Source organism: Hydractinia symbiolongicarpus, chromosome 10 (assembly GCF_029227915.1).
Source record: "Hydractinia symbiolongicarpus strain clone_291-10 chromosome 10, HSymV2.1, whole genome shotgun sequence".
Lineage (NCBI taxonomy): Eukaryota > Metazoa > Cnidaria > Hydrozoa > Anthoathecata > Hydractiniidae > Hydractinia > Hydractinia symbiolongicarpus.
Window position 1 is genome coordinate 18,170,771 of NC_079884.1, and position 144,179 is coordinate 18,314,949.

The 144,179-nt window shown below is 39.2% G+C and overlaps 4 protein-coding genes and 1 long non-coding RNA gene across 5 annotated transcripts; 3 read left to right on the forward strand and 2 right to left on the reverse strand.

Moving 5' to 3' along the window:
• The first annotated feature begins 2,865 nt into the window (after nt 1-2,865).
• On the forward strand, nt 2,866-8,071 carry LOC130613193 (uncharacterized). The gene is made up of 3 exons (XR_008975620.1): nt 2,866-5,054; nt 7,493-7,580; nt 7,727-8,071. It is a non-coding gene; the product is annotated as an uncharacterized LOC130613193 (long non-coding RNA).
• A 4,451-nt stretch (nt 8,072-12,522) lies between these two features.
• LOC130612930 (uncharacterized) lies at nt 12,523-37,633 on the reverse strand. The gene is made up of 4 exons (XM_057434260.1): nt 37,477-37,633; nt 33,277-33,519; nt 13,249-13,368; nt 12,523-13,079 (listed from the first exon to the last, which is right to left on the reverse strand). The coding sequence occupies exons 1-4, from the start codon at nt 37,631-37,633 to the stop codon at nt 12,865-12,867; spliced, it is 735 nt and encodes a 244-aa protein (XP_057290243.1). The 3' UTR covers nt 12,523-12,864.
• A 327-nt stretch (nt 37,634-37,960) lies between these two features.
• Nucleotides 37,961-42,650, forward strand: LOC130612931 (uncharacterized). Its single transcript, XM_057434261.1, has 5 exons — nt 37,961-38,196; nt 38,321-38,421; nt 38,935-40,218; nt 40,312-41,541; nt 41,992-42,650. Exons 1-5 carry the CDS (start codon nt 37,961-37,963, stop codon nt 42,648-42,650), a joined length of 3,510 nt encoding a protein of 1,169 aa, XP_057290244.1.
• A 2,649-nt stretch (nt 42,651-45,299) lies between these two features.
• Nucleotides 45,300-68,724, forward strand: LOC130662711 (glutamate receptor ionotropic, NMDA 1-like). The gene is made up of 6 exons (XM_057461618.1): nt 45,300-45,849; nt 46,145-46,680; nt 64,233-64,432; nt 64,875-65,680; nt 65,769-65,932; nt 67,888-68,724. The coding sequence occupies exons 1-6, from the start codon at nt 45,553-45,555 to the stop codon at nt 68,360-68,362; spliced, it is 2,478 nt and encodes an 825-aa protein (XP_057317601.1). The 5' UTR covers nt 45,300-45,552; the 3' UTR covers nt 68,363-68,724.
• Nucleotides 68,725-69,110: 386 nt separating this feature from the next.
• LOC130662712 (myc proto-oncogene protein-like) lies at nt 69,111-76,034 on the reverse strand. The gene is made up of 3 exons (XM_057461619.1): nt 75,161-76,034; nt 73,548-74,250; nt 69,111-71,411 (listed from the first exon to the last, which is right to left on the reverse strand). Exons 2-3 carry the CDS (start codon nt 73,951-73,953, stop codon nt 70,768-70,770), a joined length of 1,050 nt encoding a protein of 349 aa, XP_057317602.1. The 5' UTR covers nt 73,954-74,250; nt 75,161-76,034; the 3' UTR covers nt 69,111-70,767.
• Nucleotides 76,035-144,179: the final 68,145 nt, after the last annotated feature.

A 144,179-nucleotide genomic window follows, 5' to 3' on the forward strand; every position in this document is an offset into this window, starting at 1 on the left:
AGTAATATACTGTAATACCTTGTAGTATTCGGTAATACACTGTATTACTTTGTAGTATTCAGTATTACACTGTAATACCTTGTAGTATTCGGTAATACACTGTAATATTTGTAGTATTCAGTTGTACACTGTAATACCTTGTAGTATTCAGTAATACACTGTAATACCTTGTAGTATTCGGTAATACACTGTAATACTTTGTAGTATTCAGTTGTACACTGTAATACCTTGTAGTATTCGGTAATATACTGTAATACCTTGTAGTATTCAGTAATATACTGTAATACCTTGTAGTATTCGGTAATACACTGTAATACTTTGTAGTATTCAGTAGTACACTGTAATACCTTGTAGTATTCGGTAATACACTGTAATACTTTGTAGTATTCAGTTGTACACTGTAATACCTTGTAGTATTCGGTAATATACTGCAATACCTTGTAGTATTCAGTAATATACTGTAATACCTTGTAGTATTCGGTAATACACTGTAATACTTTGTAGTATTCAGTAGTACACTGTAATACCTTGTAGTATTCAGTAATATACTGTAATGCCTTGTAGTATTCGGTAATACACTGTAATACCTTGTAGTTTTTAGTAATATACTGTAATACCTTGTAGTATTCAGTAATATACTGTAATACCTTGTAGTATTCGGTAATACACTGTAATACCTTGTAGTATTCAGTAATATACTGTAATACTTTGTAGTATTCGGTAATACACTGTAATACTTTGTAGTATTCGGTAATATACTGTAATGCCTTGTAGTATTCGGTAATACACTGTATTACCTTGTAGTATTCAGTAATACACTGTAATGCCTTGTAGTATTCGGTAATACACTGTTATACCTTGTAGTATTCAGTAATATACTGTAATACCTTGTAGTATTCGGTAATACACTGTAATACTTTGTAGTATTCAGTAGTACACTGTAATACCTTGTAGTATTCAGTAATATACTGTAATGCCTTGTAGTATTCGGTAATACACTGTAATACCTTGTAGTATTCAGTAATATACTGTAATACCTTGTAGTATTCAGTAATACAATAATAGTAATACGTTGTTATATGGATTATTAAAACTTTAAACACGGTTGCTATTGCCCGCTATGACGTAAGTTGTAACCAATGACATGCCGCCCTTTACCTGGGTAATAAAGCTATATATGGGACTTTTCTGTCATTTGTATTTGGATGTCCAGTGTGATATTTAAGATGATTTAAGTTTGTTGTTTTTGTCCTCAGTGATCATACATTTTCCCCCGCCATTAGCTTGACTTTCGTGTAAGTCACTAGTCGAAAACCAACAACCATTGCAAAGAGGCTACAATAAACACTCGACGACAGCATGTTGAATAAACAGTGGTACTCTGTAGTTTGACAAATCATTAGTATTATCCCTATTGTTTTTGTTTGATTTTTTATATTTTTAAATATCTATACGCTAATAAGATGAACACTACTGCGTTACCTAAATTAGACCAAAGCTAAGTTGTTTATTTTTGAGCTTCAAAGATTATCTTTAATTTTGTAAACTTTGGGACGACAATATTTCTAATTGGGAATTTTTAACATCGATATGCGTGTGGCGTGGTGGAATGCAGAGGCAAGGGGGGATTGCGGGATTCCTACAATTTCGTATCCTGATACTATAATATGCACTAATCATTGCTCCCCATGTTAGGATATATATAACTTGCTTCAGAGGTCCTGCAGTGTTTAATACTGGCTCTAATATTCCTTGACGGTGTTCTTGTAAGTCGAAATATCGAAGTTTTTTTCGTGCATTCTTATCACCCTAATTTTTTAAAAAATGTTGCAGATTAAAACAAAATAATACCAATACACCAATTCATAACAAAACAATTACATTTCCCGTTGTAAAAACCGGCGTATAAAAAAAAATTGCGACGAAATAGAATCTCTTTAGAAAATTTTTAGGCGATGTTTTATAGAACTGGAGTGTTGCACTAACTAATCGTTCATAATCTACACTTTGTGCTAAAAATGCATGAAGTATAAACTAGTATATAAATAACTAGCTGTATTATACTTCGTTTAGAAAGCGTTATACTATTTGACAGCCTGAGCGCTAATGAGAGGGTGGAAGGGAAGCGGAAAAGAAAATGAGATAAAAGACGTGCTGAATTACCTCTTTTTTTTACTGCGTTATATTAAAATAGCAAGTGGTAACAAACTATAAAATGTCGTGCTTCTTTGTTTTGTTTAATAACTTTTTGTGTCTAGTAGCATGATTCGGACAAATACGTTTTTAAGCGTTTTAATAAATGTAGTTTACATCTTATGTAATTTTGGAGATATCGTAGATATATATTACGTTAATTATGCTGAACCTTATTAAGTGCACAATTTGTCAAGGCTGTTATTGGTCGAAAAACAAAAAGGACATATATAAAATCACTGTTTTGACTAGAAAGTGTTTAAAATTTAGAACGATATCTTTTTTATTTGAACTTACTTTTGTTTTGTAGTGTTGAAGTGTTTTATTTTCTTTCTATTTTGCTTATTTACAAAGGTTTATTATTTTTTTTATTTTACTAAACATTTTTTACAATTACTTGGCAGAAATATTTCACAGTCCTAAAGGTTCTGGACTGATATGTAGCTCTGCCAAAATTGTTTAAAAGCACAATGTATATATGTTAGAAATCAGATTATATTTGTATCAGTTATTTTTCTGTTTATGTCTTTCTCCATGAAGTATTAACGAAAGTTCAAGAGACTCGAGAAAGTGATTTGATAAAATGAATGCTGGAGTTATCAGAATAATCTGAGGCGTTTTGTACGTTAAATGACTTGGGACTGGGTCAATTTTAGCAAAAAATGGGAAAATAAAAATATCTTTTTCTCTCAGTACTTTCAGAAATGTTAACAACGTGTATGAGCTGGTCCTACCTACACCATATTTTATAACCAAAAACGTCGCCCAAGATTGTAGGTTTGGCATAGTCATGACTATTGATTGAGCGTTGTTCAAGTCAGTTCAGCCAGTTTTAATATCAATTCTCTAGTTAACTGACGTCAAAGATTAAATCTTTTTAAAACAAAATTAAGCCTGCAAAGGAATAGCGGCGGAGTGGATTATTTCAATGCTAAGAAAGCAGAAAGGTTTAAAGCCAGTCAACTTTCAGGAAAAAAAAATTTTAAAAACAAAATAATTAGCAGATATTTAATCAAATTTCAGTATTTTTATTGTTTTTTTTCGATTTGTTTGATTTTAAGTGGAAATCCACCTTAACGGAAATGGTTTTTATATTCTTATGTGGTTAAGTTTTTCTGTGATTGGTTAATGTGCACGAAATATACTACGGAAAAACGAGTGTAAGTTGCACCTATTTTTCAATGCCATACTCCAGAAAGGTTACACTTTATAATTTGCTGAATATCGAGCAAAATGACAATTTGTAGAGAAATTCATTCCAAAATTTTTTACTCAAAACATTATTTTTATAAAACAGACAAACGTTCGCGGTAATGGGAAACAAAGGTCAAACTTTTATTTTTATTTTTTTCACTTAAAATGAAGTATGATGTGACATGACAGACATGTTTTTATTATTTATTTTTACTCTAATGTTGACTAGAAGCAATTTAAAGTTTCAATGGTTATGATGTCATAGTTGCGTTAGGCTATACTCATAGTTAGTATGTAGGTCAGATCAAACAAAATTCAGTAAACCTAACAGATTATTGGAAACTTTGATATCTTACCCTGAGGCATATTTATACATAATAAATTGCTAACATACATGTAACAGTAGAAACCTCTGTTCTCCTATAAAGAGCCTTTGAGACTCCTATAGTGAGATTTTTTAGTTCACAAAGAAACACATTAAAAGAGACCTACGTTTATCAAGAGCTATGTTTAGATTCAGGATCTTTTTCAGACCATTCGCGTTTTTCTTCTCCCTTTTTATTAACTTATTTTTAGGGGATTACCGTAACATAGCCCATCATCAACCCCGCGCACACGATCCCCGAAATGTAAAGGAATGTCAAGAACCGTAATAATTTAATATTTGGATTGAAACATTTAATAACTTATGAAATATTTATAGCCATTTTTTGCTAAGGGCTGGCTTTCTTTTAGGGCTCATTTTGAGAGCGCGCTACAATGAAATTGATTACCCTTAGTAAATAATTAACGTATAGCGTCAGAAAGATTTTACACAAACAGAAAAACCTCTTCAAAATTTGTTATTGTTAACCTGACAGATCCAACTTCAACAAATAACCAGGAAGGAGATCTGGAAATAAAAAAGAAAAGTTGTTTTTTCTAAAAATACTAAATTAGAGTTTTTAACTCTAAATTTAAGTTTTTAATTTTAATACCTTTTTTAATTGCGATAGCGCGATGGTTTGGTTTCGGCTCAGCCCTACGGCATTCAAAAGTCACATTAATAAAGTTATTTTAAGATAACAAGTGCTATCTTAAGATAACTCTATTAATGTGATTTCGGAATGCGTGTATATTCACATAAATGTCTTGATTGTAAGATAACTCGAGTTATTTTAAGATAACATAAATGTGATAATTCTATCTTTTCTAATGCGCATATGTGTAAATGAACGTTGCTTAGGGTGCGGATACGTAAAGTAGCTCACAAAACAACAGCCTACATGAATTTCCGGCCGTATTGACATTTATTTTGATACGTCATTTGTATTGTCCTTGTGGTGTCGCGTATGTGCTCTGCTGTAGAGTTCGCTCTGCGGTGGAGAACAAGATGCATTTTGTTAGTTTTGTGTTGTGATGTATTGTCCCGTGTTAATTATGTAAAGAGAATAATTGTAATTTTGGTACTATTTTTAGTTAAATTTTCTGCACATCTTGCACATCTTTTTTCTGCGCATTCAGTCTTCAACATGTAATGACAGAGTCGAACATACATTTTTGTATTAAATTTGCTGTTGAGTGAAATTTTTCTTTCATACATCACAGGAGTTGTCCTGTATCTCAGCATCTGTTTTAGTTGTTTTCTCTCACATGTAGTTGGCTTGGCTTACGCCACTATATATCTAGTAAGTGTTTATTTCTTATTATATTTTATGTCATCTTACATGTGTAATTTGTTGCTTAAATTTCGTCTTGTAATTTTGTCGTTTAGCGAATAAAAATAGTTAACTCAGTTGAAATCGTGTAAGCACCTACACTAGTCGATAAGGCCCGCAGAAAAATCTACTTAGTGAATACACACAAAAAAAAATTTTCCCCGTGTTTCTCCGTCGCCTTTATTGAGTAGAGCTTAAAACGCTGCTGAAAATAAATGTATACAGTATTCTCTTCAATTAGCGGACACTTAATTAACGGACACTCGAGCGGACAAATTTTTTTGCACGAAATGGCAACTATAGGCTTTTTTTCTCTTCAATTAGCGTACAATCCAAAAAATTAGAGATAAGCATTTAATTTTAAAATATCTATTTTAAACACTTTAAAACTTTACAGGAAATGTCTGCTTTTACAGTCTCAATCTTCTTCGCAAACCAGTCAATCAATTTTTCTTGTCCGTTTTGTAAAGAATCAGTTCTTATTATTGCTATTGCATTTCCGTCCACTTCGTTAGATGGCTCATGCCTGAATTGTAACAGCTCCCTGTAATAGTACTCATTCCAATCCTTTTCGATGAGTATGGGTATGTTGACCTCAATATCTATGTTAAACGACAGTTTGAGCGTTAAATGCAGTTAAACCCTGCCATTCATCTAGTGATTAGTGCAGATATACGTTATACTAAAACTCTGTTGAGTTGTTATAGAAAGAAGTTTTCTGCAAGTGCGATTCAAATAAAATTGAGTTATTTATAAGACATTGAATGCCAGTTGGATCACTTAAACCGTCACACATCATGGCGGAGTGCTTTATTCAGATGTACTGTACCCCCTACCTGAACATATATTTTAAAATCTCACAAGTAGCGGTGAAAAAAGCACGAAATAACTACACCATATTAAAACCTTTTCCAGCAGGATTAGCCACCAAACATTTTCTATTTTGCAAAACGTTGTCACGATGGCTCAAGACACATAAAAACTAGTCCGTTAACTATAAACCCAACATACATTTTAAAAATCAGGGAACATTTTTTTGTTTTTTTTAAGAAAAAATACAGAATTTATGTCAATATTTCTTTGTGTATCAAAGCTACATTGGCCAAACATGCGTTTCCTACTGATCACAGTGTTTGTATTCCGTGAATTATGTTTAGCATGGGTAAAATTCATGGTATTGTTGTTTAAAAAAATTGTCAAATTAAGTCCACTTGATTTGAACTAAGTCTGTCTACAAAAAACAGTTATTCACATTAATTAATCAGCTCAAAAAATATCTGCAAACTGATTACAGACGATGTGGCATCCACAAAAAAAAATAGTCCACATGGAATTTAATTCATGTGAAACATAATTCAGTGGTTCTATATTGTTATCCATTAACATCTTAGCTTTAACTGATTAACTGTACAGAGTCAAGCATGGTATTCCAATATTCCCGCATATACTTAATGAAAATCATACTATATATCACAAAACTTTGTTAAAATTTAATTGAAATGGAGTTCTCTAATATTCTGGATGTAATACAATTTTCTTAATGAATGTGTAGTCTACGAAGTCTGTTATTTCTATTTGTCTTTTTGTGACCATGTCAACAGAATTGAAAACATTGTTTGGATTTTTATAAAGCAATAAGGAAAAAAGAATCAACAAGCATTGCAGTTAGTGAGTGACATACATCGCTACTTTTTGGCCACAATGGACCAGTGTCAGTGTTGCAAGTGTTTGATTGTGCGTCAAAACCAATACATATGTGTTCAGGCTGAAAATATAATCAACAAGTCACCAAGCCCAAAAAATACCGTCAACGAAGAAACTTTATGAAATTCCTGAAACTTGTACTTGAAAAGAGCAATTGGCTTTTAAAAATTGATTCTGGACCTATTTGTATTCATGAAAACGGCACACAGTTATAACCTATGGTATAAAGCCAATAGCACTAGTGGAACAAATACTCCACATAAATGTTTTTCTTTTTGATTCAGCCTAAAAAACAGCAAAAATGCAATGTGTACCAACTAGGATTTTTCTATATAAAATTTTTTTTTCAATTAAGAACAACGAGTTTCCATTCATTACTATCTGCATGCATGAATAGATGGGTTTTTTTTATTTATATATTTCCAGCATTAAAAAATAATTATTTGAGGAAACTTCTTAAATGTTTCCATTCATTACTATTTGCATATATATAAATGTTTTTATATTTCTTATTTTTGCAACGTTAAAAATAATTATTTGAGGAAATTTCTTAAATGTTTGTTAAACTTTCACACAACTGTTTAAAAAGTTATGCAGACTTTTACTTTGGACTAAAACGTTCTTTTACTTTATATTTTTATTGTACATGAAGCAGAGACCAGTGTCCTTCTAGGGTTATTAAGAAATATTTACGTTATATTTAGATTAAATCTTGGCATTCATTTTTTTGCTTTGCTAAATTGTATTTTTGGTAAAAGAATAATATTAAACGAAGATCCATACAATGTAAATGTAAGTCCTTGCTTTTTTATTGCTTTAGACTCCTCAAATAGAAATATGTGAACACATCTTTTAGAGTACTATTAGACCTCTATGTATTGTCTGCAAATTCCGGAGAATTGCTTCAATACTTTATTGTTTTGTGTTTTGTTTTTTAGTGGAGAAACTAATTACATTACAACGAACGAGTGAATGATCAGTGAAAAACAATCTAAGAAATGTATGGATGCTGAGTCGTTTACAACACATGTAAAAAAGTGCGCCAAATATAATTTTTTTTAAAAAAATCTGCCGAATTTATGGATACTGTGTCGTTGATAGCAAGCACAAACTGTGTATTTGCTTTCCCCTCTTGAAAATTTTAGCGAATGTGTGCATGAGAGTTCTGTAACCATGGAACCAATATACGTCTTATGTGCCTTTAACAGAACACTGTGTGGTGAAAATCAATATAAGAATTGCGTCAATGCTGTGGCGGTTTCACGCGCTGTTAGTAAAAGTATGGATGCTGTTTCTAACAAAACATTATAACCAATGCAAAATGTTATTTTTACATTTGTTAATGCTCGGGAACTGCAATCTTTCTAAAAAGAGTATGAATGTCATGTCAAGCAAAAAAGGTGTACTAAGCTATGTTGTGGAAATCATTGCAGCAAATATAAGGTCGTGTTCCCATAAGTTCTTAAAAAGATGATGGATTTAGTGCAGCTCTGTCGGTAGAGCGTTTGAATCATCTCTACTTGAGATTATAAGTTCAATGTCCCCCCATTGTCTAGTTAGTTTGTCATTTCATAAAGATTTTTGTAGCAATGGGAGCTAAACACTGGAAACCTGGTCCATCCTGAAATCCATTGAGCACAGACCACATTAAATATAAATCACCATCAGTGGTTTGAGGCAGAATTGTAAGAGAATTTACATAATGGATGGTTCTTTTGTTATGAAAGTTTTTTTGCAGTAACTTTAATGACTAAGGTGTCTTTTTATGCCACTACCTGTACACATGATAGAGCTTAAAAGTACTGCCAAACTCTTTTTCCATGTATTGGAATAAAATGTTAGTGTTGATCATGTTGTTGTTATTTGTTTCTTTACAATACATATTATGACTGCTAGGTGATATATTTCTCTGTTTGCTATTACTTTTCCTAAAATTCATAGTTTCCAAATTAATTGTATTCATTTCCAAAGTTTTTTTGTGTAACATTTCTGTGATCTAATAGCAAGATTCTTAAAGATTAATTGTTTTTTAGTGAAGAAACTGATTATTGAAATCCACTAGCTGTTACTGTTTTGCCAATTTATATAACCAAAAATTGCAGCAAGCTCAACTGACATCCAGTTATACAATGGCAAGTGCCTTAGCACAAGCAGATCGATATTAACAAATATGTTCTTGCTTAATTAGTCTTATATATTAATTCGGTATATAACTTCACAATAAAAATAAATACGAGAAGTTTGATTGATGATGACATTTTTTATTTTATTTTAACGGATATTTCGTCTTGTTACTACAAGACAATTATCAACGTAAATTGTTACAATTATCTCAAAAGTTTTTTAAATATAATTTTCAACAACTACGCAATACACAGAGGACGTATAAAACAATACTTAACGAAACATATAACACATAACGGCATACCCAAAGGTATATAAACTATATACCGTTGGTGAGGGTAACGTCCACCGCGCGGTGCACAAATTCACTCCTCCCCTTGACTATAAATAATATTTATCTTAAAACAATTTTAATGGAACAGATAATCCCTGTACATTAAGCGTGGGACTGTTATCACAAATATACATGGCCTCAGCTATTTTTTTCTTTTTAAAGTGGTGAACATTATCTATCAAAATACTGAAGTTCTTTTGTTCACCAAGTTGGTAATTCTCAATGACTGAATGTTTTAGGATGTGAGAGTTCTTATCGCGTTTTTGGTGGTCTATCTTTCATTAAGCCTCCTGGCTGTTTCACCAATGTATGTAGCATTGCACTATTCCACCGGACAAGTATATTTGTACACAACACCATGTTGTGTTCATCCTTGGTTCTATTTCACAGAAAATAGCAAACATAACATTTTACATTGATCAGCAATGCGTGGCTTGACATTGGCTGATAGAAACTGTTTAAAAGTGTTAGACGCTTTACTAAGCAGTTACCATTATTTTCTAATTCGTTTTTCTTAAACGAAATTAACCTTATTTATTTTCCGTAGCCAGACTTGACAGAATAAAAACCATGAAAGGTGTTATTGGAGATTCATTGGTGTCTTCTTCAGAAACAGTGTCGGCATTTTGAATGTTGAAATTTTGCTGTGTGTTATTAATTACATTAGATACAACTGCTTCGGGATAAGTTTTTTATAAACACATTTTTTAAGTGATTTAGTTCGTATTTCAGATCTTGTGATTAAGAGCATATATTAAACGCTCTCAACACCAACCATTTAACCGTTTCAACTTTCCATGGGCGTGATGCAGATGAATTCTAGTGCATTTATATGTCAGTGTTCGTGTCTTTTCGATAAATAGATGTGTTTTTACATCAAGAAAGGCTATGTAGTTATCGTTTTTAACTTCATATGTTCACTGGATATTCGAATGGTAACTATTAAGTGTGATCAGCACATTGTTTATCTGGTTTTCATTAACAGTGTCATCTACATATTTCTTCCAAAATTTTACTGAATTTTCTAATTTTGGGACTATTTCATTCTCCAACTCAACCATGAAGATATGCTAGGACTGGTCCTAGAGGCGAGCCCATTGCTACACCATCTACCTGAATATAAGTTGGTTGTTAACACTGAAATGTACATGTTTTGTACATGAGATTAATAGATGTTTCATTTCCTCTCGCTTAATTTTTGTTTCTATAACTTTTTCAGCATATATCTTTTGCAATATTATGTCTATCTTTTGTTCCAACGGAACGTTGGTGAATAAACTAGTGACGTCAAAAGGTACTAGTTTGTAATTATGAGGTATCTTTTCTCCTTTCAATGATAATATAAAATCTAAAAAGCTTTCAGTAGTATATGTTGACTTTGTCAGCGGTGTTAAAGATTTCGCGAGGTAGTTTGATGTGTTGTAAGTAGCAGATCCGATATTCGATATGATGGGTCGTGATGGTAAATCGTCAGCTACTGTAGAATTAGGTGGTATCTTGTGAACCTTGGCGGTACCATAAAACTGAGCAGGGCTGGAACCTTGTGGATACAACTTTTTGCATTCGTTTTCTGTGCTCTCTGAACTTGATTAATTTGTTTTCTTATTGACATTTGGTGTTATATACATAGTGGTTGTATTATAAGATGGAGCGTAAATATCTACGCAAATGTTTATCGTCGTCTTGTGTTTAATCCCCTTCTAAACTGCCTTATCCCAAAAGAGCCAAAGCTCTTTTGTTAAAATTATTCTTCTATTTGATTTTTAATATTAATTGTTAATCAACCGCATTTGATGTGGTACTTTAATATCAGATTTTTATTTCCTTTAAGGGCGGAAGAAATTTACATCTGTAAGGCTTTAACAAAAAAGTTAGGAAAGAATTGGCAAGTCAGGAGCAATCCATACACATAAAGTTGTCTAACATTTGCAAAATTGCCTTCACAAAATATTCAGGTGAGAATTCCCGATTTTAAAAGCAATCCATACATAACACATTCGGTTATGTTGGTAAATCGAGCCTCTGATAAGTAAGAGATACAGTTATTTCCGCAAATTAGACCTTTGATAATCATTCAGGAAAGAGCTCCTGTTTCTAGAAGCAATCCATACATCACAGATTCAGTTGTTTCGGTGGATTGGCCCATTGTTAAGCATTCACGAAAAAGCTTCTGTTTCTAAAAGCAATTCATACATCACAGATTCGGTTATTTCGGTCAATTGAGCCATTGGTAAACATTCAGAAAAAGGATCCTGTTTTTAAAAGGAATCCGTACATAATAGATTTGATTGTTTCGGTGAGCTAGGTCGTTAAAAAAAAATTTAGGAAAATGGTCCTGTTTCTAGAAGCAATCCATACATAGCAGGTTCCGTTGTTTTGGTGAATTGGGCCTTTCATAACACCGAAGTCGGCACTTGTCTATGGCATTATCAGTTAAGCCCTGCAGATTTTTCTCGTTTCGCTTAATTTTGGCCGGAAATGAATTGTGTCTAATGTATTATCACATATACGAACTCTACTTGTCTTGTTTCGATGAATTGAGGCCTGAATACTTTTGTACATAGCGATTATCTCTTGGTTGAACGAAACCTTTTTTTGTTTCACAACATTAAAACTTGTTAACATATACTGGAATGAACTTTAGGCAAACGTGTATCACGTCGTCTTCGTTAAGGATTAATCTGTTATGCTTTCGAATATAGAAGAATCCGTTTTTTTTGTGAAACAATTGTTAATATATATTGAACGATTGTAGTTTGTAGTTGTAGTTTCTTGATGAAATGTGTTTGTGTATTTCATAGACTGAAGTTATGAATTATACTTTCAGGTTTATTGAATGGTTTTATGATGGTTCTCATAATGTATATAAATGTACTGACAGTAACTCAATTTTTCTTTGTAGTTTCCTCAAATAATTATTTTTTTCAAAAAATATGCTCATGCACTACGAAAGTCAAAACCATTAGCATCTGTGGCATCACAGAATGTTTCACAAGAAGATTACTACTTCTTTATATATTGCTTTTTGTTAATCTAGAAAGTTTTTTATGTGATTACTTCAAAAAAAATATGATCAAGCTTGTGGCCATCCTTTTTAATATATTACATAGCATGCCTGGAATGATATTTTGAAACATTCACTTTCTGTTTGATAGCCCATTGTGATTGATTTCCATTTTAATTCCACAAATGAATATATATAATACAGTGCCACGTATGAGGTGAGCTAGTTTTATGTATACTATACATCTTGTATTATTATAAGAAGCAAATAAGTACTTGTTAAAAAAATATATTCTACAAATAGTTGAAATAGTATACAGCTAATAGTTTTGATTGAAGTAGAATGAAATGAATGCGGGCTAAAAGACTTTGGAACAAACTCAATTTCTTTATTCCCTTTATAGTTCAGAAACATATTTTAATGACTTGACACAAGTTGATAATATAAATTGATTACAAACAATAGAACATGCTGCGTGGAGTGAGTGAGGAGGAGAAGAAGAAAACTGTTTTGAACATAAACGATGAAGATCCGTCTCGGAGATGGAGACCCGTCACGTCACATTAATTTTAATTGGGTTTTTATAGTTTTTTCGCGCACTTTCACATTGTCTTCTAATCTCCGTACGAATAGGACAAGCGTGTGGTAAAAGTGAGAATCGAAAATATCGTAGTTCTTGATTGAAATCTTAACGTAAAGAGTTTCTTCAAGCAGCAAAAAGGAAGCAAGTAGCTAGACATTTCTTTTTTGAGTATGCCGACTTCTTCTTCACATCTTTTCAACAGCTCTAATTCAATCAGAACAACTCTTTTAAATTTCATCGACAATCCTTTAAAAAATACGATGTAGTATATATTGGGAGATATTTTTGTGTAACAATATTTTCGTTGTTGCCACTATTTTTTGAGCCCTACAGTACCTCTATCCGAATGTTTTCACAATAAATGTAAAATCGTGATATACGAAGTGTCAAGAAATGTAACAACAATTCTACTTACCATCAATTCCGGTATTTTCCATCCATTGGGATGACACTTCATGAAGTCTACCCATAGTTGAGAACTGTTTTGTGATGGCGGCATTGTAGCCAATAAATCCAATGCTAATTGAATGTGTTCCTTCAAATATGAAAAAGTAAAAAATAAAGTATGATGACACAACATGCATCAACAAAAATGTATTGGAGTTTGTTTCACTATCCAAAATTCAAAACAACAGACAAAATGTTTTTGAATATCAAGCCAAAAAAATCTGTATATTTTGAGATAAAAATATAGTATGTTCCCTAATTCTAATAACCATATCCTAATACTGTATATATTTAGAAATAAAAACACATTGAGTAAAATATTTCAGCATCAAGCATTCGTTGTAAAATTTAAACCCTCTACTTCTATTTTATACATAAACAGTATTGGCTCTCAAGTTTTACTACCATACAATATAATTTTCAACATTTATAATTTTTATCAGAGTCTCCACAGATTTACATACTATGTAATTCAATTCTCCTTTTATTATCTGCCTTCTTTGTTTCTTGTTTGTCCTTATATGCATTGCTTCTGCCCATGAAATAAGGTGTCGTTGTCCTTTTCGCTAGCTGTTGTTATTTTTAAATTTTTCACGGAGCAACTTTCCCATTTTGCTAGATCTTTTTCAGAGAGAAGATATATTCAGATGATAGAATATATCTTACCTACTTTAATCATAGAAACTTTGCAAGATTGAATTGAATTGAAGAAGAATTTCGAAAAGTGAAATTAAATTTCGTGAGATAAATTTTCGCCATGGCACCATTATGCGATTGTTTCATGAAAAGTACATACACATTTTCAATGTGTTTATTACAAGCTCGTGAGCTTGTATTAAAACGCAAATGTGTCCTACAAGAATGGAAATTTTTGCCTCTCTGAGCACCGACACGGGAGTAGTCGTGTGTTCAAATCTCATCTTGGTAACTATTTTTACTTTTTTTTTCTTTTTACTATCTCGCCCGCGAGGACGTGTTTACAGACTGACCTAACTAAAATTGAAATTTCGAGAAATTTTCTATCAATATTATTGCCTATCCGAATAGCAAAATATGTCGTGTCTAACTTCAGCTTTTTATACACTTTTTTGGCGAGGTTGTTTGCGTATATCATACGTCTTGTTGAAATTTCAACACGTTCTTGTTTCAATTATTCCTTTTGAAATTCACTATATTGGTCAGGAAGGAATCATTTTTAGCTCGAAATATAATTTTTCTGCACTTCACTCACAAGCTACCTAGATATACAACACCTTCAATCTACATTCGCTCGGCGTTCATTTTTTTAAATAATGAAACAATATTCAGCAACCTTTCCCAACAAACTATCTGATGCTGATTAATTAAGTCTCAAATGATCCTCCATTATAGAAAACTTCATAGATTGTTATTAAACAATTGATATTTTATACTCTTAGCCTTTTACTTTGTGTTTAGTACTCTACTGTGAGTTCCTGTGTTATGATAGTTATCCTTTTTAAGCAATTTAGTTTGGTGCGGTTGTCTATACCATGGCAAACAACTCTGTTTGTGAGTGACCACGGTAAAATATACAGTATGAATTAATGGCCCCTTAACTCACCGCTGGAGGCAAAAAAGAAGGTGAGATAACTCTTGTACACGCCTAACTGGCTGGCCATCTCCAAAGGCTTTCAGTCTGTCTAGCCATAAATTTGGCCAGGAGACCCAGCGTTGTCCCTTCAAACCACCCTTATAATCATTTTTTCTTTCTCTATAAAAGAAAGCTTAAATAACTAGGCCAGCCATAAATTATAATATGAAATGTTGTGGAAGGTTGAGCTGGGTATCCTGGCTACAGCCTCTGCTGTCTAGTGTAAGTGACGGCTTCTCAAGTTTGTAGATACCGATGATGGCGTAAATAAATAAATCTTAGTGTTATATTTCCTTGTCTGAAAACAGGGTAGAGGGTGGGGAACAAGGATGCAGTAGTCCGTAAACCGCGGAGCGCCCTGCAGTGCAGCGGATAGACGCAGAAGCGATGCGCTCCGCCCTGACATGGTCACCAGGTCTCTACATTATATGGATTCTTGGATCTCCTGAAAAAATCATCATTATATCCATTTTTTATACATATGGTCAATATATCAATATTTAGAAGCCCGTTCATTCCAGTGCATATGGACATAATATCCATTCTACATTATCGATATATTGTCCGTTTTTTATAGTGAGGATGTTGTAAAAACAAAGCCCTTAGAAGTCAAAAAAGTCATAACGAGGACATTTTAAACCTTGTCAAAACCCAACCCAACAACTTTACTATTTAAATCTGACTGTTCAAATCTTCGTTGTCGAACCATTAACTTTTGATTAATCACGATAGAAAATTCGAAGAGCTTAAATTTCTGATTTGTTTCCATTTTAAAAAAGCTGCAAAAGATAAATAAGAATTTCATCCATATCGTTACTTATCGGTACTGGCATGGATAGAACTTGATGATGTGGTTACAAAAGATTGCGTAACAAAGCGTACGGCGGTTCTTATTAGTAATGGCAATTAAAAATAATTAAAATACCCCGATATCGAATTGAACCTTCGATTTTTTTGTAGATTAATGGAGCTTATTCTGTTCACCGCAATTTTGCACACAAAGAGACGGAAAAAGGGTATAACTGTATGAATTTTAAATTTTGAATTGATTTGGATTATTGTTTGTTGCAGTATGAAACTAATTCCCCGTTCCCTCTATACGGCTAATTCGCAATGCATTATGGTAGTTGTATTCTACAGTTTTCCCTCCCAGAAGCGAGAGTTTGTAAATAAATAACAGCATTCTTTTTATTGTGGCGATAATAACAAAAAGCCGTTATTGTTTGTGATAATTTTCAAATCTCCTCAAGAAAATCATTATCTCCCTTATCCAAAACCCGTGTTATTGATGTAAACATTTAAATATTGTTAGTTAGTGAGGTTTTAGGAGTGAAAGAAGTCGAAATGGAAGTAATAAATAAGGATACAGATTTAGATATAATTTTAAGCTCTACAGATCTTGGGCCTAGCTTTTCTCAAAGCTCTTGTGTGGTACCAAGACCTGTTTTTAAAGAATTAACAAATGCCGAGAGGGACGAAGAAGTGGAGGAAAGAACACACGAAGATATAAGTCAATGGTCAACTGATCTTGCAGCTATGCCTTCGATCACCCAGGAGAAAATTCACCAATATTTAGTTCTTGGAAATAGCTGTGATAGCAAGCCGAAGGGTGCTACAAAGCATAAAATTCTTGGATACCAACTATTCAAGGAGAGCTACGTGAAGAAAGTGAGAGTTAAAAGTAATGTTATGGCTGAAAAATTAACTTTTCTTGTGAAATGTTTTGTAGCTGCTTCCATGAAAAGAGAAAAATATTCTGTTTATGTCCACCTGTGTCAAAGAAGTGGTGATATTTTGTATGCGAAATGTTTATGTAAAGCTGGAGCAGGAGGATGCTGTAAGCATGTCGCAGCAGTTCTATTTCAATTGGTTGAATACAAACAGTTGGACTTAAAAATTGTCCCTGATGACAAGACATGCACAGATTTGTTACAAAAATGGCATGTACCTGGAGAAAGTGCAAATTCTGCACCAATAAAATTTTCTGCAATGGCATTCGAGAAAGCAGACCTTACGAAAGACACAAATGAAAGTCGCAAAAGACCGTTGGTCACAGGAAATAGAAAATTTTGTTCTACACCACTGTTTGCACATGAGCCCTCAACCGAAAAAGTCAAAAAATTAGCGACAGACTTATTTGAAATAGGGCAAGGAACTTCAATGGCATATTTATTACAAGGAAATGACTATAAACCATCATCATTTTATGACACATCTATAAAAGAATTTAATTTTGAACAGACAAACAGTGAAACAGTTGAATTACGTCCGACAGTTAATTTATTTTTGCAGGCTCTTGACTTTGAACCAGAAATAGCAGAGTTATCAGATGAGCAAAAGTCATTTGTAAACAATTTCATTCATGTCAATGCCGAACAAGTTCGAGACATAGAAAAATCCACATGTACTCAGTATAAATGTGATATGTGGTACACAGAAAGAAAGAAACGCATAACATCATCCAATTTTGGATCTATTATAAATAGAAGAAAAAATATACATCCAAAAAGCATATTACAAAAATGTCTAAATAAAAATAAAAACTTTACATCAGAGGCCTGCAAATGGGGCTTAGAAAATGAAGTTAATGCTCTAAACTGGTATCAAACCGAGAAAAATATTGAAGTCGAAAAATGTGGTTTCGTTATTAATCCAAAATGGCCGTGGTTAGGTGCAAGTCCTGATGGCGCAACAACTTTGAATGGGAATGCTCGATTGATTGAGGTGAAGTGCCCATATTCAAAAAAGGATTGCTCTATTTCTGACGCATGCAAAGATAAAAATTTTTTTTTACAAATATCGAATGGCAAGCCAAAACTCAAAGAAAGACATAATTATTTTCACCAATGTCAAGGTGTGATGGCAGTAACACAAGTCAATGAAATTGATTTTATTGTTTATACAAAAGTTGACCGACATGTGGAAACAATAGTTTTTCAAAAGGAAAAATGGAACAGAATTACTTTGCCTGAGCTAACACACTTTTATTTCACTTTCATGCACAGCAACATTACAGAACAACAGTGTGAGTAAATAAAATTGTTTCCTCACAATATTGTTTTGTCTTTATATTTCATGATCTAGTATATATATATATATAGTGTACGATCGGCCTCGTTTTGTAGAGTTTATATTTTTTGTATTTTCAGTGTTAGTATTTGAACCCCAATATATTAGTTTATTTGCAGCTGGTTGTAAATATTCTAAAACTGCTTTGAATAATTTATAAGATTCGAATCCGGTATAAAACTTAAAGTGTGCTTCATTGTGTTTAAACCGGTCAATTGAAAATGCTATGTCACTTATAGTGGCTTGTTGTTTTTCAATAGTTTGATCAAGTTCCTTTTCATGAATTCTCATACAACTAATTTCGGCTCTCAATTTTTCCAACTCTTGTTTTAACTCTTCCTCCACAGATAATTCTGCAGCAATGTCATTTGTCGTAGCCCTCACAGGAGAAAATAGTTGCAATTTACAGTTTGTACTGTTGAGAGTTTTTCTTGGTTTGCTAGCTGTTGGTTTGATAGTTTTTGGGACTATTGTGGGAACATTGTTCATATATGTCTTCTTTCCACCAGTGAAATGAACAGAGCAAACTCTATGCGATGTAGAAGGTACAAAATCCTTTCTACTGATCATAAAAAGCCATTTCTTTCGAAGCTCTGAGTCTTTAGGAATGACATAAAAAGATAAGTCTGGATTCTTCTTTGAGTTGTTTTGACAGAGAGGTACACAGCAAGTTATCCCTCCTCCTTTACTTTTAGCTTGCAATAAAAAGCTTGAACTTGATGAAAAGTTTGAGCCAATGCTTGCAGGAGAGCCCAAGTTTTGAAAAAAACTGTTGTCTTGATTAGAATTTTGTATATCGCTTTGGTTTTGAGTAGAATTAAGGATGAAGTGTACTTGTTCGGCCATTTTTGTTACTACGAATGGTTTGTTTACGTTTTCGCGGAATACAACTACCATAATGCATTGCGAATTAGCCGTATAGAGGGAACGGGGAATTACTGCACACCATGTTGTTCTTCCATTTGAACTACCACCTTCAAAGATGGATTGGATTCGAACCAATAACTTTCATGGTTTTACAACAATAGACATTTGCTTGGAATTCACAAAATTCAATGTCACTTCAAATAAAAACACATCATAAAGCTTGTTGTTACAAAATTAATTGTGAGTTAAAAACCCTAGCTAAGTATTACAGGTTTATTGAAACTGTTGTCTCCTTGAATTAACAAACTTTAGACTTCGCCAAAGTTTTTATTAAAGTAAAGGGTGTAGCCAGCTATTTGAAAACTTTTGTTGCAGCCAACTGGTATTCGGCTATTTTTGCTTTTTAGGCAAATTTTTTAAAAAATTCACGTTAATTTAAATACAACCTAGACCCGGGACGACGTTGTACTTATGAAACATAATACAAGTTAACCTGGGAAGAGGTCTGGGAAGAGGTCAGGGAAGGGCAACAAAAAGTTAGTATGTATCACCATGCTCGACAGCATGACTACATGTATTAATGTAACTGTTTCTCTTTTATTACTTGCAGAGTAATGAATTACCCAATGGGTTATAGCATATGCTTGCCATTTATAAAACAACGCCTCCATCCATGATCGTACGCATTTAATATTTTGCAACGTGAAATTCATCCTTGAACAAAATTTAAAATTTTAGGCCTACTAAATATCTTGAATTAACATTTAAGGTCGATTTTGATCACATGAAACGTGTACAACTGTTCTAAATTTTAACGAGCTTGTTCGAAAACGCATGCTGTACAAAAAAGCAAGGGGAAACTTCATTCTAGTCAATACACAAGCAAGCGAACTGAATTAAGTAATAGGGGAAGATGTCCTATTAGGGTAAATATTTAGGCAAGTAGCCAGGCCCATCCATACCTACACATACAATACTAAAAACAAAATTTAGGAAACTATTCCCGCAATAAATACGATATTGAATGTATTGTGAAGCTAAACAAGGAAAAGCTTATTCTGATTAAAAAACAATTAGACAAGTAGCGAAACCTATCAATTCAATTTGGGGAATAACCTTACGCAATATAAAAAAAGAACAGAATAAAAAAACGTCAAACGATCACTTTTTTCTATTCAAAAATCGAAAGGGCGAGTAGCACACGCGTGCGTATATCATTGCATGTGCATACATCAAAGATTTTGTTAAAGCTCTCTCGCACCAAATGAAATGTTCAATGTTCTAGTAAGCAAATAAAAAAACCTTTCTTCTACTCTGTAAACAGGCAAGGGAGCAAAAGATCCTGCAATACAACCTAACAAAGAGATCTGATAAAAACGACATCGCGAAAGGTGAAGTATTAAATCTCTTGGTCGGCCAATTCGAGACTTTATTTCACTCAGAAAACAGGCACGTGAGTGTGAGACCCATCCATACATCATTTAAAATGAGAATTTTGGAAGTTGCTTTTCACGCTGAATAAAAAGTTAGATATCCATCCATACACTACTAAAAAGGAGATTTAGATAATATCAAATGTCCTAACATGTGAATTCACAGGAAGACTTTATCCCACTCAGTAAGAAGCAGGAACGGGGGAGACTGATTCATACCACCATACAATATTAAAAGGATATTTTGCAAAACCTTCCTTCAGGCGGAAAAAACATACAGCATGTCGTAGCAGACCTGTGTATACAACATTAGTTCTCCTCAGTAAACAACTAAGAAAATGAGAGATCCATCCATACCTTATAAAAATAGAGATTCTATCGATATACATGCATCATTTAAAAAACGCATTTTTTTAATTTACCCTTCTCGCGAATTAAAATATTCAGCACGCCAACCTGGTAGAAAACTTTATGCTAGACACTAAACAAGGAGTGATTTTTGATGCCCATCCATACACCACTAAAAAGGAGATTTTGGAAAAAAGTCGCAAATACGCTTGTACAAAATAATAAATTAGATGTTCTAACAGCTCAATTCATGGAATACTTTATTTTTTATCTTAACACAGTAAGTTTGCTGGAATGTGGGACACCTATACATACATTTATCAAAGGAGAGATATTAAAACAAACAGTAGATTTGGATAACTATCCATACACAAATAAAAACGATATTTTAGAAAAATAATTGTGTGTCATGTTTTTTTTGCTGTTTATAGGAAGCAGTGTAATTTGATTTTGAACTTTTAATATTTTTAAAACTAAAACCTCATGACAACAATGATAAAAAAGTATATGGACTTTTTTTGTTCGTAGCTGTTAGAAAAACTAATATTGCTAATATTTATAGCACACATTTCAATAGCAGACGATGTTTTATACTGTATAAATATTCATTATAAATAAATGAATGAATAAAAAATGAATAAATAAATAAATAAACTATTCGGAGAAACATAGTTATTAATATAATGTAACTAGCTATATAAAATTGAGTTATGACTGCATCTTTCACGTTTTACCGGCAATGTTAATTGTCTACATTTATAACGACGATATGGTTGCTACGAAGTTAAGTTATATTGCGCTGTACAAGGCCCGTTCTTAAAGCTCTCTAGCCATTGAACGCTACGACTTTCTCATAACCGGTTGAAAATAGCTATTAGTTAATAATAGGGTAAATAGAATTTGATTTAGCTAATATTGCGTGTAATTCGACTCCTAAAAAGAAATAGTACTGTAGCATTTTTTTTGCAAAACAGGAAAATTTGTTGAGTTATTTCTAAAAGGTTTTTTAGTAACACTAATTGACCAAGGCAGTTCACAAGATAGCGTATAGCTCTGAATAGACCATTTCGGAGATTATGCGCCATTATGAATTTGCGGAACTCGGTGGTGCAAGTTGAACTTTGGACTTCACGTTTATTCAGTCATTTGCCTTGTGAAACTGCTGGCGGCAGGACAGTTTTGATTTTTGATATCTGTTTTTATCTTTGTGATACTAATTTTATGATATATATTTTGAAAAAAACTTTTATTAGGCACTTATTTGTACTTTTAATTTCTTTTTGTACAATAAAGGCAACTTAATATATCCTAAAAGCCTTTAAACTAGCTAGGTCTCCCAAAAATGCTTTTAGGACACTGTACTGTAGCTAGCTATAAGGCTGTAATTAGTAATTAATGCTTGGTTAAAGGTAACTTCATTTTATATTTAGATATTTAAAATTGTGTAGCTACTTTGTGCATTATAAACATATTGGCATTGGATTTTAAACTTGGATTATACTTTACTTTAGAGAGAAATTTTTGATTTTGGAAATACCTTACTGGATTTGGACTTGAACTATGTTTTTGGATTTGTAAAGAAATGTTTAGGTTGTAATATTTGTAAAGATCTAGAGAGTTATAATCCATTGTCAAAATACTTGTCAAAACTCTATAGTGTTATTTATTCCTAAAGTGAAACTTAAGCTCGCAAAATAATCTGGCTTCTTTTCTATAACGGATGTAAAAATTTTCAATACACTGCCCATAGAGATACGGTAACAGGTTCAGTCGCAGATTTTAGAAATAGAGTCATAAGTCATTTTAATTGCAAATAATTTTTATTATTTTGATATTTTTATAATTTTGTTTCTCGGTGTATGTTTGACCCTTGATTCGTCTACTTAAACACTCCTATCTTTGAGTCTTTTAAGAGTGGTATTAGAAAGAATACCTGTCTTTCTTCCCTGCTTTCGCTATTGCCCTATAATTTTTTTGTACGCTTCTCTTATTGAAAAATATCAAAAAGGGAGAAATGAGTTTAGTTTACAGACTAAAGTGTTATTCAATTTTTTGTTTTTCTATGTTATTTGTTTCAGTCACAATGTATATTTTTTGTTATATATACGTATGTCTTTGTCGGTTTCTTTATCAGAACACGCAATTATAGCAGTAACTTATTACTAAAGTGTAAATCTTTATGATAAATAAATAAATTACTCTGTGAAGCTTGTTTGCATTATTGGCATAATAAGTTCCATAGCAGAAAAAGCTATTAATTATTAATATGAGGGGTGGTAATAAATTGAAATGGGTCATAAAATTTTTCGAAATTTGGTGTTGCTTGTTCAATTTTTCAACACAAGTCAATAATAAAAAAAGGTAGGAAATTAGCTCACTGAAGAGAGAGGGGTATTTCAACTGGCAATATTACCTGTACATATAATGTGACCCTCCTGAAAGTCAATATACTGAATAAAAATTTGACTACTTATTTGAATAATTATGGTATCAAGTTAGCAATATCTCTACACTGTCTCAACTTAACAAGGATTGTCCAGATTTCAGACATTTCTAGCCTAGTTAACTAAGTTTTCTTCGAGATATTAAAATTGAGTTTCTTATTTAATAATTTTCCAGTGCAAAACCGAATTAAAATCAACCAATAAACATAAAGCCAGCATGACCACATCTAACATTAAAGATTTCTCAATACTGATCACGTGAGCAAAAAACAATAGAATTTCTTGCCTTAAAGTATTCACAAATTTCTTTCATACAAGACAAAAAATATCTTCTGAGCAATTGTATTTCAATTAACTGGTATTTTATTTAATAAAGCATGTTAACATCAAAGATAAATGTATCATAAATGTAAAAAACAACTTTTTAAGACAAAGCATTCTTACTACTAAGTGAGCACACAACACTATTCTTCTTGCTTTAAAAAATAAGATTAAAATAATTCGTTAACAAAATTCAATCTAGCTCAGGCTACAAAAAGTTAATTATATGCTTAACTCAGATATCTTTGAAAAGATGCCATACACTGCCTCTTTTTTCAACAATAAATGCAAATGCACTAGCTCTTTTGGAACATGTATTCAGTATGGAATTAGCTACCTTTTATGTTGATAGAAAATATATTTAAAAAAAGTATTGTTTATATAAAAAATCAACTCTGGCCTACTTTTCACCACATCAGATTTTAAAAACTAACGTTTTTCTCAAAAAAATATTTTAATTTTTTTATAAAATTATTATTCAACAGATAACCGAAAAAAACATATCAATTTAAACTTTTTAATAGCAAATTTCCAGAGTTAATGTATACTATTAATAGCATGGCTTTATTACGTATTATGACGTTTAACAGTTAAAAATTTATTGTTGCCAGAAATTGCATCCTGGAAGAATCAATTTTTATATGAAAATTATACCAATAATCATAATTTTCCTCAAAAAGTTACTTTTTGGTCTTATAACAGCAGATCACTGAGAATTTACACAACTAAAAATCTTGTGGTAACATTTTTAAAATTAAAAATCTTGATTTTGTAAACATTATATGCACAAATTCTAAAAAATTATAAAAAAAAATTAAAAGTAATTGGAAATATCATCTTTTTTAAAACATCTATGGACACGCTGCGTACAAAAAAAGAATTGTATGGAGCAAAAGATCGAAATGGAACTGAAGTTTAAAAAAAATGTCTTTTAGTAAAAAACACAATCGTTACGGAGAAAATATCACTTGCCGTAAAAATATAGTCTGCGGCCATGTGGAGGGGCGGATGGACATAGCAAACAAAATAGTAGATGATCGCAGTGAATACAACATGGTATGACATAGCCCTCCCTTTGTCATGTATTCCTGCAGTATATATTTGCTATAGGTTACTTCTAACGACAAAGCAATGTGTTTCGTTAATATATTAACACTTTTAAACCACTCCATAAGTGAATAATAAAAAATAAAAAATTGCATGCGCAAATTAACAAATATAGGTTCATTCGTGTTGTTTTTTTCATGGAATTCCTGGTACAATGTGCATATGTTATACAGTGACAGTCTTATCTCTAGTTCTGATTCACTGGTGGGACTGTCAAGATTGAGGCCCTAGACGCCTCTTTAGTTTTGATCTTTAATAAATCCCAGTTAAATGAGATGTTCCAAGGGTACAATCTTAACGGCCCCATCACTGCTTCTCTGCTATCGTAATAACTCCAGTTTAAAATGGTGCCAGGAGTAATTCTTGTAAGTAGATGTTTTTTATCTTCTCTTTTTTTCTCATTTTCTGTGATCGCTTTTACTTTCGATTTTTTGTCGATTTATTATTTGTTACTTTTTCTGTTTAAAGTGTAAATGATACAGTTTCCCTGTAGTGTGTGTGGAAAACCAGTTAAAAACAACAGACATGCAATTTTAAGCAATTATTGTGATAAGTGGTCCCACTGTAATTGCAATGAAATCTATACTTTTGAATACCAATTTCATTAAACAAGGTCCAATGATCCTTGGCTATGCCTAAGTTATGTAAATCATGCCATGCCCTTTTTTTATTCCTCAGATACAAATGTTGTAAAAATATGGACAATGCTCCCACTTCCGTAATAACTAAAACAGGTAACGACTAGTCTCCGCAGAACCACCACAGAACAAGCAGCGAACCACCAATCTCCGTAGAACAACCAGAGAACCAGCAGCGAACCGGCAGTACTATGACAGAACGAGTAGTCTTGGTTGAGAACCACCAGAAAATGTTGATGAGAAAAAACAATAGTTGACGGAATCATCAGAATAGCGTTCGCTGTAAATGCTCCATGCCTTATTAAAAAAAAAAAAAAAAAAAAACTGCAAAATTTCGGTAGAATTTACTATCCCGCCCCTTATTTCCGGGAATATTAAGAATAAATTAGTAGTATATGTCATTATGTTCATTAGGTTTATATGTACGGCTTTATGCCATAATTAAGAATAAAGATCTATTCACATTCTGGTAGCAGAGGCTAGTTAAGAAGATGGCAACTGGAACAATCATGATGGCACAAAAGTATGGATTGCCCCAATTTTCTGAAGATGGGGATTTTATGGGAAGTAGTTACAGAACTTCCAAAGAAGAAACAAGGACCAGTTGTTTATTTGAGTTTAAATTCAGAAGTACGTCAGCCTTAACGAAAGAAGAATTGAATGAAGAAGATGGTTTAAATAAACTTGTTAATAAAATAAAAGAACTATATGGCATTACTGAAGATCAAGCAATGTTCAATGCTTACGAAAAATTTGAGACCTTTCACCGTTCCAAGACAATGTCGATTGGTGATTATGTAAATGAATTTGAACAGTTGAATCAAAAACTTAAGAGTTTTAAAATTGAGTTACCAACTGCAGTTCTTGCATATCAACTACTAAAAAATGCACATGTACCGAAAGCTACACGTGAACTAACACGTGCTACAGTTCCTTCCCTCACATACGACTCTATGAAAAAACAGATAAAAGCCATTTATGATCAATGTGCTTAAAGTGAAAGTAGTAGAGACAGTAATGATATTGGTGTTGAGCAAGAAGTATTATATGGTCAAAAGTTTGACAGACGACGTTTTAACAATTGGAACACTCGTGGACGTGGCAGAGGTGGTAAATATTTCAGTGCTAAAAGAAGCCAGTACAACCCTAATGGTCCTGATGGACATCCATTGCAATGTCACCATTGCAAATCTATAATGCATTTCATGAATGACTGTCCTGATAAGAATAAAGGAAGCAAAGGGCAGGATAAAGTACATGTGCAGTTTTTCGCAAAGGGTGTGGAACAATGCTTTATGGAGCAAGTTGTGTCTGAGTCTTTGAATTGTGCTTTACTAAACTCAGGATGTTCATCGACAGTTTGTGGTAAAAATTGGCTTGACTGTTACATAGACACTATGCCAGAAGGGACAGCTTTAGCTGAAAGTAAGAGTAACAAGTCCTTTAAATTTGGGCCAGGTGGAAGCTTCCCCTCAGTTAAAAAAGTTAACATCCCTGTTAATATGGCTGGAATGCAAGCCCATATTCTTACTGATGTTGTCGATTGTGAATTACCATTATTGTTATCAAAAAAGAGTCTGAAAGCAGCTAATAGCCAACTTGATTTTGTTAATGATAAAGTCACTATGTTTGGAAGAGACATTCCTTTACAACACACGTCAAATGGCCATTACTGTATACCTCTTACACCTAAGCAAGTTGCTGTTAACAAAACATCTCCTGGTGTAAATGCCACCAGAGTTATATTCACAGTCAACGATCTCACTGTAAAATCACCTGAAGAAAAATGCAAAATAGCTACAAAGCTTCACAAACAGTTTGGACATCCCATAGACAGCAGCAAACTGAAAACTCTTCTCCAAGATGAAAATGCTGAAGATAAAGAGTTATTTCAGCAAATTGACAATGTTACAAACTCTTGTGACACATGCAGTAGATATATATGAAGGCTCGATCAAGGGCCAATTGTCTCACTACCAATGGCCTCAGATGTCAATGAATGCCTTGCCATGGACCTAAAATTCCTGACAGTTAATCATAAAAAGTTAACCATACTTCATATGATTGATGTGTTCTGTAGATACAGTGCATCAACAATTATCAAATCCAAGAATAAGGAAATTATCGTAGACACAATTCTCAAGCACTGGGTTGCTATTTTTGGCACACCAAACTCGATTTTTTCAGACAACGGAGGGGAGTTCAACAATGAGCTCTTAAAGGGGCACTCCAGTGAAAAAAAATATTTGAAAAAAATGTTATTTTAAGAAGACAATACATAAATATGTCAGAATAAACCTTTTACAATCGTTAAAAATCTTTATTTATACCTTAATGGGGTCTGTAAACATCTTCAATTTTAAATAAATTTGCAAGGTTGCCTAAAGTTGAGAGGACTAGGTCCGAATAAATAAGCATACGTCACATCGTGCAGACAGTCCGTGAGCTCAGCAGCACACCTTCTAAAAGTTTGTTTACTTAGTGTTTACATTGTTCGTTGATAAAACGTCTTGTAGTAATGACGAAGATTTTAACTTAGAAAACATAGAATAGGATAATTAGGATAAACATAGAATAGGATAATCTCTTCATGAAAAAGACTTTACAAAGCTACAGCCACACGACTTCGAACCTCTTGTGTCTCACAAGGGAGAAATTAATAATGATGCAAAGTGACGAGGTGTCTTCTACTAACTCAAAACAACGTTCTGAGTAAAATATTTTTTAAAGAAATAGAAAATATATTTAATTGGCTTTTTTTTAACATTCTTTTCATCACAAAAACTTTATCATTTGTTTCAGTAAAAAAACTTTCTTACTTTACAAGCCAATTTATTTTTATTTCACAATTCAGCAATATTTTTCATCCGCACGTGCTTTTTTGCACACAAATGCAAACAAATTTTATGTAACGTTGAAATTTTCACCATGATGGAGGACCATTCAAATTCGTGATAGAAAGATCGAATAATGTTCGGGTCGTGATAAGTTGGTAAAACATGAGTATTAATATTGTACAAATAAAAATCATTCTTATGATTATGGTAGGTCATAAATGCGTTGCAGAAGCTACTGACTTATAAGTAGTTGTTTTGACAAAGTTGTTTTAGAAACTGCATTATCAGCATCACATGCAGCCTTAAACATTACAAAGATTGAAGAAAATGAGTACATTTACCCCCTGAAAATATTTGGCATGTCCTTCCATAAAAAAAGCTTCTTTTTTGAAAAACAAAGAATAGAAACTTGATCGCTACGAAAGATGTGTAACTACTTTCTGAGCACGTATATAGCAAAAAAGAAAAAAGTGATTTTTACTGGAGTTCCCCTTTAAGAGATGTAGCAGAACTGTTAAACACAGAGTGTGTACAACAGCAGCAGAAGCTCCATGGTCAAATGGTGTATGTGAGCATCATAATTTCATCCTGGAAAATATGATTATGAAAATTGTTGACAACACTAGTTGTTCTGTTGAAAATGCACTTACATGGGCCAATTGTGCCAAGAATGCGTTGCATAATAACCGTGGATTCAGTCTCAATCAGCTTGTATTTGGACGCAATCCAAATCTCCCATCTGTGCTTACAGCCAAGCCTCCTGTTCTTCGAACAGTTACACCCAGTCAATTAATTGCGAATCATCTGAATGCCCTGCATGTTGCTCGCAAAGCATTCATTGAAAGTGAATCTTAAAACAGCACTCAGTCATCAAACACGGCCATCTACCAGCAGATTTTTATAATGGTGAATTGGTATACTATAAGCGACGTGGAGAGAAAGAGTGGAGAGGACCTGGTGTAGTCCTTGGCATTGATGGAAAACAGGTCCTTGTTAAACATGGAGGAACTTACGTTCGAGTGTCACTTGCAATCAGTGAAGGGACACCGTAGTTGTCAGGAAAGCACAAGTAGAAACCCTCAAGTGAAGAAAACTACAACCAAAGAAGAAGATTGCTTTGATGAGATTTCAAACAGCGTAGCAAATGGGTTGCTTGAAAGCGTAAACGATTTTGATATCAACACATCGTCAGAAGTTGTACTTGATGACATTCCTAGTGATCATGCCGTAAATACAAATGAGATCCCTGCTATTTCCCATGCTCAGGTTGAAACAACACATCAATCAAGCATTGAGCAAGAAGTTTATAACACACCTCGCAATGAACAGTCATTGACAGGGTTAGGTTTATTGATCCTGATACTAATAAACTTGCTGAATTTATGGTTGTTAGTCGTGCTGGTAAAGTAGGAAAATCTGGAGTTGGAGCATATAAGAATTGGTTGAATGTCAAAGATGTTAAAACCAAAGCCATGAAATCAATTGACTTTGAAAACATTTTGGATTGGGAAAAGGTAAACACAGAGTCAGTATATAATGTAGAAACGTCATGTGATGTTAGTGAAGCTCAACATAAAGAATTAAGGCGTGATTACAATGTTTATGATGAAGTTGAAGACAAAGGGCAAGACATAACCACAACCCACTGGGCGATATCTGAGAAAAGTCATGATGGGAAAACAGAAATTAAAGCACGATTAGTGGCACAAGGTTTTGAGGAGGACACTATTGGTATACGAACAGACTCGCCAACTGTAAACAAGGAGAACTTTCGTCTTGTGTGTAATATTGGTGCAACCCATGGATGGAAAATTTTACAGTCTTGATATTAAAGCTGGGTTTCTTCAAGGTGCCAAGATTGATAGAGTCGTACATCTTCTTCCACCACCAGAAGCTAACACAGACAAGTTGTGGAAACTAAAAACACCTGTTTATGGCTTGTGCGACGCTTCACGCGCTTGGTATGAGACATTATCTAACGAATTCGATAAAGTTGGAGCTACAAGAAGCATTTATGACAATGCATTATTTTTCTGGAGAAAAGAAACTCTCAAAGGTGTAATTTGCTGTCATGTTGACGATTGCTTCTTCGTTGGAAGTGATTTGTTTCATGACACTATCATTGCACATTTACGTAAGACATTCTCACTTAGTAAAGAGAATTCAAAGTCGTTTAACTTTTTGGGATTAGAAATTGAACAAGAGTGTGGTGCAGTAATTATTCATCAGCATAATTACATTAGTAACATTTCACCAATTAATTTGACCAATAGTACGTCTACAATTCCACTTACAAGATATGAAGCACGTCAAATTCAATGGGCAGCAAAACAAACTAGACCTGATGCTGCTTACGTTGCCTGTGATTTAAGCACTCGCATAAGACATGGAACAGTTGCTGATGCTCGTAGAGCTAACAAGCAGCTGAAACATCTGCAGCAAACTGAAGTAAAGATTGTTATTTCAAACACTGGAGATGTTAAAGCATCATCGCTCATACTTTTCAGTGATGCATCACATGGAAATTTAATTAATGGCGGCTCACAAGGTGGATTTGTTTTGCTACTGCATGGTGAAAGCAAAATTCCGCCAATTATTTGGAGATCTCACAAGTTAAAATGGGCTGTTAAAAGCGCCATGGGTGCGGAAACCATGGCTCTCTTAGAAGGTGCGGAACATGCTATGTTGATCAGATCCCTAATTAAAGAGATTTTTTCAGTTGATATACCAATTATCTGTAAATCAGAAAATAAATCACTTGCGGAAGCAGTCAAAAATACCAACGTCATAGAAGATAAACGATTGTATATTGATATTCGTGCACTTCGTGAGATGGTCGAAAAAGGAGAAATGGGGGAACTCATTCTTACGAAATCAAGTGATCAGATTGCTGACTGTCTTACGAAAGGCACTGCTTCAGCTGAAAACCTGCTACGTATACTATCCGGTAGAGAACAGTTGAAATACCGTTAAGTTTTGGTTAATTAAAACAAATATAACAGTATGCCAAATGACACTTTAAAAGCATTCTTACATTGTGTTCCTGCGTCTTGCAGTTTCTTTTCTTGAACATACTTTATGATTTTGTTTTATTGAGAGAGAATGTAGTGGCAAGATTGTCATTATGTTCATTATATCTTTTAGGTTTAGATGTATGGCTTTATGCAATAATAAAGAATACAGATCTATTCACAGTATACACTATATTAGTGAAATATTATCCAAATTATACCGTTCTGGGATTAAAAAATCAAGACTCATTCTGTTTCCTTGCAATTTACTCTTCAACGCAATAAATAACAAACCAACATTTCAATCTTTTTCGGTAATTTCAATCAGGAATGCTAATGATTACCATGATAACAACAATAGCTAGAACATAGAACTCGGTAATACGACGACCATCTTTTTTTAACGAGCGTCTAAAATACATATGTTACCTCCAGCAAAACAACACTTTTCTTGCTGATTCAAATCGTGAATTTTTATGAAATGAATAACAAAAGATCGACTTTTTGTATTGTGATTATTTTTTTTACGTAGAATGAAGTTTATAACACTTTGAGAGTCATTTTTAAAATTCACCTGCACGAGGACCGTTAGTTTGTGTACGAGGGACACGAAATAGCCAGTGGAAAGTAGGGTCTTCGACTGTTATGTATTTAATTAGCTTCGTTGCGCTCACTTTGGCGTGGAAGTTTAATATTGGAACTATTTATTCATTGGTGGTTCTGTGATGATACTGCTGGTTCGCTGTTGGTTTTCTGGTCGTTCTACAGGGACTGCTGGTTCTGTGGAGACTGGTAGTTACCTGTTTTAGTTATTACATCCCACTTCAACTAATTTACAAACCTTTGTTCAACCGATTTGGAGAGGTGAACGCAAAATGCCCTTTCTCGAAACGAAAAAAAACAGGTCATGGTCCTGGACGCGAGATGAAGAGGGATTGCGAGGATGATGTTGAAGGAAGCAATGAGGCACTATGCATGTACTGTAAAAGGTCATCTATGCATTAACCAACGTGCTGGATCACTAGCCATGTGCAAGCAATGGAGTTGGTCAAATGCGTAGACAGCAAAAAAACTTATATTGATTGGCAAACTAAGTTACAAAGTGTTGTATGTAATCATTTCCTTGCAAAGATGCAGAAAAAAGACAACACACCAGGACTTAACCCTTATGTGTGACTTATTTGTGGTCATTCTTATAAGGGAGACATTGTGACCACTGCCACTGTTTTTACATTCAGGTCATACTCACCTATATCATCCATCAAAATACGCAAGGCTAAAAGAGCATTAAGCATAGGAGAAGAAGCAGGTCAAAGTTAACATACTAGCACTTCTTAATTATTTCCACGTACCTTTTGGGCACAGGATGGGTAGGCGGAATAAAGGGAAAAAAGTGCGCAAAGCATCAACATTGCCATTACAGCAAAACCGAAAGGAGAATGGCAGCTGAAGTTGTGTCAGTAACAGTTGAGGGCAATATTTGTGTTCTTGTGGCCGAAATACAATCAGAGTTTCCTAATTGAGCCCTAAGGGGCCTTCAAAAATTTTTTGGGGCCCTGTTAGCGGGATATTGGCGCTAAGGGAGGGAGGGGGGTTCAAGTTTGAAAAAAGAATCCGCGAACGATTGAGAAATTTCAAAAATTTGTTTGTGGCCTGAAAATTCTTCGTTCGCGAGCATAATGTGTCATGTCATCAATTCCGATAACTTTTATCTACAAAACACGCCCCTGAGCCTTCTAAGATTTATCCAAATGTATGTATTTCACGGACAGAAATCTGCTAAAAGAGGGAGGAGGGGGTCCAAATCTTAGCGGCGATATCCCGCTAACGGGAACCAAAAGTTTTTTTGAAGGCCCCTAATTTTGTCTCTAGGGAATTGCACTGGATTGCTTTTAAATCCAGCTTTATCAAAATTTAAGGTTACAGACTTAGCTTTACTCTTTCTCGCAGCCAAAGTTTTGTTTTAAAGGAACATTTTTTAAGCTTTTTTGTTGTAGTTGTCAGAGGGATTTTCCCCTCCTGGAGGTCAAAGTTATTGCACATGCTCCAAGGTCTGACAAATGGCTTTGTATTTTACAGGGCAGGATCAAAACCAGTCAGTAGCTATTTTATTACCTGGATTCTATTCTCGTCTTAAAGCAATAATCAAATTTTGCACATGATAGAATATCAATGACAAATTTCCTTCCACAACTACTTAAATTAGAATATACAGTTCGAATTTCGAAGGAAAAAAAACATTCGAAATTACATAAGAAACGAACCAACCAAATAAGGGTATTTGTTTCATTTATTTTAAACCGACTTACCCTTCCAAACATTCCAAGTCAGCGCATCGTCTGATTCAAATGTCTTTTCGCATGTTACGCAGAAGCAAATTGTATATTCAGCAGTGGCTTTTACTTTTACTTTTTGCTCATGAGCAATCAGAGCTCTTGCAGTATTGAAGTTTGTACAAATTTTTTTGCATAGGGTCCTACTCGCATCTTTTAACTGGCCTTCGGGCTGTTTTGAGAGGTCCCCTGCTGGTTGTGATAGTTTGTTAATACTTCCTTGTATTTATTCAGTTCAATTTTTGTAAACTTTCATTCCCAGAAAAGATTATCTCTATCCGTATCTACATCTGTATCTGCAGCCAACGTTCCATGTGATATGTGAACCAGCCCACGCTGGGAAGAAAAAATACCCAGAATGCTTTGCGCAACCGTCAAAGATCTATTACATGCATTACAGTATATTACTAAGTATTACAGTGTATTACCAAATACTACAAAATATTACAGTTAGATGTTACAAGTACTACAGTGTATTACCGAATACTACAAGGTATTACAGTGTATTACTGAATACTACAAAATATTACAGTATATTACTAAGTACTACAGTGTATTACTGAATACTACAAAGTATTACAGTGTATTACCGAATACTACAAGGTATTACAGTATATTACTAAGTATTACAGTGTATTACTAAATACTACAAAATATTACAGTATATTACTAAGTACTACAGTGTATTACTGAATACTACAAAGTATTACAGTGTATTACTGAATACTACAAGGTATTACAGTGTATTACTGAATACTACAAGGTATTACAGTGTATTACTGAATACTACAAAGTATTACAGTGTATTACTGAACACTACAAGGTATTACAGTGTATTACTAAATACTACAAGGTATTACAGTATACTACCGAATATTACAAGGTATTACAGTGTACTACAAGGTATTACAGTGTATTACCGAATACTACAAGGTATTACAGTGTATTACTGAATACTACAAGGTATTACAGTGTATTACTGAATACTACAAAGTATTACAGTATACTACCGAATATTACAAGGTATTACAGTGTACTACAAGGTATTACAGTGTATTACCGAATACTACAAGGTATTACAGTGTATTACTGAATACTACAAGGTATTACAGTGTATTACCGAATACTACAAGGTATTACAGTATATTACCGAATACTACAAAGTATTACAGTGTATTACTAAATACTACAAGATATTACAGTGTATTACTGTATACTACACAATATTACAGTATATTACTAAGTACTACAGTGTATTACTGAATACTACAAGGTATTACAGTGTATTACCGAATACTACAAGGTATTACAGTATATTACCGAATACTACAAAGTATTACAGTATATTACTGAATACTACAAGGCATTACAGTATATTACCGAATACTACAAGGTATTACAGTGTATTACTGAATACTACAAGGTATTACAGTGTATTACTGAATACTACAAAGTATTACAGTGTATTACTGAACACTACAAGGTATTACAGTGTATTACTAAATACTACAAGGTATTACAGTATACTACCGAATATTACAAGGTATTACAGTGTACTACAAGGTATTACAGTGTATTACCGAATACTACAAGGTATTACAGTGTATTACTGAATACTACAAGGTATTACAGTGTATTACTGAATACTACAAAGTATTACAGTATACTACCGAATATTACAAGGTATTACAGTGTACTACAAGGTATTACAGTGTATTACCGAATACTACAAGGTATTACAGTGTATTACTGAATACTACAAGGTATTACAGTGTATTACCGAATACTACAAGGTATTACAGTATATTACCGAATACTACAAATTATTACAGTGTATTACTAAATACTACAAGATATTACAGTGTATTACTGTATACTACACAATATTACAGTATATTACTAAGTACTACAGTGTATTACTGAATACTACAAGGTATTACAGTGTATTACCGAATACTACAAGGTATTACAGTATATTACCGAATACTACAAAGTATTACAGTATATTACTGAATACTACAAGGCATTACAGTATATTACCGAATACTACAAGGTATTACAGTGTATTACTGAATACTACAAGGTATTACAGTGTATTACTGAATACTACAAAGTATTACAGTGTATTACTGAACACTACAAGGTATTACAGTGTATTACTAAATACTACAAGGTATTACAGTATACTACCGAATATTACAAGGTATTACAGTGTACTACAAGGTATTACAGTGTATTACCGAATACTACAAGGTATTACAGTGTATTACTGAATACTACAAGGTATTACAGTGTATTACTGAATACTACAAAGTATTACAGTATACTACCGAATATTACAAGGTATTACAGTGTACTACAAGGTATTACAGTGTATTACCGAATACTACAAGGTATTACAGTGTATTACTGAATACTACAAGGTATTACAGTGTATTACCGAATACTACAAGGTATTACAGTATATTACCGAATACTACAAAGTATTACAGTGTATTACTAAATACTACAAGATATTACAGTGTATTACTGTATACTACACAATATTACAGTATATTACTAAGTACTACAGTGTATTACTGAATACTACAAGGTATTACAGTATATTACCGAATACTACAAAGTATTACAGTATATTACTGAATACTACAAGGCATTACAGTATATTACCGAATACTACAAGGTATTACAGTGTATTACTGAATACTACAAGGTATTACAGTGTATTACTGAATACTACAAAGTATTACAGTGTATTACTGAACACTACAAGGTATTACAGTGTATTACTAAATACTACAAGGTATTACAGTATACTACCGAATATTACAAGGTATTACAGTGTACTACAAGGTATTACAGTGTATTACCGAATACTACAAGGTATTACAGTGTATTACTGAATACTACAAGGTATTACAGTGTATTACTGAATACTACAAAGTATTACAGTATACTACCGAATATTACAAGGTATTACAGTGTACTACAAGGTATTACAGTGTATTACCGAATACTACAAGGTATTACAGTGTATTACTGAATACTACAAGGTATTACAGTGTATTACCGAATACTACAAGGTATTACAGTATATTACCGAATACTACAAAGTATAACAGTGTATTACTAAATACTACAAGATATTACAGTGTATTACTGTATACTACACAATATTACAGTATATTACTAAGTACTACAGTGTATTACTGAATACTACAAGGTATTACAGTGTATTACCGAATACTACAAGGTATTACAGTATATTACCGAATACTACAAAGTATTACAGTATATTACTGAATACTACAAGGCATTACAGTATATTACCGAATACTACAAGGTATTACAGTGTATTACTGAATACTACAAGGTATTACAGTGTATTACTGAATACTACAAAGTATTACAGTGTATTACTGAACACTACAAGGTATTACAGTGTATTACTAAATACTACAAGGTATTACAGTATACTACCGAATATTACAAGGTATTACAGTGTACTACAAGGTATTACAGTGTATTACCGAATACTACAAGGTATTACAGTGTATTACTGAATACTACAAGGTATTACAGTGTATTACTGAATACTACAAAGTATTACAGTATACTACCGAATATTACAAGGTATTACAGTGTACTACAAGGTATTACAGTGTATTACCGAATACTACAAGGTATTACAGTGTATTACTGAATACTACAAGGTATTACAGTGTATTACCGAATACTACAAGGTATTACAGTATATTACCGAATACTACAAAGTATTACAGTGTATTACTAAATACTACAAGATATTACAGTGTATTACTGTATACTACACAATATTACAGTATATTACTAAGTACTACAGTGTATTACCGAATACTACAAGGTATTACAGTATATTACCGAATACTACAAAGTATTACAGTATATTACTGAATACTACAAGGTATTACAGTGTATTTCTGAATATACTACAAAGTAATACAGTGTAAAATACGGGATATTACTATGTACTACACTGTATTACTGTATATTACAAAGATATTATGCTAGGCACTAGTATGTATACTAGGCAGTATTATGTGCTAACAACATTACGACGTTGATAAATTGCTTAACGTCGTGTGTCGGATGTCGTTGGAAGAATACGACAATGTCGGATACGACATATTCACAGACTAAATGGATCCTTCCATGAAGTGCTTCCCGTAAACACGATTGTACGATCGTAATGTTTCTGTTCTCTTTTGTTTTTGCTTATATCATTTAAGTTGTTTCCAATATTGTTGTTAACTTTTATATTTTTTATATCATCCTTACAATGCTTATTTTTCATGCCCTTTAGTATTGTTTTGTATTGCTATTCCCTTGTGTCTAGCTAGCTAACATTATTTTGTTTTTGTTTATTTTTGTGTCTAGTTTGTGTGTGAAAAATGTGCCTTGCAATCCCTTTCCCTTGTAGTGTGTGTGGAAAATCAGTGAATGACAACCATACTGCAGTATTTTGTGATCTCTGCAAATTATGGTCTCATACCAAATGTAACAACATTACACAGCTAGTGAATATATTCTGCTCCAAGACTCACCATTTAACTGGGCCTGTCAAAAATGCCTTAGAAATGCTCTTCCCCCAGGAAATGTTTTCTCTGACGACTTTACTAACATGAGTACTACCTCTCCTCCTGACTTTTCAAATTCCAGTTCTGCAAAAAATACTAAACTAAAATCTTTTTTGTCCCGCTTGAATGATCTCAATAACTTTTACGAGACTGTACAAGAAAATATGGGTGTTGAGGGTGTCAACTGTAGGTACTATGATACAGACGAATTTACATCATTAAACTTGGACAACATGAAAGCTCTTTCTTTTTTTCACATGAATATAGCATCTCTGAGTCTGCATTTTGATGAGCTTAAAGCTCTCCTCCAAAACTTCTAAATTTCCTTCTAAATTCTCTGACATGATCTGTATACATAATATAATTTTCCTACTGAACCTTTATTATAAAACTCTTCCTATTAGCCTCATCAATACTTTCGCAATCGACTTCGCCCATTCCCACCACACCCGTGCTGCTGACAAAGGCTTTTTGAATCTACCTCTTGTTCATTCAACTGCGTTTGGTAAAAAGTCTGTTAAGTTCTTTGCAATAAACTCATGGAACCGTCTTCAAAATTCCTTACCCTTTAAAATCTTGAGTAAAAATACCTCTGAGCTAAAAATTTTTTTACATAGTCACTTTATTAACACATATAAAATCTAATTACAATTTTATTTTATTTCACCCAGTCCAAATTCCTTTTCCTGCTTGAAGGTTTGTTTTAAGCAGCTTCCAGACATTTCATGCTATTTTTGACTTTGACTCTGTGATATCCTCGTCTGAATGTTCGTCTTGTCCCTGTGTTGTCCTATGGCTTCGTCCTACCTGTTGTTCTCCCAGGTAGCTAGCACGTTATTTAAGCACATAAAGTGCTTTGTGCTAGTTATCCTTTTATTAGGTAAATGTTCAATATATTTTTCATATTATATATTTTCATTGTAAACTCCTAATAAAAAATAAATCTCTCTCTCTCTCTCTCTCTAAAACCTTGAATTTGCTTTCGATATCATTGGTATAACTGAAACAAAATTCCAAGATAAAATCATCCCAAGTAATGTTTCACTTTCAAATTATACAATTGAGCACACTCCATGTGATGGAGAAAAGGGGGGAGCATTACTTTATGTATCCAACAGTCTTAATTATACCACTCGTGTTGATCTAGATAAACTTGCCTATAGGTCACTTAAAGTAGAATCTAAATTTATTGAAGTCATTCGCAAAAACCGAAAAAATGTTGTTGTAGGTTGTATCTACAGACATCCTAAAATGCCTGTTGAGATCTTCAACAATGATATTTTAATGCCTCTCCTGGAAAAAATCTCGCTTGAAAAAAAATCTCTGACACTGATGGGTGACTTCAACATCGATATTATGCAAGTAAATACTAATACTCATGCAACAAATTTCTTAGATATTATTAATTCTTTTGGACTTTTTCCTCATATCGTCCTGCCTACTAGAGTGACTGAGTCAAGTCAAACTATCATAGATAATATTTTCACTACCCTTGATGAATTGAACACTATTTCTGGTAATGTTATAACATGCATCTCTGATCACTTGCCTCAGTTCCTTATTATCAATGGAACTAATGAAAAGTCTAAGCCACAAAAACTGAAAGTGAGAGACTGGTCTAAATTTAACGAAACCAATTTCTCAAATGAAGTCTCTGCATTAAATTGGGAAAATGTACTTTGTACAGGTGATAAAGATGTAAACACATCTTTTAACAATTTCTTCAAAGCCATTGAGGACATTTTGGATATCCATGTTCCATATAAAACTATATTATCAAAAAAATCAAAAAATGAACCACAAAATCCTTGGATGACCAAAGGTATTCTAAAATCCATGAAAATCCGTGACAAACTTTATAAATCTTTTATGTGTGCAAAAAACCCTATCATTAAGTCTAACATCCAAGAAAGATATAAAAGATATCGTAATAGGATTGTATCCTTGTGTCGAACCAGTAAGAAGAATTACTATTCTGATTATTTCAAAAAAAACATCCAGAATATTGGTAACATTTGGAAAGGTATAAGGTCCTTAATCTCTTCTAGTAGTCGCAATGAATCTAATTTAATCTCACTTAACATTAATAAATCTATAACCACAGATCCCTTAACTGTAGCCAATACTTTCAACAACTTTTTTTCTTCTGTCGCAACAAACCTTCGCAAGAAAATTCCTCACACACCTAAAAACTTTAATCAGTTTCTAAAAAACAGTGTACCCAATTCAATGTTCCTGTCACCCACCACTCCAGAGGAGATTTTGAAATATTTATCTACTATAAACTCTAAAAAGTCCAGTGGTCCATAAAGTATTCCTTATAATGTTTTGAGTCTTATTAAAAATGAAATTGCTTGTCCCTTATCTAAAATTATTAATCTCTCATTTACCTTAGGTGTTTTTCCAACTCAACTTAAATTAACTAAAGTCATCCCTATTCACAAGAAAGAATCCAAACTCGACTGCACAAACTATAGACCAATCTCATTGTTATCAAATATTAACAAAATTTTTGAGAAACTGATTCATGATAGACTTTATAAGTTCCTTAACAAAAACAAGGTCCTATATTCACAACAGTTTGGCTTTAGAAAAATTTATTCCACTTCACAAACCTTGCTTAACATGATTCAAAAAATTGCTGACAACCTAGACAAAGGTAATTATGTTTGTGGAATTTTCGTAGATCTCCAAAAAGCTTTCGATACTGTTGACCATGAAATCTTATTGAAAAAATTGTTTCATTATGGCGTTAGAGGTAATGTCTTAAATTTATTAAAATCCTATCTTTCTGACCGTGATCAGTTTGTCTCCATTAAAGGTATTTTCTCAAATAAGGTATTTATGAAGCATGGTGTTCCTCAAGGATCTGTACTTGGCCCACTTCTTTTCTTGCTCTATATTAATGACTTACACGAAGCAATAAAATTTTCCCTAGTTCATCACTTTGCTGACGATACAAACTTGCTGCATTTTAATCCCTCATTGAAATCCCTCGTCAAAAAAGTCAATCTTGGCTCAGTGCTAACAAAATATCTCTTAATGCTAGTAAAACGGAATATATACTCTTTAGACATCCCTCTAAACCCTTTAACTGTGAAGTTAAGCTTTCTATTGGTGGTTTTTCCTAGTGAAACTATAAAATATCTTGGTGTACTGCTTGATTCTAACCTAGGATGGAAGTCCCAGATTAATTCAGTTGCAACCAAATTGAAAAAGGTTAATGGAATCATTGCAAAAATAAGACATTATGTGCCAATGGATGTTCTTCTGTCAGTTTATAATGCTCTTTTCCACTCAAATCTAAATTATTGCACCCAAGTCTGGGGTCAGTCCATAAGTTTACAAGTGAACCGAATCACTGTCCTTCAAAATTGTGCTTTACGTCTTATGAATTTTGCCAACCATAGAACAAATGCAAACCAATATTATAAAGATTTAGGCATCCTTAAATTCACAGATACTGTGAAACTGCAAAATGTATTATTTATTTATAAATTATTTCACAACAATCTACCTGTTCCTCTGATTGGTACCTTTTCAATTGACTTCTCTCACTCTCATAATACTCGTGCTAACAGCCTAGGCCTTATAAATTTGCGTGCTGTTCGTACTTCTGCATTTGGTTTGAAATCCATTAGGCATCAATGTGTCCTATCATGGTCTAGTTGTCAGAATACCTTACCTGAAATAAGACTTTTAGATCTCCCTTTGCATAGACTTAAATCTCTAATAAAGCATACATTGTTGTCTAATTATGTTTAATTTATATATACCTAAAATTACTATTGTTCACAATCACTTTCACACCACTTTTTTCTTGGGATTTGCAATTGCAATATTTTTCACATTTTTTCGCTTGTCTGTCTTGTTTTGTAGTGTTGTCTGTGTAAGTTGTGTGTTTTGTATTGTCCACGGTGGCTGTCATACTTCGAGCTCTGCTAACTTTGGCAGTTTCCGGGGTTTACTAGGGCAAAATTTTTAATTAATAATGTATATTTATCTCCTAGTAAACTGAAATATATGTTTATTTCATTCATTCATTCATTCATTCATTCATTCATTCATAACGAAGATCAAAGCGCAATGTTTCCGGTACATGTTGCACTATTTACCTGCGCTGTTACTCGTGCAGTCCATCTGGATGTAGTACCCGATCAGTCAGCCTCGTCGTTTATACGAACTTTAAAACGATTTATAGCCAGGCGCGGCATACCTACGTTAATGATTCCCGACAACGCAACGTACTTTAAAAACGAAGAACTTAGGTTAAGTGAAGAGTTATCGAAATTAAACGTAAAATGGAAATATATAGTTAAAGCAGCCCCATGGTGGGGCGGATTTTGGGAACGTTTGGTTCAATCTGTTAAAAGGTCATTAACAAAGGCCTTGTTTCGAAGTAGTATATCTTATGAAGAACTTCAAACGGTGCTATGCGAAGTTGAAAGCCTTCTTAACTGTAGACCTTTAACATACGTCTATAACGATGACATCGAAGAGGTGCTCACTCCATCACATTTAATGCATGGTCGCAACATATGTAGGCCTTGCGTTCAGTCTGGAGATGCGGACGAACTTGATAGCAAGGCAAAACTTTTAAAACGAGTGATGTACATAAAGGCCGTAAAGGAGCATTTTTGGAATCGATTCAGTAACGAATACATAACCAATCTGAGAGAGTTTCACGCACAAGGACCAAGTCACAGTCGTTCTGTTGAGCTTGGAGAAATATAGTCATTATTCATTCTGATAAGAAGCGCATCAATTGGCGTATGGGAAAGGTGACGTACTTTATTACGAGCAGGGACAATAACGTCCGTGCAGCTATAGTTAAAGTGTTTACGCCGTATACCAAAGTCATTAACTATATGAAGCGACCAATTGAAAAATTGTATCCCTTAGAGGTAAAGAGCGTTGAATCTGTGAGTTACGAGGAGAAACAAGAAAGTATGAAAATTATGGACAGCGATATGACAGTTATAGCCGATGACACTGCAACGGAACGCCCCAGAAGGATTGCAGCAGACAATAGCATTCTTATACGACGTATTCTGGGGCAAACCTGACATTGTATATACTCTTTAGTTTTTATGTATCTTAACGTAGTATTTGTTGAACACTTTTGTTCAAGGGGGGAGTGTGTCAGATCTTTCTGGTGGAGAGCCTACCTCACTTTGGATATATGTGTGTGTAGTGAACTAGGTAAAAGTTGAAACTTTATGTTTGAGAAAGAAAACTTAATATTCAGTCTGATTGTAATTCTTTTCCCGGAATCCAACAGTTGGTGATCTGGTTTCGAATGCCTTTTGTTTGTGTGACAATAGTTGTTGTGGCAACAATGTTATGAAATTAAATGAAATTATAACGATATTTATAACAAATTATAAGTATATTGTAGTAATTATAAGTATATTGTAGAAAAATTATAACTGTATTATAGAATACATTTAATGATATTAATGATATTGCAATGCTAAAACACAACTCAGTAAATAAAAATAAAATTCATAAATAATTAATTAGTTCTGCTGAATATAGTTTTAAGGGGTTCGATGCAAAATCAAAATAAACAAAACTGCGCATGCTCAGATACAATTCACTGTCGAATTCGCCGCTCAATTCGCTTCGTGAAAATCCCCCTTTAGTCTACGTGCTTGAAAAATTCTACAGAAAGAAATGACGTAACATCAAAGATGGCGCATTATAAGACGATCTTTAGTATGCTACACTGCACGAGCTTTAACTTTCGATAGCATATAAACTTTAAAATAAAGTGTTGTTCATTGGATAATAAAACAATCTGTTGCACTGTTAGGATTCTTATTGGCTTAAAACTCATTTTAGCCTCGTTCTCAGAAAAAATCTTTAGCCTGGGTAAGTTTCGGGCATCCAGCCTAGCTGCCTTGTCTCTATCTATCTATCTCTCTATCTCCTCAGGCGATTTTAAAGATTCTGCCTTCGCTGGCGGAAATCAATAATACATGTTGCAAAACTGTTGGTCAATATAGGGCGCTATTTGTGGTGGCTTAGATTTTAATACTATTTGCGCCCCTTTCAACTTTTCGTTACCACTATGTCAGACCGCAGCCTATACCAAATCCCACATTCCTACAAATTTGTGAAAAAAATATACAGACCATGGGTGTAAATTTGCGGACGAGATTTTTAAATTTTAGTTGTGAAAAAAAAGTTTCGGACCACGTGCAGAGAAGTTTTAAGTGCAGAAGAGAAGTGTCAAAATACAGAAGAAAAGTGTGAGAATACAGAAGAAAACTGTTTGAATCGTAAAAGAGGAGTGCTTTTAAATTGGAAGAGAAGTGAGCCATAGGGACCATCGTAGTATTCAACTTTACTATGAATTTTTTATGTATCTAAAAAACTTTAAATGATTATGCGCAATAAAGTGTACTGAAAATAGTTTTATGATAGCAAAACAAAAAACAAATAGTCCCAAAGTTTTTCTTTGTTTACCTACTTTCGCATGTTGTTAAATTGTTGAAAATTATTTTCTCTACGACGTTGTTCTACTGGAATACACCTTTACGATAATTCGGGAAAAACTAACACTCCATCGCAGCTTATTTTGCGATCGGAGGAGGTGTAAACATCACACTTATATAAGAGTTTATTAATGAGAAAACACGTTTTTTCGTGATAACTTTTCTTGCCGCGTTTTGTTTTTAATGAAAAGTACACATAAGTTGTATGTTATTATTATTAACGTTTCCTGAAAATTTGAAAGAAATTGATACGACGGAAGTTAAAAAAACTGGAGAAAACACGCTTTCGTCTCTAACAAACTCTCATAAAAACACGATTTTTACCTCCTTTTTTCCGATATTGTATAACGATGGAGAGCCGTAGGAACGCATGTACAATTGAATTATCGTAAAGGTGTATTTAACTTTTTTCTTCATTGCTCAAGTCTCGCGATAAATTATAATCTCTCTTGGGCCAAGAAGAACTAAGAAGTGAGTGCAGCCTCACTAGTCCTGGCTGAGCTATGTACACCGTCTGACATCACAAATCAACGAAACAAGTTGGTTTTTGTTCGATAAGGGCGACGGCCATTATATAATTATGGCCTTTTAGGCACAAAATTGGACACAATAAAATGCAAAAATTTAAAAATAATTATGTCATGTTGTTTTCGTGATATATAGTTGTTTTCGTTAGTTCTCCTTCAACCAGGTATCACTTTTTTATAATTATAATGATAATAAACGCCTACGCTCGGACTTTACAGACGCCGTTTAAAACTATTGAAAAGACGTTATTGGAAAAAGGCCCTGATTTCTATATTTTCAATTATTATCGCAAAAAAATAATAGGAATAATTTTTTTTGCGATAAGGACCAGTTCATACCTGCGTTGTGTAGAGATGTTTGAAGAGGAATAAGTATTAAGTTGTTACACCTGTGGTGCTTTGCATAGAAATGTTTTTTATCTCAACCTTAAGGTTTCAATAACGCCAGTTTAAAAGAAGATATATCAAAACACATGCAATCGTTGATTTGATAACAAAAGTTTTTTTTTTTTTGTTTTTTAAAAGAAGAAAATTATTTTTAGTTGGCATAATTTGAGATCAATTTTTTTTTCTCATCATGGCTTATGATTAAAGTCTGAGAAAAAAACAATGAAAAGGTCGTTCTTAATTTTACAAACTTTACTTTGTTTTGTTCATTCCGAACCAACACTTGTTTATGACTCTGTATTTACAGAAGATATAAAGCACATAGAAACCTCGTCGCAATATTTAAATTTTAACTTTATTCCGTCAAACAAGATTAATAATCTGCAGAATGTGTCCAGCGGTAATCTACAGAACAAAGTGATCTTTTCGTTTACAGCTGCGAAAATGAGAGTTTTAGACGAACTGGTTTCAAGTACAAATGGAAGTTATTACGGTTTCTCAAGATCTCTTCAAAAGCTGGTATTGGTTACTTTTTGTTGACACTTTTATCTCTGTAGTTTCCAGGTCCTATCCCACGTTTTTTAGTCTGATGTCAAATCTTTGAGCGCTATATCTAATGAATGTTTGTGTTGCTGTTAAATAGCCCTGGGAATTGGATGTGCCAGGGTTCGTTTAATTTCAAAAGGTGTAAGATATATTACAATCGTAAAAATGTCGCCCTTTGTAGTTGTGCGATAAAAAACAAACAAAAATATAAAAAGCAAGGTTGCTTAGAGCTTAAGAATGATATTTTTCTACTTGTTTTTTTTTACAGAAAGCAGTTACCCACCACTCCCCGTACGAACAATGTGTGGAACAAACCTTCATACATCGTCAAGCTGTCATTTCGCTTATATACAGCCTGTCGGTAAAAGGAGTTGCTGTGGTTTCAGACTACAGCTTTTGCTCTGTAAGATTTCTGCATCCTCTTGTGGACGAATTAAGAACAACCGAGAAGAACAAAAAAGTCACATTCAACATTCAAAGTCTCATCTATAATCCGCATAATATGAAACAGCTGAAGGCATTCTTCTACCAATTAAAAATAGATAAAATTCCGTTAATCGTGTTATTGGTCCGGCAAGAATATGTACCAGCCATTTTTAAAATGGCAGAATTTCTTGGTTTAACTGAAGCTGATCAAATCTGGTTGATACCTCATTTTTATGATGGCATTGTTTCAAGCATTTCACCAGCAAAAGTTTTGACATTTGAAAAAGTTGAGAATGGAGAAAAAATGTATAACAATTTAAAAACAACAATCCCTGAGCTGGTAAAGGAATATTTAGACGCAAAAATAGATTGTAACAAGTAAGTTCTTGTTCGGTTATTATAAATAGTCTAGTAAAGAAACATTTACAAATTAGCAAAATCTTGTGCCTCCATTCCATCGTGGTGTGTTTACTTTAGTTACGTTAAACTTGCCTTTTTCGCAAAAAAATTTTTTTTAGACATATAAAGAAATGTGCTTTGCGAGGGTTTTTTTCCAAAATTTTACTCTTCGAAAAACAGTCCTCTCAAAAGTTACTTCCGCCATATATTAAAACTTTTTAGTGTGTTTAAAAGTAGGAAACAACATTTGGAATAGCTAAGGTGGGAAAAATGACGCTGAATCTCAAACACTTTTGATTAGGTCATTTTATTGTTCCTTTCTCATGTGGTCAATATTGGGAAATTTTTTGTTTTAAGCACGAATGACCTCTCACTCACCCGAACAAATATAATCAAATCTTGTATTTTTTAAGAGGGTCAGGTGTGACCACGCCGCCTTTGTGCTCATTGGTCGATTGTAATTCGAGGTTTACTAATTAAATAGGTACACCAAGTTTTATGCTTGTTTCAGGATGGGCATGAAATGTCATGCTAGCAACGATATCACAAACTTATATCACAATATATTTTGGTAATTATTACAAGCCATAGAAATTGTTTTTGCGCGTAAGTTTTGATTTGTAAATGACTCCTCCTTAATCATAAATGATAGAATTAATATTTGAAACAATTCTGAAGGTGAGTTATGCCCTCAATTACTAGAGATAGGAAAATGCGGATGTTAGGACAAAATCCCTTAGCACTTTACCATTTTACGTCAGAAGAATAGATCATATCCGTTGAATCAACGATAGAAGAGTCCACAAAATCCCTTAGCACTTTACCATTTTACGTCAGAAGAATAGATCATATCCGTTAAATCAACGATAGAAGAGTCCCCAATCCCCCCTGGGCCCCCCACCCCCCCAACCCCCATTACAGTGATAGGATTCAATTGTGTCTATAATGGCCTCTAGCGTACGTGGTAATACCATCTACTATTATTCTTTTGTCATCATCTGCATTTAGAGCGAGTTTGTTTGTTTTTACCGTGTGAATATCATGCTTAATGGATCGAAAGGTAATCTGTTCTCTGTAAATATTCACACCATCGAACAAGCATCTCTTATAATCATCAAACCCTACGGTCTTTTTCACAACACATTTCTTGACTCCTTTGCACTTCTTGTCTTCTTTTCCGTCTAGCTGTTTATAAGCATAATTCTTCGCTCTTAGAGCGACAAACTCCATCATTACCTTACCACCTAACTCATCCTTCATCAGACCTATAATCTTTTTATTCAAACCCAATGGTAGAGGTCTACCATCTCTCCTATCGTACCCCGAAGTGTCAAATCTCGTCGGCACATCATCAGCGATATCTTTATAGAAGTCGTTGGTTTTGATGTGGTACACGAATGAATCTGTATCCATGTAGCAAAGCTTTACATCCCCACCATATTTTGGTCTCATGTAATCATAGTGAAACTCATACATAACTATCTTCGATAGATGGAGGATCGCCGGTCCTAGGTAGATTGGCTTGTTCAGTTTGATCTTGATCTTAGACATCTCTATGCCCATCAGTGTTTCCGAGAAACAGATAGCACCCTTGAAGTTGGGCTTCATCACCAGCTTCACATATTGTTCTTTTTTGGTAGCCAAGCGTATGTCTTTGTGTCTACGTCGATTCTCCATAGTTTTACCAAAGACTGAATTGTTCATCAGCTTGAAAAAGTCCTTTTCGAAGTCATTCGTTGATTTGGTACGCAGATCGGTATTAAAATCGATATAAGGTTAAACCATGCGCTTTGCTTAAACCTAAGTACTCTATGAACCTTCTCAAGAATGAGACCGTGCTTCAACGCTTGATCAAGTGCACGGATGTGAATGACATAGTTCTTCTTGTCTGAAAGACACGGTGTCAGCTTTTCGACGCCATTAATCACCTTCCTCTCAGGCATGAAAGGAAGATCGTTATGTGTATCATGAAGCTCCCGTTGATATCTTGCATCAACCTCAAGGAAGTAACCCTCTTCACCATTTTCCGCAGCTAACTTTGAAATGAGTTTAGCAGTAAATTTACTAGCATCAATCCACTTGAACCCTCCTGTCGGCAGCTTCTGTATCATAGACCATCCATACAGATTGTTAGCATCAAGATACTGGAGATAGCTGTCTTCTTCATCCACCTTATATCTAGCGCCCATTTATTTGTTATTGGCCTTAGCGTGTCTATTAAAAGCCTGACAGAGACCGCCCCTAATACCCCTCTCTATGAAGAGTAACATATCCATATCGGACAACAAATCTAGCTCAACATCTGTCTTTTTCAGACAGGCCTGCCAGGCTAATCCCGGAGCCGTGTAAAAATGTGAAGGATCCAGTTTATAGTTTGTCAAGCATGTTTCCCTAAAAGTCTCAAAAACATCAGAAAGCAATAGAACGTCTGTCTTGAGATAGATATCATGATAAGCACCCATATTTTCAACTTCCATGTCCTTCCACACCTTCTGGGCATGCGCATAATCGGCATCACTGATACCATTCATGTTCAACTTGCTATAAAAGTCATCTTTCAACGGAAGCGTAGTTTCATTAAACCTATCGAATGAATCAACATATTCATATGGGTATACACCCTTTCTTCTCATTATTTTAAACTGCTCATCATCATTGAAGAATTTTCGAAGATTTTTACACTGATCATCAGATAGATTGTTTACCAACGAATTCCAGCCGCTTGCCATAAATCTGAATGAGTCTATGAATCTCAGCTGTATCTTTTTGTCTTTGTCTTTGGTCTCCCCATTTTTGCCAATGTATTCACCAACCTTAACATCCGTCGAGAAACCGATATACTTCTCCTTATTCTCGACAATGACGCTTATACCTTCCTCTCCATGCTGTTTAGCAAGCTCTTTGATGAATAGATGTGCGTCATATCCGCTAAGATTATTGAAGACAACTGGAATATAATTGGGTACCTTATATCGGAGATTACATTCTCGATGGGCAGCCCCGAGAAACTTATCGGTGAAATGGCAGTGATCCCTAACCTTGATGTCATCCTTGTCATCAAATTCTTCCATGCAAATGTGGCACACCCCGGCTCTCTTGAAACCGTCACGCTCCTCCTCCGTCAGTGGATCCATTGCTTTCTGAGGAAACATGTTATATAACCTTTTCAACTCAGAAACTACATGATCTACAAAGCGCGGAACACAGTCCTCACCGCGGTAAAGCTTCAGAGGGTCCGCACTTCACCATGAGCATATTTGCTATAGCAACAGAAACCCGTGGGGAACATGTTTACCAACTTTATCGGTGGATGATCCGCATTTTCTCTCTTCTTCGGGCAACTCTTTTGTGAAAGCTTCGAAATCGGCATACATGATAAATGGAGCTTTGAGCTGAAACTTACCATCAGTAAAGGTTAAGGTGCTACCCTCCTCAGGGAGTTGAATCTTAGCGGCATCGTTATTCTTGCAATACTCAAAGTGCTCATCCCTTTTCTGTTCGCTTAAGAATCCATTTAGACAATTCAAGCAATAATACTCCCTATTTTTGTGCTTCGAGTTGGCCTTGCTCAGGACACCGCTCAAGTTCTTAACGGTGATATAATGTTCTTATCCCCCTCACACAGTAAAAACAAAACAACCGTCTCCTAACGATCCAGATGCATCGACTTGCGACACATGTAGATACCTTCTCTCCCATCCTTTGTCAAAACATGCACCACGACATCGGGGTTCCTTCTCTCAAACAAATCTATTTTATTTAGCGCCATTGGGAAAGTTAGACCATCCCAATTATACTTGCCTTCAAACTTCTTAAGAATTGAGATACGCTCAGGATGATTATTGATCAGATTGTGGTTAAGCGCAGCGATAATAGCCCATATGAAACATTCATCATCATCCTCGTTATGAGGGTTAATCACAGATCGCTTTCCACTGAAGTTCTTGGGTAGCGGCAAGTAAGAACTACCTCTGGTTAATTTCAGTTTATGAAAGTCCACATGCATATGTAGGATCCTTTCGATTGTGAACCCGCTGGCGGGTAGAGCAGGGTTTTCAATCTGCTCGATTATCTTATTACACATCCGATCGAAAACATCGGAAATGTCATCGTGGGCGTGAAGTATCTCCATATAGCTATTGAACGCTTTATCGACATACATTACTACGGATTCAGGATTAGATAAATCCTCATTGGATAAATAATCCCTTACCCACCTGACCCACAAGGTCGCCTGAGTCTTCAATGACTTCTTCTGCCCGAGCACGTCACTCATCACCCTCTTGACTACATGCTCGACCTTTTTCAAAAATAACCTGACATTCTTCTTACCATCCGAGTTTATCTTGAAGCGTTTGTATAAACCTACAAACGCTTCTTCAATAGGAGTATAGGGGTTTTCCTCTTTCACCTTTTTCTCCTCTTTCTCTCCACTGCCCTTTTTATACAAACCCATGATCTTATCCTTCATGGTTTTGAAAGCTTTTGTTGTTTTATCCTTAATAGCCTTAGGTACATGATTTATCAACCATTTCCTCCATTCATTCAACACTTACTTTTCACAATAGGTCTGGTTTTAATCATTTCTTGCAGCTCAAACAAATCCATGTCTTGTTGGCTAGTACCGGATCTCGAGGGTCTCGGTGCTGGTACGGGTCTAGGCATCGGTATTGGTCTATTTGGTCTCGGCGCTGGTACTGGTCTGGTGGGTCTCGGCACGGGTAACGGTCTAACCGGTGCTGAAACGGTAGTGGTTGTCAATAATTCGATCAGCTCAGTCTTTCTGAGCCTTGAGTATCCATGTAGACCGCGTTCTCTAGCGAGATCCCTTAATTCGGAAACTGTATTTCTCGAAGTCATATCGGGATGTGATATACTATATGTGGACCTTTAATATGGTTTTATACAATCGTGAAACCAAAAAAAGATTTATTTGTTACTCGCGTGAGTAACAAAAAAAACAATCTGACCCCAACAAATCAATTATATTGTCTAATGACAAGATCGATGGATGCGCGACATATGAGACATTTATCTCCCCCCGATTTCAATATAGATGCGCACAATAAACAGCAGCAAAAATGCCCGGTGTTCCCATGAACAATAGTTGCTTTCTTTCGTTTCGAATAGCAAATTATGCATTTTTCCGATTCATCCAAGGTATCAATGTCATAGTCCAGGATAGCCGGCTGATGCGGCTCAACATTATCCTTATCGATTGAATCCATGGGTATCGGTGCTGATCCATTTGGTCTCGGCACGGGTACCGGTGCTGACACGGTAGTGGTTCTCAATAATTGGATCAGCTCAGCCTTTCTGAGCCTTGAGTAGCCACGTAGACCGCGTTCTCTAGCGAGATCCCTTAATTCGGAAACCGTTCTCAAAGTCATATTGAGTTCTCCAGTGGGTCTGGGGGTCTGGGTCTAAGTCTCAATAATTCGATAAGCTCGGACCTTCCGAGCTGCAAGTATCCATGTATGCCAAGGTACCTCGCCCGGGCTCTTAATGAGCGGTCACTGAAAAAATCATAGTTAAAAATGTTTTCTCTATTGTATATGATTTCCGAAGTCATATTGGTTTGTGATATACGATTTATGAACCTTTAAGATAGTTTTATAATCGTGAAATCGGACTAGGATCGCGAGGGGCTTCGTTCACATAACCACCACCCGAGGTTGCGCTGCCCCACGGTGGTCACCGGAATTTTCCACAGGGTAGTTTGTAGTAAACCGCGGTTTATGATACCAACATCGCACCACCATGGATCGTTTCCCGAGGGAAATGCGGGTGGGTACTCCCCCAGGAAAAAAAAATCTGGACGCGAGAGCATCACCTTCATAACATTTGTTACCCGAGCGAGTAACAAAATCCGTTCTAGGTCTAATCACCTTTTGGAAGATCTCTTATCGTTATAACGTTTTTGAGATCTTAGATATGCTTCTCTGTTGTTTACCCTCCAGTTGGAACAGTATCCATACCATTCTTGTCTGGTTTCTAGGTCGATGGTGTAGGATGGATCAATATCATTCCTCGCAATCACCTCACGCAATTTAGCTTTATTTATTCCATAAATATACTTAATCCCACGGGATTTAGCCACTTCTCTCAACTTTTTGAGTTTAATTAATTTGTAGTCGGGTATACCACCATCGGTGGTATCACAATGTAGATCAGTTTGAGTAGCCACGTCAGACATCTTTATATATAATCAGTAAAAATACTTTTAAGAACTTTTTTTCGTGCTACATCATAACAAAAAGGAGATAAATAAAGGTGTGCATAAATAAAACATGTCAAAACTTCAAGAGACTTACTATCAACCTCAAAATTTATGGAAAGGACAAAAGGCTGTTCAGAATTTAAGAGGATTCGGTTTCAAGCCAAAGGAGATTAAGAAGTGGCTATCAAAACAAGCATTTTGGCAAGTACATTTACCCGCCCCAAAATATGTTGAAAGACCACATTATGAAGTTACCACCCCTAATGATTTACATCAATTCGATTTATTGTACATGCCCGGTGACATACTGTATGGTAATAAATATAAGTACATTTTGTCGGGAATCGATGCTGCTTCCAGATACAAAGTAGCCCGACCTTTGAGGAGTAAGAAAGCCAAAGAGGTTGCCGCTATGATTGAGGAGATCTACAAGGCAGGACCATTAACTTATCCGAAAACTTTCCAATGTGATAACGGTTCGGAATCCAAGGCAGATGTATCAAAATTGTTGGAGAAGCATAAGGTTGAAATTAAAAGGGCGACTACAAAATATAAGCATACGCACACAGCTTTTGTTGAGGCGTTGAACAAGATACTTGCCGAAAATTTATTCAAAATACAAGATGCCCAAGAACTGAATGATTCGGAAAAGGTATCATCTACATGGGTTAAGCATCTGTATAAACTGATTGATAGGCTAAACGATACAAAGACGCAGATGATTGGTATGAAACCAAAAGATGCTATTATAATGAAAGAGGTGCCTTTGGTTAATCAAGAGAGTTATCCACCTGAAGTAGAATTACCTAAAGATGGCTTGTATAGATATCTACTGCAACCCGGTGAAGAGCATGATGATGGGAGGAGACGGGCAACCGATAGAATATGGTCGAAAAACACATATAGATTGCGTGAGGTAATAGCGCAACCCGGTAACCGTGTAATGTACTATATTCAGGACGGTCCCAGACGGGCTTTTGTAAAAGAGGAATTGATGTTAATACCTGAAGATACAGATTTACCTCCTGATTATGTGCAAGGTTGGTGAGGGGGACGAAGTCATGACAATGACAAAAAGTATCTTTACCTGTCTGGTAAAGATGATTGTGCCGGGGATCGCGCAGGGCGGCCGGCAGGTAAGGCCGCTATGGCCCGGTCTTGGGGAAAAAGGGACGATCACGCCAATCCATGATTTGTCATAAACCGCCTTACTTTCAATTTTTCAAATAGCACATGAAACATGTGAGTGGTATACAGGCACACATTACTAACTTTGTTCCTGATTTAACGCCTTTTTTAGACTTTGAACTTCCGCCATTAAACTTTTTTCAAACTGATTGCGTGTTTCACTCTCCATCTTTCTATCCGTTTTGGTCATCTTTTCCAGAGCTTCGTAGTATATACCACACAAAGTTTGAAATTCCATGCGGCTAATATTATCATCATTCAATGCTCGTGAGAAAGAGTTTTCAAACACAGCAATAGCAAATGTTACAACATCACATAATTTCATGACTTTGTTGAGTTTATTTTGATATCTCTTAATCGATGCTGAGATAATGGTACAGGATATAGCTCCACCTATGGATACACTGGAAAGTCCTATAGAAATGGGTATTCCAACAAGGGTAGCGCTGGTTGCTATCGTACCAATATCGGTGGAAATGGCTAAGGTTTCTGAGATGTAGAGTGAAATCGCTAATCGGTCTAGTACTTTGTTATATTTATACTCCTTGTCCAGGAATTTCTTTTGTAATTTTACCAACTCTTCAAGTTGGGAATTAACTGTATTTGTGTTAAACTTGTCTTGCTCACTCGAATACTCGGGAGCGGTGGGTAACTTTGGATAAATCTTAAGCTCGGCCATTTTTTAATTATTACAAAGAAAACTATCCTCTAAATAATAAAAACGCCTTTCATGATTCTTTTGAGAATGTTTCACTCTCCATCTATTTTACTTACCTTTTCAAGAGCTTCATAGTATATACCACACAAAGTTTGAAATTCCATGTGGCTAATATTATCATCATTCGGTCACAGAAATAGGAAGAGTTTCTAATCTCATCAATATACGATACTACAGTATCGTATAATTTCTCAACTTTATTGAGTTTCTTTCTATATTTATTAATATATTCCGAGATAATTTCACGGGAAACAGAGCTGGATGGCCCTATACCGGAAAATCCCATATAAATGGGAATTCTAATAATGGTAGCGCTCCGGACTATCGTACCAATACCAGTGGTAACGACCAAGTTTTCCGAGATGCCGAGTGCAATCGCTAATCGGTCTAGTGCTTTGTTGTATTTATACAACTTGCTGTCGAATTTATTTCGTAATTTTATCAAATCTCCAAGTTGAGAATTAACTAGCTTGTCTTGATCACTCGAATAATCGGGAGTTGGATGAATATTAAGCTCGGACATTTTAGTTATTATCTTATTAAAAAGAAAAACTATCCTCTAAATAATAAAAAATGGCAGACATTGACACTTTTGGAGACCATGGGAGACCGGATGAAGGTACCGATGAAACGTTTCCACTCATACCCACCGGGGACCGTACGCGAGTACAAATAAACACACCGGATGAAGAAACATCATTCGGAGGAGGTTCCACTCAACGTACCAGAGTTTTGCGGGAAATGGTTGACGTGTTGTATGATAGATTATCTGAAGGATTCCTGTCAAAACCTGAGGTGCTACATACAGACCTTTTTGAAATTAAGGATGGTGAATTATACTACAGAGGTAAAAACGAACCTTTGACAAACAATGGAAGACTAAGGGCCACCGGTACTATATCAGATATATTAGGCAAGAGAAGGCTGCGTAATTTAGGCTTTGACATACCAAAAGGTAAGATTACAGCCCGACAGGCAGCTAAGATAAACAATATACAAGAAGAACTACCCTCGTCATCTAAAATAGCAACAGCAAGTGGTGTAGAATTAGAAGCTATACCTGGGGATGTGGTAAACAGTACGGAAGATTTAATTTCATTGGTCAAACAATCTGTAGACCATGAAGCAACCCAGACCGGTGATCTATTTGAATATCCTATGCGTGAATTGCTGGGATTGGATAGATCATTGAGAAACATAAGAGGAAGTCTTCAGGATAAAGTTGCAAAAAAGGTTCAGCTCGAACAGCATATTGACAGAGAAAAAAACAAGTTGGAAGAGATGCAAAACACACCAAATATGACCGAGGAATAATCTCTTAGGTAGACTTAACAGTCAAATAAAAAGCATCAGGGAGACTATTGCCAAAGTACTTGACAAAGATAAAACACTGTCTGAAAAGATACGAACACTATTCTGTGAGCAGGGTATCACTGTTGTCAGTGTACTAACGGCATTTGGTATGGTTATCGGCCTTCTCGTAGAAGCTTTGTCACCTGGGGGTGGGGGGTCATCCACCGGTAACGCACAAAATCATGAAAAGGGTGGTGCAAAGGACCTCCGGTCCTGGATAAAAAACAAGTTGAATGCGTTGGGATCTCTCTTGGGAAGTTTGGCGGGGACGGCCGCTGCAGCTCTACCAGGTATATTAGGATCCATCGTATCATGGATACTCAATAGAGCGAAAGAAGCCGTTGGTTTGTTGAGTCAAAACTTGTGGGCTTTGATAGTTGGAATCGGAGGTCTGATATACACTATCTCGTGACAAAGCGTTAGATCCTTGTATAGATTATATGTTACACGCATCATGTAACATAGAGTACCGGTAGTACTAGGAGTACCGGTAGTACTAGGAGTACTATCTTTCGAAATACCACACAGCACCACCGACACCGATCATACTTAGCGCGATAAAGGCCAATTCCCTTTCATGTTGATCCTGACTCGGTGTATAAAAGTCGCTCAATACAGGTTCCCGCGGTAAAGGTTCAAGTTTATCTCCAAACACTTTTTTATATTCGCGCATTGCATCGTTTAGCTCTATGAATTTTCCTTCGGCTTTCTTTTCAAGTCTGAGCTTCTTATTGATAAAGTCTACTCTCTCTTGTCTTTTACGTTGCCACAAAACCTGAGCTTTTTGTAATTGTTCTATGGCCAAATCATGACGCTTTCTTTCCTTATCAATTCTGTCTTTTGATAAGCTTGAAAAGAGATAGCTTGAGCCTGTAAAAGCCAAAGCATTGGCTAAGGCCCCTCCCAACATCATTGCAATTGAAGCCATGTTTAGATATTGATAGTTTCAGGTATAATCTTTTGCTTAATTAAGTATTTCCTTGACATTTCACTAGCAGGGACGATGGCGACTAGCTTTCCGGTATCTTCCAAGTCAAACTTTTGAATTGATGGTGGTGACATTTTTAACACCTTTTTTCCTAGCATCGAATAGCCGACAGCGAAAACGCATACGACCGATGCGTGATATAAATCGTTGACGATACTTTTCTTGTCCATGTTATTTCTATACTGCGAGATTATAATATCGCGAAATTATCCCTTTATTCCATTTCAAGTTTACTTATTCTCACAGGTGTTTTGGACTTTTGTGGTGGGGTACCCTTCGGCCCAGTTATAGAAAATAGTACATTGTCTTTCTGTTTATACACAAAATAAGCAAATCCACCAACCAAACCGATGGCTATTACTCCCCCTATAGCGTAGTTCAAGAAATCTATAGGAGATTTCAAGAAATCTATAGGAGTCCTATAGTAGTCTTATAGGAGTCCTATAGATCTGTTAGATTCTTCTTATACTTTTGTTACAAGAGTCTTGTAACAAAAAACGTCCAATCTAGCAAATCAAGTAAGTTCTTGGATGTTCCATTCTCTAGACTAAATGTGTGTATTTGCCATCTTTTAGCCTTTCCTTAACCGTCTGGATCTCTGATCGTGATTCAATGACATCATTCTCTTCATGAATAGTTGCGAGATCTTGTCTGTCTTTTGGATACCACACATATAACATTTTAGCTTGCCTTCGTAAATTTTTTGGTATAGCGGTGTATGATTGTGTGAGTAGCCACATGGTGTGGTTTCGATGACGTCCGCTAATGGCCAACTCTAGCAATGGCTGTCTCTTTTTGTCTAGTTTCTCATCTGCGATGATATCGTCGATCAGGAAGGTTTTGTATCCGGCACAGAAATCCGTCATCTTTCGAATACATTCATATAACTTACCTCACGGCTCAATTAGAATCACATATCTGTCGTTCCAAAACCATTTTCGGTCCCTATATGTATTATTCCATCTTAATGTTGGGCATATAATCATGATGATGATGAAATGATGAAATCGAAGTGATCAAAGTATTCATTCTCTAATAATTTTACAACACGTTTGGATTTTCCGCAGCCCGTAGGACCAACGAATAATGCTGTGTGGGGCTCTTTCATGTAAAGTGTGTTTTTCGCCATTCTATCTTAATAAAGTACATCAATAATTTCACCGTTTTGAATGTTTAGTTGAGCGTCCATGATTAGATATATATAGGCGTTTAAGGATCCTGCGGTTTCTGCTGTCTTTTCAATTTGTAGGGTGATTCCCTCACTTGCATTTTCAATCCGTCGGCCGGTCCCATGCAGGGAGTTTTCATCTATGGTTCTGAAATCTAACCATAGAGTATATTTGTTCGTCAAGTAATCGGAGACTTTTACATCATGTAATTGCAGATGTTTTTTGATTTCGCTGGCATTGCCATCCTTTGGTTTACCCTCGGCAAAATACTTGCAAATTTCATTGTAATGTTCAAACGGCTGTATACCTTGGGCGAAACGTCGGTTAGGCTTACCCTCAACTATGGCAGATACCTTTTTAATTTTCGGATTGTAGAACTTACCGGTATCTCGTTTGTAGGCTTGTTCGTCTTCAAACAAAACCAATATACCCTTCAAAGATTTACAAGGTGTATTGAATGACCAATTCCACGTTGTGTCCGCCTTATCCACTCTAATTTGTCTATGTCTCAAAAACCTGTCGTATAGTAAAGCCATGTTTTCGTATTCATTTGAAATGAATCTGGCTAAGGTTGGGTGTGTCACAATCTCATATTCGAGAGATATGTTAGTTATTTTGTATTTAGCATCTGGTGCTGGTGCCGTGGCAGAAACGGAAGGTTTGGTTGGAGTTGATAATACAACCCTGTCGTAATTATTGAATGTGATCTCATAACATAACCTATTCCCTAATCCGGCTTGATAATATGGAATCGTGCTATCTAACATTTCAAAATCTAGTGGTATGGTGAACTTGTTTTTGTATGCATCGGCAATGGCTTTGTCTGAGACATCAGATGCGTCTTTATCCGAAGCGCTCACCTCAATTTCATACAGTTTTCCGTACACCCATCATTAGATATGATGCCTTGTCTGATTGCATTTCTCTTTTCATACTTGGTTAGCCATAAATCTCTGTAGCATCCTAAAAGATCAAAGTCATCAATGCTCAAAATCTCGGTACCCTCAAACTTGATGGCCAACTTTTTAACAATAGCTCTTCCAATGTTAGAGACTAATGTTCTTTTCGTGTCGGCTTTTGACTCGAGTTCAACGTCGAAATTTATTTTTGAAGTCCCTGGAACAATAACATCATCGCTATCTAAATTAGGAAACCTAATCAAAAGCAACTGGTTTTGATCAATCTCACTTGGATTGTGTGTCACTATTACTTTTTGGTGTGATACTTTTACACCATGAGCAGTTCTAAGGGAACGTTCAGGATTTAACCTTTTTCCGTATTCCATGTTTTGTTATTACTTTTATTTTATTTTTACTTTTATCTCAGTTAGCGTATACTTCATTAGACCTATGACCTTTTATTTAAACCTATTGTCTGCCATCTCTCTTATGTGAAGGACAACTGTTGTTCCCAGACTATCTTTTACCAGATCTCCATTTTGATCATTTATTTTCAAAGTAAGTGATTGAAGGTAACCACCCTTTAGTTTCTTATATTGTGGGTTTTTTGGCTCAATATGTGTAACATCACCATACTCAGATATATGATATGTTAGCAGGTTATCGCTATATCTACCATTTTTAAGATTTAATGTATTATCCAATTCATTCAGATTGAAATGTAGTTCTGTTATGTTGGTTAGCTTATTTGTTTTGATTACTCGAGGGTCTTTGATTAATGGTGTGGATGTGACATCACCCGCTAAAGATGCGTTCAACTCCCTGCCGGTGTATTTTCCTTTCGGTAGCAACTTTTCGTCTTTTCCAATGGTCACTTTTAGTGGAGCTGTGATTTCATATGTAACATTGTCCGAAAACGTCTCTATGATCGCAACTTCTTTTGTGCCATGTGGGTTGGTGGTTGGGTGATACAAATAGATTGTCTTTTCACTATTTACGTCATTTATTGTGATATACATTCTTATATTAGAGAGTGGAATTATTTAAATCAAAAAGAATGGATAGCATTTTCAAATACAACCCAAATGCGGCCTATAAACCAAATGGAGGACTGGACCTTCAGATATTGGATGGGAAGGATCTATACAAACAGACCATTATTGTCTCTGAAAATGGCTCTTTTCCTGCTGTCTTTCCTAATATTTTTACCAATTACGAACTGAATCAAAACGAACAACGTATGAAAATTTGGAATGAACAACCGTTTAAATTATGGCAAACCCAACTCAATTTTGCCACTTGGTGTGCTTCAAGTGCTTGCGGAGTCAGTTCCGAACACCTGAAAGAAGGTAGATCTATGATCAGATCGGTATATCGTTTTCATGTCTATTATCACATTAGACGAATCATTAGGCGCTTGCAGACCCCTCTACCTTTTGAAGATAGTTTTAATCAATATGACAATCCTTATTCAAACGAAGAATTTCTAAAAATATGTGGTGAATATGACGTCGATTCTAATCCTATGAAATACAGAGGTCAATACTTTTTCAGCTCATATCAAAAAAGACGTAAAAACTATCCAACTCCGGGTTTGAGTTATTTCACCGACGACTCCATGACACGATGGATTGTGAAAAAATCTAATGGCTTTACAAAAACAGGCCTTGTAAAGATTTCAAGCAGTGTTAGGGCGTATGCTTATCTTGTTCTTAGTTCGCAAGCCTCAGCTCGTTCTTCTATCTTGGGTAATGATTCAAACGCTTTGACGGCTTAAAGAGTTTTTATGAACAAACTTGAAGACATTGTTAACCGTAGGGTTGATATTCAGGAGGACATTAAACGTTATCAGGATACGTTAAACTACGCTTCAAGCAAAGTTGATTATTCGGTTGGACAAGGCATTTATATGTTACCTAGTGACATGAATCTCAAGATTAAAACAGGGGTGGTAGGTTACAACAACAAGATTTTAATATCGGGTGAAGATCTGACGATTGGGATTAATCGAAAGGTTAATGTTATTAAAAAAAACAGCTGAATCACATAAAAAGATTCCTGATAGGACATCCAGTCCTATTACTGTGCCTAGGACCTCCGATAGACATATTCCTATCCATAGTACTATTACTACTAGTACTATTGATAAACACATTACTGCACCTTACCACAAAGATACTCCTATACATGAAGATGAGAAGATCGCTCTTGTGATTGCTATGACAACAGGTTATTTCATATGGTATTTGTTTAGATAAATAATGACGTCAATTGAATGTCAATCAAACCAGAATAACAATAGAGAACAATGCATTCCTTACATACCAAATATCCTTAGCAACGGCTACTTTCGTTTTGACTTTTTCTCCAGGGGGGATTGGGGACTCTTCTATCGTTGATTTAACGGATATGATCTATTCTTCTGACGTAAAATGGTAAAGTGCTAAGGGATTTTGTGGACTCTTCTATCGTTGATTTAACGGATATGATCTATTCTTCTGACGTAAAATGGTAAAGTGCTAAGGGATTTTGTCCTAACATCCGCATTTTCCTATCTCTTTACTTGAGGATTAATGCTTAATTAGGTATTTTTCAGAATAATAAAAACGTTTTTTTAAAAAACCCGAGAATTATATTTTTGGGTAAAAATACATATACACTTATTCATCACCGCATATATCACAGATAACATACAAGTGTGAAAAAATTATTAGTTAGCAGATCGGAAATATTTGTTCTTACATCACATAAGGAAAAAAAAAGTAAAATTTAGTGAGTTACGTCACCTTGAGCATGATTTTATATTGATTATAAGTTTCAGGCCCATTAGAACAGTATTTCAAAAGTTATAATAGAAAATCTGGCTTGGTGGTGAAATCCACCCCCAATTACTTCTAATAAAGCACAAATATGCACATCTTTTACAATCTAAACAAAGCTTAAAAAAACGATCAAAGTACAACCTCGTCCCCAGGGTCTTGTGGCCCCTGAGCCGTTATAACGGAGTGGCCAACAATTCGCCGCTATCAACTTCATCAACAAGGCAAAATGCCCTGGGAACGAGGTTGATCAAATTAATCAAATTTATAGTTTGTTAATTTTTGGAAATGATTTTAATTTTTGTTGCTGGTTAATAGTTTCGCACCTTTTTAACGTCGCAGATTGCTTCCCTCGGTGATTTCCTATATAAGATTTTTTCAGCGTAAGAGATGGCAATTAGAACCATCTGTTTGCTTATGAACTGGTAGGAAGGTTGTTTTAATTTTTTTAAATTTCTTTACTACATGTTTGTGCAAAGAGTACACAGACTTCATGTATGAACGATTTATTGTAGGCTTTTAACAGTCGCATGTTTGAACTCGACCACTCGAACAAAAACTAAGAAACCGATGTGAGCCACCATCATGTAAAAGCTGAATGTGATTATTGTATGATGGATTAAAAGTTATAGCTGCACTTCTCTGGATATTTAAGACAGATTGATAATTGTCTTCCCCCCCCAAGTGTTTTACATATCACTTTTCTGTTGCATCCATTATGCGATTGTTAGCCGAGCGGTTTGAAACCTCGATGTTGACATTTTCATTCTTTAAGATATATAAATCGCTGCGCACCCAGAATTGCTCCACTACGTTTGGGACCTTATTTGATGCTTCATCCTTGATGGTTATAGGAATTTTGATTGTTTCGATATACTTTACGTACAATGAATGCTTTTTGGATTCCAAAAGCAGCCAAGATAATTTCCACTTTCTGTTGTTGACAACTTTTAAAATACGTATAGAAACGCCGAAAGGTTCTCCGAAAAGATTTGCAATTTTTCGAGCGCTAACGTCAATCATTCCATTCGTTCTTTAACGCTTAAAACAACTCTTATTTGTTATATATATATGTTATATAGTATACGGGCCTGTCCACTTAAAAGTAAACATTTCACCTTTCCTGTTCTGTTCTGTCTTCTTTGTTTTTTAGCCAAACTTTATCTTTAATCTTAAGAGACGTTGGCATTGTATGTTGGTGGATAATCTTTTTGCTGCTTGTCTTAAGCCTTAGCAATGTTTTAGTTTGCTTTCTGGTGGGCTTCCTCTCTCAACGACAATGCTGATGAAAGTATTGCGTTAAATACTTAGATGTTAAATGGTTGGTCATTCTTACTAGTTTCATCAGTCCCATTCACGCTGTACTTGATGTCAACATCATCTGTTGTACATTAAAAAGAATGGTGAGAGTTTTGCTTAAAAATGTTTACTCACTCTGAGCGCACAAGACACCTTCGATAACATTGCGGCCACTCAGATGGTTTTCGCATTTAAAAACTTCACAAGAGGTTTTTGATATTTCGATTTTGACGTTCACAAAGAACATTTGATTGTGGATGGTAGGCAGATGTATTGCGTTGATCAACCCCAGTCATTTCATAAAGATTTGTTATGGCTTCAGTAAAAAATTCTTTTCTTTTGTCGCTGACTTGAATTCTTATACATCCATATCTGCAGATGATTTCATACAGAAATTTTGATACCGGTTTAGCAAGTTTATCTTAATGACGTTTCTTTTCTATTGTTATCCTACCCGAATGGATTTTTCCACGGGCTGTATCAACCAGTCTCTTATATTAATACGTATGTTCAGTCAGTGTGTTTGTAAGGGGCAATTTCCTTAAAAGTCGTCGAAAATTGTTGAAAAAAATATTTGAAATGTTAATCGACAAATTAAACGTCACGGCGTCAAAAACACGAATTTAACGTTAATAAATTAAATTTACATTAACAAACTTATTGCAATGCACATATAACTTTGAGGCCAAAAACCTTAATGAGGTGGTGACGTCAGTTATTTTTCACCGCACAGGTAAATAGGGACAACCAAATGTACCACCGTCTACATTCTTAAGAAGCAAACTACCTGACGATATAACCACAAACCATGATTTTGTAACACTGACATAAAGAAAGTTTTCACTCCTAGGTTTGCATATTTTTGTTCCTTTTTTTAGCGATGTCACATGCATTACCACAAGGCTTTATCAAACGCTAATAGAAAACGAGCTTGAAAATATCACAGATTTTAGCATTATTATTCGATACCGCAACCTAGCTGATGAGACCAAAAATTGGATTTCCGTAAGGGCAAGAATATTAGGGGATACATTCACGTTAGAGGGAAATGAGATTGCTATTTTGCGCTCAGTGTCAGGTAAGTGCTGTAGAGGTATAACGGATAGTTTGTATCAAACGCTTCCTTCTTTTACTTGTACACTAATTTCTTATAAAGCGAAAAAAACATTATAAGTTCTACACGTTGAAGAGATTCTGTCAGAGAAAAGTACCTTCGATTATATTCTTCTTGCACTCTGATCTATAGTTACGAGTAATCTATATTAATTTTAGGGTATGATTTTTGAATAAAACATTGTAGACAATCGGCTATATTCCTTTTCCTCCTCAATAGTTTATAGCCAACTATTCTAGTAGCCACAGAGAATGATTTTAAAAATTTTTAAAGCACTTTATAGATTCAGGAATAAAATGCTTTCATGTTTGCTGAACACTGTCCACTGTGTACACGCAGTACTGCAAATGTTAATTAAGTCCATGTAACGAGGCCATATTTTCTTACAATTGCAATTTATATCTAGGTGACGATTTGCAGCGTCATCTTCGCGTTGTGACCGTTCTTGACAAGCCGTTTACCATGAGAGAAGACAGATACGTTGATAAAATTGACAACAGTTGCAAAAAAGGTGTTAAATGTGGACTTCCAGCCGGTAGATTAAATGGAACTTTAAGTTACACATATTCGTGTTGTGTTGGCTTCGTGATTGAAATTTTTCAAGCTGTTATGGAAGACTTAAATATCCACCCAGAAGTATTTGTAGTGGAGGACGGGAATTATGGTGGAATTGAAAACGGTCGTTGGAATGGTATGATCGGAGATTTAGTTGAGGAAAAATTCGACATGGCTGTCGCAGGCCTGTCAATCACAAAGGAACGCCAAAAGGTTGTTGACTTTAGCGTACCTTACTTACAGGATCAAATGGGTATATTGGTAAAACCTCAAGCAATAAAACTGGAGTTTATTAACTGGGAATTCATTGCGCCGCTCACATCTCAGTTGCAAGTTTTATTGTTATCGTTCATCATTGGCGCCATTTTTATGAATTACCTCCTGGAAAATAACATCTACTTTGCAAGTTTTGTCAGTTGTCAATACAAGAAAGGCGGGAGATATTATCCACTTTCAGAAAGTATGACATATATAAGTGGCGTTACTTTGCAGAGAGATCTAGGTGGAAAGAATCCAGCCAGACCCGGAGCTCGTTTATCAGCCATTGTGTTTGCGTTTGGTATGGTAATCGTAGTAACGACGTATACAGCAGTTTTAGCTGCCCAAAGCGTCCAAAACCAAGAGAAGAACCCTTTCCTAGGATCAAAAGACCCAAGGGTAAGAAACAATAAAAACAAAGCATTTTTCTTAATTCTCGTATTTACCATGCAGAATTATGGAGTGTCAGAATAATGTTGTTATTTAGCTTCGCAACCCTACTGAAGACTTCAAGTTTGCTGTACATAAAAGCACATCTTACGAAACATTCTTCCGGAATGGCGAAACCGATATCATAAAAAGAATGGGGGTGTTTATGGAGAAGTATAATTATGAGAACAGTGATGAAGGTGTGGAAATGGTGAAAAACGGGTAAACTCATTCTTAACAACATTAAATGTTAATTCCTCAAAAAGCCTCTTAATTAACAGACAGACAGACAGGCAGGCAGGCAGGCAGGCAGGCAGGCAGGCAGGCAGGCAGGCAGGCAGGCAGGCAGGCAGGCAGGCAGGCAGGCAGGCAGGCAGGCAGGCAGGCAGGCAGGCAGGCAGGCAGGCAGGCAGGCAGGCAGGCAGGCAGGCAGGCAGGCAGGCAGGCAGGCAGGCAGGCAGGCAGGCAGGCAGGCAGGCAGGCAGGCAGGCAGGCAGGCAGGCAGGCAGGCAGGCAGGCAGGCAGGCAGGCAGGCAGGCAGGCAGGCAGGCAGGCAGGCAGGCAGGCAGGCAGGCAGGCAGGCAGGCAGGCAGGCAGACAGACAGACAGACAGACAGACAGACAGACAGACAGACAGACAGACAGACAGACAGACAGACAGACAGACAGACAGACAGACAGACAGACAGACAGACAGACAGACAGACAGACAGACAGACAGACAGACAGACAGACAGACAGACAGACAGACAGACAGACAGACAGACAGACAGACAGACAGACAGACAGACAGACAGACAGACAGACAGACAGACAGACAGACAGACAGACAGACAGACAGACAGACAGACAGACAGACAGACAGACAGACAGACAGACAGACAGACAGACAGACAGACAGACAGACAGACAGACAGACAGACAGACAGACAGACAGACAGACAGACAGACAGACAGACAGACAGACAGACAGACAGACAGACAGACAGACAGACAGACAGACAGACAGACAGACAGACAGACAGACAGACAGACAGACAGACAGACAGACAGACAGACAGACAGACAGACAGACAGACAGACAGACAGACAGACAGACAGACAGACAGACAGACAGACAGACAGACAGACAGATGTTCCCAACCAAACTAGGAAACAAAGGTTACGGTAGGTGCTCCATGAAAGATATCAGTTGAAGAATTTACATTTTTTGTAAAAATAAATACAAAAATATAGCTGTTATAATGCAGATTCTAGAAAAATGCAGTTCATCTTTTTGCGATCTTTAAAAAACTGTAGTTTATTGTCAGTAGTTAATAGTTTACGTTTTAGTTTCCGTTAGAATTGGTCAAGTGGTGAAAGTTTTTATGCCATTGTCAAGGAATTTGTTCCAATGTTTTAGTTCATCTATTATTAATAGAGAACTAGCGACTGTATAGTTACTTCTGGGTTGAAAGAAGCTGTTACGTGAGAATCAAAAAGGATAGTTATGTTATATCTTGCAAAACATTGTTTTAAATACTCTTGGCATCAGATTGTTCTCAATTTGAAGATAGAGATAAAAGTCTGATAAATGTTTAGTTGGTATATATTTAGTCTTTGCAAAAAAACATTGGAGCGAGTGTATCTGGCAACATTCAAAATATGTCTGATTGCATGTTTTTATTTATTGTGTAATTTCGTCAATTTTGTGACGTTGGTGCCGCACCAAGCAATGTTTGCATATTTTAAATAGCAGTGTAACACAAAAATAATTATTTTTAAACAAGTTATATACTAATACAAATTCTGCTTTAAAAAAGATGCCAATATTCTTTGCGACTTTTTCTTCTAAGCCATTTATGTGTTCTCTCCAACTAAGATTTTCATCAAGAATAACTCATAAGAATTTCATGTATCGTGCTCTTTTTATATCTATATTATTATTAGAAAAATCAGGAAATTTCAATGATACATCATGTTTTATTTTGTCTATGAAAGAATGTGTACCTAGTTTTAGAAATATTTAAAGTCCACCTGTGTACGCTATAAAAGCATGTTTGATAGAAAATTTAACTCAAACATTTAACAAATTCCTCAAGTGTTTTTTTTTGGTTTTATTAATTGAGATATTCTTATGACATCACATCAGCATCAAAAAAGGTTTAGGCCATTCGATTCAGATTTTTCTATTTTAGAACACTCCAAGCCATTATCAGCGACTACCAATACCTTTACTACAGACTTTCAAAAGACCAGTCATGTCAACTACGACTTGTCGCCGACTCTCTCTTTCGATTCGGTCTTGGCTTCGCTATGAAGAAAAACCTTCCTTGGAAAGTTTTGATTGACCAAATGCTTTTAAAACATCGTGAAAAAGAAACATTCACCATTCTGCAAAAGAAATGGTTTTCCAATATATGTCAGCCAACATTCTTTGCTTCCACGAAAAACCAATTATCAATTAACCGATTTGGCGGAATCATACTCATTTTGATGCTGACAGCGATTTTATCCTTTCCATTGCTGTTTCCAGAATATTTATATTCTAAATATCTCGAATCGAAAATAACCAAATTTCTCAGAATGAAAGAAAAACCATCGCTACAGAAAAAGGGGAGTCTGTTTGATTCGTATGGCTCATCGCTGGACAATTCAGGTAAAGAACCATAACTTTAAAGTTACAAACAACAACACTCCGAAAAACATATTTTGTAGCGGCCACGATCATCTTTTTAGTGCCTTCGTTAGACAGCTGATATATGACAGCTCCTGCTCTTAAAGCCAGCCAGTTAATTTTAAAATCCCGTTTGCATAGTAAAAAAAATTACGTTAAAAAGAATACCAAATCAAATTTCTTCTTGCAAAATGTTTAACTTAAACGTAGCTGTCTTGAGTTGTAAATTTAACGTCTTGTATATAGATCTGGGAGTATTCCTTTATGAAATAAAGCATTCTACCCACTGTTAGTGCTTGTGTTACACCCTCAGAAATTGCATAAATGTTAATAAAGACAATTTAGTTCAAATTTAATGACATAACAATGAATTAAATGCACGGTCTCGACATCATGTTGAAGAGTGTGCCCTGCAGCCTTGATGTTATTCAAAAACGTGTGAAAATTGTAACAAATAAACAGGTGCCATAAAAGCGTAAATTAACGGTCTTGGTATTCTTTAAATTTAAATTAGTAAATCTACAACCTCGAACTCAGGACCGGTAGCGTTTTTGGATATCAGAATAAAACGTACACGGTTCGCCTATTATGATTGGAGGCTCTTAAACTGCGAACAAACATTCCTGATTTCTTGCCCACCAAACCGGACAGCTCGCCTCATGTGATGATAAAAAATATCAGCTGGCGCGTGTATTTCAGCAAGAAGCGAAAAAACAGCCTTGGGGACAACATTAACTGCCACTGTTCGTACGTGAAAAAACATTCTGGAGTATCAAATAAAATTTTATGTAAGAAAAAGAAATTTGGTTGCAGCCATGGGTGTTACCGAAATTATGAGCAGAATTTAAATTCACTTTAGAGTATATTATAAATTTTGCAACCTAAAATCCAATATATACAAGTTTCATAAAAAATTCTTAAAATTAAAAGATATTTCTTCTTGTTTATTGTATATTTTCAAAAAAAAAAAAAAAAATGATAACTTCCATTTGTTGTTATCTTTTTCTTATCTCAGGACTTCTCAAAAATTTTCACGACGCAAAAAAATATAAGAATTCACGACGGGCATAAGCTTTCGCGAGTGGGACAAGTAATATATGTAACTAGTCGGACAAGTAATATATGTAGCTAGTCGGGTTCGCCCGTTCTTTTTCAGATCACATTGCGTACATCTCCCTACTTGCGGTACCATTTGAGTGACAGACAAACGTATACGATATTATAATACAGACTAGTCGTCCGCCCGTCCTTTTTATATAGCATTCTGTGTTTCCGCAACACGACTTTTTTCTCCCGAACAAACAGACAGACGGACAACGGGTATCATTATAGAGACTAGTCGTTAACCCGTGGAAGTATCCACGGGGTCGCCCGTCCTTTAAATATCGCAATTTGTGTTTCCGTAACAAAAAGACAAACAGATGCACGAACAGACAGACGGAATACGGGTATTATTTATAGAGACTAGTCGTTAACCCGTGGAAAAATCCTTCGCTCGTCCTTTAAATTTACCCGTCGCAACAAAGTGGATCAAAATATATCGCATTTGATATTCGTGCGCATTGTAAAAATTTCGTGTTTCCGTTACGGGACGCCGCTTTCGCGGACACACAGACAGACGACGGCTATTACTAAAGAGACTAGTCGTTAGCCCGTGGAAAAATCCACGGGGTCGCCTGTCCTTTAAATTAACCCGTTGCAACAAAGTGGACAAAAATATATCGCATTTGGTATTAGTGCGCATTATAAAAATTTCGTGTTTCCGTTACGGGACGCGGCTTCCGCGGATACACAGACAAAATACGGCTATTATTAAAGAGATTTATGTGCACAATTATTCGTCATTACAATAATTTAAATTTAAACACACCCTTATCAAGCTTAAAGTTATTGACTTATATAAATACAAATGTAGCTACAGTGTTAAAATATCGTTATTTTATTTCTTTTAAAGATACTTGGAATTTTTCGCAAATGAAGGAATGTAAAAATTTTTGCATATGAAACCTTCGCGGGAAGGTTTTGTAGCATTTGCAAAGGTTTGTGCTCTTAAAGTAATCGTCCTCTACCAACATTTGTTCAACTAATATTAATGTAACGGTACAAACCTCCTCATTTAACATTCCGAAAAAATATGCGTGAATTAGGTACTCCTTAAATAATAAATCAGGTAAGCAACCTTGTCCACAGGAACCTTTTAAGCATATCATAGGCGTAAAAGAACACTGGGGATAAGGTTTTGAACCGTAGCTTAATTATTTAAAAACAATCCTTACTTCAAGAACGCGATAATGTATGTACAATATATACATATATATGTAAAAGAAGGGGGAGATCTACACTCAAAGATTCTGTAGCTAAAAGTGTCCTTCCTATGATGGATGAAACAACAGTCACTTCTTTAATAATAAAACCTACGCACATCGTTGCTATGTGAGTTTGTTAACGAGTGAATTTTTCGAGCTAAAACGATGTTTACCGATTGTAACAGCTGCGTTTTTTTTATCAGTTCATGCTCCCGCTGGCTCAACTCTGTAATGTACTCGGTAGCTTTTTTCAAGATGACAACTTTTGCTGCTTTAGCTATGTTTTCAATAGCTGGGACACTTTGTTTCAACTCGTCAAATTTACGTTTCAACTCGTCTCTTCGTTTTCTTTCAAGATTGTTATGTGAAGATCGATGAATCGGTCGCGGACTTGTATCACTAGATAATTCATCCGAAGAGACGAATTCACTGGCAGGTGAAGCCGAAGAAGACTTGCGCTTGCTTTTTCGAAGAGCAATAGTTTGATGGTCTGTCGAGTCACGAGAATATCTTTGACCTACATTTTTCGGAAGTTCTTGTAATTTGTTTGACAGAGACATTTTCGTCGTGTAAGGATGGCCACGACATTCTTCCGTAACAATTATCGGTATTGGCGGTAAAGGTGATGGCGTCATTACTGTCATTGACGGTAGTATTATCAAAGTTGTTTCTGCTTGCTTCTCCATTAAAGATTTCAACATGTTCACGTTAGTATCTCCAACTACATCTATTTCCGCCTCTAAATAAAAACCACTTACCTTATTGATAAAAAGTCAATATTTAGTCACTTTCTCATATTTTGATATTTTTGACGACTAATTTCCGATTCGAAAATGACCACAAAAGCTTAAATTTGAAAACCATATAAGTCAGTCAATTTCAATAATTATTCTTTCTTTTTCTTTCATTCCAAATTTTTCTCTGTTTTGTACCTTCTTAACTTCTGCTTCGTTCTCACGTAAAGATTTATCCAAATGTTATTTTTTATAAACATTTGATTGAAATTTTGAAAATAAAAAAGCAAACAGCAAATTTTATAAAACTAGTCGTTACCCCGTGGAAAAATCCACGGGATCCCCGTCTTTTTTATACCGCATTGCGTGCGTCTCGCTACCTGCTCAGCTAAGCTACCATTTTGCGTGACAGACAGACAGACGGCCGGACAGGCGTATATTGGTATTATAATAAAGACTAGTCGTTGCCCGTGGAAAAATCCACGGGTTCGCCCGTTCTTTATATTTACCCGTTGCAACAAAGTGGATAAAAATATATCGCATTTGATATTCGTGTTTCCGTAACATCATTTTCTAACTCAGCGGGGGTCCGCGCAGAGACAGACAGACGACGGCTATTATTATAGAGATAAAGATTTATAATACTCCCAGCCTTTCTTTGTCTCTCTGTGTTGATATTGTCAGTTTGTCATTTTGTTTACTCTACACATCTTTTTTTCATTTCATAATAAATTTGTTGCAATGCTGCATTCTCGGCCCGAGTGGTGTGTAATTTGGTGGATACCGAAACTGGGGTAAGGAGAAAGAAATATAAATTGTGGATGAAAGTGTCTTCATTGTAATTGTATCCACGTCAATGTAATTAAAAATTAAAAAAATACGACGGGTATATAGATAAGCTTATAGATATTTATAGATAATATATATAGATAATAGATAAGCTTTATAGATAAGCTTTCGGCTTAAACTCAGTGTTCAGTGTCTTCACACATAGCTACATACATTAGCTACGCAAGAAAACTTCTTTGCAGCAAGGTAAATACAGTGAAACCTCCTTTTAGCGGACATCCTTTATAACGGACACCTCTCTACAACGGATACTTTTCTTGGGAATGGATGAAATGACGGTCAAACTCTCATACCAAAACCTCCATGTAGCGGACACTCTATAAGGGACACCTATATATAGGGGACAATATTTCAAAGCCCCGATTAACATTACCTCTTGGAACTGACCTCTTTACAGCGGACAGGCTTAAGAATGGGTCATACAAAACAAAAGTTGCTTCAGAACATGAAGAAGAAAACATTCCTCAGCAACTTTCTCCATTAAAAGCATTGCTTGCAACATTTGGACGAATTGCTTAATTTTTCAATGAATTAAAATGATGAAACTCTAACTGGCCTAATTTCAGAAGTCATTGACAAAGTGGAAGATATTAAAATGGTCTTAGCAAAAACAAAGCAATATCTTAATGTGTCTTGGGCTTGTTTTAGCTTTGAAAGAAAGGTAGCATAACTTCAATATATTGTCTTCACTGTCTTTCTTCTCCCAAAACCAGTCTTGATACACATTACGGTTACACCTTATAGTAAAGTGGTAAAATTTTCCTGGAATTTGGTTCGTCCCTCCTTCAATTAGGTTACCAAGAGTAATTTATCACTATCATTTTTACTTAGATATCGTGGAATTGTAATTTTTTAATCCCCCAACAGAAATTATGAAGAAGAAAAAGCGAGAATAAACTTTTGCAAATAGCCAACTTAAACGTATTTTGAGGAAATAAACTTTCGCGATCAAGTCATTTTTTGCGAAGCATTTTTTGGGTTTTCTGTCGAAGATACAATTCGAATTTTTTCCTCTAAAGTAATCGTACCGTGTCTATTATCGGGGCGCATCACAAATTTTAAAGTGTTTACTAAGCAACGACAACAGTAACAAAGGCGGCGATCGACAACCTGAGATACTTCAATTAAAAAACATTCACAAGAAAGTTAAAATATAAGGTACATCATTCCAAACACCAGGAAGTTAAAATATAAGGTACAGCATTCCAAAATTCCTGGTCTTTGTTTTCCGCTTCCGTGATGCTATCACGCGTGACAAGTAGTAAATGAGACTGGCAAATATTATTACTTACCACTTTCAGTTTCGGCGGGTGTTAAAAGACGGTCACTAACCATCAAAGATTCATTAGAATGTTTCAATCTTTCACCGTGAAGCTCGTCGTTTGGTATGGATGTGTTGTTAAAATTTAGTGGCGTAACAAGAGACCTTTCTCGTAACTTTTTATCCAACAAGGATGGAGTAGTGTTTCTTGATCTCGTATTATTTTCACTGTTGTCCCCCCACATAAAATCTTGTCGCAGTAACACAGCATCTTCTGTGGTAATCTCGCCAACTAAATCTTGCAGAGTGAAATTTAAAGAAAAAACTTCATGATCTAAATTGGAGTCTTCGTTTAGAAATAAATTATCTTCACAAAAAGGTGTCTGTGGAGGAGTGGGAAGGTCGATTTCCGCTGTAAATATTTTGTCAAACTTCATTTTTCATATTATAACAGAAATTTTATGCTGCGAAACAATGTTACGAATGCAGTTTGCCTTCCCGGATGTATTTCTCTATGTTCTTTGCTGCATATAGTATTCCACCAGTCTGTTTTGAAAGCAAGGCAAGTGCTTTATTATTTTTCTAAAACGCGCCTTCTACTCATGTGCCACATTATTTACGCCAGGATTAAAGATTACGCTGCCTCATATTCATTGAAACGCTCCATCTTAGAGGATTGCTGCCATGTTTTATGATAATTTTTTTTGATAAACTTTTCTTTGTGATTTTAAATCCTAAATAAGTCGCACAAGTAGATAAAAGTTAATCAATCGCCAAATTAAGTTGTTTTATTTTATCTTTTTTTTGAATGTAAAGTGCAACTTTTTTTTAAAAAAAAAGCGTCAGTCGCAACAGTAGTTCCATATTTTCTTTACGAGAGCTTCTAATCACTAAATTAAGTTTTTAGCATTTTGCATAAAAACCTCCCCAAAAAATGGGGACGAGTAAAGAATTAAAATTGTATTTCTAAGATAAAAACAGAACGTCAAAGGTAGCTGAAGAGTACTCAAATAATCTTAAATTATATCCAGGCTAAAATTATTCTTAGCATATTCTTATTACCTGTGAAAAATCCGCTTGCGCAGGCGCACAATGGATAAGTTCATTTGTCAATTTTGTTGTAGAGTGGCACACATAGATAACAAACGAACAATAAAACTAATCTCACAAGAAATGTGCATAATAAATTTATTGATTTACCGTGGTTTCAAACAGACACATTGTTTCTGAAACGAAATACTTAGCCCAGGTCTGGGGAATTGGTTAAATTAGCCAAATTTGTTTAAGGTGTTGCTTTAAAAACTCTTTTATTGTTATCGAACATAAAATTTATTTTTTATAACAATGAAAGTCATCTATGATTAGAAAACACTTAAAGGTTACCTCCCGAGCAAAAACAAGTTGTGCTGAAAAAGTAAGCAAAATATAGTAAATAAAGAAAAAAACATTACTTTGTTGTTAATGTTGTTTTTAAAAGACATAAGGAACTAAAAAATACCACACTTTCACATAACACCATGGCCTTCGCGTCCGCCATTGCCGAGTGTTTTAAAACGAAAAACCAAATGCGATATATCTTGTGTCAGATTCGGCGCAGACCAGATTGTGACACGGAAAGTGAAGAACATTTAATTTGAAGCTTACCTCCCACTTCAAAAAAAGTTCATCTTATTCTGTTTATACTATGGTGAGAATTTGTAATTTAACATTTATTAAAGGAGCTACGGAACGGCTGTTGGTTTTCGACTTCAGTGACTTACACGAAAGTCGAGCATCAGTCGGCGAAAAACAAAACTGGCTATTTTTCCGGCATGTATGTAATTTATAGACTCGAACATATAGATATATCTAGAATTTTTATCTTCTCCAGCCTTGGTCATGTTTTCATCCAGAATGAGTCTTCCTGAAATATTTCTTTGTAATATAATTTCAAAAAAAAAAAAAAAATTAAACCAGCGAACAAAGTGCGCTGGTCTGTGTATTCTGCGTAACGCGTTTGCCGGATTTTTAGTATGTGCGCGGGATATACGGGGTGTGAGCATTTTAACCGGTTCGTAGCCCCCAAGTAAAAATCGAAATAACAAAGCTAATATAAAGCCACATTTTCTTGTGTTTGCAGCATGCTTCCATCTCTTAAGCCGCCATTTTGTGATTTTTTTTTCGGATTAAACCCAGTTTTGACGTCATTTCCCGGATGACAAAAAAGTGCCCCCTGAACAAGTTGCCGTAAAACGATAACTTAGAGAAAAAGAAGAAGAGTAAATTATTGCAACTAAGATTAATTTTGTTAATAATTATAAATGTGCTTTTGTGCTATGTCTTTTTGCAGAAATAATAATAGAAGTAGCGCTGAAAAGCATTTCTTTGCCAGTCTTCCAACAGGTAAGAAACAACGAGCTACGTGTACTCATTTAACAGAGTCGATACTCTTTCAAAGTCGAGTTTTGATCACTAGAATGTTTGATCAATGCTGGCAAAAAAGGCTTTGGCAATTCAACCTCGATCCCAGGGCCTGTAGCGTTTTTTTGATATAAGGATGAATTCATATAAAAAACGCTACAAGCCCTGGGTTCGAGGTTGTTGGCAATTTTAAATCTCTGTCCACTTGTCTTTGCATTAGGCCATGTGCAAATTCTGGTGTAGGTGCTCGCTCTTCTTCTACATTTTTCTATCATTCTAGACTTTTCTATCATATTGTGGTATACTGCAGGGATTTACGGGATTTTATTTTGTCCTACGCGCGTTGTTGTTTCTTCTTTCTTTCTTTTTTTCTTTCATTCTTTCTTTCTTTATTTTAATAATCTATTTTTTTTTTTTTTTTTTTTTTTTTTTTTTTTTTTTGACATTTATTCGGGTTCCATTATACAATGGTTCTTATCCCTATAATAACATAATAATAACAACAATAAGAATAAAAAGTTTAGAACAAAAATGATACAAGAAGCATGGAGATCTAGGTTTCGATAAGAGTTGTAGATTTAAAAAAATTCTATAATATAAAACCCAAGCATAGGAAGGCTCACTGTGGAGGCTCAGAGATTATCATGTGGTTCAATATGTCTAAACGAGATTTGGAAATAAGAAAATCTTGGTAACTTGGTGGAGGTTGAAAAATGTGGAAACTCGGACCCGCGCTTGATAGAGTTGGTTTAGCAGAAATTGATAAGGAAATGCTTATACAATCGGAGAACCTAGCCTTCCCTTGCTAAGGCAATGGCGATTGATTTATCTAAAATTTTAATTTATTTTTCGTGTTGTGTTACATTCTCATATCAAAGAACGCTATAGGCCCTGGAGATCGAGGTTGCTTGAATTGTTATTATAATAAGCCCAGGGTTGTGCTTTAGCCTGTCATTTCTATGTTAACTTTCGCATGGTCGTGATTATTAACGCTGCCAATAGTATAGCCATAGAATGAAGGTTTCTACTGATCTTCTAAGTTAAAATCGCTTTTCGAGTCCAACTCTTCTAACCAACAAGAACTCTTAGGGATCGCGGGCGGCATTTAATGTGGGGGAGAGGTGGTAAAATTTCGCCCGTCATTGTTTGCACTGATAACACTAAATAGCTTCCTCTTTACTTTAAAATATACTTCCCGGCGTCGCGACCCGTTTTTTTTTTACGCCCATTATTAAACTGAACTAGAACAACGGCCGCCAGCGTCCGTCGCGTATAAAACTGTTTTTGTGTCTTTTTAGCCGAATGCGGCTGTTTCATCCTGCGAAATTTTTGATATCCTAATCGGTACCGGTATCAGTATTTACACCATTATATTATAGCTATATAATTTCTTTGTTTTTTATTTTTTTCATTTTAACATTTTGTTTTTGCAGAAAACTTAACTATAACTATGACGCCTAATTCGTTTGCCATTGCACCATGGCGTTATAACACCGCCAACTTCATGTACCCGTCTCTAAAGGTTGTTTTATGACCTTTCGCTGCCTAATAGTGGCCTTACATGTAATTCACGTGACTGCGCGTGTCTGCGGATTTTACCATTGGTGTAGTCCTTCCACTATCAATGGGCTACGACGTCCGAAGTCGTTTTGCAATGCTCCATCGCCTTATATCACTGTCAAATATTCGTAGAGGTCCATAAAAGATGTAACATGGCTTTTAACCGGGTAATAATGGCCTTACACGTAAATCACGTGGTTCCACCTGTCTAAACAGGTTACCATTGTCTAGTCCTTCCAATCTCAATGGACTGTGATGACTCAAGTCGCTTTCCAATGCCCAATGGCCTTATAACACCGTCAAATACTCGTAGAGGACTATAAAGACCGTAACATGGCTTTTAACGGCATAATAAAGGCCTTACACGTAAATCACGAGGTTGCACATGACTGCGTCGGTTACCATTGGTCTAGTCCTTCCACTGTTATTCGACTATGAAGCCTAATTTGTTTACCATGGCGTTATAACACCGTCAACTACATGTACAGGCCTATACAGACTGTAACATGGCTTTTAACCGCGTAATAAAGGCCTTACACGAAAATCACGTGGTTCCACCTATCTCCACAGGTTACCATTGGTTTAGTCCTCCCACTCTCAATGGACTACGATGTCTTTAGTCGTTTTCCAATTCTCCATGGCCTTATAACTTCGTGAAATACTCGTACAGGTCTATAAAAGCTGTAACATGGCATTTAACCGCGTAGTAAGAGCCTTAGACGTAAATCACGTGGTTGCACGTGACTGCGTAGTTTACCATTGGTCTAGTCCTTCCAGTCTTATTCGACTATGACGCCTAATTCGTTTGCCATTGCACCATGGCGTTATAACACCATCAACTACATGTACAAGCCTATAAAGACTGTAACATAGCTATTAACTACCTAATAAAGGCTTTTCACGTAAATCACGCAGTTCCACCTGTCTCCACAGGTTACCATTGGTCTAGTCCTTCCACCCTCAATGGACTACGACATCTCAGGTCGTTTTCCAATGCTCAATGGACTTATAACTTCGTGAAATACACGCACAGGTCTATAAAGCCTGTTGTGTGACATTTTGCCGCCTGATTAAGGCCTTTCACGTAAGTCACGTGGTTCCACCAGCCTGCACAGGTTACCATTGGTCTAGTGCTTCCACTCTCAATGGACTACGACATCTCAGGTCGTCTTCCAATGCTCCATGCCTTTATAACACCGTCAAACACTCGTACGGGTTCATAAAGACTGTAACATGGCTTTTAACCGCGTAATAAGAGCCTTAGACGTAAATCACGTGGTTTCACGTGTCTGCGGAGGTTACCATTGGTCTAGTCCTTCCACTCTTACTCGACTATGACGTCCCAATTCGTTTTCTATTGCACCATGGCCTTATAACTTCGTGAAATACTCGTACAGGTCTATAAAGACTGTAACAAGACTTTTAACCACGTGATAAAGGCCTTACACGTAAATCACGTGGTTGCACGTGACTGCGTAGGGTACCATTGGTCTAGTCCTTCCACTCTTATTCGACTATGACGCCTAATTCGTTTGCCATTGCACCATGGCGTTATAACACTGCCAACTACATGTACCCGTCTCTAAAGGATGTTTTATGACCTATCGCTGCCTAATAATGGCCTTACATGTAATTCACGTGACTACATGTGTCTGCGGAGGGAACCATTGGTGTAGTTCTTCCACTCTCAATGGACTACGACGTCCCAAGTCGTTTTCCAATGCTCCATAGCGTTATAAGACCGTCAAATACTCGTACAGGTCTATAAAGACTGTAACATGGCTTTCAATCGCGTATTAAAGGCCTTACACGAATATCAAGTGGTTTCACGTGTCTGCACAGGTTACCATTGGTGTAGTCCTTTTATTGTGCGGAGGGAACCATTGGTGTAGTTCTTCCATTAACTATTAACTGCCTAACTAATAACTGCCTAATAAAGGCCTTACACGTAAATCACGAGGTTGCACGTGACTGCGTAGGTTACCATTGGTCTCGTCCTTCCACTCTTACTCGACTATGACGTCCCAATTCGTTTTCTATTGCACCATGGCCTTATAACTTCGTGAAATACTCGTAGAGGTCCATAAAAGATGTAACATGGCTTTTAACCGGGTAATAATGGCCTTACACGTAAATCACGTGGTTCCACCTGTCTAAACAGGTTACCATTGGTCTAGTCCTTCCACTCTTTCTCGACTATGACGTCCCAATTCGTTTTCTATTGCACCATGGTCTTATAATTTCGTGAAATACTCGTAGAAGTCTATAAAGACTGTAACATGGCTTTTAACCGCATAGTAAAGGCCTTACACGTAAATCACGTGGTTTCACGAGTCTGCGGAGGTTACCATTGGTCTAGTCCTTCCACTGTTATTCGACTATGAAGCCTAATTTGTTTACCATTGCACCATGGCGTTATAACACCGTCAACTACATGTACAAGCCTATAAAGACTGTAACTTAGCTATTAACTACCTAATAAAGGCCTTTCACGTAAATTACGCGGTTCCACCTGTCTCCACAGGTTACCATTGTCTAGTCCTTCCACTCTCAATGGACTATGATGACTCAGGTTGTTTTCCAATGCTCCATGCCCTTATAATACCGTCAAAAACTCGTACGGGACTATTAAGACTGTAACATGACTATTAACTGCCTAATTAAGGTCTTACACGTAAATCAAATTGTTCCACCTGTCTCCACAGGTTACCATTGGTCTAGTCCGTCCACTCTCAAAGGACTATGATGACTCAGGTTGTTTTCCAATGCCCCATGCCCTTATAACACCGTCAAAAACTTGAACGGGGCTATAAAGACTGTAACATGGCTTTTAACTGCGTAATAAAGGCCTTACACGTAAATCACGTGGTTCCACCTGTCTCCACAGGTTACCATTGGTCTAGTCCTTCCACTCTCAATGGACTCCGACATCTCAGGTCGTTTTTTACAATGCTCCATGGCCTTATAACACCGTCAAATACTCGTACAGGTTCATAAAGACTGTAACATGGCTTTTAACCGCATAATAAAGGCCTTACACGTAAATCACGAGGTTGCACGTGACTGCGTAGGTTACCATTGGTCTAGTCCTTCTGCTGTTATTCGACTATGAAGCCTAATTTGTTTACCATTGCACCATGGCGTTATAACACCGTCAACTAAATGTACAGGCCTATAAAGACTGTAACATGGCTTTTAACGGCGTTTTAAAGGCCTTACACGTAAATCACGTGGTTCCACCTGTCTCCACAGGTTACCATTGGCTTAGTCCTTCCACTCTCAATGGACTACGACGTCTCAGGTTGTTTTCCAATGCTCCATGCCCTTATAACACCGTCAAACACTCGTACGCGTTCATAAAGACTGTAACATGGCTTTTAACCGCGTAATAAAAGCCTTAGACGTAAATCACGTGGTTTCACGTGTCTGCGGAGGTTACCATTGGTCTAGTCCGTCCACTCTCAAAGGACTATGATGACTCAGGTTGTTTTCCAATGCCCCATGCCCTTATAACACCGTCAAAAACTTGAACGGGGCTATAAAGACTGTAACATAGTTATTAACTACCTAATAAAGGCCTTTCACGTAAATTACGCGGTTCCACCTGTCTCCACAGGTTACCATTGTCTAGTCCTTCCACTCTCAATGGACTATGATGACTCAGGTTGTTTTCCAATGTTCCATGCCCTTATAACACCGTCAAAAACTCGTACGGGACTATAAAGACTGTAACATGGCTATTAACTGCCTAATTAAGGCCTTACACGTAAATCAAATTGTCCCACCTGTCTCCACAGGTTACCATTGGTCTAGTCCGTCCAATCTCAAAGGACTATGATGAATCAGGTTGTTTTCCAATGCCCCATGCCCTTATAACACTGTCAAAAACTCGTACGGGACTATAAAGACTGTAACATGGCTTTTAACTGCGTAATAAAGGCCTTACACGTAAATCACGTGGTTCCACCTGTCTCCACAGGTTACCATTGGTCTAGTCCTTCCACTCTCAATGGACTCCGACATCTCAGGTCGTTTTTTACAATGCTCCATGGCCTTATAACACCGTCAAATACTCGTACAGGTTCATAAAGACTGTAACATGGCTTTTAACCGCGTAATAAGAGCCTTAGACGTAAATCACGTGGTTTCACGAGTCTGCGGAGGTTACCATTGGTCTAGTCCTTCCACTCTTACTCGACTATGACGTCCCAATTCGTTTTCTATTGCACCATGGCCTTATAACTACGTGAAATACTCGTACAGGTCTATAAAGACTGTAACATGGCTTTTAACCGCATAATAAAGGCTTTACACGTAAATCACGTGGTTTCACGAGTCTGCGGAGGTTACCATTGGTCTAGTCCTTCCACTGTTATTCGACTATGAAGCCTAATTTGTTTACCATTGCACCATGGCGTTATAACACCGTCAACTACATGTAGAAGCCTATAAAGACTGTAACTTAGCTATTAACTACCTAATAAAGGCCTTTCACGTAAATTACGCGGTTCCACCTGTCTCCACAGGTTACCATTGTCTAGTTCTTCCACTCTCAATGGACTATGATGACTCAGGTTGTTTTCCAATGCTCCATGCCCTTATAAGACCGTCAAAAACTCGTACGGGACTATAAAGACTGTAACATGACTATTAACTGCCTAATTAAGGCCTTACACGTAAATCAAATTGTTCCACCTGTCTCCACAGGTTACCATTGGTCTAGTCCGTCCACTCTCAAAGGACTATGATGACTCAGGTTGTTTTCCAATGCCCCATGCCCTTATAACACCGTCAAACATTCGTACGGGTTCATAAAGACTGTAACATGGCTTTTAACCGGGTAATAAGAGCCTTAGACGTAAATCACGTGGTTTCACGTGTCTGCGGAGGTCGCCATTGGTCTAGTCCTTCCACTCTTACTCGACTATGACGTCCCAATCTGTTTTTCATTGCACCATGGCATTACAACACCGCCAACTACATGTACCCGTCTCTAAAGGTTGTTTTATGACCTTTCGCTGCCTAATAATGGCCTTTCATGTAAATCACGTGACTGCACGTGTCTGCGGATTTTACCATTGGTGTAGTCCTTCCACTCTCAATGGGCTACGATGTCCGAAGAATTTTGCAATGCTCCATCGCCTTATAACACTGTCAAATATTCGTAGAGGTCCATAAAAGATGTAACATGGCTTTTAACCGGGCAATAATGGCCTTACACGTAAATCACGTGGTTCCACCTCTCTAAACAGGTTACCATTGTCTAGTCCTTCCAATTTCATTGGACTGTGATGACTCAAGTCGTTTTCCAATGCCCAATGGCCTTATAACATCGTCAAATACTCGTACAGTACTATAAAGACTGTAACTTGGCTTTTAACCGAATAATAAAGGCCTTACACGTAAATCACGAGGATGCACGTGACTGCGTAGGTTACCATTGGTCTAGTCCTTCCACTGTTATTCGACTATGAAGCCTAATTTGTTTACCATTGCACCATGGCGTTATAACACCGTCAACTACATGTACAGGCCTATAAAGACTGTAACATGGCTTTTAACTGCGTAATAAAGGCCTTACACGTAAATCACGTGGTTCCACCTGTCTCCACAGGTTACCATTGGTTTAGTCCTTCCACTCTCAATGGACTACGACGTCTCAGGTTGTTTTCCAATGCTCCATGCCCTTATAACACCGTCAAACACTCGTACGGGTTCATAAAGACTGTAACATGGCTTTTAACCGCGTAATAAAAGCCTTAGACATAAATCACGTGGTTTTACGTGTCTGCGGAGGTTACCATTGGTCTAGTCCTTCCACTCTTACTCGACTATGACGTCCCAATTCGTTTTCTATTGCACCATGGCTTTATAACTTCGTGAAATACTCGTACAGGTCTATAAAGACTGTAACATGGCTTTTAACCGCATAATAAAGGCCTTACACGTAAATCACGAGGTTGCACGTGACTGCGTAGGTTACCATTGGTCTAGTCCTTTCACTGTTATTCGACTATGAAGCCTAATTTGTTTACCATTGCACCATGGCGTTATAACACCGTCAACTACATGTACAAGCCTATAAAGACTGTAACATAGCTATTAACTACCTAATAAAGGCCTTTCACGTAAATTACGCGGTTCCACCTTTCTCCACAGGTTGCCATTGTCTAGTCCTTCCACTCTCAATGGACTATGATGACTTAGGTTGTTTTCCAATGCTCCATGCCCTTATAACACCGTCAAAAACTCGTACGGGACTATAAAGACTGTAACATGGCTATTAACTGCCTAATTAAGGCCTTACACGTAAATCAAATTGTTCCACCTGTCTCCACAGGTTACCATTGGTCTAGTCCGTCCACTCTCAAAGGACTATGATGACTCAGGTTGTTTTCCAATGTCCCATGCCCTTATAACACCGTCAAAAACTCGTACGGGACTATAAAGACTGTAACATGGCTTTTAACTGCGTAATAAAGGCCTTACACGTAAATCACGTGGTTCCACCTGTCTCCACAGGTTACCATTGGTCTAGTCCTTCCACTCTCAATGGACTCCGACATCTCAGGTCGTTTTTTACAATGCTCCATGGCCTTATAACACCGTCAAATACTCGTACAGGTTCATAAAGACTGTAACATGGCTTTTAACCGCGTAATAAGAGCCTTAGACGTAAATCACGTGGTTTCACGTGTCTGCGGAGGTTACCAGTGGTCTAGTCCTTCCACTCTTACTCGACTATGACGTCCCAATTCGTTTTCCATTGCACCATGTCCTTATAACTTCGTGAAATACTCGTACAGGTCTATAAAGACTGTAACATGGCTTTTAACCGCGTATTAAAGGCCTTACACGTAAATCACGTGGTTCCACCTGTCTCCACAGGTTACCATTGGTTTAGTCCTTCCACTCTCAATGGACTACGACGTCTCAGGTTGTTTTCCAATGCTCCATGGCCTTATACCCTCGTGAAATACTCGTACAGGTCTATAAAGACTGTAACATGACTTTTAACCGCGTAATACAGGCCTTACACGTAAATCACGTTGTTGCACGTGACTGCGTAGGTTATCATTGGTCTAGTCCTTCCACTCTTATTCGACTACGACGTCTAATTTGTTTGCCATTGCACCATGGCGTTATAACACCGCCAACTACATGTACCCGTCTCTAAAGGATGTTTTATGACCTTTCGCTGCCTAATAATGGCCTTACATGTAATTCACGTGACTGCATGTGTCTGCAGAGGTTACCATTGGTCTAGTCCTTCCACTCTTACTAGACTTTGACATCCCAATTCGTTTTCTTTTGCACCATGGCCTTATAACTTCGTGAAATACTCGTGCAGTTCTATAAAGGCTGTAATATGGCTTTTAACAGCGTAATAAAGGCCTTACAGGTAAATCACGTGGTTCCACCTGTCTCCACAGGTTACCATTGGTCTAGTCCTTCCACTCTCAATGGACTCCGACGTCTCAGGTCGTTTTTTACAAAGCTCCATGGCGTTATAACACCGTCAAATACTCGTACAGGTTCATAAAGACTGTAACATGGTTTTTAACCGCGTAATAAGAGCCTTAGACGTAAATCACGTGGTTTCACGTGTCTGCGGAGGTTACCATTGGTCTAGTCCTTCCACTCTTACTCGACTATGACGTCCCAATTCGTTTTCCATTGCACCATGGCGTTATATAACCGCCAACTACATGTACCCGTCTCTAAAGGTTGTTTTATGACCTTTCGCTGCCTAATAATGGCCTTACATGTAATTCACGTGACTGCACGTGTCTGCGGATTTTACCATTGGTCTAGTGCTTCCACTCTCAATGGACTACGACATCTCAGGTCGTCTTCCAATGCTCCATGCCTTTATAACACCGTCAAACACTCGTACGGGTTCATAAAGACTGTAACATGGCTTTAAACCGCGTAATAGGAGCCTTAGACGTAAATCACGTGGTTTCACGTGTCTGCGGAGGTTACCATTGGTCTAGTCCTTCCACTCTTACTCGACTATGACGTCCCAATTCGTTTTCTATTGCACCATGGCCTTATAACTTCGTGAAATACTCGTACAGGTCTATAAACACTGTAACATGACTTTTAACCACGTGATAAAGGCCTTACACGTAAATCACGTGGTTGCACGTGACTGCGTAGGGTACCATTGGTCTAGTCCTTCCACTCTTATTCGACTATGACGCCTAATTCGTTTGCCATTGCACCATGGCGTTATAACACTGCCAACTACATATACCCGTCTCTAAAGGATGTTTTATGACCTATCGCTGCCTAATAATGGCCTTACATGTAATTCACGTGACTGCATGTGTCTGCAGAGGGAACCATTGGTGTAGTTCTTCCACGCTCAATGGACTACGACGTCCCAAGTCGTTTTCCAATGCTCCATAGCGTTATAAGACCGTCAAACACTCGGACAGGTCTATAAAGACTGTAACATGGCTTTCAATCGCGTATTAAAGGCCTTACACGTAAATCACGTGGTTCCACCTGTCTCCAAAGGTTACCATTGGTTTAGTCCTTCCACTCTCAATGGACTACGACGTCTCAGGTTGTTTTCCAATGCTCCATGCCCTTATAACCCCGTCAAACACTCGTACGGTTTCATAAAGACTGTAACATGGCTTTTAACCGCGTAATAAGAGCCTTAGACGTTAATCACGTGGTTTCACGTGTCTGCGGAGGTCGCCATTGGTCTAGTCCTTCCACTCTTACTCGACTATGACGTCCCAATTCGTTTTCTATTGCACCATGGCCTTATAACTACGTGAAATACTCGTACAGGTCTATAAAGACTGTAACATGGCTTTTAACCGCATAATAAAGGCCTTACACGTAAATCAAATTGTTCCACCTGTCTCCACAGGTTACCATTGGTCTAGTCCGTCCACTCTCAAAGGACTATGATGACTCAGGTTGTTTTCCAATGCTCCATGCCCTTATAACCCCGTCAAACATTCGTACGGGTTCATAAAGACTGTAACATGGCTTTTAACCGGGTAATAAGAGCCTTAGACGTAAATCACGTGGTTTCACGTGTCTGCGGAGGTCGCCATTGGTCTAGTCCTTCCACTCTTACTCGACTATGACGTCCCAATCTGTTTTCCATTGCACCATGGCGTTATAACACCGCCAACTACATGTACCCGTCTCTACAGGTTGTTTTATGACCTTTCGCTGCCTAATAATGGCCTTTCATGTAAATCACGTGACTGCACGTGTCTGCGGATTTTACCATTGGTGTAGTCCTTCCACTCTCAATGGGCTACGATGTCCGAAGAATTTTGCAATGCTCCATCGCCTTATAACACTGTCAAATATTCGTAGAGGTCCATAAAAGATGTAACATGGCTTTTAACCGGGTAATAATGGCCTTACACGTAAATCACGTGGTTCCACCTGTCTAAACAGGTTACCATTGTCTAGTCCTTCCAATTTCATTGGACTGTGATGACTCAAGTCGTTTTCCAATGCCCAATGGCCTTATAACACCGTCAAATACTCGTACAGTACTATAAAGACTGTAACATGGCTTTTAACCGCATAATAAAGGCCTTACACGTAAATCACGAGGTTGCACGTGACTGCGTAGGTTACCATTGGTCTAGTCCTTCCGCTGTTATTCGACTATGAAGCCTAATTTGTTTACCATTGCACCATGGCGTTATAACACCGTCAACTACATGTACAGGCCTATAAAGACTGTAACATGGCTTTTAACGGCGTTTTAAAGGCCTTACACGTAAATCACGTGGTTCCACCTGTCTCCACAGGTTACCATTGGTTTAGTCCTTCCACTCTCAATGGACTACGACGTCTCAGGTTGTTTTCCAATGCTCCATGCCCTTATAACACCGTCAAACACTCGTACGGGTTCATAAGGACTGTAACATGGCTTTTAACCGCGTAATAAAATCCTTAGACGTAAATCACGTGGTTTCACGTGTCTGCGGAGGTTACCATTGGTCTAGTCCTTCCACTCTTACTCGACTATGACGTCCCAATTCGTTTTCTATTGCACCATGGCCTTATAACTTCGTGAAATACTCGTACAGGTCTATAAAGACTGTAACATGGCTTTTAACCGCATAATAAAGGCCTTACACGTAAATCACGAGGTTGCACGTGACTGCGTAGGTTACCATTGGTCTAGTCCTTCCACTGTTATTCGACTATGAAGCCTAATTTTTTTACCATTGCACCATGGCGTTATAACACCGTCAACTACATGTACAAGCCTATAAAGACTGTAACATAGCTATTAACTACCTAAAAAAGGCCTTTCACGTAAATTACGCGGTTCCACCGGTCTCCACAGGTTGCCATTGTCTAGTCCTTCCACGCTCAATGGACTATGATGACTCAGGTTGTTTTCCAATGCTCCATGCCCTTATAACACCGTCAAAAACTCGTACGGGACTATAAAGACTGTAACATGGCTATTAACTGCCTAATTAAGGCCTTACACGTAAATCAAATTGTTCCACCTGTCTCCACAGGTTACCATTGGTCTAGTCCGTCCAATCTCAAAGGACTATGATGAATCAGGTTGTTTTCCAATGCCCCATGCCCTTATAACACCGTCAAAAACTCGTACGGGACTATAAAGACTGTAACATGGCTTTTAACTGCGTAATAAAGGCCTTACACGTAAATCACGTGGTTCCACCTGTCTCCACAGGTTACCATTGGTCTAGTCCTTCCACTCTCAATGGACTCCGACATCTCAGGTCGTTTTTTACAATGCTCCATGGCCTTATAACACCGTCAAATACTCGTACTGGTTCATAAAGACTGTGACATGGCTTTTAACCGCGTAATAAGAGCCTTAGACGTAAATCACGTGGTTTCACGAGTCTGCGGAGGTTACCATTGGTGTAGTCCTTCCACTCTTACTCGACTATGACGTCCCAATTCGTTTTCTATTGCACCATGGCCTTATAACTACGTGAAATACTCGTACAGGTCTATAAAGACTGTAACATGGCTTTTAACCGCATAATAAAGGCCTTACACGTAAATCACGTGGTTTCACGAGTCTGCGGAGGTTACCATTGGTCTAGTCCTTCCACTGTTATTCGACTATGAAGCCTAATTTGTTTACCATTGCACCATGGCGTTATAACACCGTCAACTACATGTACAAGCCTATAAAGACTGTAACTTAGCTATTAACTACCTAATAAAGGCCTTTCACGTAAATTACGCGGTTCCACCTGTCTCCACAGGTTACCATTGTCTAGTCCTTCCACTCTCAATGGACTATGATGACTCAGGTTGTTTTCCAATGCTCCATGCCCTTATAACACCGTCAAAAACTCGTACGGGACTATAAAGACTGTAACATGACTATTAACTGCCTAATTAAGGCCTTACACGTAAATCAAATTGTTCCACCTGTCTCCACAGGTTACCATTGGTCTAGTCCGTCCACTCTCAAAGGACTATGATGACTCAGGTTGTTTTCCAATGCCCCATGCCCTTGTAACACCGTCAAAAACTCGTACAGGTTTATAAAGACTGTAACATGGCTTTTAACCGCGTAATAAGAGCCTTAGACGTAAATCACGTGGTTTCACGTGTCTGCGGAGGTTACCAGTGGTCTAGTCCTTCCACTCTTATTCGACTATGACGTCCCAATTCGTTTTCCATTGCACCATGGCATTACAACACCGCCAACTACATGTACCCGTCTCTAAAGGTTGTTTTATGACCTTTCGCTGCCTAATAATGGCCTTTCATGTAAATCACGTGACTGCACGTGTCTGCGGATTTTACCATTGGTGTAGTCCTTCCACTCTCAATGGGCTACGATGTCCGAAGAATTTTGCAATGCTCCATCGCCTTATGACACTGTCAAATATTCGTAGAGGTCCATAAAAGATGTAACATGGCTTTTAACCGAGTAATAATGGCCTTACACGTAAATCACGTGGTTCCACCTGTCTCCACAGGTTACCATTGGTTTAGTCCTTCCACTCTCAATGGACTACGACGTCTCAGGTTGTTTTCCAATGCCCAATGGCCTTATAACACCGTCAAATACTCGTACAGTACTATAAAGTCTGTAACATGGCTTTTAACCGCATAATAAAGGCCTTACACGTAAATCACTAGGATGCACGTGACTGCGTAGGTTACCATTGGTCTAGTCCTTCCACTGTTATTCGACTATGAAGCCTAATTTTTTTACCATTGCACCATGGCGTTATAACACCGTCAACTACATGTACAGGCCTATAAAGACTGTAACATGGCTTTTAACGGCGTTTTAAAGGCCTTACACGTAAATCACGTGGTTCCACCTGTCTCCACAGGTTACCATTGGTTTAGTCCTTCCACTCTCAATGGACTACGACGTCTCAGGTTGTTTTCCAATGCTCCATGCCCTTATAACACCGTCAAACACTCGTACGGGTTCATAAAGACTGTAACATGACTTTTAACCGCGTAATAAAGGCCTTACACGTTAATCACGTGGTTGCACGTGACTGCATAGGTTATCATTGGTCTAGTCCTTCCACTCTTATTCGACTATGACGACTAATTCGTTTGCCATTGCACCATGGCGTTATAACACCGCCAACTACATGTACCCGTCTCTAAACGATGTTTTATGAAATTTCGCTGCCTAATAGTGGCCTTACATGTAATTCACGTGACTGCATGTGTCTGCAGAGGTTAACATTGGTCTAGTCCTTCCACTGTTATTCGACTATGAAGCCTAATTTGTTTACCATTGCACCATGGCGTTATAATACCGTCAACTACATGTACAAGCCTATAAAGACTGTAACATAGTTATTAACTACCTAATAAAGGCCTTTCACGTAAATTACGCGGTTCCACCTGTCTCCACAGGTTACCATTGTCTAGTCCTTCCACTCTCAATGGACTATGATGACTCAGGTTGTTTTCCAATGCTCCATGCCCTTATAACACCGTCAAAAACTCGTACGGGACTATAAAGACTGTAACATGGCTATTAACTGCCTAACTAAGGCCTTACACGTAAATCAAATTGTTCCACCTGTCTCCACAGGTTACCATTGGTTTAGTCCTTCCACTCTCAATGGACTACGACGTCTCAGGTTGTTTTCCAATGCTCCATGGCCTTATACCCTCGTGAAATACTCGTACAGGTCTATAAAGACTGTAACATGACTTTTAACCGCGTAATATAGGCCTTACACGTAAATCACGTTGTTGCACGTGACTGCGTAGGTTATCATTGGTCTAGTTCTTCCACTCTTATTCGACTACAACGTCTAATTTGTTTGCCATTGCACCATGGCGTTATAACACCGCCAACTACATGTACCCGTCTCTAAAGGATGTTTTATGACCTTTCGCTGCCTAATAATGGCCTTACATGTAATTCACGTGGCTGCATGTGTCTGCAGAGGTTACCATTGGTCTAGTCCTTCCACTCTTACTCGACTTTGACGTCCCAATTCGTTTTCTTTTGCACCATGGCCTTATAACTTCGTGAAATACTCGTACAGTTCTATAAAGGCTGTAATATGGCTTTTAACAGCGTAATAAAGGCATTACAGGTAAATTACGTGGTTCCACGAGACTGCGGAGGTTACCATTGGTCTAGCCCTTTCACTCTTATTCGACTATAACGCCTAATTCGTTTGCCATTACACCATGGCGTTATAACACCGTCAACTACATGTTCAGGCCTATAAAGACTGTAACATGGCTATTAACTGCCTAACAAAGGCCTTACACGTAAATCACGTTGTTCCACTGTCTCCACAGGTTACCATTGGTCTAGTCCGTCCACTCTCAAAGGACTATGATGACTCAGGTTGTTTTCCAATGCTCCATGCCCTTATAACACCGTCAAAAACTCGTACGGGACTATAAAGACTGTAACATGGCTTTTAACTGCGTAATAAAGGCCTTACACGTAAATCACGTGGTTCCACCTGTCTCCACAGGTTACCATTGGTCTAGTCCTTCCACTCTCAATGGACTCCGACGTCTCAGGTCGTTTTTTACAATGCTCCATGGCCTTATAACACCGTCAAATACTCGTACAGGTTCATAAAGACTGTAACATGGTTTTTAACCGCGTAATAAGAGCCTTAGACGTAAATCACGTGGTTTCACGTTTCTGCGGAGGTTACCATTGGTCTAGTCCTTCCACTCTTACTCGACTATGACGTCCCAATTCGTTTTCCATTGCACCATGGCGTTATATAACCGCCAACTACATGTACCCGTCTCTAAAGGTTGTTTTATGACCTTTCGCTGCCTAATAATGGCCTTACATGTAATTCACGTGACTGCAAGTGTCTGCGGATTTTACCATTGGTGTAGTCCTTCCACTCTCAATGGACTACGACGTCCCAAGTCATTTTCCATTGCTCCATGGCCTTATAACTTCGTGAAATACTCGTACAGGTCTATAAAGGCTGTAATATGGCTTTTAACTGCGTAATAAGAGCCTTAGACGTAAATCACGGGGTTTCACGTGTCTGCGGAGGTTACCATTGGTCTAGTCCTTCCACTCTTACTCAACATTGACGTCCCAAATCCTTTTCCATTGCGCCATGGGCTTATAACTTCGTGAAATACTCGTACAGGTCTATAAAGGCTGTAATATGGCTTTTAACTGCGTAATAAAGGCCTTACACGTAAATTGGTCTAGTCCTTCCACTCTTATTCGACTATTACGACTAATTCGTTTGCCATTGCACCATGGCGTTATAACACCGCCAACTACATGTACCCGTCTCTACAGGTTGTTTTATGACCTTTCGCTGTCTAATAATGGCCTTACATGTAATTCACGTGACTGCATGTGTCTGTGGAGGGAACCATTGGTGTAGTCCTTCCACTCTTACTCGACTATGACGTCCCAATTCGTTTTCCATTGCACCATGTCCTTATCACTTCGTGAAATACTCGTGCAGGTCTATAAAGACTGTAACATGGCCTTTAACCGCGTAATAAAGACCTTACACGTAAATCACGTGGTTTCACCTGTCTCCACAGTTTACCATTCGTCTAGTCCTTTAACACTAAATGGACTACGACGTCTCAAGTTGATTTCCATTGCTCCATGGCCTTATAACTTCGTGAAATACTCGTACAGGTCTATAAAGGCTGTAATATGGCTTTTAACCGGGTAATAAAGGCCTTAGATGTAAATCACGTGGTTTCACGTGTCTGCGGAGGTTGCCATTGGTATAGTCCTTCCACTCTTACTCGACTATGACGTCCCAATTCGTTTTCTATTGCACCATGGCGTTATATAACCGCCAACTACATGTACCCGTCTCTAAAGGTTGTTTTATGACCTTTCGATGCCTAATAATGGCCTTACATGTAATTCACGTGACTCCACGTGTCTGCAGACTTTAACATTGGTGTAGTTCTTCCACTCTCAATGGACTACGACGTCTCAGGTCGTTTTCCATTGCACCACCGCCTTATAACTTCGTAAAATACACTTACAGGTCTATAAAAACTGTAACATGGCTTTTAACCACGTATTAAAGGCCTTACACGTAAATCACGTGGTTCCACGTGACTGCAGAGGTTACCATCTGTCTAGTCCTTCCACTCTTATTCGACTATGGCGCCTAATTCGTTTGCCATTGCACCATGGCGTTATAACACCGCCAACTACATGTACCCGTCTCTAAAGGATGTTTTATGACCTTTCGCTGCCTAATAATGGCCTTACATGTATTTAACGTGACTGCACGTGTCTGTGGAGGTTTGGTCTAGTCCTTTAACCCTCAATGGAGTACGAGGTCTCAATTCGTTTTCCACTGCTCCATGGCCTTATAACTTCGTGAAATACTCGTACAGTTCTATAAAGGCTGTAATATGGCTTTTAACCGCGTAATAAAGGCCTTACAGGTAAATTACGTGGTTCCACGTGACTGCGGAGGTTAACATTGGTCTAGCCCTTTCACTCTTATTCTACTATAACGCCTAATTCGTTTTCTATTGCACCATGGCGTTATATAACCGCCAACTACATGTACCCGTCTCTAAAGGTTGTTTTATGACCTTTTGCTGCCTCATAATGGCCATACATGTAATTCACGTGACTCCACGTGTCTGCAGACTTTACCATTGGTGTAGTCCTTCCACTCTCAATGGGCTACGACGTCCCAAGTCGTTTTTCAATGCTCCATTGCCTTATAACACCGTCAAGTACTCGTAGAAGTTCATAAAGACTGTAACATGGCTATTAACTGCCTAATTAAGGCCTTACACGTAAATCAAATTGTTCCACCTGTCTCCACAGGTTACCATAGTCTAGTCCTTCCACTCTCAATGGACTATGATGACTCAGGTTGTTTTCCAATGCTCCATGCCCTTATAACACCGTCAAAAACTCGTACGGGACTATAAAGACTGTAACATGGCTATTAACTGCCTAACTAAGGCCTTACACGTAAATCAAATTGTTCCACCTGTCTCCACAGGTTACCATTGGTTTAGTACCTCCACTCTCAATGGACTACGACGTCTCAGGTTGTTTTCCAATGCTCCATGGCCTTATACCCTCGTGAAATACTCGTACAGGTCTATAAAGACTGTAACATGACTTTTAACCGCGTAATACAGGCCTTACACGTAAATCACGTTGTTGCACGTGACTGCATAGGTTATCATTGGTCTAGTCCTTCCACTTTATTCGACTACGACGTCTAATTTGTTTGCCATTGCACCATGGCGTTATAACACCGCCAACTACATGTACCCGTCTCTAAAGGATGTTTTATGACCTTTCGCTGCTTAATAATGGCCTTACATGTAATTCACGTGACTGCATGTGTCTGCAGAGGTTACCATTGGTCTATTCCTTCCACTCTTACTCGACTTTGACGTCCCAATTCGTTTTCTTTTGCACCATGGCCTTATAACTTCGTGAAATACTCGTACAGTTCTATAAAGGCTGTAATATGGCTTATAACAGCGTAATAAAGGCCTTACAGGTAAATTACGTGGTTCCACGTGACTGCGGAGGTTACCATTGGTCTAGCCCTTTCACTCTTATTCGACTATAACGCCTAATTCGTTTGCCATTACACCATGGCGTTATAACACCGTCAACTACATGTTCAGGCCTATAAAGACTGTAACATGGCTATTAACTGCCTAACAAAGGCCTTACACGTAAATCACGTTGTTCCACCTGTCTCCACAGGTGACCATTGGTCTAGTCCGTCCACTCTCAAAGGACTATGATGACTCAGGTTGTTTTCCAATGCTCCATGCCCTTATAACACCGTAAAAAACTCGTACGGGCTATAAAGACTGTAACATGGCTTTTAACTGCGTAATAAAGGCCTCACACGTAAATCACGTGGTTCCACCTGTCTCCACAGGTTACCATTGGTCTAGTCCTTCCACTCTCAATGGACTCCGACGTCTCAGGTCGTTTTTTACAATGCTCCATGGCCTTATAACACCGTCAAATACTCGTACAGGTTCATAAAGACTGTAACATGGTTTTTAACCGCGTAATAAGAGCCTTAGACGTAAATCACGTGGTTTCACGTGTCTGCGGAGGTTACCATTGGTCTAGTCCTTCCACTCTTACTCGACTATGACGACCCAATTCGTTTTCCATTGATAAATCACATCGCTCCACTTGTCTGAGCAAGTTGCCATTGGTCTAGTCCTTTCACTATCAATGCACTACGACGTCCCAAGTTGTCTTCCATGGTGCCATGACATTATAACACCGTCAACTACGTGTACAGGCCTCTAAAGGCTGTTATATGACCTTTTACTGCCTATTAATGGCCTTATACATAAATCACGTCGTTCCACATGTCTGGGCAAGTTGCCAGTGGTCTAGTCCTTTCACTATGAATACACTACGACGTCCAAAGTTCTTTTCCATTGCGCAATAGCCTTATAACACCGTCAACTACGTGAACAGGCATCTAAAGTCTGTTATATGACCGTTTGCCGCCTAATAATGGCCTTACACATAAACCACGTCGCTCCACATGTCTGTGCAGGTTGCCATTGGTCTAGTCCTTCCACTGTTAATGTACTACGACGGCCTTAGTCGTTTTCGACTGCGTCATGACGTTATAACACCGTCAACTAAGCGTACAGTCCGCTAAAGTCTGTTAAGTGACCTTTTGCCCCCTAACAATGGCCTTACACGTAAATCACGTGGTTCCACGTGTCTGCACTGCTTACCATTGGCTTATTCCCTCGACACTCAATGAACTACAACGTCCCAAGTCTATTTCCATTGCTGCATGACGTTATAACACCGTCAACTACGTGAACATGCCTCTAAAGGCTGTTATATAACCTTCTGCCGCCTAAAACGGCCTTACACGTAACTCACGTGGTTCCACGTGTCTGTTCAGGTTGCCATTGCTCTAGTCCTTTCACTATCAATGCACTACGACGTCCCCAGTTGTTTTCCATGGTGCCATGACATTATAACACCGTCAACTACGTGTACAGGCCTCTAAGTGCCGTTATATGACCTTTTGCCGCCTTATAACGGCCTTACACGTAAATCACGTAGTTCCACGTGTCTGTTCAGGTTGCCATTGGTCTAGTCCTTTCACTATCAATGCACTACGACGTCCCAAGTTGTTTTCCCTGGTGCCATGACATTATAACACCGTCAACTACGTGTACAGGCCCCTAAAGGCTGTTATATTACATTTTACCGCCTATTAATGGCCTTATACATAAATCACGTCGTTCCACATGTCTGGGCAAGTTGCCATTGGTCTAGTCCTTTCACTATGAATACACTACGACGTTCCAAGTTCTTTTTCATTGCGCAATAGCGTTATAACACCGTCAACAACGTGAACAGGCCTCTAAAGGCTGTTATATGACCTTTTGCCGCCTAATAATGGCCTTACACATCAATCACGTCGTTCCACATGTCTGGGCAAGTTGCCATTGGTCTAGTCCTTTCACTATAAATACACTACGACGTCCCAAGTTTTTTTCCATTGTGCAATAGCCTTATAACACCGTCAACTACGCGTACAGTCCTTTAAAGCCTGTTATATGACCTTTTGGCGCCTAATAATGACCTTACACATAAATCACGTGGTTCCGCGTTTCTGCACTGGTTACCATTGGTTTAATCCCTCGACACTCAATGGACTACAACGTCCCAAGTCTATTTACTTTGCTGCATAGCCTTATAACACCGTCAACTACGGGAACAGGCCTCTAAAGGCTGTTATGTGAAATTTTGGCGCCTAATAATGGCCTTACACATCAATTACGTCGTTCCACATGTGTGGGAAAGTTGCCATTGGTCTGGTCCTTTCACTATCAATGCACTACGACCTCCCAAGTTCTTTTCCACTGCGCAATAGCCTTATAACACCGTCAACTACGGGTACAGTCTTCTAAAGTCTATTATATCACCTTTTGGCGCGTAATAATGACGTTACATATAAATCACGTGGTTCTGCGTGTCTAAACTGGTTACCATTGGTTTATTCCCTCGACACTCAATGGCCTACAACGTCTCAAGTCTATTTAAATTGCTGCATGGCCTTATAACACCGTCAACTACGTGAACAGGCCTCTAAAGGCTGTTATATGACCTTTTGCCGCCTAATAATGGCCTTACACATCAATCACGTCGCTCCACATGTCTGGGAAGTTGCCATTGGTCTAGTCCTTCCACTATCAATGCACTACGACGTCCCAAGTTGTTTTCCATGGTGCCATGACATTATAACACCGTCAACTACGTGTACAGGCCTCTAAAGGCTGTTATATTACATTTTACCGCCTATTAATGGCCTTATACATAAATCACGTCGTTCCATATGTCTGGGCAAGTTGCCAATGGTCTAGTCCTTTCACTACGAATACACTACGACGCCCCAAGTTTTTTTCCATTGTGCAATAGCCTTATAACACCGTCAACTACGCGTACAGTCCTCTAAAGTTTGTTATATGACCTTTTGGCGCCTAATAGTGACCTTACACATAAATCACGTGGTTTCGCGTGTCTACACTGGTTACCATTGGGATACTCCTTCCACTCTCAATGGAATAAGAAGTCCCAAGTCGTTTTCCATTGCGCCATGACGTTATAACATCGTCAAATACATGTACAGGTCTCTAAAGGTTGTTATATGGCCTTTTGCCGCCTAATAATGGCCTTACACATAAACCACGTCGCTCCACATGTCTGTGCAGGTTGCCATTGGTCTAGTCCTTCCACTGTTAATGTACTACGACGGCCTTAGTCGTTTTCGACTGCGTCATGACGTTATAACACCGTCAACTAAGCGTACAGTCCGCTAAAGTCTGTTAAGTGACCTTTTGCCCCCTAACAATGGCCTTACACGTAAATCACGTGGTTCCACGTGTCTGCACTGCTTACCATTGGCTTATTCCCTCGACACTCAATGAACTACAACGTCCCAAGTCTATTTCCATTGCTGCATGACGTTATAACACCGTCAACTACGTGAACATGCCTCTAAAGGCTGTTATATAACCTTCTGCCGCCTAAAACGGCCTTACACGTAACTCACGTGGTTCCACGTGTCTGTTCAGGTTGCCATTGCTCTAGTCCTTTCACTATCAATGCACTACGACGTCCCCAGTTGTTTTCCATGGTGCCATGACATTATAACACCGTCAACTACGTGTACAGGCCTCTAAGTGCCGTTATATGACCTTTTGCCGCCTTATAACGGCCTTACACGTAAATCACGTAGTTCCACGTGTCTGTTCAGGTTGCCATTGGTCTAGTCCTTTCACTATCAATGCACTACGACGTCCCAAGTTGTTTTCCCTGGTGCCATGACATTATAACACCGTCAACTACGTGTACAGGCCCCTAAAGGCTGTTATATTACATTTTACCGCCTATTAATGGCCTTATACATAAATCACGTCGTTCCACATGTCTGGGCAAGTTGCCATTGGTCTAGTCCTTTCACTATGAATACACTACGACGTTCCAAGTTCTTTTTCATTGCGCAATAGCGTTATAACACCGTCAACAACGTGAACAGGCCTCTAAAGGCTGTTATATGACCTTTTGCCGCCTAATAATGGCCTTACACATCAATCACGTCGTTCCACATGTCTGGGCAAGTTGCCATTGGTCTAGTCCTTTCACTATAAATACACTACGACGTCCCAAGTTTTTTTCCATTGTGCAATAGCCTTATAACACCGTCAACTACGCGTACAGTCCTTTAAAGCCTGTTATATGACCTTTTGGCGCCTAATAATGACCTTACACATAAATCACGTGGTTCCGCGTTTCTGCACTGGTTACCATTGGTTTAATCCCTCGACACTCAATGGACTACAACGTCCCAAGTCTATTTACTTTGCTGCATAGCCTTATAACACCGTCAACTACGGGAACAGGCCTCTAAAGGCTGTTATGTGAAATTTTGGCGCCTAATAATGGCCTTACACATCAATTACGTCGTTCCACATGTGTGGGAAAGTTGCCATTGGTCTGGTCCTTTCACTATCAATGCACTACGACCTCCCAAGTTCTTTTCCACTGCGCAATAGCCTTATAACACCGTCAACTACGGGTACAGTCTTCTAAAGTCTATTATATCACCTTTTGGCGCGTAATAATGACGTTACATATAAATCACGTGGTTCTGCGTGTCTAAACTGGTTACCATTGGTTTATTCCCTCGACACTCAATGGCCTACAACGTCTCAAGTCTATTTAAATTGCTGCATGGCCTTATAACACCGTCAACTACGTGAACAGGCCTCTAAAGGCTGTTATATGACCTTTTGCCGCCTAATAATGGCCTTACACATCAATCACGTCGCTCCACATGTCTGGGAAGTTGCCATTGGTCTAGTCCTTCCACTATCAATGCACTACGACGTCCCAAGTTGTTTTCCATGGTGCCATGACATTATAACACCGTCAACTACGTGTACAGGCCTCTAAAGGCTGTTATATTACATTTTACCGCCTATTAATGGCCTTATACATAAATCACGTCGTTCCATATGTCTGGGCAAGTTGCCAATGGTCTAGTCCTTTCACTACGAATACACTACGACGCCCCAAGTTTTTTTCCATTGTGCAATAGCCTTATAACACCGTCAACTACGCGTACAGTCCTCTAAAGTTTGTTATATGACCTTTTGGCGCCTAATAGTGACCTTACACATAAATCACGTGGTTTCGCGTGTCTACACTGGTTACCATTGGGATACTCCTTCCACTCTCAATGGAATAAGAAGTCCCAAGTCGTTTTCCATTGCGCCATGACGTTATAACATCGTCAAATACATGTACAGGTCTCTAAAGGTTGTTATATGGCCTTTTGCCGCCTAATAATGGCGTTACATATAAACCACATCGCTCCACTTGTCTGAGCAAGTTGGCATTGGTCTAGTCCTTTCACTATCAATGCACTACGACGTCCCAAGTTGTTTTCCATGGTGCCATGACATTATAACACCGTCAACTACGTGTACAGGCCTCTAAAGGCTGTTATATTACATTTTACCGCCTATTATTGGCCTTATACATAAATCACTTCGTTCCACATGTCTGGGCAAGTTGCCAGTGGTCTAGTCCTTTCACTATGAATACACTACGACGTCCAAAGTTCTTTTCCATTGCGCAATAACCTTATAACACCGTCAACTACGTGAACAGGCATCTAAAGTCTGTTATATGACCGTTTGACGGCTAATAATGGCCTTACACATAAACCACGTCGCTCCACATGTCTGTGCAGGTTGCCATTGGTCTAGTCCTTCCACTGTTAATGTACTACGACGGCCTTAGTCGTTTTCGACTGCGTCATGACGTTATAACACCGTCAACTAAGCGTACAGTCCGCTAAAGTCTGTTAAGTGACCTTTTGCCCCCTAACAATGGCCTTACACGTAAATCACGTGGTTCCACGTGTCTGCACTGCTTACCATTGGCTTATTCCCTCGACACTGAATGAACTACAACGTCCCAAGTCTATTTCCATTGCTGCATGACGTTATAACACCGTCAACTACGTGAACATGCCTCTAAAGTTTGTTATATAACCTTCTGCCGCCTAAAACGGCCTTACACGTAACTCACGTGGTTCCACGTGTCTGTTCAGGTTGCCATTGCTCTAGTCCTTTCACTATCAATGCACTACGACGTCCCAAGTTGTTTTCCATGGTGCCATGACATTATAACACCGTCAACTACGTGTACAGGCCTCTAAAGGCTGTTATATTACATTTTACCGCCTATTGATGGCCTTATACATAAATCACGTCGTTCCATATGTCTGGGCAAGTTGCCAATGGTCTAGTCCTTTCACTACGAATACACTACGACGTCCCAAGTTTTTTTCCATTGTGCAATAGCCTTATAACACCGTCAACTACGCGTACAGTCCTCTAAAGTTTGTTATATGACCTTTTGGCGCCTAATAGTGACCTTACACATAAATCACGTGGTTTCGCGTGTCTACACTGGTTACCATTGGGATACTCCTTCCACTCTCAATGGAATAAGAAGTCCCAAGTCGTTTTCCATTGCGCCATGACGTTATAACATCGTCAAATACATGTACAGGTCTCTAAAGGTTGTTTTATAGCCTTTTGCCGCCTAATAATGGCGTTACATATAAACCACATCGCTCCACTTGTCTGAGCAAGTTGGCATTGGTCTAGTCCTTTCACTATCAATGCACTACGACGTCCCAAGTTGTTTTCCATGGTGCCATGACATTATAACACCGTCAACTACGTGTACAGGCCTCTAAAGGCTGCTATATTACATTTTACCGCCTATTATTGGCCTTATACATAAATCACTTCGTTCCACATGTCTGGGCTAGTTGCCAGTGGTCTAGTCCTTTCACTATGAATACACTACGACGTCCAAAGTTCTTTTCCATTGCGCAATAACCTTATAACACCGTCAACTACGTGAACAGGCATCTAAAGTCTGTTATATGACCGTTTGACGGCTAATAATGGCCTTACACATAAACCACGTCGCTCCACATGTCTGTGCAGGTTGCCATTGGTCTAGTCCTTCCACTGTTAATGTACTACGACGGCCTTAGTCGTTTTCGACTGCGTCATGACGTTATAACACCGTCAACTAAGCGTACAGTCCGCTAAAGTCTGTTAAGTGACCTTTTGCCCCCTAACAATGGCCTTACACGTAAATCACGTGGTTCCACGTGTCTGCACTGCTTACCATTGGCTTATTCCCTCGACACTGAATGAACTACAACGTCCCAAGTCTATTTCCATTGCTGCATGACGTTATAACACCGTCAACTACGTGAACATGCCTCTAAAGTTTGTTATATAACCTTCTGCCGCCTAAAACGGCCTTACACGTAACTCACGTGGTTCCACGTGTCTGTTCAGGTTGCCATTGCTCTAGTCCTTTCACTATCAATGCACTACGACGTCCCAAGTTGTTTTCCATGGTGCCATGACATTATAACACCGTCAACTACGTGTACAGGCCTCTAAAGGCTGTTATATTACATTTTACCGCCTATTGATGGCCTTATACATAAATCACGTCGTTCCATATGTCTGGGCAAGTTGCCAATGGTCTAGTCCTTTCACTACGAATACACTACGACGTCCCAAGTTTTTTTCCATTGTGCAATAGCCTTATAACACCGTCAACTACGCGTACAGTCCTCTAAAGTTTGTTATATGACCTTTTGGCGCCTAATAGTGACCTTACACATAAATCACGTGGTTTCGCGTGTCTACACTGGTTACCATTGGGATACTCCTTCCACTCTCAATGGAATAAGAAGTCCCAAGTCGTTTTCCATTGCGCCATGACGTTATAACATCGTCAAATACATGTACAGGTCTCTAAAGGTTGTTATATGGCCTTTTGCCGCCTAATAATGGCGTTACATATAAACCACATCGCTCCACTTGTCTGAGCAAGTTGGCATTGGTCTAGTCCTTTCACTATCAATGCACTACGACGTCCCAAGTTGTTTTCCATGGTGCCATGACATTATAACACCGTCAACTACGTGTACAGGCCTCTAAAGGCTGTTATATTACATTTTACCGCCTATTATTGGCCTTATACATAAATCACTTCGTTCCACATGTCTGGGCAAGTTGCCAGTGGTCTAGTCCTTTCACTATGAATACGCTACGACGTCCAAAGTTCTTTTCCATTGCGCAATAACCTTATAACACCGTCAACTACGTGAACAGGCATCTAAAGTCTGTTATATGACCGTTTGCCGCCTAATAATGGCCTTACACATAAACCACGTCGCTCCACATGTCTGTGCAGGTTGCCATTGGTCTAGTCCTTCCACTGTTAATGTACTACGACGGCCTTAGTCGTTTTCGACTGCGTCATGACGTTATAACACCGTCAACTAAGCGTACAGTCCGCTAAAGTCTGTTAAGTGACCTTTTGCCCCCTAACAATGGCCTTACACGTAAATCACGTGGTTCCACGTGTCTGCACTGCTTACCATTGGCTTATTCCCTCGACACTGAATGAACTACAACGTCCCAAGTCTATTTCCATTGCTGCATGACGTTATAACACCGTCAACTACGTGAACATGCCTCTAAAGTTTGTTATATAACCTTCTGCCGCCTAAAACGGCCTTACACGTAACTCACGTGGTTCCACGTGTATGTTCAGGTTGCCATTGCTCTAGTCCTTTCACTATCAATGCACTACGACGTCCCAAGTTGTTTTCCATGGTGCCATGACATTATAACACCGTCAACTACGTGTACAGGCCTCTAAGGGCCGTTATATGACCTTTTGCCGCCTTATAACGGCCTTACACGTAAATCACGTAGTTCCACGTGTCTGTTCAGGTTGCCATTGGTCTAGTCCTTTCACTATCAATGCACTACGACGTCCCAAGTTGTTTTCCCTGGTGCCATGACATTATAACACCGTCAACTACGTATACAGGCCTCTAAAGGCTGTTATATTACATTTTACCGCCTATTAATGGCCTTATACATAAATCACGTCGTTCCACATGTCTGGGCAAGTTGCCATTGGTCTAGTCCTTTCACTATGAATACACTACGACGTCTCAAGTTCTTTTCCATTGCGCAATAGCGTTATAACACTGTCAACTACGTGAACAGGCCTCTAAGGGCTGTTATATGACCTTTTGCCGCCTAATAATGGCCTTACACATCAATCACGTCGTTCCACATGTCTGGGCAAGTTGCCATTGGTCTAGTCCTTTCACTATAAATACACTACGACGTCCCAAGTTTTTTTCCATTGTGCAATAGCCTTATAACACAGTCAACTACGCGTACAGTCCTCTAAAGTCTGTTATATGACCTTTTGGCGCCTAATAATGACCTTACACATAAATCACGTCGCTCCACATGTCTGGGCAAGTTGCCATTGGTCTAGTCCTTTCACTATGAATACACTACGACGTCTCAAGTTCTTTTCCATTGCGCAATAGCGTTATAACACTGTCAACTACGTGAACAGGCCTCTAAGGGCTGTTATATGACCTTTTGCCGCCTAATAATGGCCTTACACATCAATCACGTCGTTCCACATGTCTGGGCAAGTTGCCATTGGTCTAGTCCTTCCACTGTTAATATACTACGACGTCCTAAGTCGTTTTCGATTACTTCATGACGTTATAACACCGTCAACTAAGCGTACAGTCCTCTAAAGTCTGTTAAATGACCTTTTGCCCCCTAACAATGGTCTTACACGTAAATCACGTGGTTCCACGTGTCTGTTTAGGTTGCCATTGGTCTAGTCCTACCACTATGAATGTACTACGACGTCCCAAATCGTCTTACATTGCGCAATGGCTTTATAACTCCGTCAACTACGTGTACTGGCCTCTAAAAGCTGTTATATGACCTTTTGCCCCCTAATGACGTCCTTGCACGTAAATCACGTCGTTCCACGTGTCTGCACTGCTTACCATTGGTTTATTCCCTCGACATTCAATGAACTTCAACGTCCCAAGTCTATTTCCATTGCTGCATGACGTTATAACTCCGTCAACTACGTGTACTGGCCTCTAAAAGGTGTTATATGACCTTTTGCCGCCTAATAACGTCCTTGCACGTAAATCACGTCGTTCCACGTGTCTGTGCAGGTAGGGATTGGTCTAGTCCTTCCAATGTTAATAGACTACGACGTCCCAAGTTCTTTCCCATGGTGCCATGACATTATAAAACCGTCAACTACGTGAACAGGCCTCTAAAGGCTGTTATATGACATTTTCCCGCCTAATAATGGCCTTACACATCAATCACGTCGTTGCACATGTCTGGGCAAGTTGCCATTGGTCTAGTCCTTCCACTATAAATACACTACGACGTCCCAAGTTTTTTTTCATTGTGCAATAGCCTTATAACACCGTCAACTACGAGTACAGTCCTCTAAATTCTGTTATATGACCTTTTGGCGCCTAATAATGACCTTACACATAAATCACGTCGCTCCACATGTCTGTGCAGGTTGCCATTGGTCTAGTCCTTCCACTGTTAATGTACTACTACGTCCTAAGTCGTTTTTGATTGCGTCATGACGTTATAACACCGTCAACTACGCGTACAGTCCTCTAAAGTCTGTTAAATGACCATTTGCCCCCTAACAATGGCCTTACACGTAAATCACGTGGTTCCACGTGTCTGCACTGCTTACCATTGGTTTATTCCCTCGACACTCAATGAACTACAACGTCCAAAGTCTATTCCCATTGCTGCATGACGTTATAACACCGTCAACTACATGTACATGCCTCTAAAGTCTGTTATATCACCTTTTGGCGCCTAATAATGACGTTACACATAAATCACGTGGTTCCGCGTGTCTACACTGGTTACCATTGGTTTATTCCTTAGACACTCAATGGAATACAACGTCCTAAGTCTATTTACATTGCTGCATGACGTTATAACACCGTTAACTACATGTGCATGCCTCTAAGGGCTGTTATATGACCTTTTGCCGCCTAATAACGGCCTTACACGTAAATCACGTAGTTCCACGTGTCTGTTCAGGTTGCCATTGGTCTAGTCCTACCACTATGCATGTAGTACGACGTCCCAAATCGTTTTACATTGCGGAATAGCCTTATAACACCGTCAACTACGTGAGCAGACCTCTAAAGGGGTTTATATGGCCTTTTGCCGCCTAATAATGGCCTTACAGATAAATCACGTCACTCCACATGTCTGGGCAAGTTGCCATTGGTTTAGTCCTTTCACTATCAATGCACTACGACGTCCCAAGTTGTTTTCCATGGTGCCATGACATTATAACACCGTCAACTACGTGTACAGGCCTCTAAAGGCTGTTATATTACCTTTTACCGCCTATTAATGGCCTTATACATAAATCACGTCGTTCCACATGTCTGGGCAAGTTGCCATTGGTCTAGTCCTTTCACTATGAATACACTACGACGTCCCAATTTTTTTCCATTGCGCAATAGCGTTATAACACCGTCAACTACGTGAGCAGGCCTCTAAAGGGGTTTATATGGCCCTTTGCCGCCTAATAATGGCCTTACACATTAATCACGTCGCTCCACATGTCTGGGCAAGTTGCCATTGGTCTAGTCCTTTCACTATCAATGCACTACGACGTCCCAAGTCGTTTTCCATCACGCCATGGCCATATAACACCGTCAACTACGTGAACAGGCCTCTAAAGGTTGTTATATAACCTTTTGCCGCCTAAAACGGCCTTACACGTAAATCACGTAGTTCCACGTGTCTGTTCAGGTTGCCATTGGTCTAGTCCTACCACTATGCATGTAGTACGACGTTCCAAATCGTTTTACATTGCGGAATAGCCTTATAACACCGTCAACTACGTGAGCAGGCCTCTAAAGGGGTTTATATGGCCTTTTGCCGCCTAATAATGGCCTTACAGATAAATCACGTCACTCCACATGTCTGGGCAAGTTGCCATTGGTCTAGTCCTTTCACTATCAATGCACTACGACGTCCCAAGTTGTTTTCCATGGTGCCATGACATTATAACACCGTCAACTACGTGTACAGGCCTCTAAAGGCTGTTATATTACCTTTTACCGCCTATTAATGGCCTTATACATAAATCACGTCGTTCCACATGTCTGGGCAAGTTGCCATTGGTCTAGTCCTTTCACTATGAATACACTACGACATCCCAAGTTCTTTTCCATTGCGCAATAGCGTTTTAACAACGTCAACTACGTGAGCAGGCCTCTAAAGGGGTTTATATGGCCTTTTGCCGCCTAATAATGGCCTTACACATTAATCACGTCGCTCCACATGTCTGGGCAAGTTGCCATTGGTCTAGTCCTTTCACTATCAATGCACTACGACGTCCCAAGTCGTTTTCCATTACGCCATGGCCATATAACACCGTCAACTACGTGAACAGGCCTCTAAAGGTTGTTATATAACCTTTTGCCGCCTAAAACGGCCTTACACGTAAATCACGTAGTTCCACGTGTCTGTTCAGGTTGCCATTGGTCTAGTCCTACCACTATGCATGTAGTACGACGTTCCAAATCGTTTTACTTTGCGGAATAGCCTTATAACACCGTCAACTACGTGAGCAGGCCTCTAAAGGGGTTTATATGACCTTTTACCGCCTATTAATGGCCTTATACATAAATCACGTCGTTCCACATGACTGGGCAAGTTGCCATTGGTCTAGTCCTTTCACTATGAATACACTACGACCACCCAAGTTTTTTTCTATTGCGCAATAGCCTTATAACACCGTCAACTACGTGAACAGGCATCTAAAATCTGTTATATGACATTTTGGCGCCTAATGATGACGTTACACATAAATCACGTGGTTCCGCATGTCTACACTGGTTACCATTGGTTTATGCCCTCGACACTCAATGGACTACAACGTCCAAAGTCTATTTACATTGCTGCATGACGTTACAACACCGTTAACTACATGTGCATGCCTCTAAGGGCTGTTATATGACCTTTTGCCGCCTAATAACGGCCTTACACGTAAATCACGTAGTTCCACGTGTCTGTTCAGGTTGCCATTGGTCTAGTCCTACCACTATGCATGTAGTACGACGTCCCAAATCGTTTTACATTGCGGAATAGCCTTATAACACATCAACTAAGTGAGTAGGCCGCTAAAGGTTTTTATGTGGCCTTTTGCCGCCTAATAATGGCCTTACATAGAAATCACGACGCTCCACTTGTCTGGGCAAGTTGCCATTGGTCTAGTCCTTTCACTATCAATGCACTACGACGTCCCAAGTTGTTTTCCATGGTGCCATGACATTATAACACCGTCAACTACGTGTACAGGCCTCTAAAAGCTGTTATATGACCTTTTACCGCCTTTTAATGGCCTTATACATAAATCACGTAGTTCCACATGTATGGGCAAGTTGCCATTTGTCTAGTCCTTCCACTGTTAATGTACTACGACGTCCTAAGTCGTTTTCGATTGCGTCATGACGTTATAACAGCGCCAACTACGCGTACAGTCCTCTAAAGTCTGTTATATGACCGTTTGCCGCCTAATAATGGCCTTACACATAAATCACGTCGTTCCACATGTCTGGGCAAGTTGCCATTGGTCTAGTCCTTTCACTATAAATACACTACGACGTCCCAAGTTTTTTTCCATTGTGCAATAGCCTTATAACACCGTCAACTACGCGTACAGTCCTAAGTCTGTTATATGACCTTTTAGGGCCTAATAATGACCTTACACATAAATCACGTCGCTCCACATGTCTGTGCATGTTGCCATTGGTCTAGTCCTTCCACTGTTAATGTACTACGACGTCCTAAGTCGTTTCCGATTGCGTCATGACGTTATAACACCGTCAACTACGCGTACAGTCCTCTAAAGTCTGTTAAATGACCTTTTGCCCCCTAACAATGGCCTTACACGTAAATCACGTGGTTCCACGTGTCTGCACTGCTTACCATTGGTTTATTCCCTCGACACTCAATGAACTACAACGTCCCAAGTCTATTTCCATTGCTGCATGACGTTATAACACCGTCAACTACATGTACATGGCTCTAAAGGCTGTTATATGACCTTTTGCCGCCTAACAATGGCCTTACACGTAAATCACGTGGTTCCACGTGTCTGTTTAGGTTGCCATTGGTCTAGTCCTACCACTATGAATGTACTACGACGTCCCAAATCGTCTTACATTGCGCAATGGCTTTATAACTCCGTCAACTACGTGTACTGGCCTCTAAAAGCTGTTATATGACCTTTTTCCTCCTAATAACGTCCTTGCACGTAAATCACGTCGTTCCACGTGTCTGTGCAGGTAGGGATTGGTCTAGTCCTTCCACTCTTAATGGACTACGACGTCCCAAGTCGTTTTCCATTACGCTATGGCCTTATAACACCGTCAACTACGTGAACAGGGCTCTAAAGGTTGTTATATAACATTTTGCCGCCTAAAACGGCCTTACACGTAAATCACGTGGTTCACGTGTCTGTTCAGGTTGCCATTGCTCTAGTCCTACCACTACGAATGTACTACGACTTCCCAAATTGTTTTACATTGCGGAAGAGCTTTATAACACGTCAACTACGTGAGCAGGCCTCTAAAGGCTGTTATATGACCTTTTGCCGCCTAATAATGGTCTTACACATAAATCACGTCACTCCACATGTCTGGGCAAGTTGCCATTGGTCTAGTCCTTTCACTATCAATGCACGACGAAGTCCCAAGTTGTGTTCCATGGTGCCATGACATTATAACACCGTCAACTACGTGTACAGGCCTCTAAAGGCTGTTATATTACCTTTTACCGCCTATTAATGGCCTTATACATAAATCACGTCGTTCCACATGTCTGGGCAAGTTGCCATTGGTCTATTCCTTTCACTATCAATGCACTACGACGTCCCAAGTCCTTTTCCATTACGCCATGGCCTTATAACACCGTCAACTATGTGAACAGGCCTCTAAAGGTTGTTATATAACCTTTTGCCGCCTAAAAGGCCTTACACGTAAATCACGTGGTCCACGTGTCTGTTCAGGTTGCCATTGCTCTAGTCCTACCACTACGAATGTACTACGACGTCCCAAATTGTTTTACATTGCGGAATAGCCTTATAACACCGTCAACTACATGAACAGTCCTCTAAAGACTGTTATATGACCTTTTGCCGCCTAATAATGGCCTTATACATCAATCACGTCGTTCCACATGTCTGGGCAAGTTGCCATTGGTCTAGTCCTTTCACTATCAATGCACTACGACGTCCCAAGTTGTTTTTCATGGTGCCATGACATTATAACACCGTCAACTACGTGTACAGACCTCTAAAGGCTGTTATATGACCTTTTACCGCCTAATAATGGCCTTACACATCAATCACGTCGTTCCACATTACTGGGTAAGTTGCCATTGGTCTGGTCCTTTCACTATCAAAGCACTACGATCTCCCAAGTTCTTTTCCACTGCGCAATAGCCTTATAACACCGTCAACTAAGCGCACAGTCCTCTAAAGTCTGTTATATCACCTTATGGCGCCTAATAATGACGTTACACATAAATCACGTGGTTCCGCGTGTTTACACTGGTTACCATTGGTTTATTCCCTCGACACTCAATGGACAACATTGTCCTAAGTCTATTTACATTGCTGCATGACGTTATAACACCGTTAACTACATGTACGTGCCTCTAAGGGCTGTTATATGACCTTTGCCGCCTAATAACGGCCTTACACGTAAATCACGTAGTTCCACATGTCGGTGCAGGTTGCCATTGGTCTAGTCCTTCCACTGTTAATGTACTTCGACGTCCTAAGTCGTTTTTGATTGCTTCATGACGCTATAACACCGTCAACTACGCGTACAGTCCTCTAAAGTCTGTTATATCACCTTTTGGCGCCTAATAATGACCTTACACATAAATCACGTGGTTCCGCGTGTCTCCACTGGTTACCATTGGTTTATTCCCTCGACAAGTTGCCATTCGTCTAGTCCTTCCACTGTTAATGTATTACGACGTCCTAAGTCGTTTTCCATTGCGCCATGACGTTATAACAACGTCAAATACATGTACAGGTCTCTAAAGGTTGTTATATGACCGTTTGCCGCCTAATAATGGCCTTACACATAAATCACGTCGTTCCACATGTCTGGGCAAGTTGCCATTGGTCTAGTATTTTCACTATCAATGCACTACTACGTCCCAAGTCGTTTTCCATTACGCCATGGCCTTATAACACCGTCAACTACGTGAACAGGCCTCTAAAGGTCGTTATATACCCTTTTGCCGCCTAAAACGGCCTTTCACGTAAATCACGTGGATCCACGTGTCTGTTCAGGTTGCCATTGCTCTAATCCTACCACTACAAATGTACTACGACGTACCAAATTGTTTTACATTGCAGAATAGCCTTATAACACGTCAACTACGTGAGCAGGCTGCAAAGGTTTTTATATGGCCTTTTGCCGCCTAATAATGGCCTTACACATAAATCACATCGCTCCACATGCCTGGGCAAGTTGCCATTGGTCTAGTCCTTTCTCTATGAATACACTACGACGTCCCAAGTTGTTTTCCATTGCGCAATAGCCTTATAACACCGTCAACTACGTGAACAGGCATCTAAAGTCTGTTATCTGACCTTTTAGAGCCTATTAATGGCGTTATACATAAATCACGTCGTTCCACATGTCTGCGCAAGTTGCCATTGGTCTAGTCCTTTCACTATGAATAGACTACGACGTCCCAGCTTGTTTTCCATTGTGACATGGCCATATAACAGCGCCAACTACGCGTACAGTCCTCTAAAGTCTGTTATATGACCGTTTGCCGCCTAATAATGGCCTTACACATAAATCACGTCGCTCCACATGTCTGTGCAGGTTGCCATTGGTCTAGTCCTTCCACTGTTAATGTACTACGACGTTCTAAGTCGTTTTCCATTGCGCCATGGCGTTATAACACCGTCAAATACATGTACAAGTCTCTAAAGGTTGTTGTATGACCGTTTGCCGCATAATAATGGCCTTACACATAAATCACGTGGCTCCACGTGTCCGTTCAGGTTGGCATTGGTCTAGTCCCACCACTAAGAATGTACTACGACGTCCCAAATTGTTTTACATTGCGGAATAGCCTTATAACACCGTCAACTACATGAACAGGCCTCTAAAGACTGTTATATGACCTTTTGCCGCCTAATAATGGCTTTATACATAAATCACGTCGTTCCACATGTCTGGGCAAGTTGCCATTGGTCTGGTCCTTTCACTATCAAAGCACTACGATCTCCCAAGTTCTTTTCCACTGCGCAATAGCCTTATAACACCGTCAACTACGCGCACAGTCCTCTAAAGTCTGTTATATCACCTTATGGCGCCTAATAATGACGTTGCACATAAATCACGTGGTTCCGCGTGTTTACACTGGTTACCATTGGTTTATTCCCTCGACACTCAATGGACAACATTGTCCTAAGTCTATTTACATTGCTGCATGACGTTATAACACCGTTAACTACATGTGTGTGCCTCTAAGGGCTGTTATATGACCTTTTGCCGCCTAATAACGGCCTTACACGTAAATCACGTGGTTCCACGTGTCTTTTCAGGTTGCCATTGGTCTAGCCCTACCACTACGAATGTACTAGGACGTCCCAAATCGTTTTACATTGCGGAAGAGCTTTATAACACGTCAACTACGTGAGCAGGCCTCTAAAGGCTGTTATATGACCTTTTGCCGCCTAATAATGGTCTTACACATAAATCACGTCACTCCACATGTCTGGGCAAGTTGCCATTGGTCTAGTCCTTTCACTATCAATGCACGACGAAGTCCCAAGTTGTGTTCCATGGTGCCATGACATTATAACACCGTCAACTACGTGTACAGGCCTCTAAAGGCTGTTATATTACCTTTTACCGCCTATTAATGGCCTTATACATAAATCACGTCGTTCCACATGTCTGGGCAAGTTGCCATTGGTCTATTCCTTTCACTATCAATGCACTACGACGTCCCAAGTCCTTTTCCATTACGCCATGGCCTTATAACACCGTCAACTATGTGAACAGGCCTCTAAAGGTTGTTATATAACCTTTTGCCGCCTAAAAACGGCCTTACACGTAAATCACGTGGTTCCACGTGTCTGTTCAGGTTGCCATTGCTCTAGTCCTACCACTACGAATGTACTACGACGTCCCAAATTGTTTTACATTGCGGAATAGCCTTATAACACCGTCAACTACATGAACAGGCCTCTAAAGACTGTTATATGACCTTTTGCCGCCTAATAATGGCCTTATACATAAATCACGTCGTTCCACATGTCTGGGCAAGTTGCCATTGGTCTGGTCCTTTCACTATCAAAGCACTACGATCTCCCAAGTTCTTTTCCACTGCGCAATAGCCTTATAACACCGTCAACTACGCGCACAGTCCTCTAAAGTCTGTTATATCACCTTATGGCGCCTAATAATAACGTTGCACATAAATCACGTGGTTCCGCGTGTTTACACTGGTTACCATTGGTTTATTCCCTCGACACTCAATGGACAACATTGTCCTAAGTCTATTTACATTGCTGCATGACGTTATAACACCGTTAACTACATGTACGTGCCTCTAAGGGCTGTTATATGACCTTTTCCCGCCTAATAACGGCCTTACACGTAAATCACGTAGTTCCTCATGTCTGTGCAGGTTGCCATTGGTCTAGTCCTTCCACTGTTAATGTACTTCGACGTCCTAAGTCGTTTTTGATTGCTTCATGACGCTATAACACCGTCAACTACGCGTACAGTCCTCTAAAGTCTGTTATATCACCTTTTGGCGCCTAATAATGACCTTACACATAAATCACGTGGTTCCGCGTGTCTCCACTGGTTACCATTGGTTTATTCCCTCGACAAGTTGCCATTCGTCCAGTCCTTCCACTGTTAATGTACTACGACGTCCTAAGTCGTTTTCCATTGCGCCATGACGTTATAACAACGTCAAATACATGTACAGGTCTCTAAAGGTTGTTATATGACCGTTTGCCGCCTAATAATGGCCTTACACATAAATCACGTCGTTCCACATGTCTGGGCAAGTTGCCATTGGTCTAGTATTTTCACTATCAATGCACTACTACGTCCCAAGTCGTTTTCCATTACGCCATGGCCTTATAACACCGTCAACTACGTGAACAGGCCTCTAAAGGTGGTTATATAACCTTTTGCCGCCTAAAACGGCCTTTCACGTAAATCACGTGGTTCCACGTGTCTGTTCAGGTTGCCATTGCTCTAGTCCTACCACTACGAATGTACTACGACGTCCCAAATTGTTTTACATTGCAGAATAGCCTTATAACACGTCAACTACGTGAGCAGGCTGCAAAGGTTTTTATATGGCCTTTTGCCGCCTAATAATGGCCTTACACATAAATCACGTCGCTCCACATGTCTGGGCAAGTTGCCATTGGTATAGTCCTTTCTCTATGAATACACTACGACGTCCCAAGTTGTTTTCCATTGCGCAATAGCCTTATAACACCGTCAACTACGTGAACAGGCATCTAAAGTCTGTTATCTGACCTTTTAGAGCCTATTAATGGCGTTATACATAAATCACGTCGTTCCACATGTCTGCGCAAGTTGCCCTTGGTCTAGTCCTTTCACTATGAATAGACTACGCCGTCCCAGCTTGTTTTCCATTGTGACATGGCCATATAACAGCGCCAACTACGCGTACAGTCCTCTAAAGTCTGTTATATGACCGTTTGCTGCCTAATAATGGCCTTACACATAAATCACGTCGTTCCACATGTCTGTGCAGGTTGCCATTGGTCTAGTCCTTCCACTGTTAATGTACTACGACGTCCTAAGACGTTTTCCATTGCGCCATGGCGTTATAACACCGTCAAATAGATGTACAGGTCTCTAAAGGTTGTTGTATGACCGTTTGCCGCCTAATAATGGCCTTACACATAAATCACGTGGCTCCACGTGTCCGTTCAGGTTGCCATTGGTCTAGTCCCACCACTAAGAATATACTACGACGTCCCAATTCGTTTTATATTGCGGAATAGCCTTATAACACCGTCAAGTACGTGAGGAGCCCTCTAAAGGTTTTTGTATGGCCTCTTGCCGCCTAATAATGTCCTTATACATAAATCACGTCGTTCCACATGTCTGGGAAAGTTGCCATTGGTCTGGTCCTTTCACTCTCAATGCACTACGACGTCCCAAGTTGTTTTCCATTGTGCCATGACATTATAACACCGCCAACTACGTGTACAGGCCTCTAAAGCCTAATATATGACCTTTTGCCGCCTAATTATGGCCTTACACATAAATCACGTGGTTCCACATGTCTGGGCAAGTTGCCATTGGTCTAGTCCTTCCACTGTTAAGGTACTACGACGTCCTAAGTCGTCTTTGATTGCGTCATGACGTTATAACACCGTCAACTACGCGTACAAATCCTCTAAATGCTGTAATATGGCATTTTGCTGTCTAATAAAGACCTCATGCGTAAATCACGTCGTTCCACGTGTCTGTGCAGGTTGCTATTGGTCTAGTTCTTTCACTATCAATAGACTACAACGTCCCAAGTTTTTTTCCATTGCGCCATGGCCCTATAAAACCGTCAACTAAGCGTACAGTCCTCTAAAGGTTGTTATATAACCTTTTGCCGCCTAAAAACGGCCTTACACGTAAATCACGTGGTTCCACGTGTCTGTTCAGGTTGCCATTGCTCTAGTCCTACCACTACGAATGTACTACGACGTCCCAAATTGTTTTACATTGCGGAATAGCCTTATAACACCGTCAACTACATGAACAGGCCTCTAAAGACTGTTATATGACCTTTTGCCGCCTAATAATGGCCTTATACATAAATCACGTCGTTCCACATGTCTGGGCAAGTTGCCATTGGTCTGGTCCTTTCACTATCAAAGCACTACGATCTCCCAAGTTCTTTTCCACTGCGCAATAGCCTTATAACACCGTCAACTACGCGCACAGTCCTCTAAAGTCTGTTATATCACCTTATGGCGCCTAATAATGACGTTACACATAAATCACGTGGTTCCGCGTGTCTACACTGGTTACCATTGGTTTATTCCCTCGACACTCAATGGACAACATTGTCCTAAGTCTATTTACATTGCTGCATGACGCTATAACACCGTTAACTACATGTACGTGCCTCTAAGAGCTGTTATATGACCTTTTCCCGCCTAATAACGGCCTTACACGTAAATCACGTAGTTCCACATGTCTGTGCAGGTTGCCATTCGTCTATTCCTTCCACTGTTAATGTACTACGACGTCCTAAGTCGTTTTCCATTGCGCCATGACGTTATAACAACGTCAAATACATGTACAGGTCTCTAAAGGTTGTTATATGACCGTTTGCCGCCTAATAATGGCCTTACACATAAATCACGTCGTTCCACATGTCTGGGCAAGTTGCCATTGGTCTAGTATTTTCACTATCAATGCACTACTACGTCCCAAGTCGTTTTCCATTACGCCATGGCCTTATAACACCGTCAACTACGTGAACAGGCCTCTAAAGGTGGTTATATAACCTTTTGCCGCCTAAAACGGCCTTTCACGTAAATCACGTGGTTCCACGTGTCTGTTCAGGTTGCCATTGCTCTAGTCCTACCACTACGAATGTACTACGACGTCCCAAATTGTTTTACATTGCAGAATAGCCTTATAACACGTCAACTACGTGAGCAGGCTGCAAAGGTTTTTATATGGCCTTTTGCCGCCTAATAATGGCCTTACACATAAATCACGTCGCTCCACATGTCTGGGCAAGTTGCCATTGGTCTAGTCCTTTCTCTATGAATACACTACGACGTCCCAAGTTGTTTTCCATTGCGCAATAGCCTTATAACACCGTCAACTACGTGAACAGGCATCTAAAGTCTGTTATCTGACCTTTTAGAGCCTATTAATGGCGTTATACATAAATCACGTCGTTCCACATGTCTGCGCAAGTTGCCCTTGGTCTAGTCCTTTCACTATGAATAGACTACGACGTCCCAGCTTGTTTTCCATTGTGACATGGCCATATAACAGCGCCAACTACGCGTACAGTCCTCTAAAGTCTGTTATATGACCGTTTGCCGCCTAATAATGGCCTTACACATAAATCACGTCGTTCCACATGTCTGTGCAGGTTGCCATTGGTCTAGTCCTTCCACTGTTAATGTACTATGACGTCCTAAGTCGTTTTCCATTGCGCCATGGCGTTATAACACCGTCAAATAGATGTACAGGTCTCTAAAGGTTGTTGTATGACCGTTTGCCGCCTAATAATGGCCTTACACATAAATCACGTGGCTCCACGTGTCCGTTCAGGTTGCCATCGGTCTAGTCCCACCACTAAGAATATACTACGACGTCCCAATTCGTTTTATATTGCGGAATAGCCTTATAACACCGTCAAGTACGTGAGGAGCCCTCTAAAGGTTTTTGTATGACCTTTTGCCGCCTAATTATGGCCTTACACATAAATCACGTGGTTCCACATGTCTGGGCAAGTTGCCATTGGTCTAGTCCTTCCACTGTTAAGGTACTACGACGTCCTAAGTCGTCTTTGATTGCGTCATGACGTTATAACACCGTCAACTACGCGTACAAATCCTCTAAATGCTGTAATATGGCATTTTGCTGTCTAATAAAGACCTCATGCGTAAATCACGTCGTTCCACGTGTCTGTGCAGGTTGCTATTGGTCTAGTTCTTTCACTATCAATAGACTACAACGTCCCAAGTTTTTTTTCATTGCGCCATGGCCCTATAAAACCGTCAACTAAGCGTACAGTCCTCTAAAGGTTGTTATATAACCTTTTGCCGCCTAAAAACGGCCTTACAGGTAAATCACGTGGTTCCACGTGTCTGTTCAGGTTGCCATTGCTCTAGTCCTACCACTACGAATGTACTACGACGTCCCAAATTGTTTTACATTGCTGAATAGCCTTATAACACCGTCAACTACATGAACAGGCCTCTAAGGACTGTTATATGACCTTTTGCCGCCTAATAATGGCCTTATACATAAATCACGTCGTTCCACATGTCTGGGCAAGTTGCCATTGGTCTAGTCCTTTCACTATCAATGCACTACGACGTCCCAAGTTGTTTTCCATGGTGCCACGACATTTTAACACCGGCAACTACGTGTACAGTCCTCTAAAGGCTGTTATATGACCCTTTACCGCCTAATAATGGCCTTACACATCAATCACGTCGTTCCACATGTTTGGGTAAGTTGCCATTGGTCTGGTCCTTTCACTATCAAAGCACTACGATCTCCCAAGTTCTTTTCCACTGCGCAATAGCCTTATAACACCGTCAACTACGCGCACAGTCCTCTAAAGTCTGTTATATCACCTTATGGCGCCTAATAATGACGTTACACATAAATCACGTGGTTCCGCGTGTCTACACTGGTTACCATTGGTTTATTCCCTCGACACTCAATGGACTACATTGTCCTAAGTCTATTTACATTGCTGCATGAGGTTGTAACACCGTTAACTACATGTGCGTGCCTCTAAGGGCTGTTATATGACCTTTTGCCGCCTAATAACGGCCTTACACGTAAATCACGTAGTTCCCCATGTCTGTGCATGTTGCCATTGGTCTAGTCCTTCCACTGTTAATGTACTTCGACGTTCTAAGTCGTTTTTGATTGCTTTATGACGCTATAACACCGTCAACTACGCGTACAGTCCTCTAAAGTCTGTTATATCACCTTTTGGCGCCTAATAATGACCTTACACTTAAATCACGTGGTTCCGCGTGTCTCCACTGGTTACCATTGGTTTATTCTCTCGACAAGTTGCCATTCGTCTAGTCCTTCCACTGTTAATGTACTACGACGTCCTAAGTCGTTTTCCATTGCGCCATGACGTTATAACACCGTCAAATACATGTACAGGTCTCTAAAGGTTGTTATATGACCGTTTACCGCCTAATAATGGCCTTACACATAAATCACGTCGCTCCACATGTCTGTGCAGGTTGCCATTGGTCTAGTCGTTCCACTGTTAATGTACTACGACGTGAACAGGTCTCTAAAGGTTGTTATATAACCTTTTGACCCCTAAGAACGGCCTTACACGCAAATCACGTGGCTCCACGTGTCCGCTCAGGTTGCCATTGGTCTAGTCCTACCACTAAGAATATACTACGACGTCCCAATTCGTTTTACATTGCGGAATAGCCTTATAACACCGTCAACTACGTGAGGAGCCCTCTAAAGGTTGTTATATGGCCTCTTGCCGCCTAATAATGTCCTTATACATAAATCACGTCGTTCCACATGTCTGGGAAAGTTGCCATTGGTCTGGTCCTTTCACTCTCAATGCACTACGACGTCCCAAGTTGTTTTCCATTGTGCCATGACATTATAACACCGCCAACTACGTGTACAGGCCTCTAAAGCCTAATATATGACCTTTTGCCGCCTAATTATGGCCTTACACATAAATCACGTGGTTCCACATGTCTGGGCAAGTTGCCATTGGTCTAGTCCTTCCACTGTTAAGGTACTACGACGTCCTAAGTCGTCTTTGATTGCGTCATGACGTTATAACACCGTCAACTACGCGTACAAATCCTCTAAATGCTGTAATATGGCATTTTGCTGTCTAATAAAGACCTCATGCGTAAATCACGTCGTTCCACGTGTCTGTGCAGGTTGCTATTGGTCTAGTTCTTTCACTATCAATAGACTACAACGTCCCAAGTTTTTTTCCATTGCGCCATGGCCCTATAAAACCGTCAACTAAGCGTACAGTCCTCTAAAGGTTGTTATATAACCTTTTGCCGCCTAAAAACGGCCTTACACGTAAATCACGTGGTTCCACGTGTCTGTTCAGGTTGCCATTGCTCTAGTCCTACCACTACGAATGTACTACGACGTCCCAAATTGTTTTACATTGCGGAATAGCCTTATAACACCGTCAACTACATGAACAGGCCTCTAAAGACTGTTATATGACCTTTTGCCGCCTAATAATGGCCTTATACATAAATCACGTCGTTCCACATGTCTGGGCAAGTTGCCATTGGTCTGGTCCTTTCACTATCAAAGCACTACGATCTCCCAAGTTCTTTTCCACTGCGCAATAGCCTTATAACACCGTCAACTACGCGCACAGTCCTCTAAAGTCTGTTATATCACCTTATGGCGCCTAATAATGACGTTACACATAAATCACGTGGTTCCGCGTGTCTACACTGGTTACCATTGGTTTATTCCCTCGACAATCAATGGACAACATTGTCCTAAGTCTATTTACATTGCTGCATGACGCTATAACACCGTTAACTACATGTACGTGCCTCTAAGAGCTGTTATATGACCTTTTCCCGCCTAATAACGGCCTTACACGTAAATCACGTAGTTCCACATGTCTGTGCAGGTTGCCATTCGTCTATTCCTTCCACTGTTAATGTACTACGACGTCCTAAGTCGTTTTCCATTGCGCCATGACGTTATAACAACGTCAAATACATGTACAGGTCTCTAAAGGTTGTTATATGACCGTTTGCCGCCTAATAATGGCCTTACACATAAATCACGTCGTTCCACATGTCTGGGCAAGTTGCCATTGGTCTAGTATTTTCACTATCAATGCACTACTACGTCCCAAGTCGTTTTCCATTACGCCATGGCCTTATAACACCGTCAACTACGTGAACAGGCCTCTAAAGGTGGTTATATAACCTTTTGCCGCCTAAAACGGCCTTTCACGTAAATCACGTGGTTCCACGTGTCTGTTCAGGTTGCCATTGCTCTAGTCCTACCACTACGAATGTACTACGACGTCCCAAATTGTTTTACATTGCAGAATAGCCTTATAACACGTCAACTACGTGAGCAGGCTGCAAAGGTTTTTATATGGCCTTTTGCCGCCTAATAATGGCCTTACACATAAATCACGTCGCTCCACATGTCTGGGCAAGTTGCCATTGGTCTAGTCCTTTCTCTATGAATACACTACGACGTCCCAAGTTGTTTTCCATTGTGCAATAGCCTTATAACACCGTCAACTACGTGAACAGGCATCTAAAGTCTGTTATCTGACCTTTTAGAGCCTATTAATGGCGTTATACATAAATCACGTCGTTCCACATGTCTGGGCAAGTTGCCATTGGTCTAGTATTTTCACTATCAATGCACTACTACGTCCCAAGTCGTTTTCCATTACGCCATGGCCTTATAACACCGTCAACTACGTGAACAGGCCTCTAAAGGTGGTTATATAACCTTTTGCCGCCTAAAACGGCCTTTCACGTAAATCACGTGGTTCCACGTGTCTGTTCAGGTTGCCATTGCTCTAGTCCTACCACTACGAATGTACTACGACGTCCCAAATTGTTTTACATTGCAGAATAGCCTTATAACACGTCAACTACGTGAGCAGGCTGCAAAGGTTTTTATATGGCCTTTTGCCGCCTAATAATGGCCTTACACATAAATCACGTCGCTCCACATGTCTGGGCAAGTTGCCATTGGTCTAGTCCTTTCTCTATGAATACACTACGACGTCCCAAGTTGTTTTCCATTGTGCAATAGCCTTATAACACCGTCAACTACGTGAACAGGCATCTAAAGTCTGTTATCTGACCTTTTAGAGCCTATTAATGGCGTTATACATAAATCACGTCGTTCCACATGTCTGCGCAAGTTGCCCTTGGTCTAGTCCTTTCACTATGAATAGACTACGACGTCCCAGCTTGTTTTCCATTGTGACATGGCCATATAACAGCGCCAACTACGCGTACAGTCCTCTAAAGTCTGTTATATGACCGTTTGCCGCCTAATAATGGCCTTACACATAAATCACGTCGTTCCACATGTCTGTGCAGGTTGCCATTGGTCTAGTCCTTCCACTGTTAATGTACTATGACGTCCTAAGTCGTTTTCCATTGCGCCATGGCGTTATAACACCGTCAAATAGATGTACAGGTCTCTAAAGGTTGTTGTATGACCGTTTGCCGCCTAATAATGGCCTTACACATAAATCACGTGGCTCCACGTGTCCGTTCAGGTTGCCATCGGTCTAGTCCCACCACTAAGAATATACTACGACGTCCCAATTCGTTTTATATTGCGGAATAGCCTTATAACACCGTCAAGTACGTGAGGAGCCCTCTAAAGGTTTTTGTATGACCTTTTGCCGCCTAATTATGGCCTTACACATAAATCACGTGGTTCCACATGTCTGGGCAAGTTGCCATTGGTCTAGTCCTTCCACTGTTAAGGTACTACGACGTCCTAAGTCGTCTTTGATTGCGTCATGACGTTATAACACCGTCAACTACGCGTACAAATCCTCTAAATGCTGTAATATGGCATTTTGCTGTCTAATAAAGACCTCATGCGTAAATCACGTCGTTCCACGTGTCTGTGCAGGTTGCTATTGGTCTAGTTCTTTCACTATCAATAGACTACAACGTCCCAAGTTTTTTTCCATTGCGCCATGGCCCTATAAAACCGTCAACTAAGCGTACAGTCCTCTAAAGGTTGTTATATAACCTTTTGCCGCCTAAAAACGGCCTTACAGGTAAATCACGTGGTTCCACGTGTCTGTTCAGGTTGCCATTGCTCTAGTCCTACCACTACGAATGTACTACGACGTCCCAAATTGTTTTACATTGCTGAATAGCCTTATAACACCGTCAACTACATGAACAGGCCTCTAAGGACTGTTATATGACCTTTTGCCGCCTAATAATGGCCTTATACATAAATCACGTCGTTCCACATGTCTGGGCAAGTTGCCATTGGTCTAGTCCTTTCACTATCAATGCACTACGACGTCCCAAGTTGTTTTCCATGGTGCCACGACATTTTAACACCGGCAACTACGTGTACAGTCCTCTAAAGGCTGTTATATGACCCTTTACCGCCTAATAATGGCCTTACACATCAATCACGTCGTTCCACATGTTTGGGTAAGTTGCCATTGGTCTGGTCCTTTCACTATCAAAGCACTACGATCTCCCAAGTTCTTTTCCACTGCGCAATAGCCTTATAACACCGTCAACTACGCGCACAGTCCTCTAAAGTCTGTTATATCACCTTATGGCGCCTAATAATGACGTTACACATAAATCACGTGGTTCCGCGTGTCTACACTGGTTACCATTGGTTTATTCCCTCGACACTCAATGGACTACATTGTCCTAAGTCTATTTACATTGCTGCATGACGTTGTAACACCGTTAACTACATGTGCGTGCCTCTAAGGGCTGTTATATGACCTTTTGCCGCCTAATAACGGCCTTACACGTAAATCACGTAGTTCCCCATGTCTGTGCATGTTGCCATTGGTCTAGTCCTTCCACTGTTAATGTACTTCGACGTTCTAAGTCGTTTTTGATTGCTTTATGACGCTATAACACCGTCAACTACGCGTACAGTCCTCTAAAGTCTGTTATATCACCTTTTGGCGCCTAATAATGACCTTACACTTAAATCACGTGGTTCCGCGTGTCTCCACTGGTTACCATTGGTTTATTCTCTCGACAAGTTGCCATTCGTCTAGTCCTTCCACTGTTAATGTACTACGACGTCCTAAGTCGTTTTCCATTGCGCCATGACGTTATAACACCGTCAAATACATGTACAGGTCTCTAAAGGTTGTTATATGACCGTTTACCGCCTAATAATGGCCTTACACATAAATCACGTCGCTCCACATGTCTGTGCAGGTTGCCATTGGTCTAGTCGTTCCACTGTTAATGTACTACGACGTGAACAGGTCTCTAAAGGTTGTTATATAACCTTTTGACCCCTAAGAACGGCCTTACACGCAAATCACGTGGCTCCACGTGTCCGTTCAGGTTGCCATTGGTCTAGTCCTACCACTAAGAATATACTACGACGTCCCAATTCGTTTTACATTGCGGAATAGCCTTATAACACCGTCAACTACGTGAGGAGCCCTCTAAAGGTTGTTATATGGCCTTTTGCCGCCTAATAATGGCCTTACACATAAATCACGTCGCTCCACATGTCTGTGCAGGTTGCCATTGGTCTAGTCCTTCCACTGTTAATGTACTACGTCGTCCTAAGTCGTTTTCCATTGCGCCATGACGTTATAACACCGTCAAATACATGTACAGGTCTCTAAAGGTTGTTGTATGACAGTTTGCCGCCTAATAATGGCCTTACACATAAATCACGTCGCTCCACATGTCTGTGCAGGTTGGCATTGGTCTAGTCCTTCCACTGTTAATGCACTACGACGTGAACAGGTCTCTAAAGGTTGTTATATAAACTTTTGGCCCCTAAGAACGGCCTTACACGTAAATCACGTGACTCCACGTGTCCGTTTAGGTTGCCACTGGTCTAGTCCTACCACTAAGAATATACTACGACGTCCCAATTCGTTTTATATTGCGGAATAGCCTTATAACACCGTCAACTACGTGAGGAGCCCTCTAAAGGTTTTTATATGGCCTTTTGACGCCTAATAATGTCCTTATACATAAATCACGTCGTTCCACATGTCTGGGCAAGTTGCCATTGGTCTGGTCCTTTCACTATCAATGCAGTACGACCTCCCAAGTCCTTTTCAATTACGCCATGGCCTTATAACACCGTCAACTATGTGAACAGGCCTCTAAAGGTTGTTATATAACCTTTTGCCGCCTAAAACGGCCTTACACGTAAATCACGTAGTTCCACGTATCTGTTCAGGTTGCCATTGCTCTAGTCCTACCACTACGAATGTACCACGACGTCCCAAATTGTTTTACATTGCGGAATAGCCTTATAACACCGTCAACTACGTGTACAGGCCTCTAAAGGCTGTTATATGACCTTTTGCCGCCTAATTATGGCCTTACACATAAATCACGTGGTTCCACATGTCTGGGCAAGTTGCCATTGGTCTAGTCCTTCCACTGTTAATGTACTACGACGTCCTAAGTCGTCTTCGATTGCGTCATGACGTTATAACACCGTCAACTACGCGTACAAATCCTCTAAATGCTGTAATATGGCATTTTGCTGTCTAATAAAGACCTCATGCGTAAATCACGTCGTTCCACGTGTCTGTGCAGGTTGCTATTGGTCTAGTTCTTTCACTATCAATAGACTACAACATCCCAAGTTTTTTTCCATTGCGCCATGGCCCTATAAAACCGTCAACTAAGCGTACATTCCTCTAAATGCTGTAGTACGGCATTTTGCTGCTTGATAAAGACCTAATGCGTAAATTAGGTGGTTCCGAGTGTCTGTGCAGGTTGCCATTGGTCTAGTCCTTTCACTATCAATGCACTACGACGTTCCAAGTTGTTTTCCATGGTGCCATGACATTATAACACCGTCAACTACGTGTACGGGCCTCTAAAGGCTGTTATATGACCTTTTACCGCCTATTAATGGCCTTATACATAAATCACGTCGTTCCACATGTCTGGGCAAGTTGCCATTGGTCTAGTCCTTTCACTATCAATGCACTACGACGTCCCAAGTCCTTTTCCATTACGCCATGGCCTTATAACACCGTCAACTACGTGAACAGTCCTCTAAAGGTTGTTATATAACCTTTTGCCGCCTAAAAACGGCCTTACACGTAAATCACGTGGTTCCACGTGTCTGTTCAGGTTGCCATTGCTCTAGTCCTACCACTACGAATGTACTACGACATCCCAAATTGTTTTACATTGCGGAATAGCCTTATAACACCGTCAACTACATGAACAGGCCTCTAAAGACTGTTATATGACCTTTTGCCGCCTAATAATGGCCTTATACATAAATCACGTCGTTCCACATGTCTGGGCAAGTTGCCATTGGTCTAGTCCTTTCACTATCAATGCACTACGACGTCCCAAGTTGTTTTCCATGGTGCCATGACATTTTAACACCGGCAACTACGTGTACAGGCCTCTAAAGGCTGTTATATGACCCTTTACCGCCTAATAATGGCCTTACACATCAATCACGTCGTTCCACATGTTTGGGTAAGTTGCCATTGGTCTGGTCCTTTCACTATCAAAGCACTACGATCTCCCAAGTTCTTTTCCACTGCGCAATAGCCTTATAACACCGTCAACTACGTGCACAGTCCTCTAAAGTCTGTTATATCACCTTATGGCTCCTAATAATGACGTTACACATAAATCACGTGGTTCCGCGTGTCTACACTGGCTACCATTGGTTTATTCCCTCGACATTCAATGGACTACATTGTCCTAAGTCTATTTACATTGCTGCATGACGTTATAACACCGTTAACTACATGTACAGGTCTCTAAAGGTTGTTATATGACCGTTTACCGCCTAATAATGGCCTTACACATCAATCACGTCGCTCCACATGTCTGTGCAGGTTGCCATTGGTCTAGTCGTTCCACTGTTAATGTACTACGACGTGAACAGGTCTCTAAAGGTTGTTATATAACCTTTTGACCCCTAAGAACGGCCTTACACGCAAATCACGTGGCTCCACGTGTCCGTTCAGGTTGCCATTGGTCTAGTCCTACCACTAAGAATATACTACGACGTCCCAATTCGTTTTACATTGCGGAATAGCCTTATAACACCCTCAACTACGTGAGGAGACCTCTAAAGGCTGTTATATGACCTTTTGCCACCTAATAATGGCCTTACACATCAATCACGTCGTTCCACATGTCTGGGCTAGTTGCCATTGGTGTAGTCTTTTCACTATGAATACACTACGACCTCCCAAGTTTTTTTCCATTGTGCAATAGCCTTATAACACCGTCAACTACGCGTACAGTCCTCTAAAGTCTGTTACATGACCTTTTGGCGCCTAATAATGGCCTTATACATAAATCACGTCGTTCCACATGTCTGGGCAAGTTGCCATTGGTCTAGTCCTTTCACTATCAATGCACTACGACGTCCCAAGTTGTTTTCCATGGTGCCATGACATTTTAACACCGGCAACTACGTGTACAGTCCTCTAAAGGCTGTTATATGACCCTTTACCGCCTAATAATGGCCTTACACATAAATCACGTCGCTCCACATGTCTGTGCAGGTTGCCATTGGTCTAGTCGTTCCACTGTTAATGTACTACGACGTGAACAGGTCTCTAAAGGTTGTTATATAACCTTTTGACCCCTAAGAACGGCCTTACATGCAAATCACGTGGCTCCACGTGTCCGTTCAGGTTGCCATTGGTCTAGTCCTACCACTAAGAATATACTACGACGTCCCAATTCGTTTTACATTGCGGAATAGCCTTATAACACCGTCAACTACGTGAGGAGCCCTCTAAAGGTTGTTATATGGCCTTTTGCCGCCTAATAATGGCCTTACACATAAATCACGTCGCTCCACATGTCTGTGCAGGTTGCCATTGGTCTAGTCCTTCCACTGTTAATGTACTACGACGTCCTAAGTCGTTTTCCATTGCGCCATGACGTTATAACACCGTCAAATACATGTACAGGTCTCTAAAGGTTGTTGTATGACCGTTTGCCGCCTAATAATGGCCTTACACATAAATCACGTCGCTCCACATGTCTGTGCAGGTTGGCATTCGTCTAGTCCTTCCACTGTTAATGTACTACGACGTGAACAGGTCTCTAAAGGTTGTTATATAAACTTTTGGCCCCTAAGAACGGCCTTACACGTAAATCACGTGACTCCACGTGTCCGTTTAGGTTCCCATTGGTCTAGTCCTACCACTAAGAATATACTACGACGTCCCAATTCGTTTTATATTGCGGAATAGCCTTATAACACCGTCAACTACGTGAGGAGCCCTCTAAAGGTTTTTATATGGCCTTTTGACGCCTAATAATGTCCTTATACATAAATCACGTCGTTCCACATGTCTGGGCAAGTTGCCAATGGTCTGGTCCTTTCACTATCAATGCAGTACGACCTCCCAAGTTCTTTTCCACTGTGCAATAGCCTGATAACACCGTCAACTACGCGTACAGTCCTCTAAAGTCTGTTATATGACCATTTGGCGCCTAATAGGGACCTTTACCATAAATCACGCGGTTCCACATGTCTGGGAAAGTTGCCATTGGTCTAGTCCTTTCACTATCAATGCACTACGACGTCCCAAGTCCTTTTCCATTACGCCATGGCCTTATAACACCGTCAACTACGTGAACAGGCCTCTAAAGATTGTTAGATAACCTTTTGCCGCCTAAAAACGGCCTTACACGTAAATCACGTGGTTCCACGTGTCTGGGCAAGTTGCCATTGGTCTAGTCCTTCCACTGTTAATGTACTACGACGTCCTAAGTCGTCTTCGATTGCCTCATGACGTTATAACACCGTCAACTACGCGTACAAATCCTCTAAATGGTGTAATATGGCATTTTGCTGTCTAATAAAGACCTCATGCGTAAATCACGTCGTTCCACGTGTCTGTGCAGGTTGTTATTGGTCTAGTTCTTTCACTATCAATAGACTACAACATCCCAAGTTTTTTTCCATTGCGCCATGGCCCTATAAAACCGTCAACTAAGCGTACATTCCTCTAAATGCTGTAGTACGGCATTTTGCTGCCTGATAAAGACCTAATGCGTAAATTAGGTGGTTCCGAGTGTCATTGGTCTAGTCCTTTCACTATCAATGCACTACGACGTCACAAGTTGTTTTCCATGGTGCCATGACATTATAACACCGTCAACTACGTGTACAGGCCTCTAAAGGCTGTTATATGACCTTTTACCGCCTAATAATGGCCTTACACATCAATCACGTCGTTCCATATGTCTGGGCAAGTTGCCATTGGTCTGGTCCTTTCACTATCAATGCATTACGACCTCCCAAGTTCTTTTCCACTGCGCAATAGCCTTATAACACCGTCAACTACGCGCACAGTCCTCTAAAGTCTGTTACATCGCCTTTTGGCGCCTAATAATGACCTTACACATAAATCATGCGGTTCCGCGTGTCTCTACTGGTTACCATTGGTTTTTTTCCCTCGACACTCAATGAACTACAACGTCCCAAGTCTATTTCCATTGCTGGATGACGTTATAACACCGTCAACTACGTGTACAGGCCTCTAAAGGCTGTTATATGACCTTTTACCGCCTAATAATGGCCTTACACATCAATCACGTCGTTCCACATGTCTGGGCAAGTTGCCATTGGTCTGCTCCTTTCACTATCAATGCACTACGACCTCCCAAGTTCTTTTCCACTGCGCAATAGCCTTATAACACCGTCAACTACGCGCACAGTCCTCTAAAGTCTGTTATATCACCTTATGGCGCCTAATAATGACGTTACACATAAATCACGTGGTTCCGCGTGTCTACACTGGTTACCATTGGTTTATTCCCTCGACACTCAATGGACTACATTGTCCTAAGTCTATTTACATTCCTGCATGACGTTATAACACCGTTAACTACATGTGCGTGCCTCTAAGGGCTGTTATATGACCTTTTGCTGCCTAATAACGGCCTTACACGTAAATCACGTAGTTCCACATGTCTGTGCAGGTTGCCATTGGTCTAGTCCTTCCACTGTTAATGTACTTCGACGTCCTAAATCGTTTTTGATTGCTTCATGACGCTATAACACCGTCAACTACGCGTACAGTCCTCTAAAGTCTGTTATATCACATTTTGGCGCGTAATAATGACCTTACACATAAATCACGTGGTTCCGCGTGTCTCCACTGGTTACCATTGGTTTATTCCCTCGACAAGTTGGCACTCGTCTAGTCCTTTCACTGTTAATGTACTACGACGTCCTAAGTCGTTTTCGATTGCGTCATGACGTTATAACACCGTCAACTACGCGTACAAATTCTCTAAATGCTGTAATATGGCATTTTGCTGTCTAATAAAGACCTCATGCGTAAATCACGTCGTTCCACGTGTCTGTGCAGGTTGCTATTGGTCTAGTTCTTTCACTATCAATAGACTACAACGTCCCAAGTTGTTTTCCATTGCGCCATGGCCCTATAACACCGTCAACTAAGCGTACAGTCCTCTAAAGTCTGTTATATCACCTTTTGGCGCCTAATAATGACCTTACACATAAATCACGTGGTTCTGCTTGTCTACACTGGTTACCATTGGTTTATTCCCTCGACACTCAATGGACTACATTGTTCTTAAGTCTATTTACATTGCTGCATGACTTTATAACACCGTTAACTACATGTGCGTGCCTCTAAGGGCTGTTATATGACCTTTTGCCGCCTAATAACGGCCTTACACGTAAATCACGTAGTTTCACATGTCTGTGCAGGTTGCCATTGGTCTAGTCCTTCCACTGTTCATGTACTTCGACGTCCTAAGTCGTTTTTGATTGCTTCATGACGCTATAACACCGTCAACTACGCGTACAGTCCTCTAAAGTCTGTTATATCACCTTTTGGCGCCTAATAATCACCTTACACATAAATCACGTGGTTCCGCGTGTCTCCACTGGTTACCATTGGTTTATTCCCTCGACAAGTTGCCATTCGTCTAGTCCTTCCACTGGTAATGTACTACGACGTCCTAAGTCGTTTTCGATTGCGTCATGACGTTATAACACCGTCAACTACGCGTACAAATCCTCTAAATGCTGTAATATGGCATTTTGCTGTCTAATAAAGACCTCTTGCGTAAATCACGTCGTTCCACGTGTCTGTGCAGGTTGCTACTGGTCTAGTTCTTTCACTATCAATAGACTACAACGTCCCAAGTTGTTTTCCACTGCGCCATGGCCCTATAACACCGTCAACTAAGCGTACAGTCCTCTAAATGCTGTAGTTATCATTTTGCTGCCTGATAAAGAGCTAATGCGTAAATCAGGTGGTTCCGAGTGTCATTGGTCTAGTCCTTTCACTATCAATGCACTACGACGTCCCAAGTTGTTTTCCACGGTGCCATGACATTACAACACCGTCAACTACGGGTACGGGCCTCTAAAGGCTATTTTATGACCTTTTGCCGCCTATTAATGGCCTTATACATAAATCACGTCGTTCCACATGTCTGGGCAAGTTGCCATTGATCTAGTCCTTTCCATATGAATACACTACGACGTCCCAAGTTCTTTTCCATTGCGCAATAGCCTTATAACACCGTCAAACTACGTGAACCACATGTCTGGGCAAGTTGCCATTGGTCTAGTCCTTTCACTATCAATGCACTACGACGTACCAAGTCCTTTTCCATTACGCCATGGCCTTATAACACCGTCAACTACTTGAACAGGCCACTAAAGGTTGTTTTATAACCTTTTGCCGCCTAAAACGGCCTTACACGTAAATCTCGTGGTTCCACGTGTCTGTTCAGGTTGCCATTGCTCTAGTCCTACCACTACGAATGTACTACGACGTCCCAAATTGTTTTACATTGCGGAATAGCTTTATAACACCGTCAACTACATGAACAGGCCTCTAAAGGCTGTTATGACCTTTTACCGCCTAATAATGGCCTTACACATCAATCACGTCGTTCCACATGTCTGGGCAAGTTGCCATTGGTCTGGTCCTTTCACTATCAATGCACTACGACCTCCCAAGTTCTTTTCCACTGCGCAATAGCCTTATAACACCGTCAACTACGCGCACAGTCCTCTAAAGTCTGTTATATCACCTTTTGGCGCCTAATAATGACGTTACACATAAATCACGTGGTTCCGCGTGTCTACACTGGTTACCATTGGTTTATTCCCTCGACAAGTTGCCATTCGTCTAGTCCTTCCACTGTTAATGTACTACGACGTCCTAAGTCGTTTTCGATTGCGTCATGACGTTATAACACCGTCAACTACGCGTACAAATCCTCTAAATGCTGTAATATGGCATTTTGCTGTCTAATAAAGACCTCTTGCGCAAATCACGTCGTTCCACGTGTCTGTGCAGGTTGCTACTGGTCTAGTTCTTTCACTATCAATAGACTACAACGTCCCAAGTTGTTTTCCATTGCGCCATGGCCCTATAACACCGTCAACTAAGCGTACAGTCCTCTAAATACTGTAGTACGGCATTTTGCTGCCTGATAAAGACCTAATGCGTAAATCAGGTGGTTCCGAGTGTCTGCACTGGTTACCATTGGGATACTCCTTCCACTCTCAATGGACTATAAAGTCTCAAATCGTTTTCTACTGCTGCATGACGTTATAACACCGCCAACTACATGTACGTGCCTCTAAAGGCTGTTATATGACCTTTTGCCGCATAATAACCGCCTTAAACGTAAATCACATGGTTCCACGTGTCTGTTCAGGTTGCCATTGGTCTAGTCCTACCACTATGAATGTACTACGACGTCCCAAATCGTTTTACATTGCGCAATAGCCTTATTGCACGGTCAACTACGTGAACAGGTTTCCAAAGGTTGTTATATAAGCTTTTGCCGCCTAATAACGGCCTTACATGTAAATCACGTGGTTCCACGTGTCTGTTCAGGTTGCGATTGGTCTAGTCATACCACTACGAATGTACTACGACGTCCCAAATCGTTTTACATTGCGGAATAGCCTTATAACAGCGTCACCTACGTGAGCAGCCCTCTAAAGGTTTTTATATGGCCTATTGCAGCCTAATAATGGCCCTGCACATAAATCACGTCGTTCCACATGTCTGGGCAAATTGCTATTGGTCTAGTCCTTTCACTATCAATGCACTACGACGTTTCAATTGTTTTCCATTGTGCCATGACATTATAATACCGTCAGCTACGTGTACAGGCCTCCAAAGGCTTGTTATATGACTTTTAACCGCCTATTAATGGCCTTATACATAAATCACGTCGTTCGACACGTCTGCGCAAGTTGCCATTGGTCTAGTCCTTTCACTATGAATACACTTTGACGTCCCAAGTTCTTTTCCATTGCGCAATAGCCTTATAACACCGTCAACTACATAAACAGGCCTCTAAAGTCTGTTATATGACCTTTTGCCGTCTAATAATGACCTTACACATCAATCATGTCGTTCCACATGTCTGGGCAAGTTGCCATTGGTCTAAGATTTTTTAACTATCAATGCACTACGACGTCCCAAGTTGTTTTCCATGGTGCCATGACATTATAACACCGTCAACTACGTGTACAGGCCTCTAAAGGCTGTTCTATGACCTTTTACCGCCTATTAATGGCCCTGTGCATAAATCACGTCGTTCCACATGTCTGGGCAAGTTGCCATTGGTCTAGTCCTTTCACTATGAATACACTACGACGTCCCAAGTTCTTTTCTATTGCGCAATAGCCTTATAACACCGTCAACTACGTGAACAGGCCTCTAAAGGCTGTTATATGACCTTTTGCCGCCTAATAATGGCCTTACACATCAATCACGTCGTTCCACATGTCTGGGCAAGTTGCCATTGGTCTGGTCCTTTCACTATCAATGCACTACGACCTCCCAAGTTCTTTTTCACTGCGCAATAGCCTTATAACACCGCCAACTACGCGCACAGTCCTCTAAAGTCTGTTATATCACCTTATGGCGCCTAATAATGACGTTACACATAAATCACGTGGTTGCGCGTGTCTACACTGGTTACCATTGGTTTATTCCCTCGACACTCAATGGACTACATTGTTCTAAGTCTATTTACATTGCTGCATGACGTTATAACACCGTTAACTACATGTGCATGCCTCTAAGGGCTGTTATATGACCTTTTGCCTCCTAATAATGGCCTTATACATAAATCACGTCGTTCCACATGTTTGGGCAAGTTGCCATTGGTCTAGTCCTTTCACTATCAATGCACTACGACGTCCCAAGTTCTTTTCTATCGCACAATAGCCTTATAACACCGTCAACTACGTGAACAGGCCTCTAAAGGCTGTTATATGACCTTTTGCCGCCTAATAATGGCCTTATAAATAAATCACGTCGTTTAACATGTCTGGGCAAGTTGCCATTGGTCTAGTCCTTTCACTATCAATGCACTACGACCTCCGAAGTTCTTTTCCACTGCGCAATAGCCTTATAACACCGTCAACTACGCGCACAGTCCTCTAAAGTCTGTTATATCACCTTATGGCGCCTAATAATGACGTTACACATAAATCACGTGGTTCCGCGTGTCTACACTGGTTACCATTGGTTTATTCCCTCGACACTCAATGGACTACATTGTCCTAAGTCTATTTACATTGCTGCATGACGTTATAACACCGTTAACTACATGTGCGTGCCTCTAAGGGCTGTTATATGAACTTTTGCCGCCTAATAACGTCCTTACACGTAAATCACGTGGTTCCACGTGTCTGTTCAGGTTGCCATTGGTCTAGCCCTACCACTACGAATGTACTAGGACGTCCCAAATCGTTTTACATTGCTGAATAGCCTGATAACACCTTCAACTACGTGAGCAGCCCTCTAAAGGTTTTATATGGCCTTTTGCCGCGTAATAATGGCCTTATCCATAAATCACGTCGTTCCACATGTCTGGGCAAGTTGCCATTGGTCTAGTATTTTCACTCTCAATGCAATACGACGTCCCAAGTTGTTTTCCATTGTGCCATGGCCTTATAACACCGTCAACTACGTGTACAGGCCTCTAAAGTCTGTTATATCACCTTATGGCGCCTAATAATGACGTTACACATAAATCACGTGGTTCCGCGTGTCTACACTGGTTACCTTTGGTTTATTCCCTCGACACTCAATGGACTACATTGTCCTAAGTCTATTTACATTGCTGCATGACGTTATAACACCGTTAACTACATGTGCGTGCCTCTAAGGGCTGTTATATGACCTTTTGCCGCCTAATAACGGCCTTACACGTAAATCACGTGGTTCCACGTGTCTGTTCAGGTTGCCATTGGTCTAGTCCTACCACTATGAATGTACTACGACGTCCCAAATCGTTTTACATTGCGCAATAGCCTTATAACACCGTCAACTACGTGAACAGGTTTCCAAAGGTTGTTATATAACATTTTGCCGCCTAATAACGGCCTTACATGTAAATCACGTGGTTCCACGTGTCTGTTCAGGTTGCCATTGGTCTAGTCCTACCACTACGAATGTACTACGAGGTCACAAATCGTTTTACATTGCGGAATAGCCTTATAACACCGTCAACTACATGAACAGGCCTCTAAAGACTGTTATATCACCTTTTGCCGCCTAATAATGGCCTTATACATAAATCACGTCGTTCCACATGTCTGGGCAAGTTGCCATTGGTCTAGTCCTTTCACTATCAATGCACTACGACGTTCCAAGTTGTTTTCCATGGTGCCATGACATTATAACACCGTCAACTACGTGTACAGGCCTCTAAAGGCTGTTCTATGACCTTTTACCGCCTATTAATGGCCCTATGCATAAATCACGTCGTTCCACATGTCTGGGCAAGTTGCCATTGGTCTACTCCTTTCACTATGAATACACTACGACGTCCCAAGTTCTTTTCTATTGCGCAATAGCCTTATAACACCGTCAACTACGTGAACAGGCCTCTAAAGTCTGTTATATGACCTTTGGCCGCCTAATAATGGCCCTACACATAAATCACGTCGTTCCACATGTCTGTTCAGGTTGCCATTGGTCTAGTCCTACCACTATGAATGTACTACGACGTCCCAAATCGTCTTACATTGCGCAATGGCTTTAAAACACCGTCAACTACGTGTACTGGCCTCTAAAAGCTGTTATATGACCTTTTGCCTCCTAATAATGGCCTTATACATGAATCACGTCGTTCCACATGTTTGGGCAAGTTGCCATTGGTCTAGTCCTTTCACTATGAATACACTACGACGTCCCAAGTTCTTTTCTATCGCGCAATAGCCTTATAACACCGTCAACTACGTGAACAGGCCTCTGAAGGCTGTTATATGACCTTTTGCCGCCTAATAACCGCCTTACACGTAATCCACGTGGTTCCACGTGTCTGTTCAGGTTGCCATTGGTCTAGCCCTACCACTACGAATGTACTAGGACGTCCCAAATCGTTTTACATTGCTGAATAGCCTTATAACACCGTCAACTACGTGAGCAGCCCTCTAAAGGTTTTTAAATGGCCTTTTGCCGCCTAATAATGGCCCTACACATAAATCACGTCGTTCCACATGTCTGGGCAAGTTGCCATTGGTCTAGTCCTTTCACTATCAATGCACTACGACGTTCCAAGTTGTTTTCCATTGTGCCACGACATTATAACACCGTCAACTACGTGTACAGGCCTCTAAAGACTGTTATATGACCTTTTGCCGCCTAATAATGGCCTTATACATAAATCACGTCGTTTCACATGTTTGGGCAAGTTGCCATTGGTCTAGTCCTTTCACTATCAATGCACTACGACGTCCCAAGTTGTTTTCCATGGTGCCATGACATTATAACAGCGTCAACTACGTGTACAGGCCTCTAAAGGCTGTTATATGACCTTTTACCGCCTAATAATGGCCTTACACATCAATCACGTCGTTCCACATGTCTGGGCAAGTTGCCATTGGTCTGGTCCTGTCACTATCAATGCACTACGACCTCCCAAGTTCTTTTCCACTGCGCAATAGCCTTATAACACCGTCAACTACGCGCACAGTCCTCTAAAGTCTGTTATATCACCTTATGGCGCCTAATAATGACGTTACACATAAATCACGTGGTTCCGCGTGTCTACACTGGTTACCATTGGTTTATTCCCTCGACACTCAATGGACTACATTGTCCTAAGTCTATTTACATTGCTGCATGACGTTATAACACCGTTAACTACATGTGCGTGCCTCTAAGGGCCGTTTTATGGAATTTTGCCGCCTAATAACGGCCTTACACGTAAATCACGTGGTTCCACGTGTCTGTTCAGGTTGCCATTGGTCTAGCCCTACCACTACGAATGTACTACGACGTCCCAAATCATTTACATTGCGCAATACCCTTATAACACCGTCAACTACGTGTACAGGCCTCTAAAGGCTGTTATATGAACTTTTGCCGCCTTATAATAGCCTAACAAATAATCACGTCGTTCCGCATGTCTGGGCAAATTTCCATTGGTCTAGTCGTTTCACTATCATTGTACTACGACGTCCCAAGTTCTTTTCCATTGCGCCATGGCCCTGTAACACCGTCAACTAAGCGTACAAATCCTCTAAATGCTGTAATATGGCATTTTGCTGTCTAATAAAGACCTCATGCGTAAATCAGGTGATTTCGAGTGTCTGCACTGGTTACCATTGGGATATTCCTTCCACTCTCAATGGACTATAAAGTCCCAAATCGTTTTCCATTGCTGCATGACGTTATAACACCGCCAACTACATGTACATGCCTCTAAAGGCTGTAATATGACCTTTTGCCGCATAATAACCGCCTTACACGTAAATCACATGGTTCCACGTGTCTGTTCAGGTTGCCATTGGTCTAGTCCTACCACTATGAATGTACTACGACGTCCCAAATCGTTTTACATTGCGCAATAGCCTTATAACACCGTCAACTACGTGAACAGGTTTCCAAAGGTTGTTATATAAGCTTTTGCCGCCTAATAACGGCCTTACATGTAAATCACGTGGTTCTACGTGTCTGTTCAGGTTGCCATTGGCCTAGTCCTACCACTACGAATGTACTACGACGTCCCAAATTGTTTTACATTGCGGAATAGCCTTATAACACCGTCAACTACATGAACAGGTCTCTAAAGACTGTTATATGACCTTTTGCCGCCTAATAATGGCCTTACACATCAATCACGTCGTTCCACATGTCTACACTGGTTACCATTGGTTTATTCCCTCGACACTCAATGCACTACAACGTCCTAAGTCTTATTACATTGCTTTATGACGTTATAACACCGTCAACTACGTGTACAGGCCTCCAAAGTCTGTTAAATGACCTTTTGCCACCTAACAATGGCCTTTCACGTAAATCACGTGGTTCCACGTGTCTGTTCAGGTTGCCATTGGTCTAGTCCTACCACTATGAATGTACTACGACGTCCCAAATCGTTTTACATTGCGCAATAGCCTTATAACACCGTCAACTACGTGAACAGGTTTCCAAAGGTTGTTATATAACATTTTGCCGCCTAATAACGGCCTTACATGTAAATCACGTGGTTCCACGTGTCTGTTCAGGTTGCCATTGGTCTAGTCCTACCACTACGAATGTACTACGAGGTCACAAATCGTTTTACATTGCGGAATAGCCTTATAACACCGTCAACTACATGAACAGGCCTCTAAAGACTGTTATATCACCTTTTGCCGCCTAATAATGGCCTTATACATAAATCACGTCGTTCCACATGTCTGGGCAAGTTGCCATTGGTCTAGTCCTTTCACTATCAATGCACTACGACGTTCCAAGTTGTTTTCCATGGTGCCATGACATTATAACACCGTCAACTACGTGTACAGGCCTCTAAAGGCTGTTCTATGACCTTTTACCGCCTATTAATGGCCCTATGCATAAATCACGTCGTTCCACATGTCTGGGCAAGTTGCCATTGGTCTACTCCTTTCACTATGAATACACTACGACGTCCCAAGTTCTTTTCTATTGCGCAATAGCCTTATAACACCGTCAACTACGTGAACAGGCCTCTAAAGTCTGTTATATGACCTTTGGCCGCCTAATAATGGCCCTACACATAAATCACGTCGTTCCACATGTCTGTTCAGGTTGCCATTGGTCTAGTCCTACCACTATGAATGTACTACGACGTCCCAAATCGTCTTACATTGCGCAATGGCTTTAAAACACCGTCAACTACGTGTACTGGCCTCTAAAAGCTGTTATATGACCTTTTGCCTCCTAATAATGGCCTTATACATGAATCACGTCGTTCCACATGTTTGGGCAAGTTGCCATTGGTCTAGTCCTTTCACTATGAATACACTACGACGTCCCAAGTTCTTTTCTATCGCGCAATAGCCTTATAACACCGTCAACTACGTGAACAGGCCTCTGAAGGCTGTTATATGACCTTTTGCCGCCTAATAACCGCCTTACACGTAATCCACGTGGTTCCACGTGTCTGTTCAGGTTGCCATTGGTCTAGCCCTACCACTACGAATGTACTAGGACGTCCCAAATCGTTTTACATTGCTGAATAGCCTTATAACACCGTCAACTACGTGAGCAGCCCTCTAAAGACTGTTATATCACCTTTTGCCGCCTAATAATGGCCCTACACATAAATCACGTCGTTCCACATGTCTGGGCAAGTTGCCATTGGTCTAGTCCTTTCACTATCAATGCACTACGACGTTCCAAGTTGTTTTCCATTGTGCCACGACATTATAACACCGTCAACTACGTGTACAGGCCTCTAAAGACTGTTATATGACCTTTTGCCGCCTAATAATGGCCTTATACATAAATCACGTCGTTTCACATGTTTGGGCAAGTTGCCATTGGTCTAGTCCTTTCACTATCAATGCACTACGACGTCCCAAGTTGTTTTCCATGGTGCCATGACATTATAACAGCGTCAACTACGTGTACAGGCCTCTAAAGGCTGTTATATGACCTTTTACCGCCTAATAATGGCCTTACACATCAATCACGTCGTTCCACATGTCTGGGCAAGTTGCCATTGGTCTGGTCCTGTCACTATCAATGCACTACGACCTCCCAAGTTCTTTTCCACTGCGCAATAGCCTTATAACACCGTCAACTACGCGCACAGTCCTCTAAAGTCTGTTATATCACCTTATGGCGCCTAATAATGACGTTACACATAAATCACGTGGTTCCGCGTGTCTACACTGGTTACCATTGGTTTATTCCCTCGACACTCAATGGACTACATTGTCCTAAGTCTATTTACATTGCTGCATGACGTTATAACACCGTTAACTACATGTGCGTGCCTCTAAGGGCCGTTTTATGGAATTTTGCCGCCTAATAACGGCCTTACACGTAAATCACGTGGTTCCACGTGTCTGTTCAGGTTGCCATTGGTCTAGCCCTACCACTACGAATGTACTACGACGTCCCAAATCATTTACATTGCGCAATACCCTTATAACACCGTCAACTACGTGTACAGGCCTCTAAAGGCTGTTATATGAACTTTTGCCGCCTTATAATAGCCTAACAAATAATCACGTCGTTCCGCATGTCTGGGCAAATTTCCATTGGTCTAGTCGTTTCACTATCATTGTACTACGACGTCCCAAGTTCTTTTCCATTGCGCCATGGCCCTGTAACACCGTCAACTAAGCGTACAAATCCTCTAAATGCTGTAATATGGCATTTTGCTGTCTAATAAAGACCTCATGCCTAAATCAGGTGATTTCGAGTGTCTGCACTGGTTACCATTGGGATATTCCTTCCACTCTCAATGGACTATAAAGTCCCAAATCGTTTTCCATTGCTGCATGACGTTATAACACCGCCAACTACATGTACATGCCTCTAAAGGCTGTAATATGACCTTTTGCCGCATAATAACCGCCTTACACGTAAATCACATGGTTCCACGTGTCTGTTCAGGTTGCCATTGGTCTAGTCCTACCACTATGAATGTACTACGACGTCCCAAATCGTTTTACATTGCGCAATAGCCTTATAACACCGTCAACTACGTGAACAGGTTTCCAAAGGTTGTTATATAAGCTTTTGCCGCCTAATAACGGCCTTACATGTAAATCACGTGGTTCTACGTGTCTGTTCAGGTTGCCATTGGCCTAGTCCTACCACTACGAATGTACTACGACGTCCCAAATTGTTTTACATTGCGGAATAGCCTTATAACACCGTCAACTACATGAACAGGTCTCTAAAGACTGTTATATGACCTTTTGCCGCCTAATAATGGCCTTACACATCAATCACGTCGTTCCACATGTCTACACTGGTTACCATTGGTTTATTCCCTCGACACTCAATGCACTACAACGTCCTAAGTCTTATTACATTGCTTTATGACGTTATAACACCGTCAACTACGTGTACAGGCCTCCAAAGTCTGTTAAATGACCTTTTGCCACCTAACAATGGCCTTTCACGTAAATCACGTGGTTCCACGTGTCTGTTCAGGTTGCCATTGGTCTAGTCCTACTACTACGAATGTACTACGACGTCCCAAATCGTTTTACATTGCGGAATAGCCTTATAACAGCGTCACCTACGTGAGCAGCCCTCTAAAGGTTTTTACATGGCCTTTTGCCGCTTAATAATGGCCCTACACATAAATCACGTCGTTCCACATGTCTGGGCAAGTTGCCATTGGTCTAGTATTTTCACTATCAATGCACTACGACGTTCCAATTGTTTTCCATTGTGACATGGCCATATAACACCGCCAACTACGCGTACAGTCCTCTAAAATCTGTTATATGACCTTTTGCCGCCTAATAATGGCCTTACATATCAATCACGTCGTTCCACATGTCTACACTGGTTACCATTGGTTTATTCCCTCGACACTCAATGGACTACAACGTCCTAAGTCTATTTACATTGCTTTATGACGTTATAACACCGTCAACTACGTGTACAGGCCTCTAAAGTCTGTTAAATGACCTTTTGCCCCCTAACAATGGCCTTACACGTAAATCACGTGGTTCCAGGTGTCTGCACTGCTTACCATTGGTTTATTCCCTCGACACTCAATGAACTACAACATCCGAAGTCTATTTCCATTTGCTGCAAGACGTTATAACACCGTCAACTACATGTACATGCCTCTAAAGGCTGTTATATGACCTTTTGCCGCCTAACAATGGCCTTACACGTAAATCACGTGGTTCCACGTGTCTGTTCAGGTTGCCATTGGTCTAGTCCTACCACTACGAATGTACTACGACGTCCCAAATTGTTTTACATTGCGGAATAGCCTTATAACACCGTCAACTACATGAACAGGCCTCTAAAGACTGTTATATCACTTTTTGCCGCCTAATAATGGCCTTATACATAAATCACGTCGTTCCACATGTCTGGGCAAGTTGCCATTGGTGTAGTCCTTTCATTATCAATGCACTACGACGTTCCAAGTTGTTTTCCATGGTGCCAAGACATTATAACACCATCAACTACGTGTACAGGCCTCTAAAGGCTGTTCTATGACCTTTTACCGCCTATTAATGGCCCTATGCATAAATCACGTCGTTCCACATGTCTGGGCAAGTTGCCATTGGTCTAGTCCTTTCACTATGAATACACTACGACGTCCCAAGTTCTTTTCTATTGCGCAATAGCCTTATAACACCGTCAACTACGTGAACAGGCCTCTAAAAGCTGTTATATGACCTTTTGCCGCCTAATAATGGCCTTACACATCAATCACGTCGTTCCACATGTCTACACCAGTTACCATTGGTTTATTCCCTCGACACTCAATGCACTACAACGTCCTAAGTCTCTTTACATTGCTTTATGACGTTATAACACCGTCAACTACGTGTACAGGCCTCTAAAGTCTGTTAAATGACCTTTTGCCCCCTAACAATGGCCTTACACGTAAATCACGTGGTTCCACGTGTCTGCACTGCCTACCATTGGTTTGTTCCCTCGACACTCAATGAACTACAACGTCCGAAGTCTATTTACATTGCTGCATGACGTTATAACACCGTTAACTACATGTGCGTGCCTCTAAGGGCCGTTTTATGGAATCTTGCCGCCTAATAACGGCCTTACACGTAAATCACGTGGTTCCACGTGTCTGTTCAGGTTGCCATTGGTCTAGCCCTACCACTACGAATGTACTACGACGTCCCAAATCATTTACATTGCGCAATACCCTTATAACACCGTCAACTACGTGTACAGGCCTCTAAAGGCTGTTATATGAACTTTTGCCGCCTTATAATAGCCTAACAAATAATCACGTCGTTCCGCATGTCTGGGCAAATTTCCATTGGTCTAGTCGTTTCACTATCATTGTACTACGACGTCCCAAGTTCTTTTCCATTGCGCCATGGCCCTGTAACACCGTCAACTAAGCGTACAAATCCTCTAAATGCTGTAATATGGCATTTTGCAGTCTAATAAAGACCTCATGCCTAAATCAGGTGATTTCGAGTGTCTGCACTGGTTACCATTGGGATATTCCTTCCACTCTCAATGGACTATAAAGTCCCAAATCGTTTTCCATTGCTGCATGACGTTATAACACCGCCAACTACATGTACATGCCTCTAAAGGCTGTAATATGACCTTTTGCCGCATAATAACCGCCTTACACGTAAATCACATGGTTCCACGTGTCTGTTCAGGTTGCCATTGGTCTAGTCCTACCACTATGAATGTACTACGACGTCCCAAATCGTTTTACATTGCGCAATAGCCTTATAACACCGTCAACTACGTGAACAGGTTTCCAAAGGTTGTTATATAAGCTTTTGCCGCCTAATAACGGCCTTACATGTAAATCACGTGGTTCTACGTGTCTGTTCAGGTTGCCATTGGCCTAGTCCTACCACTACGAATGTACTACGACGTCCCAAATTGTTTTACATTGCGGAATAGCCTTATAACACCGTCAACTACATGAACAGGTCTCTAAAGACTGTTATATGACCTTTTGCCGCCTAATAATGGCCTTACACATCAATCACGTCGTTCCACATGTCTACACTGGTTACCATTGGTTTATTCCCTCGACACTCAATGCACTACAACGTCCTAAGTCTTATTACATTGCTTTATGACGTTATAACACCGTCAACTACGTGTACAGGCCTCCAAAGTCTGTTAAATGACCTTTTGCCACCTAACAATGGCCTTTCACGTAAATCACGTGGTTCCACGTGTCTGTTCAGGTTGCCATTGGTCTAGTCCTACTACTACGAATGTACTACGACGTCCCAAATCGTTTTACATTGCGGAATAGCCTTATAACAGCGTCACCTACGTGAGCAGCCCTCTAAAGGTTTTTACATGGCCTTTTGCCGCTTAATAATGGCCCTACACATAAATCACGTCGTTCCACATGTCTGGGCAAGTTGCCATTGGTCTAGTATTTTCACTATCAATGCACTACGACGTTCCAATTGTTTTCCATTGTGACATGGCCATATAACACCGCCAACTACGCGTACAGTCCTCTAAAATCTGTTATATGACCTTTTGCCGCCTAATAATGGCCTTACATATCAATCACGTCGTTCCACATGTCTACACTGGTTACCATTGGTTTATTCCCTCGACACTCAATGGACTACAACGTCCTAAGTCTATTTACATTGCTTTATGACGTTATAACACCGTCAACTACGTGTACAGGCCTCTAAAGTCTGTTAAATGACCTTTTGCCCCCTAACAATGGCCTTACACGTAAATCACGTGGTTCCAGGTGTCTGCACTGCTTACCATTGGTTTATTCCCTCGACACTCAATGAACTACAACATCCGAAGTCTATTTCCATTTGCTGCAAGACGTTATAACACCGTCAACTACATGTACATGCCTCTAAAGGCTGTTATATGACCTTTTGCCGCCTAACAATGGCCTTACACGTAAATCACGTGGTTCCACGTGTCTGTTCAGGTTGCCATTGGTCTAGTCCTACCACTACGAATGTACTACGACGTCCCAAATTGTTTTACATTGCGGAATAGCCTTATAACACCGTCAACTACATGAACAGGCCTCTAAAGACTGTTATATCACTTTTTGCCGCCTAATAATGGCCTTATACATAAATCACGTCGTTCCACATGTCTGGGCAAGTTGCCATTGGTGTAGTCCTTTCATTATCAATGCACTACGACGTTCCAAGTTGTTTTCCATGGTGCCAAGACATTATAACACCATCAACTACGTGTACAGGCCTCTAAAGGCTGTTCTATGACCTTTTACCGCCTA

Bases quoted from the DNA above. Each gene is read 5' to 3' on its own strand.
- LOC130662711 (XM_057461618.1), top strand. From the start codon at position 45,553: ATGAAAAGGTCGTTCTTAATTTTACAAACTTTACTTTGTTTTGTTCAT. The intron at 45,850-46,144 runs GTATTGGTTACT...TTTTTTTTACAG, and splicing joins CAAGATCTCTTCAAAAGCTG to AAAGCAGTTACCCACCACTC. The intron at 46,681-64,232 runs GTAAGTTCTTGT...TCCTTTTTTTAG, and splicing joins GCAAAAATAGATTGTAACAA to CGATGTCACATGCATTACCA.
- LOC130612931 (XM_057434261.1), top strand. From the start codon at position 37,961: ATGAGTACTACCTCTCCTCCTGACTTTTCAAATTCCAGTTCTGCAAAA. The intron at 38,197-38,320 runs GCATTTTGATGA...TCTTCCTATTAG, and splicing joins AATATAGCATCTCTGAGTCT to CCTCATCAATACTTTCGCAA. The intron at 40,219-40,311 runs GTCCATAAAGTA...CATTTACCTTAG, and splicing joins AAACTCTAAAAAGTCCAGTG to GTGTTTTTCCAACTCAACTT.
- LOC130662712 (XM_057461619.1), bottom strand. From the start codon at position 73,953: ATGAAGTTTGACAAAATATTTACAGCGGAAATCGACCTTCCCACTCCT. The intron at 71,412-73,547 runs GTAAGTAATAAT...GTTTTTATTTAG, and splicing joins ACCCGCCGAAACTGAAAGTG to AGGCGGAAATAGATGTAGTT.
- LOC130612930 (XM_057434260.1), bottom strand. From the start codon at position 37,633: ATGAAAAATAAGCATTGTAAGGATGATATAAAAAATATAAAAGTTAAC. The intron at 13,369-33,276 runs GTAAGTCGGTTT...TCATATTTGAAG, and splicing joins GACTTGGAATGTTTGGAAGG to GAACACATTCAATTAGCATT. The intron at 13,080-13,248 runs GTAAGTAGAATT...TATTTTTTAAAG, and splicing joins GGAAAATACCGGAATTGATG to GATTGTCGATGAAATTTAAA.